This window comes from Streptopelia decaocto (assembly GCF_964273445.1).
Source record: "Streptopelia decaocto genome assembly, chromosome: 3".
Lineage (NCBI taxonomy): Eukaryota > Metazoa > Chordata > Aves > Columbiformes > Columbidae > Streptopelia > Streptopelia decaocto.
This window is the reverse complement of record NC_138656.1, coordinates 8647894-8792072: the sequence shown is the minus strand read 5'-3', so window position 1 is coordinate 8792072 and position 144179 is coordinate 8647894. Positions and strand designations below refer to the sequence as shown.

At 41.8% G+C, this 144179-nt stretch overlaps 1 long non-coding RNA gene across 2 annotated transcripts; it reads right to left on the bottom strand.

The window, feature by feature from the left end:
• Positions 1–57661: 57661 nt before the first annotated feature.
• On the bottom strand, positions 57662–125734 carry LOC309437871. 2 transcript variants are annotated; one of them, XR_014183648.1, is made up of 8 exons: positions 125634–125734; positions 125392–125496; positions 85662–85832; positions 84255–84380; positions 67528–67712; positions 62983–63149; positions 61371–61539; positions 57662–58846 (listed from the first exon to the last, which is right to left on the bottom strand). It is a non-coding gene; the product is annotated as an uncharacterized lncRNA (long non-coding RNA). The 2 variants fall into 2 exon arrangements; XR_014183649.1 differs by lacking the exons at positions 125392–125496; positions 125634–125734 and adding exons at positions 102642–102798; positions 104570–104739.
• Between the last annotated feature and the right edge of the window lie 18445 nt (positions 125735–144179).

Here is a 144179-nt window from a genome sequence, read left to right as displayed (position 1 = left end):
TTTGGTGGAGACACTGTTTTCCACTGCTATAAATGAGAGCTAACTAGTTTTTCAGGCCAGTAGCTGTTATCACTCGGGTTAAGAGCAGCAGATAGAAGCAAGGGCTGCCTGTTCATCATCCGCTGAGAAACATCTGCTTTGTGGGTATGTCTTTCAAGGCTCATTTTCCACCTTGGTGTGGAGGAATTTTGGCTAACGAGTTGTGTTTCAAGTGTCTTAGCATTTCTGTGGGAGCGGTTTGAATAAAACCCTGCCGCTAGCTCATAGTTCAAGCGTGCCGTCTCACTGCCTGCAGGAGCAACATGGAAATATTTCTGGAGAATTCTGTTCCCTAATAATCTGGCTGTTTTTCAAGGCTTTGACCTGTGCTCAGTCAGTGTGAGATCAGTCATCCCCATCCATACTAAAGGGTCTTCGGTCCTCCCCAAGCTCTGTTGGGTCCTATCCATTCCAGACCCTGAGCTCCGTCTGTGCAGATGCACCCTGCTCCCTGCTTTTTAACCTTACAGCTTTATTTGAAGCTGCCCCTTGGGGGTAGGCTGAAAGAGGATGTTACTCTGTAACTCCTCATTTACGATTTTTCTGTGGAAAAGGCTGGCCTGGACTCTTTCTGTCTGCCTGGAAAGTCACTGTTCTAATTTAATTCAATAAATTAGATTCTCAAGCCCTATCCTTACCAGGAGAGAATTGCAGGGACCTTTTCCAGCATCCTCAGTGGACATTGGTGTCCACATTTTTTTCCTTGGAGCCTTTAAGTATTTTTTTTTTAGCTTAAGCAATGTTTTTCGGACATGTGATAGATGAGGAAAATATTTTGCAGCTTTTGTATCTCCATCTCAAGAGCTGTCTCTTATGCCTAGAGCACCTCTTACATTGCCAAATTTTGCACCATGGGGCTGTGAAGGGCTTCATGTTCTTTTCCCAAATACTGTAGCCCAGGCAGCGTTTTTCTTGATATATTTTCAGCCTCTGGCCTTGGCATGTGGAAGGGTATGACCCTGATGTTTCCTTCTGCTCTCAACCCTCAAGAAGTCAACCAGAAGGGCATATAGAAATTAATATTGTGTATCCTTGTGCCCACATCCACTGCACACACTGTTCCACACCAGTCTGTCGCAGCTGCCTGTTAACAGCTTAACAATGAGTTATGCTTTCCAGCTGACTACTGCTGGTTATATACCTTGAGTTATTTTTCATGGCCAGACCTTCTGAAACTCCTCTTGGTGTCTTGATGATGGGATGAAGAGAACGTGTTAGAAGTTTCCTCACATGGAGTCACTTGCTACTCCTTATGGAACATTTATGGCTTTTAGGATAAAAGTTCTGATTCTGCTGCTGACCTGGCCCTGATTAGAGGGGCTACTCTGGATCCTCTCCTATGGAGGACTGGAACACCTCTCCTATGACGACAGGCTGAGAGAGTCAGGGTTATTCAGCCTGGAGAAGAGAAGGTTCCAGGGGGACCTTATTGCAGTCTTTCAGTACTTAAAACTAGCCTATAAGAAAGATGGAGACAGGCTTTTTAGCAGGGCCTGTTATGAAAGGACAAGGGGTAATGGTTGTGAACTAGAAGAGGGGAAATTCAGGCTGGACATGAGGAAGAAATTTTTGACACTGAATGTGGTGAAACACTGGCCCAGGTTGCCTAGAGAGGTGGTAGATGCTCCATCCCTGGACACATCCCAGGCCAGGCTGGATGGGGCTCTGAGCAACCTGGTCGGGGTTAAGATGTCCCTGCTCATGGCAGGGGTTGGACTGGATGAGCTTTGAGGGTCCCTTCCAACCCAAACTATTCTAGGATTCTATGATCCTCTAGAGCTCTTCCAGGAAGAAAAATTTGAATGAAGGTAAGCATGTTGCAGAGGTCAGAAATGGAGGAGAACACAGACCACTAACTGATTTTTGGCAAATATACATCAAAGGAGGACTAGGTAGTAGTGCATACGATTAAATTTGTGGACCCCTACAGCAAAACCTCAAAGGAATTGACTGAAATTAGCAAGAATAAAAGGAATAAAGTCTACTAAAGTGAAAACTACCCCTTGTTTTCCATGTCTTCCTGAGTTTTATGTGGCAAACTTCTGCGTCTCTGGCCAATTGAGAACACTGCCCATATCTCATCTCCCGCAGAGCGGATGGACTGTGACAGTGCATGGGACAAGTGGTGGTGTTGTCCTACACTTCTCCTCTTCCCTGGCCAACCATTGCTGATTACTGCTGACCAGGCAGACCTTTGATCTCACTCCACTGGGGCTGTGTATTTACCACTGAATGAAGCTGGGATAGGGCAATTAAAACTGGAACTCAGTAGGAAGGTAAACAGGTAGGAGAGCAGTAGTAATGGTTTAAGAGCAAGCAAGTAGTAATTTCTATAAATTTTCTAGCAGAAATTGGGACTTGATTTTTGTTGTTGTTGATTAAATGGTAGCATGAAAATATTGGCCATTATGAGAGTTGAGTTTTATGTAAGAATAATGTCTACAGATACACATTCTGGTCAAGCCATCTGGTGTTTAGACCTCTTTATTGCACCAGGTTTCAACAGCACAACCCTGTTCAGATCAGGTGTTTTGCTTTCTTACTTTCTGGACCTAGTTTTCTTGCTTGTTCTAGTGGGAGCCCATGTTTGGCTCTTTTTAGGAGCCCCATACCAACCCTCAAACACAGGGCTGTACACCTTCATGCAGCATGCCCAGCCACTGCAGGTCTCTGCAGGGACTCCCCAAGAAGTGTTAGTATTTAAAAGCACACACAAGGTGCCAAAAGGGTTACTGAAGAGGGCTAAAATATGTTCTAACTTAAGGTCATGCCTTTAGTCTTAAACAGGACCATTCCAAAAAAAAAAAAAGGAGCTGATAATTTTCCTGTTTGGGACTTTGGCTGGTTTCCTGTAACAATAAAAATATAGCAGTCGACATATAGACAGCTGAGTATATACACGCTTGTATACTGCCCTCTGACACAAACATTAATGTCTTATATAGATCTTTGAGGTTCTTTTAAACATCTAGTTACATTTTAAGGTCATGTCCTCAGAGGTCATTGATGTAAGTGTATTTGTAGAAAGAAACAAACAGCTCATTGAATTTGGTTTCCCATTTTAACATACATCAGTTAAATTAAATACGCAATGTTATAATGTCTGGCAACAAACCCATTTTCTGATGTATAAAATTTGACTTTTCCCCTCTGTGTTTATGTCATAGCTAATACACAAAGATAAAGTGCATATACTATACTCTGCATATTTACTGAACTTTGGCAAGTCACTAAGAGCCAGTACTCAAATCAAATTAGAACCACCCGATTTATAAAACACCCTTCTAAACTAATCTTATTATATTAAAAGGGAACTCTAGGCTGATACAAAGCCAATCAATAACTCATGCTTCCCACTGTGGAGAAAATATCAACTATCCCTTTCTAATCTTTGTGTTCTGTCACCATTGCAAACGTGTTGTGAAAAGCTGCCCTGGTGTGTTACTTAAACAAACAGTGTAAATGCACCCAAACAAGAATAATCTTGCTGCATGCTTATTTTCTCTGCAGGCAGCTGAGTATGAGGGGGGTCTTAGTTTTGTAAAGGGATCTACTCCAGGTAATTCAATTGATCCTCCAATTTGCTTATATTCCATTTGTAGCTGGCATTACATTTTTTTAGCATGATTCTGCAGTCACCTAGTAACCCATGTGCCTCAGTTTCACTGAAAGGATTACGTATATTGGGAAAGCATGGTTAGCCTTTGTTTAAATGTTTGTATTCTGAAAAGATCTCCCATATTCCTTCCAAAACTGCATTTGTTTGGGAACAGTTCATTACCTGTGCAGGATAAAATGCTTTCTGGTCTTCCAAGTTTTTGGAGAGCAATAGAAAAAATTAGTGAAGTTTTGGGGGGCTGGGAGGTACAAAGAAATCTTGACCCCCCCCCTTTTAAATTATCACATGAAAAACTAAATTTGTAGTATATAACTTCAAGAGTCTTACTGGTATCACCATTTATTCCTTGTAAACAGTACAGGAAGCCTGGTGTAGTAGGTTCTGAATAAGAGAATAGCAATTCACTAATTTCCCTTTAAAGACTAACAGAGACTTCCCAAACACAGCTTTGGCACACTGCTTAATTCAGTTGCTCCATGCTTTTATGAAGGTTTATTGACTATATAAGGATCAAATAAGGGGTAAGCTGAAATCAGAAACACAGTATTCATTCATTTAACTCTGCTATAGTAGAGCAAATTCAGGGTGACTCAAGGGACACAATGTCTTGTAAAACATATGTACTTAATATAAGGGTCATAAAACTTATTAAATTAAAAGCTAGGTTAAAAATAGGAAGAAAATTTATGCTGCTGTCTAAAATAGCAATAATTTCCCTTTGGCCTTTCCCTTTCTTTCTAATATGGGCTCTAGATTTTTTGAAAAATAGTCAACTGGTAAAATCTTCATTCTTCACAAGTGAATGCAAGTCACTATACCAGGTGAATTGCATGACTAATAATATAGCACAATAAATAGAGAAGGGGGGCTACTGCCAACTGGAAGGGTATATTGCATCATTGTTGACCACACATGAAAACCTGTAGGCGTTCATTTACTATTTAGGAAGAGACAGTGGGTCGCTCTTGGCCTAAAGAGCACAATGGAAAGCCTTTTTGGCCATGAACTAAGGTTGATGAAAGCAGAAATTCCCTTTCATCGCTCCACAAAGATGCCCCGTTGCTGGTGGGATGCCAGCCAGGATGCTAGAAGAGCCTCTCATGTGAATGTTGAAGGGTTACTTGAACAAGTGCTCCAGGGGCTGTGAGACACCAAGAATCTCCTCCTGTCCTTGACAGATGTATCAGCAAAACTGAAGTGCTCAGATGAAGTCAATGTAATTATCCTGCAGTCCTGCAGAATGACATCAAAATTTAGCTCCTTCGATCAAGGCAACCATTTTCTATTAGAGATGTTGGGGAGGTGGGGTGGAAATAAAGCATTGTGACCTAAATCCTCCTCTCTAACCTCTAAGAAATCAAAGTGATGCTGGGCCATCCTTGACTTGTGACACTATCCAGATCATTCCTAGCTGAGAGCCCCTGTAATGTTTGCTCAATGGCATAAGTTGTTCAGGAAGGATGCAAAAAGCTCATGTGTGCTGGAATTTAATGCTTTTTCAGTCCCTTCTGGTCTATGAAACCACATAATCATGGTTTTTCTGTTGTTTTCTGAATTAAAAAGAAATAAATCCCAGAGTACTGAAATATTTTACTTTTTTAGCAACTATTTTTTCTGTCTTGGCCAAGGTGAGCTCGTTCTTCCCCCATGCATGTCTGTTTTGTTGCTGTTTGCTGTCTCCTTTCTGGGTTGTTTTTGCACCATGGGATAACACAATCATCCTTGATTCTGATCCCCTGTGTGCTATGAACATCTACTTTTTTTTTTTTTGCACGCTGTTTAAACAGTTCTGCGCCCAAATCTGTCACCCGTGACCTCATTAAGTTGCATTTAATCACACAGGGATGCCCATCAGGCCTAACCCCATCATTTCCTGAGGAATTTTCCCCTGATTTACTTAATAGCTCTCAAGCACTAAGCTGGAGACCTCCGGGTGCAGTTCCCTGTGCATGTTGGGTTACTGGCATTTATACTGTGTTTTAAATAAACAGTGTTTTGCAGGCACGCTTGTTTTGAAAAATAAACTTCTGGGCAGAAGGAGCTAGTTCACATCAGAGCCAGATTGGTAGCGATTTGGCTTTACCCAGCAGATGGGAAGAGGTCAGGCTTTTTTTTGGTGAGAGGGAGAAGTCACGCTTCCCCAAATAATACCTAGGATTTCACACCCCCCCAGGGAGAAGTCTGAAGTCAAGGTGCTGGCTTTTCATGGGGGTGCTTTGGGAAGGACGGCATGGTAGCATCCCTGAAGTGTGGTCCTGGGACACCTCCAGGGGCATCCCAAACTTACCATGATCTCCAGCTTCAGAGAACATAGCTTTGTCTCTTTCTCACCCCTGTCTTCTGCTGGGGATGTGTTGGCCCACCACCTTCATCCACCTGTCAAAAGGCTTTCAGAGTTGGGCAGGTCTTCTGTGTGTGTCAATGTTTTTTTTCTCCCTAAATTGAAGGTATTTTTAGAGAAGTGAAGGTAGGAAGGCTAATTGTGTCTGTTTTTTCTCCAGGACTTTCTATGTGGTTATCACAAATCACTAGACACTGGCAGTGACGAGGCCCCTTTGACTGCAAGTCCTGCGTTGAGTTAACCAAGGGTGGACATGGACAGTGGTGGCAGCTTGCTGGGACAGCAACAGGACAGCTAACTTCAAGGTTGTTGTGGTTTCCCTGCTAATTCTGAGCTGGATTTGGGCTACCTCAGGCAGAGCTGCCCTGACAGATGGAAAGCCTGAGCAAAGCTGCAAAGTGGTGTTTGCAAAATGGTTGTCTGAGAAGTATGAGATGAAGATCCTTCACGCTCGGCATCACCAGGTATGATTTTGTGTATACATATAAAAATATATACACGTGTGTGTGTTATCCAGTGGTTTGTTTCTGAACGTTCTACTTTTAGGACCACCACTGTGTCCTAGTGTTGCATCCTCAGTTTTGCATTTGGTCTTTCACAAAAGACACTAAGCTTGGCAGCACAATGTGCAGCCGGTTAAATTAATGCAAGTATTTTACTGAGAGAAACATTTCCCCCATGCAGTGTCTTCCACATTATGTTACTTTCCTGCAAGAGAGATCAGCTTGATCTCCAGCCTCCGAGTAGCACCTTGTCCTGACATTTGCAGGAGGATGTATTTGAGAGCTGACCTTTCAATCCTGCTGGTAGGATCACAACGCATTCACCTGCACCATGTTCGGTGCTGTTTCTTCTCTATTATGGAGCTGGGCCACTGTGATGGAAAATGGCAACCACATCACTGCCCCTCTTTTCAACTATGGAGACAATTTGTTAGATGGATAAGATGAAACAACACGCAGTTGTTTCATTCTCTTTGGTTGTTCTCAATAGCTGCCATCATCTAAAATCACTACTGAAGTCACGCCTGCTCCGTGGTACCTCGGGAGGAGGTTTGTAATGATGGTTCTGATGGAGCCAGGTAGGAGGTGTGGGTGCTGTCTTGCTTATCAGATCAGAGGCAGTGTGTCAAAACAAGGTGTTCAAACTTCTGAAGATACAGTCCTTTGAGAGCCCTGGGGCTGGGCTACAATACGAACCGTTTGTCCGTGGAAAGGGTCACCAATTAATTAGCAGTTTTATTTAAAAAAAAAATTAAACTGGCAGCCCTTCTGAAATTTAAGCACATTGTTCATGGTGTAATTATAGATGAAATATTAGAGAAGTGGACTAATTACACACAATGCACTTGAGCCCAATTAAAATAGCATCTGCAGTGAACGTAGGGGTATTCTCTTTTGCTAATAAGAAATACTTTCTTAACAACAGAAAATAAAATAGCTAAATTGGATATGCAGTTGAGATTATAAATATCCTATTAGCATATAAAATGAGGATTAACCTTATTTAATCACTGCTTGCTTGATCATCAAAAGTCATGTTTCACCTCTATAATGTAGCTGTATCCTCTCTGAAAAAAAAAAAAAAAAAGTAGCATATTAATAAATTTAGCTAATTAGATGCTTTTTCTCATCTGCTCAAAGGAGCTGCTAGAGCAAACCGGCTGCCCCTAGCCACTTGGCTCTTCCTCATCTTAGGTGAAATTTAAGATTATTTTCAGGCAGGACCTATTGGTGAAGATGAAGGGCTTATCATATAGATTCGTATATGGAGTTCTGGCCTGTATGGCTTAGCAAGAGCAATCATATCAAAGGAGAGTTTGAGACGTGAAGCTGATGGGGAGGATAAAAGAGATAGGAAAGAAGAAAAGGACTTAAATCATGGATTTTATCCCCTGCAAAGTAAAGCTCTGCCTAAATATCACCATGCGAGGACCCATTCTAATTTCAGCTTATTGACACAGGGTGTCAGGACAACTTGGTTTACCCTGGGTCTGTCACTGTTGCTGTCCCCAAAAGCCAGCTGGCACTTGGAGGATGCTGCGCTGCTGGTGCAGCCGGGAGAGGTGCTACCCACCAGCTCTGTGAAAGGTGGCCAACGGGGCCAGAATGGCAAATGAAATGGTCTGACCTCCAACCTTTTCTAGGTTGGATTATTCAGCTGGTCTGGTAGGCACAAAAGGAAGAGAGCAGCTCTGAGCAAGAAGGCAGCTTTGAGTCAATTATTTTGGAATATTTTTGGACAAGACCTGTAGGAAATGAGCCCTCTGGTATACTGCCTGCCATATTCGAGGATAGCTTGACAGGTTTTGGAGCTGGTCTTATTGATAGAGTTGTTTTGGCTCTGGCTCCATCACGCTGCCCCTCCGCCAGGTCTCTGTGTGGCACAAAATAGAGGCAAAGCAACGGTGGTGCAGGAGCTATCTTATAAAATACATACACAGTTTGATCTAAACCCATGCATCCTTGCTCCCTGTTTGTGTCCTGTTCCCATTAGCATCCATGTGAGGTTTCCTGTCACGAGGGCCAGTGGCTGATAGCTTGCAGAAGCAGAGTTTTAAATGTGCCTGTTGAAGTATTCCCAGAGGAAAGGCTTGAGCAATACCATCCTCGCTGGGCTGAAGCAGGGCCCCGCAGCACTGAGGCCACACGTTCAAGGACTGGTAGCTGTAATATGGGGCTCTTGGCTCCTTGGCTGGAGGTGAATGTTACCCTCTGTGACTTGCCTCAGCATTACCCCAGCCTAGGGACTATTTCAGCTTTGCTTTGACTGCGTGTCTTCAGCTTTGGTCCAAGTGTGGACATTGCTCTTAAAAAAAGAAAAAAATAATTAAAAAAAATCCAAAGGCCAGCCCAAAACGAGCCCAGGCCCAGTCTCTCTAAATGCTTGATACTGCAATGCTTAAAATGAATAAAGTGGTTGTCTCAGCCATAGCAATCATGCAAATGGGGATGGAGGCATGGAAAGGCCTGTATTTATTTGCAGGTCCTCATTGTGGATTGTCCCCCACCGAGCTACACTGAAGCATCAGCTGTCCTCTGTCCTGGCCCTGGGCAGAAGTGTGAATTTTCCCCTCGCTTCCACAAACACTAGTCAAGTGCACCAAGGGATGGTGGCTCTATTTATCGTATTCAAGGAGCCACAATTGGATGTTTCGCAACAAACTGGGCTCAGCCTGTGATTTACAGTAATGGGGAAGAGTCCTCTGCTGGCATGGCCCTGGTGTTGCCAAGTCTTTTGATGGTTGTAATGATTTTTCCTTACTGCCACAGCGCCTGGAGCAAAGTGTTCATAAGCATTTCAGCTTTTTGTTGTTGTTGTTGTTGGTAGTGGCAGTGGAGGGCTTTGTTTTCTTGTATTAAGAGCAGCTTTCCATCCCTTAGGGCAGAACAAAAGAGCTTGGAAGCATGTTCTCAGTGTCCCCACAAAGACTCAAAAGGCAGTAGGATTTTTTTCTTCCTTTTTTTTTTTTTTTTTTTAAAGACACCCTCAGTTTGTTTTCCCACATTGGTTTAAGGCGCTCTGCCATGAGTCCATCTCTTTTCTTGCCTGATTCATGGATGCTGGCGATGGGCAGTAGTACCAGAAGCAGCAGCAGCCACCTCCGTGCAGCTCCTCCTGAGCTCTGCAGGACAAGAGGTGAGGAGACTACTGAATTAGGTCTGCAGAGTGATTTGGGCTGACACGGTAGACATACATCTTTTGTTGCTGTTGTTCCCATCTTCAAATCTTATTTACTATTTGTGGTTTTAGGATTTAATAGAAACTTTTCTCTCACCTGGTAGGACAGGGTTAAGGGAACCGAAGTGTGAACACACCTTTAAATATTAAAATCAAGCTTACGATCCTATTTCAGTTCTACTCAAAACTCCCTCCTCCAGTGACTCCTAGCAGTGGCAGAGGACACCTTCTCATTTGTGGCCTGCCACTTTCTCCCTCCTTTGCTTTTGGTCCTAGAAATCACATTCAGCTAAACCCTTCAGAGAAACACAGGAGGCAAATTGAAAGTGACTGGGAATAAAATAGACTTTGCCACGCGGGGGGATTTGAGGTGTTGCACTGTCAGGGAGGGCTGTGGGTGAAGTGACTGAATCCAGAAACATATGGAGAATGGAAAGGTCTGCGGGTGATCATAACATCAAAACCATGAAATAAAGTCAGCTGCCCAAGGTAGAAATGCAAGTTCAGGAACTCCGCTGCAAAGAAATGAAGGGAAATACAAAAGGGAACATGAAACATTTTTCTGGCTTTCCTGGCTATTCATGCCACGGGAAATCTCTCTTTGGGCTCTGGGTTTAAATTGTTTATGTTTTATTTTACTGCTGCTATACTCTTAAATCATGGTAATATTCCTAAGCATAGAAAAGATAACTCCAGTTTCTGTGGCAGGAGAGTTAAACTGCTTTCAGTGTAGCTGCAGCCAAAATCCTTCCTTTTTTTCCCCCATCATGAGCATCAATGCATTAGGCAAACTCAACAATAATAGCAGCTTCTTGCCTTGTCAAGTGGGCCAAAGAGTTAAAACAAAACGAAACTGGCAGTTGACTTTTATCCATTTACATCCAATTAAGAGTAACTCTCGGAGTTGTTTTTCCTGCAAAGAGGGAAAGTTTGGAAAATAAAAAATCCCCAAGTGCCACAACTATGTTAGGTTTGGGTCCGACCTCCCAGCGAATGGCAGCTTCCCTTCAAAGAGATTATTCATCTCACTTCGCACTTAGCCATTGAAAATGAAGTCGGCAAATTTCCGGAAGCACTCGGCAGCTGGCAGCTCCCTTTGAGATCCTTTCTCCTGCATGTTCAGACCCCCCAGAGCAAGAGGAGCTGCTGCCCATTCTGTGCTTTGGATGAGGGGTGTGGAAATTTGGCCACTTCATTAAGATGCCTACATTGGTTTTGGACTTGTCTGCAAGCCTGGCCCTGGCCACCGTGGTTGGTGGTCACTTCTGATCACCCCCTCCAGGTCTTCCATGGAGGTTTACACAGAAATTCAGCTTCACCTTAGAGCTGCTACATGATGAGTAAAGCGTCTTATTGAGACACAGGGTCATTTTTATGGGGGGAAAGAAGAAACTGAGATGTTTTGGCAGTGGAGGGAGAAATAGGTCTTTCTCAAGAAGATTAAAGGAGCAGAGGTGGGGGGATTGACTTTTGGTGAGAAGAGAACAGGGCTCATCTTGCTGCCTCTGCACTGTAATTTATGGCTTGTTTTCAAGACCCATCGTACAATTTCTTCTGTAATGAGGGGGGGAGGACTTGGTGAAATTGTAAATGAGTATTACTTCAAGTGCTTTGAGGAAATATGTTCTTTCCCCATATTGCTCATACTTTATTTCCACGTAGTTATGGGGCCTCGCATTTCCTGGAACTCTCATCCAGACCTTAATTCTCCTCACACGACATCCCTTTAAAATTGTGAAGCTCTCTTAATCAACCTTTGTATCAACGGCAAATTTGCAGTATGACCTAATTTGAAAGATGCCTCAAAGTGCTGACTCAAAGGTTTGGTGAATAAAGGCCAGTCATTGCTGCTGTGACACTAATGCGATGCAAAACAAAATTGAGTTGCATCAGCTGAACATTAGTTTGCAAAAAATATTAGTGACTGAAGCCACTTGCTGGTCATCTTTTATTTATACTTACGAGATTTATACTTTTGGGGGTCTGAAACGGCTCTAAAACCAACTTCTGGAAGAGACACACGAAAAGACTCTTTAATAGTGAAAAATCCTAGTCGGATCTATACATTTAAGCTGCATCATTTGCACTTCATAATCCTCTCTCTTTTATAGAGCAGGAGGCAGACACATTATTTTAGAACTTTTATTAAAATATTTATACAGCAACAGATGAAAATTCTCATCCTAATATGTCACTTTGCATTTTTCAGTTACGTTCCAAGTCTTTATCTTTTTTCCTTCTCTAATTGAAATGTAGCCGATACTCCTTCATTCTCTGGATAAGTAACTGTCTTAAAACAACCAGCAATTACTTCAGGACTCAAAGAAATAAAAAGGAAAGAAGGAATTTGGGTCAGAAAGTTTATGGGAAAACAAAGCCCCTCAAAAAGCAAAAAAGAACACCCACTGTAGCTTTATTTAGCTTCTCAACAAAGAAAACGTGGGTATAAATTATTGAGGTTTTTGCATTGTTTCTTTTTTTTTAAATTTAGTTTCACTCTTTTATGGAAACTATTTGAGTTAGAACAACCTGGCTAGAGAGGGGCAGAGTGCATTTCTTAGTTGGTTTGTCACATATTGGCTGCTAATTAACACTCAGAACAGTTACTTAAGAATCAGGGGTCTAGGGATGAACCAACTCAGCAGGAACTATTTTTCCCTGTGCCTTTTTTTTTTAATTTTAATTTTTAAATTGAAATGTCAATAATGCAAATCATCTAATATGTGCTGATAAAACATCTACGACTTTGCACCGAAGTGGCTGAAAACCAGACACACACACACACAGAACAAGGGAGACAGGCCATTAATTTAAAATTTAGAGGACCAATAAGTTTTTGATAGCAATGGGTTACTGTGCTAATGATTATTTAACTCGCTTCATGTTGGGTTAAGTATGTATGGCTATGTAAAGTGTAACGCCCTGTTGAAGTGCGACGACGAGAGTTTTGCCTCCGAAATGGTATATTGAAAGTCGGGGTGGGGGGGAGGAAAGCAGGGAGATTATAAAAACCAGTTACTATATGATAGCACATTTCAAGCAGTTGTGCAGCAGAAGCTGCTACAGCTAAAGAAGTACATTTTGCTACTGCAGGAAAGGAAAAACCCATACACAAACCCAACATACTTCCACATTTCTCCTCTGCTCCTTCTTGGGAGCTATTTTAGCACGGCTGTATTTATTGATGGTTGCAAGTACAGAGAAGGGAGCACAGCTGGATGTTTTACCTTGTTCGTTATTCTCCTAATTATTCTCATCCTTTTTCTTGTTTATGTTATTTTATTCTATTTTATTTTTAAGTTTTATACTATATATTTTTTTTTCTTGAGGTGTGCATTTCCATGATAAGATACTGTGAGGTCTGGGGTTTGTGTCTTTCGAGCTTAAAGGGATATCTCTATATATTATTCAACAAAATCCTGATAGTTCTTCTTCAGGTAAAAGGCAACACCACTTAGAAGTTCGGAGAGCAAGAAAAAAAAAATTGGAAGAATAGCCATAAATGTTTGAATCCCTATAAATGATTTGCAGACCCTATTTTTACTCCATCATTCTTGATGTTTGGGGGTTTTTGTATTTATTTCATCTTTCTAAAGGGCTTGCACTTGCTAAACCTCCCCCATTTCGGGTTGTTAGTGCTTTATGTGGCAGATTCCTTAGCAGTAGTATGTAAGTGCTGCCATTTGTGAATATTTCGTCCTTCAGCCCTCCTAGAAAGGTGTAGGTAGGAATGCTCTAAACCTTGTAACAGTTGCCTGTGGAGAGAAGATGGCAAAGTAATGGCTAATGATCTGGAAGCTAGCTGGACTTCGGAGACAAATACTAAACATAATCAATATATATATATATATATTAAAAAAGAAAAATATATTTTTTTTCCTAAAAAAGAAGAAAAAAAAAAAAAGCAATGAAAATTTATGACCTTAACATTCCTTCAGGGTCAAGCAATTTATCAAATTCTCTCACTTTCTGGTTTCAATTACACAGCTATTGTGGAAGGAACTTATTTTAGCAGGTTCATTTGCCTCAGTAGGGAATACAGGACTTTGGCCTAATGCTTCACCTTTAGTGCAGGCCATTTGAGCCTTAGAACAAATACCAATCATCACTCTTTGGAAAAAAAAAAGAAAAGAAATCTGCATCGGCATGGCCTATTGGAATGGGGTTTCTGTCAAGGTAAACGGTTGTCGGCAATGACTGTGGTAGAGTGGCGATAAATCCCATTTTATTGCTGAAAAATTCCAGCTTCTCTCCATGCCTGACAGCTCCCCACATTCTCGTACCCATTTGGGCAATTTCTGCACTATGTCCATCTGGTTCTTATTACCTCTCAACCTGCCAGTGTCTGATCCAGAAAAAGTGCAGGTCAAAAACAGGGGAAAGAAACCAAGGTGATGGACAAAACAGAAAGAGAGTGATTGAGAGACCGAGCTGCACTCCCTGTTCCAAAAAAAAAAAAAAAAGGGTTTGGGAGGAATAAACAAATTTAAGGGAGGTTACCGGCTTAATAATGAAGTTGCCAGCTACGTCCTTACAATGGAAAATTAAATAGGTAATAATCCGCACATTCTAAGCTTCAATAATGCCACTGAATATTTGGTATTTGCCCAGGACACTAGCGACACCTGCCTAAATAAAGCCTTTCAGGAGAAATGGGAGAAGTCGAAACTTCAAACCCTTGATGGTCGGAGGCCTGGTGGACCCATGGAGTCTGCAGCCTTTGCCACTGCACGCCTTTGGCATTCGGGAGGGTGGGATTTGCCTCCAGAGGATGGCTTTGGGGTTGCAAATTGTTGCAGGAGGTCCGCCGAAGTATAATTAAATTGTAAATTGGAAAGAAAAAAAAAGAAAGTTAGGTTAGCTCCTTGTGACAGGAAGAAAAAATAGAAAAATCTTCATTTCCATGCAAGTTATTTGCACACTGCTGAGTCCAGACCCAGTTTCTTCTCAAAACTCCCTATAATAAGTAGAGGGAACGTTTGGCCATTTTTTTTTAATTTAAAAAGCAAACAAATTATTCCAGGACAACTGAACTGTTATTAAGCTAAAATCAAAACAAAACAACAACACAGGAGCACTTATATTTTGCTCTTCTCCGAGTAAAAACTATATTGCATAGTATTTGTCAAGGACCCACTAGTGTTGTTGTGAGACATACCTTGATCCACCAACTCAACCTCCCTTCAAGGGTCTTCAGTGATAACTACAATTCCTGTACTTATTTTACCTGAAACACCTCATATTCCACCCAAAATGCTGCTTGCTGTATCTTTTTCCCCAGTAGAAGCTCACTGCTCTGGACGAGTGATTTGTTAGCTTGACACAGCCTCTTCTCCCTTTTTCCTGAAGATGTAAGGGAAATTAAACCTAAAAGTTGGAGCTTTTTCCTATCCTAAAGGTCTGACTGAATTCCCAAGGGCAGGAAAATTTGGAGGATGCCCTACCATTTGCTTTGTGACCCTTGGTAAGCAGGGCTCTTGAGCATTCCACGTTGGGCACTTCACAGAGGGAAGGACATGCTGGTAGGTGTAATGGTCTGATCCAGCACAGAAAGGCTAGAAGTTGTGATTGTGGCATTATATTAGGAATTATGTCCCTGTGAGGAACCAGTTGGCTCCCAGAAGCTCAGACTGGGGCTCCAGCAGCAAAGCAACAAACAGGGGTGCAATTCCCAGCGGAGCTGCAGGACCTTGTTGGCACTGAAGGAAGAGACAGGACAGAAGATGAGTAGGAAGCAAAAAGTGAGGAGGGTTCATATTCTTACTCCAGAATGGGTCACTTAGAAATGCCACATGTAAAATGTGACATCCAACAAACCACCTGTCCTTGCAACTTCTCCCTCCACTGTTGATGCATCTATTTAAAATAAGAATTTGGGGGGGGGGGGGGGGGCGGGGGCAGGGAAGTCCTCCTCCCTGTTACCTTTTGGTGTTGGTAATGGTACCGAGAAATCTGACAGCCTATGGTTAGTACTTGTTTGCATGTGTCATGCATTAAAGAAATAGTTTTGTTTTGGTTTTTTAAGTATTTTATTTTCTGCACACCTTTTCCTTTATTCAGTTGTGTAAATCTGCATAGTGTCCCCTCCACACCAAGCTATAAGAACACGGTCTGAGGTGCCTATGAAAACCTTTGCTGGATGAACTGTTCCCAACCACCCCTTTAGATTTGTTTATGAAGCCATTGAAAACAAAAGAGGCTGACGACAGGGGAAGCCCCAACTTTGACAATAAAAATATGTCAGCATGAAAATGGTTAATGGTGAGTATTATAGCTTCAAAAGAACCCATTGGCTACCCCTAAAGGATGCCCTGCAATTGTTAAACTCATCAGATGCAACTACCCCTCAGCTAGCCCTTACATTTGTCTGGCTAACAGTAAAAAAATACTATAATAAATCGGTAACATATGTTGCCAGACAAGAATAAGTGATATAAATAAAGAGTCAAGAGACATAGCCCCTCAAGAACAATGTGTAAAGATTTAAACTTTCAATGTATTAGTTAAGCTAGGAACATTTTAAGATAACTTGAAAGCGGCGTACTGTTTGTTTATATCATTCCTTCTCTTTTTTATTTTTTTTCTTCTCTCCAGATTGCATTTTAAATCAAAATGTTCTCCATGACTGACTGCTTTGCAGCACTAGGGTAAGTCCCATTTTTCCACACCTTAAACAGAAATATGCCTAAGAAATCTGTGCCACAAAAGGCATTTTGTTGGGTTTTGTTTAGGAAATAAACATGATGTTGTTGGGAAGACAGCTTCTATTTTTTTTTTCTTTTTTTATTTTCTGTTCTTTTCCTTTTTTAAAAATCCAAATATATGAAATTGTGCATTTGCAAACAGAGCTGCTATCAAGAAAGCCAATTTTTCATGAAGGTGACAAGTCTCCAAACTTGTAATAAATTATCAGCAGCAACATTAAAAAAGAAAGTAAAAACCAAAATATGCTTTGAGACTTGGCTGGATATTTTATTTATCTTTTTCTTTATTGAGACATCTTTTGAAAAATGGCATAAAATAAATAGTTTTACAAAGCAACAATATAATCAATCTCTAAACGAGAAGATAAATCAAGGATTTCATTAACTGCTGGTAGCCAGTTTAAATTGTAGTCTTGTCCATAATGTCTATCTATCTATGTATGTCCAAGTTATATTAAAAACCTTTAAATGGCTTTGTAATATCAGCTACATCTAGCTATTATAATAATTAATGATACTGTTTTATAAATCAATATATGTATTCTTGATAAATTCATATCCAGTTAATGGTGTAATTTAAATAAAAAATTAATGTAATAAAGGACATACTGGAATAGGCAGGAAATCTTTAAAGGTTAAGAGGCAAATTTGTCTAAATTCTTTTCTTTGTACCTATTTTTTGAGAAAGCCTCCATTGAAATGCAGCTGATAGCAGGCTGGCTCTTCGGATCGCACTCTCGCCATTAGTTTTGTATTAACAGTGCTCGGTGAGTTTTTGCAGCCAAAGGAAAGGGGAAAGCTCCTTCAGCAAAATGAATACTTCCCTCCCTCATTTCTCATCCTGCTGAAAACAAACAAGCAAAAGAAAGAAATCACTCCAGCATTTGACCAGAAACAGAAATGGTATAAATGCTCTTTTTACCGTTCCCTATTGAGTCCATATTTGTATTATTGCAGGGAGATTTTGCTTATTCTATGCAGTGTAAAAAAAAAAAAAAAACAAACAAAATATGAATATTTTGTTCCAGGCATGAAGTGCATTTTGAGGAGCTTGGAAACCCTGCAGACTGTTCAGTGTAATACAAAGCTGTTCTTTATCTCTTGTTTTAAATACAGTTAATCCCGTTTATTCAGCAAACACATCTAAGAGCAACTTGGAGGAAAAAAAGAAAAAAGAAAAAGCTGGAAATTGCCTTTTTATATTTGCAGTGGTGAGAAACCATGGCTCTGTTCCTTTGCTTTTATTTATAGTCAGTAACCACAAAATGTATCTCTAACAATAACAGGGGATTTTAATAGGCAATATTAATTGTTAGGAGAATAACTTTTGATGTTAAATGTTTCAAACAAAAGCCCGCTGCCTGTTTATACACCAAATTTGTCTGAAGAATATCTTTTCAAAATGAGGCAAAACATGACACTTTGTCATCCACACTGACATGGTACAGAAATGTCATTTTAATCCATCGAGTTGCTGTGTTTTTTTGGAGGTTCTTTTCTGAACATTGCTCTGCCTTATTTAGAGCAGCAGTGATCTGCGCAGTTTCTTTTGACGCTGATGGGTATTTCAAACCCCTTACGCCGAGGGGAGGGAGGGAGAAAAAGGAATTTGCTGCCAGTCACTGCGGTGATCCAGCTCCAAAAGCCATCGCTTATTTGCTAAAAGTTTACATTTCAAATGCTCTTGAAATTTAAAGGTGGGTTATCTGAAGGCTGAAGGAACAAAATAGAGGAAGGACGGTTACTCTCGTGTGTTACAGCCTACCAGAGTATCGGTAATATAGCCATTTAAAATGCGTTTTGTTTTTCGATGCAGCTAGGAGCAGGACATACACAGCCGTTCCTAGAAGGCTTAATTTAGGCTTTATAGGAAAAACATCAAACGCCAGCTTACAGTAACACACTGAAATACATTATACATTTTAAATATCTTCATTTGGAAACACGTGTTATTTTTTCCCCCCCCCCTTCCTGGAATCATTAACGTGCCTCTCCCCAGACAAAACAAGGACAAGCCCCATCCTTAAAAATTATCTGCCTTACAGATCACATTTCCAGGCATGTTCCCTGCTTTTTATTACTCTGGATAACCTCTTAATGCTATCACAATTTTATACTTGTTAAGTGGACATCTTCTGTATATTTAACTGCAAACAAAGTGACTTCATTTCAGGGGGCGGGGGGAAGGAGAAATGCATTGGGATGATTAGAAACATAAGTTTCTATCTTCTGTCACACCAGCCTATCAATTATTCAAAACCCTACTAAATTTAGATGTCTGTTCCTAAAACGTTGTTTGCACTCGTTCCCTGGGAAGATGGAAGCGGCTGATAATTTGGCTAAATTATGCGTTTGAGCCCAATGGTTACAAACGAAAGCCTCGAATTCGGCAGATTTATTTGCTGCCGCTGAAATTTCTCGGTGGCGACAATTCGGGGCTGACTCCTTCAAGGAGCAAATCAAGGGGTGAGGCGGTGCCCGCAGGTATTTACGTGGACCAAACCGCACGGTTACAGCTAATAAAATGATGCATCGGTGACGGGGAGGGAGGTTTTGCCCATCAGATAGGGACCAGCTATGGGGGACGAAAGGCCTAAAGCAGCCCCTGAGGTGCTTGGTGCCCCAGGCAGTCATTACCTGAGCGTAAAGACCAATAAAAAGGGAAATGATTGCCATTACAAGATGAGCTGTGAAGGATGCGGCGTGGATGACGCCGCGTCGGGCAGGGCTGAACGTGTTTGCCCCATCCCTGAAACGCCAGAGCGAGCGAAGCCTGGCTGCTGCGAGGGTGTAAAAATGCACCTTTTTCCATGGTGTCAGGGTGTGATTGGCAGCAAGTCTCCACCAAGCATGGGCGTCCTCCCATGTGCACCAGTCGCAGGACGCAAAGGGGGAGTTTTGTTTTTAATAGATAGACTGACAAATAATGCCACCCCTTTGCAAAGCCGTGTTAGCAAGGGTCCTTTGCAGCAGCAAGCAAACCTCCATTTGGTTATCAGCGGCAGAACCTCCTTTCCTAGAGGAAACGGTATTTTTGGTGGAGATAATTCAGCCGATATCGCAACAACGGAGGGGGGCGAAAAGCTGCAGACCTTGTACAGAGGCAGAGACGTGCCTCCAGTAGCCCTGTGTGGGGTATCACTGACTGCTTGCACTGGGAGATTTCAAGGTGCTGAGCAAAACACGAGGAGTTGAAAGAAATGCTGCCGACTGTGAAAAAGAAACAAATAAATAATACAATAAAATCCAAGCAGCAGAAACACCACCCTTTCTTTTGCAATGACAGTTATTAATTGCCAAAATACAGACGGGGGGGGAAAAAAGACTATATATAAATAATAATAATAATAATAAAAAAATATATTTAGAAAGCAAAACATTTCAGCAAACAGCAAATTGGACAAGCCCTCGTGTTGTCCCCCCCCGCACCACCTCTCCAGTCACACTGCTGAGAAATGTATTCCCATTTTTACAACTCCGGCATAAAGGCAGGCAAGTGGGAACGGGGAGGGAAAAAAACAAAACAAAACAAAAAAAACCCCAAACAAAGGACACGCGAGCACTTTCATTTATTTTGATAATCCTCCTCCTGCTCCAGAGCGTTTTGCTGTCTTTGTCAAAGTGAATGACAACAATTTGGCCAACTCTCTCTGAGCTGCACTCAACAGTGACAGGCAAATTATCAGAGGCCCTGCACTCCTTATTATCAGAGGAGAAGTCATCAGGAGGACGTGCGGAGGATCCCTCTCCCCTGTCACTATTTGTCAGTGGGACAAGGGCCACTGCTATGGGTAGCTGACAGGTAATTTCAACAATAGCAATTACTCCTATTACTGGTGTCATAAACAATTCGCCCAAGGCATGACAATAGCAAAGCTTTATAATTCAATGCCATATAAATAAATGCCAGCAGGTAACAAGTAATTTAGCTCCAATCAGGCCTTGGCCCTGGCATTAATATTGTTATGGCAAGAAAATGGAAAATTGAAAAAATTCAATATGTTAATGAATTAAGAGGGGTTCAAAGGCTAAGGGAGGGGAGGACAAAACCAAATGCAAAAGACACAAAATCACGCTTTCGGAATCATCACAATATATAACTACATTAACTTCTGTAAACTTATAACTAGTTTTTGATATAAAATGTGGTCTAGCTATGCTGCCTTTCAGGTCAGGGCAAAACACACACAGGAACCTGAATCCCACCCCTTGCCTCCATGTACCACACTGCAAACAATGTGCATGAAAAAAAATAAACTGAATGTAACGGTTTATTATAAAGAGAATCGTATTTGAAATGTTATGCAAGACAGAGACTTAACAGAGGTTAAAGGTTTATTTGCAACTCCCTTGCTTTATTGTCTACTTCTTGCATTTATTTAATCTTTTTTAAACAAGGTTTGTTAAATCATTGATTCTTATTTATCAAGAAGAAGGATTTGATTGTACTTTTTCTCTCCTCAAATGCCCTTCATAGGCCACAACACCCCCAGCACCCCTGTGAAAATGATGATCTGCACCAAACCAGCCAGAGTTCCAATATCTCCAAGTCCAACTTCTTGATCAACCCAATTTGCAATTTTACTATTTGTCCAGCAAGACAATGTGACATCAGGCTGACAGCAGTAAGAGAATTTGAAAATCTCTAATTAGGAGAGCTGCGGAGCAATTAACGTATGTCAAATTTCACTTCATCAAGTGCCACTCTAATTTTCCCACTAAAAATTAATGGACTTTTTTTTTTCCCCTTTTCTTTTTGTATGTATGTGTGTGTGTGTGTGTGAGTGTGTGTCTCCCCTCAAGGCAATGTTGATTCAAATCTGCTCAAGATGCAGCGTTGCACAGCTAAGCATCTTCTTGATTACAACCCGCCACACTTCTAACTGCTTTCATTCTCACTGCCACAGATACTTTGTCAACAGTCAAATTACGCCATGCTGATAACAATGCATAATGGTCTTCCTCAAAGGAGGCTCCTGTCATGGAGCAGCCTTTCATAAAAACCGACCGGTTTCTTCTCTGGGAAATAGATCTGGCTGAAAAAATAATGAAGTTTTTTGTTGTTTCAGCATTGGTTGCAATGTAATTTTTGTTGTTGTTATTATTTTTCTTTTTTCTCTCTTTTTCTTCTCCTCTCTTTCTCTCCCCCTCGTGCTGTAATTTATTTATTTTTGAGCTCATCTGAAATTAAGGCAGGGAACTGTTTGAAGAGCTATACAGAATGGAAAATATTTATAGTCACTGTTTGTACAGGCTTTGCTTAACCACTTTGCTCCAAGACATTTTCAAGAGCAACATCCTCCTTCCAATACCACTCATTTCTTTCTTCTTTTTCCGTTTTCAGAAGGTGCAGGGCAGCATCTTTGCATAAGCACAAGCCCCGCTGACGTCAATGGGAGTTTTGCTGGAGCGAGGGCTGCGCGCCTTTGGCCCGCTGCTATAAACACATTGGGACTTTCTCTTTTAATGGATGGTATTTAGATTCTACGCGGGGCTTGTTTAACATGCACGTTTGCCAGAGTCCTCAAACATCGCAGGGCACGCAAGACAAATTGCCTTTTTGTCAGAGCAATGTGGAGGGCAGGAAAAAAGCACCGAGCTGTCCCAGCTAGTTTTTACCTTCCACTCCCTGCTCTCCCCCTTCTCCTGGGAGATCAATAACAGCAAAAGCCACAGGGTGTCATGGGGCAGGATTTCCAACACGTAGAAGCACAATTAATAAGAATAACATACCCTAAAGATATATATATATATAGATATATATATATATTTTTTGCCTTTAAGGTTTAGAGTTTAAATATAGTTGTCTGCTCACAAACCTGGGGAGAAGGAGGGGGGTTAGCACACCCAGCCCTGTCTGTCACTAGGCTCATTGCTGCTAACCACCCCAATGACACGGGCAGGGCACGTACGCCTCGGTGCGCGTGCCTCTTGTGTTTGATATAAAACAAAACCAAAAACATACGTTGCCTTTTATCTGAGCCATTTTTCCATCAATAACTTCTTTCTTGCCACAGATAAATGACTGATGTTGCAGCGCCAGGTAACGTGGGCCCTGCTCCACCCGGTACTTTGCTCTAGCCTCGCCGTTTATATCCACCCCCTTCCCTCCAGGCATTAATATTTTGGCAATTAACTCTCTCCTGCATATTTAGAAATGGGAGATTTGGGGGTATTTGGTTACCGAAGCCTGGATGTTCCCCTCTTTGTGTCCTCCAGCGAGGATGGAGAAACAAGTCCTCCCCCAACAACACAGCCCGTCCTCAAGCATCCCCAGACCGACAGCACGGCGGCCACCGGGCCTGCAGGTTAATACACGTGTAAGTGCACTTTCTTTCTTTCTTTCATGTCCTTCCCTAAGCTTTAAAAATTATAATGCTGCTTTTAAACATTATACTTTCCCTCAACACCCCCTCCTTTTATTTATTTTTTTATTTTTTTTTTTTTTGGGGGGGAGCACAAAAAATGCTGCGATAAAAATAATAGGCAGGGCCATAAATTAAAGAAAGAAAGAAAAATGTGATTATATAACGCATCCTGTGGTAATCAATTTTACCTCCAATATCTGCTTTTGTTTTCAAAATGCTAAATAAACAATACATAATGCATCCCTCATCAGCCAAAACCATGAGGGCTCTGTGCTCAAATAACAGGAAACATATTCAATTTTCCTAACAGAAGACAGTTCATTAAGCTGTGCCACATCAAATAAAACTTTAATTTCTCCAGCATCAGAGTCGCAATGAAAGCAATTGAGGAAGATGAGCCATATGGTACTTCTATCAGCAAACACATATTGCTCATTCCCCCAAAGTTTTCTAATTCTGCTCCCCAGACCTGTGTAATATAGATAATGTGCTCTGAGCGCAGCAACCATGAGCTATCTGGTGTACACTTCTAATACTGTATTTAATGGGAAATAATGAATCATAAAAGCCTGCAGAAGACGGCTTTTGCTAACCTAAATCTCAGCTGTAATTTCATTGTTCTGTGCCTAAGATGCTGTTTGCCCTTTTCAAACAACAGCAGTTGAACATAATTATGCTGCTACAAACCTGGGCTGCAAAAAGAAAGCCTTTCTATTATAACCAAGTTTTTATTAACTCTTGAAATCCTGAGCTTGGGGCAACTGCGGGCAGAGAGCTGCCTGTTAGGTCTCAGGGTTCATTAAAGCATACGTACGTGTGTATCTCGATTTCCAGCGTGTAGCCCCACAAATTAAATTGATGACTCTCACATCAGGCCAAAAATGCAACAGGAGAAGTCTATGAAAAATTAGGAAATCTGCTTGACATCAGGAAATCCGACACTTGTCTGCTCTAACATCTGTAAGTGCCAAAGCCGTATAACCTAGAAAGAGGGGGATTTTTTTTTTAATAAAAAAAAAAAAAAGGTAAGTCTATTTTTCTTCTTCTTGCCAGATATAAAAATTAAAGTTAGTGCTTTGAGTAAAGAGCCCTCTAAACTTTATAGTGTTTATCCCCTGTTTATAAATCCGTAATGATCTATTTAATGATATCATAAGGTTAAAAGTTAAACAGTACTGTATTTTCTCTGTCTTTTTCTCCCCTGCCTCTTAGAAAGTAACCTGTGTATCTCCAAGAGAGGATCGGGGTTGTTTTCTGAAGAAACCTATAGGTAAAGAGACACCCATACATTCACATGGGAGGATTCATAGAGGCAGGGACAAGAATATAAAGGTATTATTTTGATGTGATGAGCCCTGCTTGGAAAACGTCTTTGACTCATCTGAAGTAAGCCTCTTTCTTTCCTCGTCCCCCCACCAAATACAGGGCTAATTTAAAACATTGTCTAGATATGCTACTTATACATATTGAAAACATATTTTAGTGGCTGTGTTTGTTTTGGCAATATATGAACCAAAAAAAACCCAATTAAATTAAGAAGAGCGACTTTTAAAAGTTAGAGATTGCCTTTTAAAAGCTTATTAAAATCAGCATGTTAGATGTCTGTCTTTGAATTAGCTCAGAGGCTTGATTGCTTTCATTAAAGCTGCCTGTTTGGGTGCTGCTTGGTGAATGTTCAAGTCTGGTTTTTTCCCCCCTTCTCCCCCCCACCCTGAGCTGCTTCTTGCTACTTGTCAACTTGGATTTTCCCTCCAAATTTGAAAGCACAACTCTGATTTTTCCTCAAGAAGCAACAGCCACCCTCCCCCCGCATTGCAAAGCACCAAGACAAAAATTGCCAGCAAACCGAGTCAGAGACCAACAGGTAAAAATATATATATATACTAAAAAAATACTAAAATAAAAAAGAGACACCGCCAAAACACGCACCCTGACCAAAGCAACCCCTCAAAAAACCCCATGCCAAGCCACCAAAAAAAAAACCCAAGCGATCACATTGCTCATAGCCCATGAATGCCTTAAAAACAAATGTTTAAACAGGTTTTTTTTTTTGAAGCAGCAGCAGAAAACCTCTGCATGCTCCAATGGGTTACAATAACAATGCTCTATTGCAATGTAAAACAAGCTGGAGGAGAAAAAGGTGCTTTTTGTTACCATTTTATCAAAGCTGTTCATCTTCTAGCTGCAGGCAGCATTTTGCTGGAATTGCAGATATTTCTCTGTCCGGGCTCCTTTGTTTGTGCATCTCATTTGCATATATTTATCTCCAGCTGAGGGTGCTTTCAGCTCATTAAGGCCTCCCCTCGCATTATTTCATAAGCCAGCTGCTGGGAGGGATTTCACCTGTGGTGACTGAGAAAAGAGGGGTGAAAAAACCAAATTCTTCATAAAAAAGAAAAAGAAAGAAAGAAAAAAAAAAAGAACAACAAAACCAACAAAAACCAACACAACCAAGGAAATCTTCTGACTCTCTTCCCCTATAAATGGGCACCATTTGTGTTAAACAGCCTCTTGTCATGATAGATGCCTCCTGGGGTCAGGGGGGAAAGTTGATTTGAAGGTCAGCAGTAAAACAACAGACAAACCAGACGCCAAACTGGTTCCTTAGCTGTCGGTGGGAGCAGCGGTACAACCAGGTCTTGAACCTTTTTCAACCTCTAATAAAACAGGGGAAGAATCTGAAGTGGAGCAACCAGGCCCCAGAGGGGAAAAAAAAAAAAAAAACCCACAACAAAAAAACACCCAAAAAACCCAACCCACAAATAATATCAATATCGAGCAGCAACGGGAAACAACGGGGCAGCTCTCAGCGTTACGGCCATGCCGCTATTGTTTCAAGAGCTGGGGAATTAATTCCACTTATTTATTTAAGGCGTGTCAACTCGCTGCCTAAACCTGTTTTGGTGTCAAGATGAATAAAACTTTTATGGCTCATAAAATAGAGCCATTCATCTCAATGGTCTTTGTGGTGCCTGGGTTGTTGTTTTTCCCCCGCCACCCCCGGCTCCTCCTGGCAGGCTGAGCTGGGCCAAAATCTCGGCATCCCGGCACTACCAACTTGCTCGTAGGAGCAAAGAAAATTTGGATGGGGCATCACGAGCTAAACTTCTGGGTTCCATTACAGATGGTAGATGTTAATTCATCATAATCACGCAAAGCACCCCCCCCCAATGCACTTTATCCCCATTCTAAAACCTACAATGAATTTACGTCATCTATATGGAGCTTTGGACCAACAGGTAATAAAATACAATAAAGTGTGCTTTTTATCAGGAAAAAAAAAAAATCCCATTAATTATAGTTCATGACTGCTCTAAACCAAATGTTCAAATAGTAGTTGGAAATGATGCATAAAATCTCAGCATGTTCTGATAGGTTATAGAGTCAGTGGTTTATTGCAATGTAAAACAAGCCACAGGAAGAGAGGGTGGTTTTGTTTACCATTTTCATCAAAGCTGTTCATCATGTTGATATACTTATGTTATATCGTGACCCCTACATACGTTGCATTTCATTTATTTATTTTCCAGGTTGTTGCCACTTTTGCTGCCTTCACCTGGGAGAAGTCGAGTAATTCTCCAGCCCCTTTGAAATACGCCTCATCTGCACCAAATTTCTGCCGACAAACCAACCGATAGATACAGACATAAGAAATATTTATTATCATCGGGTAAGGTTTTCTTTTTACTTAATCTGAGGCAATTAGTACCTGAATAAACACAGACTAAGTAATCTACCTCCTCAAAAGGTAATTAGACTTGAAAAGAGCTGTTCGGCTCTTCCCAAGGAAAGCACAGCTCTGATTAAAACACTTTGGAGATTCGCTTTCATCCTTATTCCCTCTTGCCCCGGAAAACCTTTTATAAAATCCCTATAACTTTTAATTTCTCCCCGTGCCAAACCCAGGGGCCGGTCTCGGCCGTTGCCGCCCTCTTCTCCTTCCCCCCCTCCCAAAATCTTTAACCCCGCTTCTCATTTTTCTTTGCCTCTAATCTAATCACTAATTCCTTGGCTTGGCCAAATAGTTAAAAATGTTAAGTGCTGCTCGCAATTCCTGCTGCCTCCCCCTCGTATCTGTCTCTGTTTATGGAACGGGCCCTGGTTTCCTCCTGCTCTTGTTCAGCTGTAGGTCTGCAGGTCAGGAGACTGTAAATACACACAGCACTGCCCCAACCCATAAATCTGAGCAAAGGGCAGCCTTATATATTCAGATAAGGGGTGCAAGGGGAAAAAAAAAAAAAAGGGGGAGAAAAGGAAAAGAAAAAAAAGGAAAAGAGGAGAACAAGCAGACTCTGTGGTGGAGGAGGCGCTTTGCTAGAGACAAAACCCACGGTGCCAGCAGGCGCTGGGGTAGCCCTGCGGGGCAGAGGGAGGGAAGCGCCTGCTACCTCGCAGGATGTGCCAGCCAGGGAGGAATCTAAAATGTTCACCCTTCTCCCACCCCTCCTTGCTTATATATAAATCATCACAAAATGCATTTTATTACCTTTGGGGCAACGAAATTAAACAAGAGATTTCAATGGCTTTCTCTCCTCCAGACCTTTGTTGGTCTATTTTCTCCACCCCCTCTGCCCCGTTTTATTTCCAGCACCTCCAAAGCTTTCAAGGGAACAGTCCCCCCCTGTTATTGCTTCTCAGTTCCAAGGTCTTAGAATAAATAACATTGTTATTACTCACTTCACCAATTTCCAAGAAGAAATATTGCTGCAGCAAATGCGAGCAGCACTAATATTTGCAAAGTGATAAATGGATTGTTACATACCTTCCCGTCTGTGTGGCCTCCAGCCATCCTCTGGCCGGCTACATCCCTCCTTGGGGTGAGAGGGAGGAGGGTGCCTTTGAACTTAGCGGGGTCCAGACACTTAGTGCCTTGCACGAGAGCCTGCCCCTGGCCCCCTCCCTTGCCCTTGGATGGAGAATCACAGTGAATACCTGAGGTACCAGAGGTAAAGAGGCTTGGCGGAGTGAAAGCTGGAAAGATGTATTCCCAACTGCCACCTCGCCCACTGTTCCCTAAATCTCATTAATTTGCATGAAATTCTCAGCAAACTTTCTTAACCAAAGCTGAGGTTAGGGAGGTGCCGAGGCGAGGAACAGTCTGCTGGCCTCCTCACCCCAAACCTGGTGGCTCACTGCATTGTTTCTGAGCTTAAAAAGACATGATAAACAGAAAATTCACACTCGATAATTAAAAAACTATAAAATTGAGGAATCTTTTTAAAGTAGCAATTTTATCTAGCTTTAAGACATAATTTGGGCTGCTCAGTTTTATTTAAAACAAAATTACCAAGCCAAATTATACCTGGGACACAAATCATGCAGTAAACATTCTGTATGTATGGTAATTAAGATAAAAGCAAACTGTGTTGCTTCAGACCCACAAAGAGTAACCTGCCGACATTCTTCTGACCAAGCCTGTTGCATTTCCAGGCTGCAGTCCACAGGTTAGTGGCTGAGAGGGCTTGGTTGACAAGTTTGAGTTCCTTGGCCAGGGTGAGTGCCTCCACCTGAGGTTATCCATGCACCAGAGGGGATGTAAAAGCTTGTTCTTCCTGCACAGAGCAAAATTCAGATGCTCTGCGATCATCCTCCCCCTTTCCCTAGTGCTGGTGTGGCATCGTCTGTGTGGTTGGGGTACCACTAGGAGAAGGGGTGACAGCATCCTTCATCACACTGCCCTCCCTGGTCTTTTCTCCCTATAATTCATCTCTGGGAATTAGCTGAGCCCTCACTTCTTACAAAACTGTCAGAAGATAGGAGACACTCACTGGCATGTGCAGGCTTTGCATGGAGGTTAAATGCAGCATTATTGGCATCTACGTGGTGCCAGCTTGAGATGGGAGGAGGTGACGGGTACATGCAAAGGTCTCAGCAACCCAGGGTGAAGGTGTTGGCATGGTCTAGCAATGCTGATATGTGGGTAAGTCTGTGCTCAGGGGGATGGGGAAAGTGGTAGGCTGAAAGGATGGGGCTATCTCTCTCTCTGTCTCTCTCTCTCTATATATATGTATATGTATATATATATTTTTTTCTTTTCCTGAGGGGTACCTTGTTCCATATAAGAAAGAACAGAGAGTTAATTCAAGGATTGCAGAAGGAAAATCACCCAGACACTGCAGGCAAAGGTATGAAAGAGTCAAACCAAAGAGGTGGCAAAAATATATCCAACAGTTTTTCCTCCTGACCAGGATAAATACCATATTATCTTTTTTTTTTTTTAAATTTTTTTTTCTTTTATAAGATGAGAAAAATTGAAAGGAAGGCCATAAGTTACAGGTAAGGATAGAAAGTCCTTTGCAATGGGCTCTCAGGCAAAACACATACAGTTCAATAGTATTACTAAAAAGTGATATTCTGTATTGGTTTCTAATCAAAGAATTAAGGTACAAACCATTCATAATACTCACTCACGCATGTGGTATGTTGTCTGTATGTTCATACAGCTGTTAACAGGCATGTAATTATTTGTACATGTGTGTACATATATATATTTATGCGTGCGTACATGTATACATATGTATATAGTTGATGCCTATTTAGAGCTGTATAAATGTACACACATTAATATGCATGCATGCATACACAAATACACATACATACACAAATGTACACACATATACAAGTACACAAGTACATATACATGTACACATTATACACCCCCCCAAAAAAAAAAAAACCCACAAACCTTACCAGGTTGACACAAATGAAAAATACCAAAGGCTGCAAAATTATTTAAGGAAAAAAGTGATGAAAGCAGGTGAGAGTTGAGGCGGTGGTATCATGGGAGCTGCCAACTGTTTGGAAACACCCGGAAATCTCCCTAAACATTTACCAGCACCTTTCCTAACTCCATAATCGGGGCTGTGAAGGCCTCAAGACCATGTTTTCTTGAGTGATTCCTGCCAGGCAGGAAACCCTGTGAAAGCAGCGTTTCTTGTGCTGCTCCGCTTCCAGCCCCAGGAAGCACACAGGTAAGAAGAGAAATTAAAAGTAATTGATTATATACAAAACATCTACATTTGTATAAACAGCAAGCTTTGAAAAGTGGGGGGGAATAGGTCTTCGTTTTTTATTATTTTTTTCCTCAAACCTAAAAAAAAAGAAGTCAAGGCAGTTCTTATTTTATCCAGACCAGTTCATAAATCCCAAGTCATAAATCCACATGATATCCTGGGCTGCTGGATTTTGCATTTGGAGCTCTGAAAGACTGATAGCTGAAAGATTTATAAAATCCCAGGTAGCCAGAGTGCTCCCTATTGGCTCCACATCTGAGGGGTCCCTGCGTCCTGCTTAGCCCAGCGAGCTGCATGTATGGGATATATTGTGCTCAAGCAGCAGGCCCTGTTTTCAGCCACGGCGAGGGCTAAAATTTGGTCATTTGGGGTGTGTGGGTCTCAGTTAGGGACTTTTCCATGCAGGCGTGGGGACAACCACAAGCTGGGGATGCCAGGAGCCTGCTGCAGCCTTCTACAAAATCATACTGTGAGTGGTGTTCTAGGTGTACGTTTGAGCTTCCATGGGAGATCCAACCACAAACAGTAGAATTGTTTCAGCTATATCAAATACACATTTAATTTTGTTCCCTTCAATGTCATTTAGTAAGAGTGTTCAGTAAGAACGGAGTATCACTGCTCCGGTCATAAAATGGTAATACTTACAGGCCCAGCCCCTTAGCAAGAAAATGGTAGCTGAGTTTCCCTCAACTGAAGCACAGGCTGCAAACAATTTAGCCAGCAAAGCAGCACGTTCACATTCCCCAAAGAGAACATTTGTTTTTTCTTTGCCATAGGTTCAGTGGATGTTGCATGTGAGTCCATGTGTACTGGGATAAAAGTTCCCCAAAACAGACCCTCTGAAGAGTGACATGTACTATCTGTCCGCATCCATAGGATGCTGGAAACACTCTTAAAGCCTTCTCTCCATTACTTTCCTTATTCCAGCCTAATATTTTTCTCCAGACTTGCAATGACAGACATTTTTAATATGCTTCTGTTGCATTCATAAATATATATATATATATATACACGTATACATATATAAAATCCCTCTTTTGCAGTTACAAGCTCCTTTATAGCTGTAAGGATATCAACTAACATCTTTGTTACTGAGAAAACAATTATTTGCTTCTATTCACAGGTCTGAATCCATTGAAGTCCGCATGGAAAATCCTCCTTCACCTTCTCAGGGAAGGATGGTGGAACCAACCTGAGGTTGGCTCTGCCCATTGAGAATTTTATTAGAAGCACATGGTCCAGCTAAATTTAGATGATTTTTTTTTGTTTGTTTGTCTGCTTGTATTAGTGGAAATTAAAGCATCGCCAGGATTTATGCCTCCTGTGTGTTGCGAGCATCTCTGCCTTTGACCAGCTTTAAAGAAGCATCGCAAGCGGCTTGGCTTGCACGCCACAGATAGCTGCCTGCCTCCAGCTCGCCTTCTCCCTGTCAAAATCCCTGGGTTCATTAGAAACAGTTACTCATTTAAGAGGTCAAACTAAACCAGATGCAAACAGACCAAAGCATTTACACGAGGACTATGTCAGACTTACGGCAGGAAAGGTTTTACCCGGCTATTCTTGAAATCCAAAGCTCTCCCAAGCCTGTTTGTGGCTCTCACGAGGTATCCTTCTCTTTCCCAAGCAGAACATATTTCTTTTTAAACCTGAAACTCCTGTGGACTATGTTGATGCCATAATTCATCTTTTCTTCCTGCTTCCTTACTCTTTATCCCTCTTTCAGCTGGGTTTGAGCCATCCTTAGCTCATGGCTGTTGAGCACAAGTCAGCTGGGCTGGGGATGGGGTTAAGAAGAGCTGCCTGGACCAGTCACTGGCCAACACATCTGGGATCTGAGCTACACTGTTATTTACTCCAGCCACGCTCGTTTGGACAGGCCAGGTAGCCCCTGTCCTGCTGCAGGAGGGTGAATTTGCTACGCTTTGCCTCTTAGGCGTTTCTAGCATCTTCAGCATTTCTAGCATCACAGTTTGGGGAGATTTGCTTTTCTGTACATGCCCAAGTCCCCCGATTTTATCAGTGCCATTCATCTTGAGATGCTAAGGTGGGCTTTTCTGGTTGCTCATCAAGGAGATTGGGCTGAAATTAATCCCCTGGTGCAGAAGAACAACTGCCAGACCAGGGTGAAGGGCAAATGCTCACTCATGTCTATTGATCAGCCCCTTTCCCCTGTGCTTCTATTTGTGATGCCTTTGGAATCAGAAGGAAATTTCTTTCTCTTTCCAAATAGAAATTTGGTATCTAGGATCTGACCATACATTATTTTTTTGCAATTTTAAATGTTCAAGTCATCTTAAAGTTCCCTTTTATTAAAAGCATCCATGTAAGCTCTTTTTTTTCCCCATCTTCTAATTCTGTTACCATTTAGCTAATTAAAAATGCTGTACAAGGACTAGTATTGAGCTATAGAAATGAAAGGTCAATACATGAACAACACTTCATTTGTAAATAATATGGCTCTGTAATCAATTATCTCATTTTCACAGAAGACATATTAATCTAAAAGCAAAGGATGGAGACATTTAGAGGAGGTACGGAGGGGATCTTTAAATGTTAAATGTTCTTCAGCATGTGCTAAATAAAGAGTTTGGCAGAGTGAAAATGTAGTGCAAGCACTGATACTCCAGGGAGAGTCTTTAGGTCAAGTGATTTGTACCTTCAAAAGAGTTCTCCATAGCACTGTAAAGCCTCTCGGCTGGTAGCAGTGAGAGGGGTTAAGGTTATTTGGGATGATAACTGTAGCAGAGAAAATATTGCAAAAAGGAAAAGAAAAAAAGGACATCTGCAAAAAACCCTACATATTTACATATTTTAATAGGTGAATCAGCTCTCTTTGCATTGCTGTTTGCTTTTTGTGAGCAGTGGGAAGTCAGGTTTCCTACACTTCTCCATAAATACAGGTTTCTGGACAGCAGGCTGGAGGTGAGACATGCTCATGTGACAAGCTGTGTGGCCAAGCGCCCTTGGTACCCTGGGTCCACATAAGGGCTTAAAAATACAACATTTCCTTGGTGTTGTAGATCCCATGCATGACTTACAAACACCACCAGAGGAATTACAAGAAAATACAATCCCTGACTTTGCACTCCCATCGAACAGTAAGGAAAGGTTCTTCCCAGCTCTTCTGGGAGCTGGGTTACCTTGTCTGCTTGTTTACTGACTTTGACAACACAGAGTAGAAAGGGAGGGACGCATGTAACTTCATTTTCATTTTTGCCTGTTTGCATTGGGTTTGCTGCAAGTCAGTCCCATGCTTGTCCCAGATTTCCAGTTTCAAAATCTCTTTAGAACATATGTTGGGACTTAAGGGAAAAAAAAACAACCCATGTCTCCCCACCCCCAGTTCTGACCATTCGTTTGCTCTCACCCTGCATTGCCCTCCTCCGTCCATCGCTGGGTGGGAGGAGCGGGGCTGGTGGTGGGGGAACCACCAATGTGAGCCCTTGGACGAGGGGAGGGTCTCCCTCCCGCTCCCCCCTGCCACAGTCCCCTCTCCCCTGCTCCCACACCTCCCGCCAGCCAAATCCATTGGCTAGGCCAGGAGAAAGCTAAAAAAGGAATAACCCAAAGAAAAACAAACAAACAACCAAACAGCAAAAAACCACACCCCAAATGGGAGTTGTTTTCAGCAGGCTTCACAAGCCAAACTGGCTGTCCAGGGGCTGGTGAGTGTCCCGCCATGGAGGGAGCGTGGGGAGGAGACATCTCGCTTGACATCGGTGGGGCTGAAGGTTGATTCCAACTTTTTGCCTCACGTCCCTCCATAGTCTTATTTTTTTTTCCCCAAACAGAAATACACCCTTGGCACAGGATGACTGAGCAAGGCAACATCCCAGCTCCCTCCCAGTTGGCTGGGGGGGTCCGGAGCAAAGAGCCCTGACAGCCAACACCACCAGTGGGAAGGAGGCGAGGGCAGGGGGGGCTTGATTGCGCCTCTCTCCATTGGCAGACACCACAGGTAAATCACCTGAAATCCTCGCAAAAGCCTCTTTTTGGCTCACGCAGCAGGAGAGCTGGTTATGGGATTGGCATTCCCAAAGGAATGGCGGGCTGGCGAGGCGGCGAGCCAAGAACCCCGTCTGCATCACAGCGGATACGGCGGTTAAGCGTGAAGGTGTCCACTTCTTTATAAACAAAACTTAGGTTAGGATGAGGGAATGAAAAAAAAAAGACCCCCTGGAGTGATTTCCAAGGTAAACCTAAATATTTCCAGGTTTGCTCACCCCTGTGGGTTCGGTGTACGCTGTAGCTGCTCGACCCGTGGGGCGTTTCAAAGCACTCCACAAGCGTCTGTGCCAAAATAAATGTTACTTTACCACCAAGTAGGCAGAAGAATGAAAGCACTAAGATGTGTGAGTGAGAAAAAAGAGCCCAAACAGGAAAAACCCTTTCTTCTGATTTTAAAGTCCTGGATGATCAAGGCTGTTCTGCTCACTCTGATGTAATCTGTTTGCAGATACCCAAATACATGTCCAGCCATGGAAAGTGCTCTCCCTTTGATTACAGCAAAATCCTTTCTAATTCTCTTTAAATGTTCCAGGGCTTTTTGAAATGATTGCTATCAATGCCAACCAAATGCTTTAGATCTCTTTTTTTTTTTTTTAATTCCCTGTCTTTAAACACTTGCCTTATTTTTATGAAGCCTGGTTACTGCTGTACATGGAAAAAGTATCTCAAAAAGAGATCTGGTTTGCTTTAGCCTTTATACCATATAGAGTTAGACACTTTAACTTTCTTTATATTTACTTAGTTACTTTAATATGATTTCTGTAACTCCTATACTTTCTTTTTTTCCATATAACTTATTAAATATTTATAACACAGTAGCCCGTACACATCACGTAGGTCAGACTTTCATTACATTAGGCTAGCCATAGCTATCTAGTAGATCGTAAGTCACATTCTCTCTAAAAGTTAAAAAACCAGGATTGTTCAGGTGAGCTCAGATTGAGTTTGTGAAGGACTGGCTTAAAAAAAAAAGCTAAGCTGGTTAAAACAATAGATAGACTTGTTTAACCAGAAAATAATAGATCCCCTAAGGCATTAGATTTGCAGCATTTACCACGGGTAGGAACAGTGCTGCATGGTCTGTTATTCTCTTTGTGCTCTTTAGTTGCTCTGAGGTGGGTACACAACCATCATTCAGAGCATTTTTCCATTGCTATGATGCCTCCTCCAGCTCAGCTTTAAACAGGCCATGAGATGAGATCTCCAAGTCCTCTACAAATCCATGAGATTAAAGGAGAGCAAGATTCAGGTCAGCTTTGGGGGTACGTTATTCCATTTTGGTTTTTTAATTTTTAGTATTTAATTAGAAGATTAAAGGAGCAGGAATCTAGAAGAAATCTAGAAGAAAGGGGCAGAATACAGAAGGAAGAAACAAACAAACAAACAAACAAGCGTGACTTGTAAGAAAGCCTTGATGCCTGTCTTGTAGTTGCGCATTTCACCTTGCAATTAGTCATAAAATTCTACATGCAAAATATTGTGCAAGCAGATTTTTTTTTCCTGGCCATTTTATTCAATGCCTTTTGGATCTCATCAGCTTTTGTTGCATTTTTTCCTAATACCCAATGAAACCTCCCATGGGACAACCCGAGGCCATTTCCTCTCATCCTATCACTTGCTACTTGGGAGAAGAGACCAACCCCCTCCATGCTACAACCTCCTTTCAAGTAGGTGCAGACAGTGATAAGGTCTCCCCTCAGCCTCCTTTTCTCCAAGCTAAACAGCCCCAGTTCCTTCACCCACTCCTCATCAGACTTGTGCTCCAGACCCCTCAATGTGGATGGTGCTGCTGTTTTTTGCACGGCCATATCTCCCTTCAATCCATCCCCTTGCAGAGCCATGGCCAAGAACCTTTTATCCTCAGTCTCCTGCTGCAGTTCCAGTGCCCCACACCCCCATCCCAGTATGATACCAGGTGCCTGGCTATAAAAAAACACCCCCCCTACCCCAGCTAAGTCCACCCCACCTCAGTGGGGCTGCCTGGAGTGAGGGTGAGATCTCCACCACCCGATTCCTTCTGTCCTTGGGCAAGTTTGCATATATATGTGCGCTGGGTTCCCAGACCTGACATCAAGCTTAGAAGGAAAAAAAAACCCTCTTCCAAGCTTCCCAACAGGATCAGTTTTGCAGCTCATGTTCTTTCATGCACTATTTGTTATGCTGTTATTAAAGAACATCTTGCCGACAACTGGAGAAGAAATACGCTCCCCCAACTGCGACGCTTCCTCTGCCCAGCTCTGGAGCAGGAACCAGGTGGCTGGGGCTGAGGGTGGCTGCCGCTCACCCACCTTCTTCCAGATAAACTTTCCCTTTAGCATGAAAAATGCTCATTTTTTCTTCCTCTTTCTTCTCGCTGTCAACACTACTTGGAATGCTAGAATGAGAGACATTCATGTTTCGGATTTTTTTAAACTTCTTTTCTCTTTTAAACTCCTCTTCTCCTTCCCCACTCTTCCTCCTTTCCCTAGCTCCCTTAATTTTACCCTATCCTGCCTTCCCCACTCTGGAAAAAACATATATGAAACTCTATAATTGCCTGTGTGGTTTCAAAAATAAAACCAGGACTAATCAAAAAAGATGGTGAAATGCTTCATTTGGGAGGAAGGCAGGAGGATTTCTTCTTTTTCTTCTCCTGCAAATTCTTGCTCGGTTGTAGGGCTGTTTTTTTTGCTTCCCTGGTTAGTTTTCAGAGTTAATGCTGGTATTTAACACACTGAGTTGCATGTCCGAGGTGTGCCTGCCCTGGTTTCATGATTTAGGCTGCAAAGCATCAGGGCTCCACAGCAGTAAGGTCCTCAGTCATGATGACACCTGTGTCACGCAACACAAAAGTGCCAGTACACATTATACGGTGTGAGTATACATAGAGAAACTGCACGTTAAATATCTCAATTTGCCTTTGGTTTTTGCATTTCATCAGCTACAGGTGTCAAAGCAGCGGTAAGTTTTGAAGTGGGGGCTTAAAGAGGAGAAGATCAACAGCCTAATAGATCCAGTCAGCTTTTTTGCAAAGGGTAGCAGTGACGGTTTTTGCTCGGGGTCTGCAGAAATGCTTTAAGGAAAGATCATCCAGCTGTGGGGTCCAGCCCAAGAGGTGCCTTCATGCTTCCCGTGGTGGAGATACGAACAGGTGGGTGACAAACGCTTTGTTTCGTGGTGCTCGCTGTGAAGTCTAGGTATGATTTAGGAACCATGTCATGGTTCCACAGCCAAGAGCATCCCCACACATCATCAGTGACATAACATCAGTGGTGCCTCCTTCCATGTGGCCTGGAAACTCTGGGTGGCCAATTCTTTTAACTAGTCAGATGAAAACCAGCAAGAATATAACATTGATCCAAGCTGCCTGTGCAAATGTTTGGCTTTATTTATTTATTTATTTTTAAAAGGCCTGAAAAAGAGATGCTTTTTTGAGCTGTTCAAGGTTACCCTTATATTTTGAAAAGTTAGTCTTCTCTGTGGTCTCCTTTTAATGGAGATTTTTGTTTAACTGGAATGAAAGTCCCTGCTGAAAGATGATTCTGGTGGAAAATTTCTGGCCTGCACCAGGCAGCAGAGGTTATCACTGGCAGAGCACCTGCACAATGCATCTTTGGATACTAAAAAGCCAAGAGAATGCTGAGGTCAGGACGCAACACTGCTGGACTGTCACTTTTTCCATATCACACACTTTTCCCTAAGCCTTACCACAATGTCATGGGCAAAGCTACACTAACCTTGAAAAAAGACTATCCTTGGTTTTGTTTTGTTTTGTTTAATTTTCATCAGCTAGTGTCTATAATGTCATGCTGGAATTGCAGTCCATGGTTCAGCTCCCCACCTTTGTGAGCTGCCCCAATGCTGCACACAAACGGCCCGCGAGGCTACAAGATGTTTATACCCAAGGGATTGAACACTATTGATCTGAGAGAAACCTACAATTTGCAAATGCAATTGTTAAGTAACCTATGCATGTAACCTAACCGATGTAAAGAACATGGGGCAGACAGACTAAAAAGGAATAAAGATTATGAGGTTTAACAGTGCTAACAACAAGCACGGCTACCACCATGAAGCCTCATCAAGACACCAAGATGAAATGATGTGGACAAGTGTAGTCTACAGGGAGATCGTTTTTCAGGCAAGATTTCTATTGAAGTTAAAATCCACCTGCCCTGTCCAAGCCATATGACAGTTTTATTCAGGAAGACGCCTTTGCCCATGCCTTGGGTGGCCCTGAGCACCGTGGGTGTCAGCAAGATGTTAGGAAGGCTCATGGGAGAGGGTCCGAGGCTGGGATGTGCCATGTGGGAGGTGAGTAGGCAGCAGGGAGGATGGTCATGAAGCTCTTGGAGGAGCAAGAAAGATCTTCAGTTGGCTTTAGCATGCTTGCTCCAGCCAAGGAGTAGAGTCATGGCACTACTTCAGGTAATCAGCAATGGGAAAAAAACAGAAACCAAAAATTCATGTTGAAAGGCAAGTGGGGCATTGCAACTTCTCTCACCTTCCCCTTATTAGGCATGGAAAGCTGCTGACCAGGTGGGTATGATCCAGAGCTCTCCTCCACTCGTAATTAATACACTTCTTTTAGCATCCACTTAAAATCAGTACTTGGGCAGACAAACCACAAGCTGAAGATAAAAATAAGAAGACATTAGAAAAAAAAAAAACCTTCCAAGGTTGTATCTCACAGGTTAAGAAGGACTTGTTGATACACTCATGTCCCACACATGAACCTGCTTGCTCGTGTTTTGCACCGTCATCCAAATGCCATATGTGAAGGTCTCATGCCTCTTTTTCTCCTCCCCTTTTATTCTCCCCCCTCTTTTTTTTTTAATAATTTTGTTTGGTTTGGGGAAGAAGGCAGAGAGGCGATCTTCCATTGAAATCCCCATCGACTGTTATGACCTGTGGTTGGGACAGTAGAGCTCCCTGCTGCAGCACCATCCTGGGACTGAGACCAACAGGAACTTCTGGACCATCTTTGCCTCCGGCTTTTTACTGCAACAGGTCACCAACATGTTACCCCACTCACAGATAACATCTAATGCTGTGCTTGAACCTGACTGGAGAACAGATTTCCATGGCGCAACACATAAAGAACAAACAGGTGCTCTCTGTTTTCAAAACCTTCAGAAGAGGCAGCTCCTGTGGGCTGAATGTCTCTTTATTTTCCAGATGCCAACCTCCACTCACTTTCATGCTGTTAATGTACTCTTCTCTCCTATCTTACGCACACCCACTAAAAAGAAGACAATGGGAGACAGTCTATATGGGTAATGCATCACGTCTTTAAAATTTATCAGATTTGAGGTTAATAGCCTTTTTTCTCTACTAAAAGGGGATTTTTATATCCAAAGCCACAAAGGTAATACTCACTGCATTGTAGCTTCAATCCTTTTTTTTTTTTTTTAACCCAACAATGGTGAAAAGATGTGATTTTTACAAGCGAATAGGAAGAAAAAGCCTGAACACACCCTGGGAACGTGTTTAAGAAGTTGATTTATGTTTCATGCTGAGCCTTACACCTGCAGTTCAAGCAAAACTCAACTTTGCCGCCCCACAGAGTCTAGTTTATTAGGTATCAAGGAGTCACAAGAAGCCATGTAATTAAAACTGTAATTAACTGGAAAAGGAAAGTGCCACCTGAGTTTTGAGAGGCTGTCAATTTTATTTCCATTACAGCTCTCCTTCTGCTTCTTTTGTCTATAGGGTGGTTTCTTCCCCTATCTTGATAAGGAAAAACAAAGTTGATTGTTGTTGTTGTGATGTGGGGGTTTTTTTAATTTTTAATATTTTTTTTATTAACTAAAGAAGCCACCAAATTCTCTTGTGTCTTTACTCTCAGGAAAAACACTCAAGCCATTTAGTTTTGAGCTTGGACATGGGTTTCTCGCAGTGGCATTTGCAGTCGTGTTTGCCCAACAGGTGTCAAGTGTGGTCCAGGCAGAAAAAAAAGAAAACGCCTAAAATGTCCTACCAGCAAAGGGTCAGCTGAGTTCAAAGCCCATTTTCACAAAACATAATCAGTGCCCTTTAAAAAGGGGATTGGCGGTGCCTTGTTAAAATGCACGACCTTGTTGCAGTGGGCAAGTCAAGTGCCAGGTGTTCCTGGGTCCAGCACGTGCCTCTGAAAGCTGCCGGGTCCTGCCAGGGACCACCGTGGTATTTCCGTGGCCACAACAGGGCCACGTGTGGCAAGTCAAAAACACCTCTGGGGGAAATACAAGGTTGAACCTTGTCAACCAGAGAAATTAAAAGTGAAAAGGGGCTCCAGTCCTGGAGATTTGGGTGGGACGTGCTGCCAGCTCTGTCCTCCCTCAGCCTTGTGCATCCATCAGGAGTAAATTCACAGGGGATCAGACAGAGATGCTGGAACAAAGAGAAGATTATTTAATAAGGTTTAAAGAAGCAAAGACTTAGGTAAACTTGACACAGGACAGACAGTCTTAGTAAAATATAGTAAAAGAGTAATTACCTCTAAGGGTAAAATGACGAGAACAAAGATAGGATCTATCTTAGAGGTCATTACAAGGGAGATTTATGAATATACATACATTTTTGTAGAGGAGATGTTTGTCTTAGACCCATGTATGAAAGGGGCGATTGACATTCTTCTTTCTCCATTTAACAGGTGACAAAAAAACACCAAGTGAAGTACCAGCCTTGAGAGGGGAAGTTATTACCGTAAAAAGTAATTTTCCTTTGGTGCCGTTCCGATACGTTCGGGGTTTTTCTCCCCCAGCCTTTATCATCTGTAGCCTCTCCCCTCCCAAAACAGTCCCAGCTTGCAAGGCAGAGGTCTTGGGACCTGAAGGCAGATCTCAATCAGCGCTAATTTGGGGAAGTGAGCCGGAGGTACCCGCAGCAGATGACACACAGGGCTCAGCTTCTTATTCAGCTACAAGTCAGCAGGGGCACCCCCCGACCATCTGTGGTCTATAAATTACAGTAACACCGGCACACACTGCTTGTAAATCACCAATGAACAGGCTTTACCTTATGACACACTACATGAACCCTGTTGGATATTCCAATAAACTCCCATAAACCATCCGATATAAACTCTGGATTATGTTTCTTTGTTGGGGGGAGGTGGGGTGGTGGGCAAGGGAAAAAACCTGGACTTCTCTGCACTTGCACGAACTTCTCATGGGTGAAATGAAGATACATCCTGAGCTGCGTTGTGTGCTTTTGTACCACGTTTCCTTATGAAAGAGATTTACACCACCATTTTTACCATATATATTTAACTTTCCAAGAGGGCCTTGAGGTAAACAGGGTCATTACTGTCCTGAAAAAAACCCACACCATTTCAAAAGTGCAATTTAATGCGAGCCTTCATGGCCTCCATCCTCGCTGCACTGAGCACAGGCTGATAACAGTAGAGGCTTACCCACGTCCTTTGATTTTGAAGAAGCAAGAAGGTCCAACCCATGACATCAAGTCAGCCATAACTTCTTACAAAGTGAAAAACATGTCACTGTTTCTCACCTTCTCCGTGTCCTGAGGGCTACAGGTGAGGCTTGGCATCTCCAGGAGGGCAGATCATACTATAAGAGGTCCTCACTTGCTTCTTTCTTCCTGTGAAGCGGATCTTTTACGCCAGTCTGGTAACAGGGTGGAAGGCTCTGTGGCCTGACACAGCATCACAACACCCAGAAGCTGCACTCCTGCCAGTTGACTTGGTCTGGACAGCTCTAACCTCCCGTGACGTTTCATGGAGGCCACATCTGCAAGGAGACACTACGAGCAGAAGACATGGCACATGGTGGTGTGATCCTCAGCACATGGCTGACTGGGGCCACCAATGCTGCTCTGCTGAGAAGCCTGGCACAACCTGTCAAAGGAACACTTTTGATAATTATATTAGTAAGCCCTGCATCTAACTTGTCATCTAGGCAAAAAAAACAAAACACCTGTACAATAAGTTATTCAGATGGTGTTGGATATGCCAAGTAAACAATGTGATAAATGTGATTTGACCAGCTATTTTGCTGACCATGAACAAATGTGGGTTGTAGCACAGCCAGCCAGCAAGGGCTGCATCACAACTCCTTGGCAGGTTCCTTCATAAAATCTGAAATGCTGACCCCTCTCAGGAGGCAGTGGGAGCCTTGCAGCCATCTTCCTCATGCATAGCATAAGTTTACCAAGGCAACATTATTTTCTTCTGGGTTTCTTAAGGCTATAGGGGCTGGCTCCTCATAGAATCATAGAATAGTTTGGGTTGGAAGGGACCTTCAAAGGTCATCTAGTCCAACGCCCCTGCAATGAGCAGAGATATCTTCAACTCTCTGGATGGATGTACGGGTGTGTGGGTGCACACCTGCATCAACACATGCTTTTAAACCCACTGGGTGACAGCAGTCAAATGGGACAGATGTTCCCACCTCATGGAGACAGGGAACCAAGGCAGCCATGATTGACTCCCACTGTGACAACGGGATGAACTCAACCATCTGTGGGCATCAGAGAATCCAAATCTGCAAGAGCAATCCAAGGGAAAAATGCCCTCCACTGCTGCCTCTGGTTGTGAGCACCCAGTTAATTAATACTGATGAATACTGGTCTTTTTTTTATTACAGCACAGTTTCCAGACTTCAACCAAAATGGATATTTTCTTGCCTAAGAGATACATGCCAGAAAACATCTAGTCTAACCAGAAAAAAAGTAAAAGCAGTGAGTCCGTGTTCCGGAGAAACCAGACCACCCGCATTACATGATCCCAGTGTTACCCAGCAAGAATGCACCTGACTGAAACACTTCGAACAAGTCTCAGGAGCAATTTTTAGCTCACCAGAAATGCACATTTGAAGCATTTATTGAATCTAGGTTGAGCCTGCTTAGTTAGCTTAGTTTCAGAAAAAAAAAGTGAATAGAATAAAGTTGATTTAAAAATCTATTTTACCCAGAAAAACCCTCAACTATTAAAATGTTACTTAAAAAACAAGAAAAGAAAAGAAAAGAAAAGAAAAGAAAAGAAAAGAAAAGAAAAGAAAAGAAAAGAAAAGAAAAGAAAAGAAAAGAAAAGAAAAGAAAAGAAAAGAAAAGAAAAGAAAAGAAAAGAAAAGAAAAGAAAAGAAAAGAAAAGAAAAGAAAAGAAAAGAAAAGAAAAGAAGAAAAGAAAAGAAAGAAAAGGATTTAAATACAACTAACCCACATCAGCTCAGACAAATACTTCACGATTTTTGGCCAGCAAACTTCTGGTTCATAAACTTTTTAGAGTGGAAGTAACGTACAAGGAACATCTTTGCAGCACTTTTCCATCCATCAAAGTGAACTGAACCCCCTGTTTTTTACAGTGAGGCAGTGGGATGCCCCAGATCAGGTCTGGGCATCACAACATAGAGGCTCTTCCAAGCTCACCCATGAAGATCCTCCCCACATCCCAGACGTTCACCTTCCTCCTTTACCTTTCCACCGCTCTCTCCATCTGCCCCCTTCTGTGCACTCCGACAAGAAGTGATAGCGCTATTTCTGTTTTTTAACAAGATTTGGAAAGCGTTCAAGTGCCTGACTAAGTGGTTGGAAACAAGGAAGCAGAAGGATGTTTTGGCATCCTGCGATGTGTGCATGAAGAGCATAGACACAAACACATTGAGCGCACATACTGTAAAACAAGATTACAAGGAGAGTACGAACTAATAAAAGCCTATTAAAACATCATGGGCACTATTGCTGCTCGTGTGTATGCCTACAAATTAAAATAACAAATATTTCATGTGAACATGCAGCTCGAACATGACCGATCACAGATATAACTTTCAGCAACTTTTAAATACACAATGCCATCCTGTAATTAATGTAGCCTATCCTGAAATTCGAGGGATTTATTGATACTGGCAGAAACATTTGCAAATAACTTGGGGAAGTCCATGACATCCCTTGCATCTCAAGGGATTTAATTCATTTTCCCCTTTTTTCCAGCCACCATCAGTAAATTCATTCAGAGCCCTTACCACATGATGCACAAACGTAGTTGGAAATCCTCAATAGAAAGTCTGAAGAAAGCATCAACATGGAGAAAGAGCCTTGTTGTGTTTTTGTTTTGTTTTCTTTCACTTACAGTGAGATACATGAAATCATGTCTGAGGCGATTGCTTTTCAGGTCTGCAGTGAAAAGAAAAAGAACCAAAACAGCCAGTGCTGTAATGCTCTGTATTGCTACAGACCAGGCACAAACATATGGAGACGTTTTATACGGCCAACTGACAGAGTTGGGAAAAACAAATATGCCAAAACAGCCCTTTCCTGGAGGAATGAAGGTGTCAACACCCTCAGCTTGGGAAAAGTGCTGGTTTGCTGGGTGGTCAAAGAAGAAGAGACAAATCCCAACATTGTGGTGCTCATTGTTCATGTTCTTCAGTCGTGAAACTTATGTGTGACCCTACAGACATGTGTTTAAAAATCTAGGCACTTTAAAATAATTAATGGCAATACTTACTTTGAAAGCCACATGTAAGCTGAAGGACCCACCAGCTCCTCCTGACTCCCAGGACTGGCTTTGCAGATCTCAATAAGACCAAGCCTAACAAGGACAAGAAATATCTCATTATTATTTTCACATTATTTTCCACAGATATCAGGAAAAATTTCTACACAGAAAGGGTTGTCAGTCATTGGAACAGGCTGCCCAGGTAAGTGGCGGAGTCACCATCCCTGGAGGTATTTAAAAGACATGTAGATGAGGTTCTTAGAGACATGGTTTCATGACAGTGTTGGGTTATGCTTGGACTCCATGATCTTCGGGGTCTCCTCCAACCAAAATGATTCTATGACTCTGTGACTTTGCTAGGAGCAGGTTTCCATACTCAAGGTCTGCACGGTGCCAGCACATGGTTGCAGCATCCAGAACATCAGATGGCAGATTATGTTGCTGTTACCAAGCTGCATTTAAGCAGTTAGTGGAGCGGACTGGTACACATTCTCCCTCCTTTGATCTTCGTGTTCCTGCGTGATTTCTACCTCTAAGGACTGTAAAGCAATTCTTGCCTGGGACTACTTTATCATCAAGAGGTATTTTTGCCTGTGAGTGCATGTATTTGTACACACTTGCTGACATGGGATTAAGGACATTTATTTTAATAACATTTATTATTATTTTTTTAAATCTTTTTTTCTCTGTTTCTTTCTAGGGTTTGAATTTGAGGTACTGATCTCATATGACAAACCAAAAAAAGGGCCAAACCACCTGGAAAATACCCCCAAATGTGCTTCTGAAGTATTTGTTTCATTGACACGGATGCGCTGGCTATGTTTCAAACAGCAAGCAAACGCAGGCTGGGGAATGAATGGTTGGACATCAAATACTGGGGATGCCTCAGCCTTTCCCGTGGCTTCTTCATCCCTCCCACGCACTTCCCACTGTACTGCATTGAGCACCACGTTTCCTCAACATTTACTCTTCTACATCATCCAATATTTCCAACAAACCAGTGTCTCCAACTCAGTGTCCACAAGCCTCCTCTCCAGTAAACTGGAGCTTTATTTTTTTGGGGAAAAAAGAGCAAATTTAGGTTCTACCATGCTGTGATTCCTCCCACCTGCAGGGAAAGAGAAGGTAGGTGCTGGCAAAATGAAGAAAAGCACTTTTTTTTTTCTCTAAGAGAGAGAAGAAGAAATTGTACATCAGGACTGTAAGTGCTTCTCAGTGATTCCTGCCTGGCTGTGGTGGGAACCAAAATGGGTGGAGGGTTCCCAGCTGCCCCGAGGGGAAATGGGAGAGCTGTGCTCATGCCAGGAGGTTGGGGAGGGTTCATCCCACCAGTGAGGAGTCCCCGTCAAAAATGATGCTGGGAAGTTGCCAGAGGAATCATCAATGATCAAGATTTTCTACCTCTCAAAGGAACATCAGCCAGGATGGAAGAAAAAAGGGGGTTTAGCTTCCCACCTTCTCCCATGGTTTTTATCTGCTTTTATATATTTCAGTGCATCCCCAGATAATGGTGAAAAAAAATAATTATGCTGTAATAATCCACATCTCCACCTTGTTTAGGTGCCAAACTTCAGGACGCTGTCTTCATGGTGAAGCAGGTTGCCATGGGTGTGAAATGAAGCTGTCATCTGAGGTGCCTGCAGAGAACCAACAGCAAGTGGAATCCGCTGAATTAGTGTCCTGCCTTCCTCCCGCTTTTACATTTTTCTGGCAGAGGCAAGGATAAAACTGCTGCTGCTGCAGGGAAGAAACAAAACAAAACAACACAACACAACAGCCAAACAAAACTGTCAATGGGCATTTCTGTTGCAGGAAAGCCTAACATCTTGCTCATTGGGAGTGGAGCTCCCTCCTACAGACCAGCTTTCCTCCAGCCTTGGTCCCCACGGTGCCCGGGAGAGCTGTGCTGAGGTCCTGAAACTCCCAGAAGCCTGTCATGCTGGAGGACAAAAGTATTTACAGAATGGCTGGGGTTGGAAGGGACCTCTGCAGATCATCCAGTCCGACCCACCTGCTAAAGCAGGTTCACCAGAGCAGATCACACAGGAATGTGTCCAGGTGGGTTTGAATGTCTCCAGAGAAGGAGACTCCACAGCCTCTCTGGGCAGCCTGTTCCAGGGCTCAGTCACCCTCAAAGTAAAGAAGTTTCTCCTCATGTTTAGATGGGACCTCCTGTGTTTCCATTTGTGCCCATTGTCCCCCATCTTATCATTGGGCATCACTGAAAAGAGTCTGGTTCATCCTCTTGACACCCACCCTTGAGATATTGATAAACATTGATGAGACCCCCTCTCAGCCTCTCTTCTCCAGACTGAACAGCCCAAGCTCTCTCAGTCTCTCCTCAGAAGAAAGATGCTCCAGACCCCTCACCATCTTTGTAGCCCACCACTGGACTCTCTGCAGTAATTCCTTGTCCTTCTTAAACTGGGGAGCCCAGATCTGGACACAGAACTCCAGTTGTCAGCTGTGAGGATGAAGAATCTGAGGTTGGCTGTCAGAGCACTTGGAGCTCAGGAGGGGTTTGGAGGAATGCAAGCTGGGGTTACATAAAACACTGACTCATGCTGAGAAATCACGAGTTTTGCAAAGATTCAGCTGAGGAACGAGCAAAACCTCAAGCTGCACGTCGCTTGCAAGTCAGCAGCAACAGGGGGATGCTGGAGACTTGTGAAAAACAGGTCTTGGCACCGGGTTTTTTTCCCCGGGAGGAAGCAAGAGCCATGTCCATCTGTGAGAGAGGGAAAATCTGGCCCTTTTTTATTTCAGGTTGGTGGGGCATTTCAGTTTTACCCATTGGAAAGACCTGTCTGAGATGAAGTAAATAGAAGTTAAATGTTTACCTTTTTTTTTTTTTTCATATGTGCTACTGTGTATGGTATTTATGTCACGCAGAATATTTACTTTTTGTTGGGATATCTGAGCATGCAAATGTTTGTGGTTTCGTTTACCAGGCAAAAACGGTTGTGGATCTTGGCAGTCTGAGCTGGTCTACGGTTTCTGTGAACGCCTGGATGCGGTTCTTCCCCGGGCTTTATGGGTTACGCAAATCATGTCCCATTATACAGGTAATTTGTGTGCTGTGAAGATGGTATGTGCGAGGGGTACGTACGCAAAAGGAGTACAAGACCCAGGACTTCCCGTCATGTGTTACAAACGCTGACCAAAACCATTTGCACTTTGATATTTAAATCAGACTTCTAAAATCCATGCTCAGAGACATATGCAAGCAGTTGATTTTTGGATTTCTTACAATTTTTCTCTCTCTCCTCTATTTACAGTAGAGACTCAGCATCTCACACAAAAAACCAACCAGTTGAATTATTCAAGTGCTTAAATAAAAATATAGTTGCTTCCCCGTGTTTGTCCAATTTTGAAAAAAATGTTGCCTGCTTTTAAGCTTTATTTCTCTTCCCCCTCAATGACAGTCTCTCTCCCTCTCTCTTTCCCAAACACACTGATGGAAAAATGAAGATGTACAGATGGGCTGTTCATTTTCAGTCAGGTTGCTGTGTAAATATGGCATCAGGAAAAGACGAGTGTTAGAAACACAGATGTACGCAAGGCATCCCAACCATCACGTTTGGGCTGCCTCTGCATCACTCAAGTATGTATCACCCAGCCTAAGCAAAGCTGTATGAGGCCAGAGGGAAATGTAGCTAACAGAGAACAAACTATTGGTAAATCGCACGCCTTTCAACCTTGCACAACAGGATAAAATAAGTATGGATTAGTGCTGGGGGTCAAAGTTTTTATTATGTGAAGTACTAGATGTGCAAGTGCCTGCGTTTCTGATATTAAAAAAAAAAAAGTGTTAACACATATAGATGTATATAAATACAAAATATTTTTCCTCGCGTATTTATTTTGTGGTTTTTGTTTTGCAGAGCTCCCTTCAACATGGTCTCGGCTAATTTCTCAGCCTCTGCATCGCAATTGCTAACAAGTTAATCACCTTACAAACGTCTGCAGTGACTAACACCACATCTATGTTTTTGGCACACCATGGCCAGCAGTTGTTTTAGCAACAGCGGTATGTAAAGCAGACGCACTATTTGTGAGGCTCAGAGCCCTTAAAAAAAAAATCATTCCTTTCTCTCTGGGCTATCGACATTCCTGAGCACTCACGATGCAGCTGCCGAGCCGCTGGACAGCCCACATATGGCCGTGCGCTGAACAATAGCGACTCGCTGTTGTTCTTGTTAGACGCATCACCATATGTGTTTATTAGAAACAGCAATAAAATTATGACAGGCTTCTTCAGCTATCCTGGCTGCTTGGGGAAAAGAAAAGCGAGGGAGTAAGCAGGATAAAACCAGAGGATTGTCCCCAGCTTTGGGGGAGCTGGATGGTGGGCTGGTGTAGTCCCACTCTTCAGGGCAGTGTGGTTGTTTACTTATTGGTAATATTGCCAGATTAATACTGCTCCTATGAATGGACATCAAGCCTCAGTCCCCTCTTATTCCCTTTTATTAGAGAATTGCTGGAAACTTGGAAAAACTGAATCCCGAAGCTGGATGCTGTTCCACCAGGGCTCGTCTGTGTGCAGCCCGACCTGTGCCACACAGGAGAAACCTCCCAATATTTCAAAAAGCCTTGGATCAGGACCACGCTTGGTCTGTACTTCTATCGCGAGCACAACCATCTACTGAGGGATCAACTTCAGTTTTGGACTGCCTTCAAATGACTTCCAAATGGCAGAAATTTGGTCTGGGGACTCATTGTTCTTTTGATGGAGGGGTTGAGGAGGGTACCAGAACACAGAAACACAGAAATGAGGCCCAGGGAAGGTTGGTTGAAGTTGAAAGAGGAGATGAACTAAGCCAGTCAAACTGAACATCTGAATCCTCATGTGCTCCAAATTCTCTATCATTTCACTCTGCTTCCAGAATTCACTATATTTTAAAGCAAAAAGTGGGAAAAATGAACTTTGGGAGCAAACCTAGTGGAGTTAGAAATAAGATCTATCTCAATATGTAACATAACGTAATTTTGATATCCGTATTATTATAAGCTGTCTTCAGATACCTGGAAATCAATGGGATTGAGTACTTACATCCAAAGGCAAAACCAGCTTCTGCATACACGATCTGCATTTTTTTTCACGTTCAAATCTTGATTTTTCTTGACAATAAGGGTATTTTCCATCTTGCTGACTTGTTGTGGCCAAAATAACAAATCTTAGTCACCACTGAAAAAAAAAATCAATTTTAAAAATGAGTTTGCAATGCTGACTTGTATCAGTTTTCTGTGACCTTCCAACTGTGGTAAGAATGCCAGTTCCACTCTTACTTCACTTCTTTTTTACTTCCTACCCATAAAAGTAAACAATTCAAGATGATGTTTTACATCTTTGAAAAGTTCCCAAAATAGGATTTTCCACTGAGGCTGCAACTCCCTTGGCTTGCTTTTACTCTTCTTTTTTTTTTTTTTTTTGTAGCACAAATCAATTTTGTTACTATATTGAAACTGCAATGCTAAATTCTGTTACCTTTAACTATGTTGCTAACAGAATAAATAGTGTAGTTACTCAAATCTCAGCAACGTCCCTGCCTTATTCCCCCATCTGCACATAAGCTACTTTTTACAGGCTATTGTTTTCTCCCCACAAATATCTAAACTTGTTTTTTCTTCTTTGAATGAACCCATCCACTGCTTCTCCACTTATCAGCTTGGAAATGTTGCTGTATTGGTTTCACACAGTTTGATAACTTTGTCTTGAATGGATCTTTGTCTTGGATTATTTTGTCAGAAGTTGTTTTTCAACAAAACCCTTTAATTCTGTTTCCTTTCAGTTATTGTCTCCTGAAATATCAACACGTGGGTTAAAAAATAATCTGTTTACACCTTTTGAAGAACAACTGTGCATCAGGCAACTTATTGTACTACTTATTTATTATCAGCAATCCCCATCCTGCACCCATGAAAGACAATCAGGGCTTTGCCATTGAGTGAAATAAAAACAGGATGAGACCATATGGTTCTTGTTAAACAAGCCTCATCTTCCTATTGTTAATGCTTATCTCCAAAATAAAGTATTTCTGCAGAAAGCATATTCCCATAGCATGTTCTCTTTCCAATGACCAGCTGGTTGCCAGTTTGTTATTTGCACTGCAGTAGACCACTTTCATCTATTTCTATTCCAGTCCAAGAACACCATTTGTACATTGTCCAACTTGGAAATGTTAATCTGACACCATTGGTCACGGGCCTTTTAACTTCAAGTGGCAAACTTCCAGCTAGCTGCCAGTTGAGTATTTACACTGGAATCTTTCTTAGCCCAGAAATAAACTATTTGTTCACCATAAACATCAGCGACATGCCAATAATTTCTGCAACACACATGTAGGAAGGTACAGCCCACCGCACTTTGCTGTTGGCTTCTCAATAACCTCCTAAGTAGCTCCTTGGGGAGATGAGGCTTGTCTTGAGCCAAGATAAATGCATCTATTTCCCCCTCCGTGCGTGTACATAACTTTTATTTACATTCATGGGAGTTACACATGCAGATTGAAAGGCAAGAAGAGGGACCCAAATTAGGATGGTTGGGCAGGAGTCTGACAGCTTCTCCCGAGACCCAGGACCTCTTGTAAGGGCCAAAACACCAGAAAAAACCTAATGCAACATGATCCAGTTGCTTTGGCATCGTCCGCAGCTCCCCGTGCGTGACCACATGCGCAGTGCTCGGGACGCCCGCCGGGAAAGAGGCAACACCGTATGTAGTTGAATGCAGCTTTTGAGAAAGCAGAGTGGCGCGAGTCCTGTGGGATTTTGCTTAGGTGATTGCTATTACTTCCAGCAATACGATTTATGCTTCCTGAAAGAATATTATACTTCAGGCTCTTTTCAATGAAATAAAAGACTGAGGGGGGAAAGGAAAAAAAAAGGTTTTGCTGGGTTCTGTGATTTAACTTAAGGAATGTTATGCAGTAGCAAGGGTGTGTTTCATGTACTTTGTTTGACTCTGTTAAAATAAAACATTTCCTTTTTACATATTCCTGCGGTGACCTGCGGATGGGAGAGGCCAAAGAAAGACTTTAGTGAGTTTAAAATGTAAACTTCAGGAATGGAAACCTGCTCTTTCAAAGAAAAAGAATAATAACTGTGGCACCCTGTTCTCCCCTTCACTTTTCCGATTCAGTCAGATAATATACCTGTCACCTTTTGTGTTATTTCTGTTGCTCCAAGTGAAAAAAAAAAACAACAAAAAACAACAAATATATGAGGTTACAGAAGAGCTGATCCTACAGAAGTCCTTCAGCAAAATCTCAGAGGACCAGTCAGGATGTACAGCTGATCTTATAATTTATGGACTCCTTAGCACCTACCTGTGCATTTAGCTCAGCATCCCCATCCACCTGCACCTCACAACCACAAGGAAAATACTGGTCAAAATGCAAATACTGGGCAGCATGAAAAGCAGGATCCTGCAGATGCACATTAGAGGAGCTAAGAGGAGGTGTGTATCCCATGTCAGGCGGGACAGCTGGACTTGATGAATGCCTCAACGAAGAAAGGATGATGTTGAGGCACCAACTGCGGGGAAGAGCAGCTTGTACCCCCTGCTCCCCTATGGACAGCAACTCCTGAGCAAAGCCCAGCAGCTTAATTTGCAGGTTTCAGCCCTCTGCCCTGACTTTGCAGTGGAAGAGAGCAGCCATTTGCATCGCCATTTGAGTTTTGGCAGCTCTCACTGAGGTGTCGAGGCAATAAAGTACCCGAACAGTGATGGCACACATTCCCTCCAAGCCTCCCAGACTGTCCTCCAGAATCCACCTCGTAACAGAGAATATTTTCAGTGTTAGCAACATGACTTACAGTGTGAGTTGGGACCTTAAAGGCTCAGATGCTTCCCCTTTGCTTGTACAAGTCATGTAAAAAAAGTGCACTTCCTATCCACACACAGTGACTGACGGAAGGATGAAAAGAGACACTCACTGTTGCTAGATACTCTAGTATTCTGGACAAAAAGCAGCTGTACTGTGAAACCAAGGACTTCTCTTTCCTGTGCTGCAGCTCACTTGATCCTGCAATCAATGGGATTTCTATAGAAGACGTATCATTTTTAATTCTGACCTTCGCCAACTTTCCACCACTTGATTTTTTGCACTCTCAGCATTCCTTCAATGTGGGAGTATGAAATATAAACAAACATGTAACCATCTACTGAGCACCAACATTTTGATAAACATATATTTTTCTTGCCTCACCTAAGGCTCCTCTTGCAATCAAATGTAGGCGAACAAAATATTTTGACGTCTCGAAATAAATTCTTTTTTCCAAGAGGGCAAATAAATAGACCTGACATAAAATAATGTCATAACAATCAGCAACTACAACACAATTCTCGCTGCTGTAACTTGAAACTTGTAAGAGAAGGTTAAAGTAACTCGGTCTGAATTCCTGGCCACTAAAAAAGCATCCACTCCTGTTGTGTTGGGTTTTTCTGTATGGCTAATCCTATCTGGGGCAAGCTCCGAGTTAGTTAAAATAGCAAAGTATTTCTCCAAAATGCTTCAGGAAAATTGACAATTGGAAATTGGCCTCATTGACTACAGCCCAGCAATAATAAACTGGAACAGACAGAATTGCAGACCAAGGAAGGACACTTGGACTCTAAGGGAAAGAGAAAATCAAGCCCCTTTTGGAAGAAATCTGGTTACCAGGGGAAAAGTAGGAGTCTGCAAGAGGATAACGGGCCTAAGAAGAGCAATGGGGAGACTGGGACAGAACCCCAGGCTGCCAGAGAAGAAGTTGAGTGGTTGAAAAAAGACTCAGAGAACTTAAAACGAGAGGCCTGGGGCTAATCTTTCTGCTGGTTTATTTTTTCCCCCTGTTTGTTTATTTGCTACAAGTCAGATTTTTGAGCAATTAGTAAAATATCATGCAAATATTCCCTGTGTGACTGCACATGAATAACTTTAATTTTGCTAAACATTTGTCTCGTTGTTCCAAAATACATCTGCTGTTTGCACTAAGATAATCTGCTAAAATATTGGGAAGTAAATTACAGTTTTTATAAGATATTTATGAAACAACTTCTTATTTGTATATTAAATATATCAGACTATCGTGGCCTGTTTTTTTGGCTGACGTCTGCCTTCCCCAGGAGCATCCGTGCCCTGTTTCAATTATAGACTGGGCTGAGTACCATCTTGTGGAAAAGCTCCAACTGGCTGGGAATGGCTCAGTGTACACTCGTAACAGGCTAAGGGAATAGTACCAGATCTGCCAGCAGCCTATGACAAAAAAACAAACCAAAACAAAAAACCCAAAGCAACCCCAAAACAAAATACAAGGTTGCACATGTGCATCAATCATGCGGTATTTTCAGAAATTTTGGCATGAGACCACAGAAGACAGTGTCACTCTGTTTGGATGGGGCACTGCTATAAATGCCTTTATAGAAAGACAACGATAAGGCTTGGAGGCTGCTCCCAGGCCCTGCTTGGTGACCACACTGGTAGGTAAATTAAAACCATTTTGGACTGTTTTGTCCTCCCAGGGTTGTCTCATTCTCTTTGCATGAGAATAAGTCCTAAGAGGTTGGGAAAAGATGTGTTGGTCAGTATTGCCGCAGGCCAGATGAGCTTGTGTGTAGCTTTGTTTTCATCTTTTCAAAGGAGATGTAGAAAATCAGGTCATTTGTCATCTTCCAGAACTTCTGGGCCAGACCAGGATCACCATCAGGAGTGGGTAATGAAGAATGAAAAGCAAAGAGATCTACGTGCTGGAGGAGCTGGAGAAGCTGCTGTGCAGTTGGGACCATATCTGCACCAGCTCCAAGCATGGGTAGATACAGCTGTGAGAGCTCAGGGTGGGCAATGAAACCTCCCTGAGAGGCAGGTAAATCCTAGATCACTGCCACAGGCTACTCTAGACAGGATTTGCATTGCTGGCAGCACCCAAACCACTTCAAGTGAAGTTAGCTCATGTGCAGCTGCATGAGCTCCAGCCACGTGAGCATGGACACATGTGTCACGTTAAAGGTTATGCCGATGTCCCTCTTTAAACACAGCCTGGAGTGCTCAGGAGCTGCCACAGCCCCACAGACAATGTGCAGCTGGGCTGCGTGGAGCCACCAAGGAGTTCATTGACCCTCCAGCCTTCTCTGACTATCTGGGACCCCATGTCCTCTTGGAGATGGGCACTGGCTGCAGATTTCTCATCCGGACACACAGCATATCTGGCTTGGAGGGTTTTGAGGGTTCTGTTCAGAGATGCTGGCAGTGGAGTTTGGGTGCACAAATGACCGATGAGGTACATCCAAACTCCCTTGTGTGGAGTGCCACCATGATTAGCATTGCCTCGCTTTATATTCCCTGCAAAGCTGCTCTGTCCCTAGTCCACAGGTTAAAATTGAACACTCATTGTAAAAGTGAATTGGGTGAACTGAGAAGAAGAGGGAAGAAGATGAAGTCTGAGGCGCCAGCGTTTGCGCTGAGGTGACCTAAATTCTGGATAGAGTCTGGGAAAGAGATGAGCAGACTGAAACTCTGTAACACCACAACATCTTCACCCACAAATCCCTCTCTGGTTTGGTATTAACATTATCTACATGGAGTCCTGCTTAAAAAGTAATGAAAGGGTGGTATGAGCCCATTCGCCCTCCTCTTGCTTGCACCCCGTGCAGTAACCATGCCACTGCTTGTATGGCCACGTCACATTTGCTCAAGGACCCCAAACTAATGCGTATTTCAGCACAGATCAGTCCCCTCATGCTCACAGCAAAATAATAACAGCCTGAGGCTGTGTGGCTGGGGTCAGGCTGCCTCACCAAGGTGTGTTGGTGCTCATGCGCCATGCCGAGCCCTGCCCACTGTCCCAGCTTCACGGAGCCAAGGGCTCTGGCAGGGGCCATGCTGGCAATTGTGCAACCCGGCTCAGCCGCAGATTTCCTCTGGCACCAGCAGCACAATAGCAGGCCTGTTGGTAAACAGGAATTGTTTCCCTGCCACAATAGGGCTCAGGATGAAATCATTCCCCGATACCAGGCAAGCTTGACGTGCCTCCTCCGCTCCCCGCCCCGGTTTAGATGGTAGCGCCTTCCTGCTCCCTGTGGGCCTGGGGTCCCTCATAAAACAACAACACAATAAAACAAAATAATAATGGAATCCATATAAGGCCTGATGTCTTCATTGCTTCTCAGAAAAATTGCCAAGGGAGCTTCGCCTGAATACAGGCAGCAGGTTCCCAGCATCGGCAAGGATTTTTTAAAAGGAAGAAAGGACATTTTTCAAGCTTGGGATGCCAGTATCCATCCTCAGCTGTGCACCTCCAGCAGAGAGAAACAGGTAGTTATGGGAGATGAATCCCCAGGTCTGGCAGATATATATATGGAGTTAAGCCCACCTTAACATCTAGGGGCTGCGTGGGAAGGGAGATGACTGCTGACAGCCCCACCGGGGAGGCTTTGGCCAGGGCTGGCCCACTCCCGGCATCCCTCTTCCCGGTGGCATCGGGGACCATCGGGCTCTTGCAGAACATTTTGTGGTCAGGGTAATTGCATTGTGTTGTCTTAAAACTGCCGAGGCGTGGCCCTAAATAAAACCAGACCCCCGGCCTCACTGCGAGCACAGCAGCCCCCAGCTCCCTGCGCGCACAGTCTGACGCACGGCCCCGTCCAGCTTCCCCCCCTGGTTTCATTTCAGACGCACGGTTATTAATGAATTTGTAATTGCATTGGGGGAAAAGATAAACATATGATTCGGGACAAACGTCATGAACACAGACACACACACATACACTGTCTCATATCTATGTATATTTTTGGTCAACGGTGTCCTACAACACAAATGCACCATTTAATTATTTGTGCTGGGAGTGCCAAAGGAACCTACCATTTATTTATACAGTTAAATCAGCTGCAGATGTGTGTGTGCTTTTTCCTTTGTTTTTTCTTTCCTTCAGTGTTGGCACTTCTGACATCTCCAGTTTTTTTTCCCCTCTTGTTCAATGAGGGCATCTGAAAAGTGTTGGGAAACAGCCCGCTGCTCCCTCCCTGGTCCCGTCCGCAGGGGCGGGCATCCCACATCACACTCACAGGGTTGTGCTTTCCTCCCCCAAAGCAAGGGCTTGACAAATTAAGACTTCAAACACCAGGAACTGAGGAGAAAAGGCATTTCCTTCACTGCACAGGTCCAGGAGAGCTCCTTCGGTGAAGGAAGTATCACAACTGAGACCCCACAGCTCACTGCACCTGTGGGTACCTGCCCGAGGAGCCGAGTACCATGGGGAAGGAGCATTACATGTTTTTTCTGAGAAGCCCAGCATAATTTTGGCCTGTATGAACAAGATGAAGCATAGAAACAGCAGCATCAGCTTCCCCTCTCCATTCATTTGAGCTCATAAGACACAAGAAGCAACCTCTGCTTTTCATTTTTCAGAAGAGGGAGAGTACGGAGCATCTGTCTGAGCTGGGCTTTGGCAAAACCTGCTGTCTTGGTGGGCTCTGCCCAGGCTGTCACTGTGACTTGCTTGTATCAGCCTTGTTTGATGGTTGGGTTTATCCCCGTTAAAACCAAGCTCAGCATCGGCCTTCAGCATTAGGCAGGTAACACAGCCAAAGTCAGAGATGCCCATTTGATGGGCACTATCAATTTTCTCATGATTTTCCCCACCCCTAATATCATGTTTCTTTTCTTGAGTGAATTTCAGAGGAGCGGGGACACCAGACTCTCCAAGCAGCATTCACACGATTGCCAGCAGAAATCAGGACAAATACAGCGCTACCCCTTTTGGCAGGAGGAGGCAATCTCCTTGTGCTTTACCTGGAAGACAGTCATCAAGGCTTAGTAGCCCCAGGAAGCAACCTAACGCTGCAGCCAGAAAATGCACTTCGGATTCTTTTGGCAGGAGACTGATGTTTCCTAATATCACTCGGGATGCTTAAATGATGTGATAATAAGTGCATTAGCAGCATTTAGGAGATAGGACTATTAGCAAACGATGATTCATTTTTAAACTTTCAAATGTACTTAAAGCTGATGTTCAAATGTCAAAACCCCGCTTGCTGTCAGAGCTGTCAGGTGTGCGATGCTGTGGGTGTCGGGTGCTGGCTGCACCCCCAGGGCGGCTCCCAAAAGACCCTTCCACCCCACCCAGGCAGCCTGGCCACTTTTTACAGCCCAAGAACATCAATCCAAGGGCATTTCCAAGCACCACTTGCAGAAATCCCCTTGGGGAAGCTGGTTATGCCACCACTGAGTCAGTCTCTTTAAACTCACCCGTATAAGAGGATAACTTGGTTGCTCTGATTTCCTTTGTAGCAGTTATCCGCTATGAACATTACATAATCTGTCTCATCCTACATTATGTGAAATGGCACGATACCTAGAAAACTGTTTCATATATAAATTAGTATATATGCAAAACCTCAAAATGTACTTAAATATGTATATTTATTATATTTTGATATGTATCTATCATACATTATATAGATATTTCTTTTTTTAATTGTTTAGTCTCTCAAAAATGTATAGAAGCCTAAACATACACACATATGTATGTATGCATACATAGGTATAACATTCAATAAGATGCAGTGTGTCTATATATATGTAGACATATATGCATATAGGTACATACAGATTTACATACACACACGCATATATGTATTTATGTGTATCTATCTACATACTGGGTGTATAAAGATGACTGACTACCAGACAACTGTTCCAAGGCCCACTGAGCTCTATGATAACAACTACAAGGCTTCACAACAGCTCCCAGGCCAGACATATAAGCAAGCCCACTTAGGCATAACAGTGTTCACCCTCTTATGCATTATGAGCTGCTTTCATTAAAATTCAACACTTCTTTTAAGAGGTTTTTCTTGCAGCCACTACTCACGAGCCCAGCTCCACTCCTGCTCACAGAACAGAGATGCTCCCCTCTGCCTTCTCCCGAAGAAAGGACAGCCTCACCAAACCAGCTTTTCTTAGTTGTTATAAAGCACTTTTTGCTGGCTTTATTAGTATTGAGCTGGCACACCCAGGAGACCTGAAATATTTTTAAAAATACACCTCAAATTACTTTCAATGTCTTTTTCTCTAGCAGGTGCATTGCAAACATCACAGTGCCATTTGGAATCAAAATATTTAATCCTGACATTTTGTGAGAGGGGAAGAAGAAAAAAGAAATTTGGGGGAAAAAAAAGCAAAAGCTGGCTGTAATTCAAATCCTCTGCAAAGTCACTGGGAATCTTCCAAAAGGCTCCAGCAAGAGCAGGATTTGCTCCCCTCATATATACATAAAATTTGTTGTCTTTTGCATATCAAAGTGGTGAAGCCTGTTTTCTTCAGCTGTTGCTTTTAACTGTGCTATAAACAGAGCCTTATCTGTCCAGAAAAAAGAGTCTTTGACAAGGAAGACCAGCTCAGATGCCGAGACAAACTTGGCCACGTTCCTGCAGTGAGAGCAACGCCAATAAAGATGTGGGCTGGTCTCTAGATGCCGTCGATAACGTGATTTGGACTGTTGTTCAAAAATCTCTCGCTCCATCCCTGTTGCTGTTTACACCAATAAACCCTTCACCATCCCCTCCTCTCTGCCCTCGCGCTCCCTCCCACGCGTGCGAGGACGCCATATCGCAGCCAGGTTGCGATGGGCTGAGACAGCTCCGTATTCCTCCCAACCATGGTAGTAGACACTGAAGAATCTACAAAAGCAAGAAAAATTAAGCTGGTGAAAGGAAAACTTCCCCAGCCACCGTGCTTGTTGAACTGAACAGCTTCACTCAGCTCCACTTCTTCAAATTCCACCTTCCTCTCCCTTCTATTTTCCTTTCTGTCGACCAGATATGACTTCACCTACTTTGTAATTTCTGCTATTTTTTTTGGAGTCCTGCTCTCTTCTGCGGAGTTGCTCATGGATGCCTGTGTATCCCATTAATGTATTACATCTGCTGGAAATCTGGTCAATAATTAGGCTGGTAAGACAACCTATTAAAAGGATCTAAGTGCAGCCACTTCGCCCACTGCACCATGAGCTTCTCATGACCAGCAGGAACAGAAGTAATTAAAGCCAATGACCTCCATCCTCCAAATTCTCTTTTCTCAGCAATTTGACCATATGTTGCTTCAGATAAGTGCAAGGAACCCGTATGCTGTGTCAGAAAAAGGCACGTTTATGAAGTGGGAGTTTAGGGTGGAATTGAACCAAAGAGTCAATGCTGGAGGGGGTGAGGCTGCAGAGGTGTCGCTGGTCTGGTCACGTCCAGGCTGCGCAGTAGATATCGGCAAGCAGTGAAATCAGAGCAGATGATGCTTCCCAAAAAATGGCACGCATGTATTCTTATATACATGAACACAAACACACATATAAAAACCCATTGTAAATCTACAAAAACCCTAAGGACGTGCACGGGCTGGTCTTCATTAGCATTTGGATAGAAAAAACCAAAACCAACGCTTCCTTGTTTTGTTTCTGGACACTGAAAAACATCGCCGCTTTTTTGCAACTTCTTGAAATATTTTCAGCATGTGCTGGCCCAGCTTTCCTCTGCACCCAGGGAATTATGGAAATACGGAAGACTGATGGAGCTGCCAGAGAGAGCAGTGGCACAGTTATGCCCAGGCCAGCAAACAGAAGAGCATTTCCAGCGTGCGCTGAAAATTCAGATTCTGTCCAAGTCTTTGGAGAGCAGATGTCAATTATGAATCACATGATTACTCTGCCATATTTTTCCTGGTTATGCTCATTGACTTAGATAAGGTATCATTTTTCACCTACAAAATACGTTGCATATACAATAAATAATACGCACAGTACCATAATAAATATTCAGTATATATGGTGTGTGCATTATAGCGGTCCTGGTAGAGTTATAGCAGAACAGTCAAGGCTGAATCGGCATTTTCATTATAAAGGCTGATAATTCAAGATCAGTAGCAAAAGACAATGAAATACCATCTGCTCGCATGCAAACAGCTTTTACAGAGGGGGTTTAAGGTCTTGATGCAAACAGTTCTGCAAGGTGGGCAAAAACAAGAGAGCTCCTGAGACACTGTCTCTCACCGTCAAAACTCTTCACTTGATTTTGTTCCTACTTAGATGGCAATTGATTCTTTTCCTAAACCTCCAGCTTCTGGAGCCAGAAGATATTGTGAGTATCAGTGTTCTCACAGGAGATATAAAGGAGTATTTTCTAGACTTTCTGCCAGAATAGAAAAGCTTGAGAATACAAACTCTGCAACTCAACGACCAAAATACAGATGGGTTTAAATAAGTTTTCTCTGCCACACTTGGACTTCTTGACACTTGAGGAGGAGCAACACACACTCAGCACTTGCTGAAGGCCAGGACGGTTTTGGCTGGGGCTGGTGCCGACTTCTCCCAGTGGTACCAAGTTCAGTAACCAGCATCAGGTAGGTCTACACCTGCTCCCTCCCAGTGGCCTCTGAGGCTGGTTCAGGTATGGCTTATCACATACTTCCAACAATCTGGCCTCTTTGTACTGAAAATTATTGTCTCTCTAAACACTGCAGCCTCTTCTACCTTCAATGCTATTTCTGCTCTAGCTTGTATGTGATGGCTTGACCATAATTCAATGAAATACTCCTGATTCAACCATATGACTGGCTTACACCAAGTCCTCACAGCATTTTTGGTAGCCTCAGGCCAACCTTTATATCCCTGCTCAGCTCCCTTCCAATGGCTGCAGCCCATCAGGCAGAGGTTTGCATAGGAACGGCCTCATCTCAGCAGGAGGTTTTTGGAGCACGGTCTGGAAGTGCTCAAAACGGGGCTGGTCAGACCCAGGCAAGCAGCTTTGCTGGTGCTGAGGAGGAGATGGCTCTTTCCAGATGAGGGGGTTAAAGAACAAGCGGGAGATCTGGTGGTAGGTGGCAACCTCCTCTTTCAGCACAGCTGCTTGCACAGGGCATGTCTGTTTACACCTTGAACTAATCACAGTGACAACCAGCAGTGAAAACCTGGATGCGGGGAAATCCATGGGAATTTTGCCCAGACTTTTCCCTTGAGCTGTTACACTTGTGGTTCAAATGTATTTCTTCCAGTACAGTATTTCTTCCAGTACATCGTACCTTTCCCTCCAATGACAAAATTAATGCAGATTTTTTAGCTCATACCCAGCAGGCATCTAAGCATCCTCATGGTCCTGTGCAATAAAAGATGGACAGTGATGCTGCAAGGTGTAAATACAAGTAAGTGGATGGACTCACCTCTGACCACATCACATCTCGCTGCCCATCTTGACATGTCTAACAGGTGAGTTCACCCTGATTTTATAATTCCCTTCTTCGCTGGCTGGCTCTGCATTCATGATAAGTATCATTTGCACATCATTGCAGCCTCAGTTCGGCAGCTCTTCGAGCCTGTTTCCAAAAGAAGCTGTCACAGACAATAAACACCAAAGTAACCCCACTTCCAATTTAATTGTTTTCTCAAAATATCACTAGCAATTAGACTATATTAGCAACAGATTGTTTGCAGTAGCTCATTCTCTGAGTCAAAACTGGTTTCTTTCCCTTTTACAATCACACAGAACATCTGAGGCCAGAAAGTACCTAGTTGTTTTGTTTTGTTTTGTTTTGTCTTTTTCAGAGTCAGAATCAAGTAATCAACCAACATTACTTCAACAAAGTCCAAAGTGTCTGGAAAATGCGGAAGAAAAATATGGGATAGCTGGAATTTTTTTTATGTTTACAAATTTATTGTGTAAGTTTTAAGAAAATACAGCGACAGCATTGCCTGCAGTACAGCAGGGAATGACAGTCAATAAATAAAACTAAAGGACTGTGCAATAAATAAATACAAGACTAATATTATGTGTTTGTAGCAGGCTGATCAGTTTTAAATCCTCTGCCTAAGGCTGAATTTTACAATAAACAAACCACGCCTGTATGCTTTTCTCCATCGGTGCTGGATGAGTTCACTTATTTATGGTTGGACTCACCTTTTCCCCCACACATGTCATTTTTGCCCATCTCGATTTTCTCCCCTTTTTACAAACGAATTCAAAAGCCAAGCAGGATTTAGCTTTGCCCAGAAGTAAGGTACACCTATGCTCTTACTGATGTGGCATCTAGGCTCTACCAGGACACACTGGGTCAGTGGAGCACAACCACGTGCACACCCCCTTCCTTGTTTCATATACATGCTCTTCACCCAAGAAAGCTGTGCCGCGCCTGTCAAAACGTGTCCTGTGGTGTCCCCGGGGATTTTTTCCAAGGCCGGCTTAGCCAAGTGACCGCACATCTTCTTATTACTTTTGGTGGAAAATATTAGCCCTTTCTTTTAAGCAGCGCTGCATGGTCGAGGGGGCTTGGAGGGCTCCAGACAAGCGTCTGCAAAACCATCTCTGGCTCAGTGGCTGTGATCACGGGCTCGGTAATTTGTTTGATTAGAGCATCCGTCTAAGACAAAGGAAGTGTAGTGGAGTGAGTCGGGCTCTGGTCTCATTTACAGGTCTGGAGATGCATGGAGAAGCTATTACAAGTGACCTGTGACCTGGCCCACCCTCAGGTGAAACGGCTTTGCCCAGTCACCTCCTGTTAGCCTCAGCCAAATGATAGGCTTCGGGGAGCACGGGACGCGGCGACGGTTCGTCAGACAGACAATATCGGACCTGCAGGCCCAGCCCCGAGCTATGCAGATGCAAAAGCAGATGAAATTTAAAAAAAAAAAAGGGTTTTCAAACTTATTATGGTGATAGTGTTACTTACAACAAATCTGCCTGCAGTTTTGGGGCTGCAGAGATAAAAGCCCTCGGGAAAAATGTCAGTGGCTTGAGTTTATTTATATGTAAGGTAACCATGAAAAATGTCGGCGTACCACTAATTGTAGGGCATATTTATTCTGCACAAGTTGTTTTCCACATTAGCACAGTTGTTAAAATGCAGTTTTGCCTCAGGAATATTATAACTTTATCTTCTGTAATTATAAATGTGCATGTTGCTGGAGTACTATATACATTGAAGAAGAAACGTAAGAAATGGGCACTGCAAGGGAGAAAACAAACATAATTAAAAATGTAATGTAGTAATTATATGAAACATACTCTGGAAGTACAGACCCACGGATAAGCTAGCAAAGCAGCTATGGCATGATAGATCCTGGTTTTAGATTTGTATGCTGTCTCACTTCAAATTTCTCCCATGGTTTTTCACTCAAACCAACTAACCAGTTGGCAAGACGAGCATTTATGTGCAGCAGTATGTTATTCCGTATTCTGCAGTCACTGTAGTGCAAGAGCAACTTTACTATGAAAAACTACAATCAGAAAAGAGGAATGCAATGACACATTGTAGTTATCATACAGTAAATGTTTAATGAACGACAGAGCATCTTCTGATACGGTAAGGAATATTTTAACTAAATATCCTGTATCATGCAAAATACCTGATGTCATTGATACAATCATAACTGTGTGTGTGAAGCACAGGACACTAAGGGTCCCTGACCTGCTGTATGTTACAGATAACACACAAGGTGCGCAGACTCCTATTTCCTTGAGAAACACCTGGCAAGCAAAATGTGCCATTTTCCTCATGGTGCTACAAGGCAGAATTCAGACACGATTTGTTCACCTGGAGTAAATAAGGTCAGAATTATGTCCGGGATTTGTATGATCAGCCTCAGCCTGGCTTGTCTGGGAGTCAAAGTTTTCAGAAGAAGGGAATCACTGCGACCAGGACTGCAGCAGTGACCGTGGCCATAACAGCAGCCGGCAATTGCTTCCAGTTTCCCTCTGGGTTAGGTGCACCCCAGGCACAATACTGGCACAATGCATGAACAACGGATGCACACATACACGTATTTATATATCGGGACCAAGAATCTGTTTCTTTCCCAGGGAAGGGGCCATTTAATGGTGCAGGAAAGCACATGGTGGCATTTCAAGGTTTTCAGATTTTATTTGTTTTACTGATTCCTTACTTTTATACCAAACTGTTGATCACACCACCCTGAGCTTAAAAGACAGATAACACCAAACTTCCACTAGTTTCTGGGCAGGGGCCAAGCAGAAACATATTCATTATACCCTTCTGGCTCCCACTTGAACACCCTATGCCATCTCTCACCTACCACATTCTCCATTTTTTCTCTTTTTCTCCCCTCCAAGGATACTTACTGCCCTCTAAAGGCTCTTCGTACTTCAGAGTCCTTTCTCTCTCCACAGCATTTCCCCCCATGCCAATCCCTTTTTATGTCTCCTCTAGGGTCTGGCAATCTCTCACGCAGCTAAATGGTGCAAATGAAACACTCCAACCTCTCCCACTTATTCACTCAGCGATATCTGTGGCAGCCAGAAAGCCAGAAAGTGATGGACCCTGAGAGTTCATCAGAAAAACAAGGAGAGGGTCCACTGAAAGACTTGGAACACATTCTGACCCATTTGCCTATTTTTTTTTTCCCTCTGAACTCAGTTATCCACCTTCAGAGCTCTGGTCCCACTCCTGCTGCTCCCAGACCTAAGACCCTGTCACAGATGACAACCAACAACAAGACCTCCCCAGAGTGCATCCCCCCCAGTCATCACCGCCTCAAAGGGCTGAAGTAGATTTCCAGAGGTCACCAGTCTCTTCCCTGGCCCATGGCACCTGTGTCATTCCTGACAGATCCTTATCTTGGGGTTTTTAAGGCCCTCAGTGCTGAGACACTGTCACCTCCCCAGGCAGTGTCCTGCAGTGCTTTGCTGTCCTTATCACAAAAAGGTTTTAACCTGAATCTTTCTTACTGCAATTTAAGCCCATTACTTCTTGTCCTATCTGCAAGAGGCGTGGAGAACTGATTATTCCTTTCCTCTTTGCAGCAGTCTTTCACATTTTTGAGGATTGTTTTGTTGACACAGATACCTCTTTGCACCAAAAGCACAGTCTGAGAAGAGGTTTATCTCTCCATCGCTGAAACCAGCATACTTTCAGCTAAAATGTCCACTGACAGCATTTCTATTGTAAATTCACTTTACGAAATGAACTGAAAACTGAAATGAAACCTCATTGAAAAGCTCACATTACAGGAATTTATATTCCCTTTTTACTGTCCCTTAAAATACAAACAAGACTATTTTTGACTTATGTGTAATTGAAATAAAAATAAGCAGACGCAGCTTTGCCAAATGCCAGTACTGAGTACTCATCAGTTAGGACCCCAGAAATTATCATCTGGGCTTAAAAATAATAAAATTTCAGCGATGCATACGCAGCTCTTCATAATTGCCATCTGGGCTGGATTCTCTGAGAGCTTGAGTCGGGCTTCTGCTCACCTCAGTCAACTATTCATGCACCAGAAAATTAGATGTCTTGTCCATCTGTCATGGGCTAGCGGGTGTGGAAAAGCCAACACATCTATTTAAGGTGGCATAAGTGACTCCCTGGAAACGTCTTTCTTTCTCCTAAGAGATTGACTAGGAATTAAAGACTTTCAGAACAACAAATCACAATGGAGCAGGTTTTATTTTCATAGACCTTCTCCCCAGTGAAGCAGCATCCTCTCTGTGAGGATGCCTCCTTGACTTGGGCAAAAGCTGAGATCCTCACATCAGCTCACATCTCCAAGGCCTTTAATAAAGATGACAAACATCAAAGTACCTACGACGAATTCACCAGCAGGTTCACAACTTCTACAGGAAGCTGTATTTCTGATTGCTTTGGAGTAAACCCCCATGTTCATGTCAATGGTGCTGTAAGCGCTTGGCAGATGTCATTGACCTGGGGATATGTTCCTGTTCAGGAGTAGCCTGACGGGTATTTTTCTGCTTCTAAAGGCACCTTCTTCTTACTGCAGAGTTTTAGGAGCTACAACTTTTCTAATCTGAAGCTGCCTACGTTTCAGAAGAGAACAGGCTCTACATCTGCTTGATTGATGCCCAACCTTTTGGCTGACTTCTGGGAGCGAGCCTTTCTTCGTGAAGTACGGAGTCAGCATTTGCTGCCTGCTCCTGAGTGCAGTGGGCGAGCTCAGCGTAACATTTAAAGGTGTCTCTTTTAGAGGGTTTCTGAGGCCAGATAATTTTGAGGCCACAGGTTTGAGCCAAGGTCCTTCCCTTGGGACAACAGTAAAAAGCTGTACGGAGAAAAAGAAGATATGGTTCCCACCTAGCTCCGCTGGTGGGAGCCGAGGAAATAATGAACTAAGCTCAATAATTACGAGTCTGACAACGGCTGAGTGAAGGAAACAGGGCACATCACATGGAAAAACCTTTCCCCTAGTATTCTGCTTTGGAAAAGAGCAACCTGCTGCTTCTGAGGTTATAGTCAGGTCGCCATATTTACTAATCACCAATGAACACATGTGCATGAACTCATCTGCTTGCTTTTCGAGTCAATTTATATCATATTTGGTGGCGAGTACAACGTTGCTGTCCCCTCTAAGTCCCATCCTAAGTGACAATGTGCCAAATTTTGACCAAAATGGCATCCATTGACCTTTAAACCTCTCCTTGCTTTCATCGGTGCAATTAGTAGGCTGCACTTGTCCTCTTAATGAAGTTAAAATGACAACAAGAGACTCTTACAGTGAAGTGACAGAGCTTCGGTAGTTGCTGTTAGTGAAAGGCTCTTAAAATATGCCCAGTTGTTCCAAACTAAAACCACTTTTGAGCTCAGCAATCTGCTTTTGGGCTTTCCACAATGGTAAAATCAGTCAGATCAACTATATTTTGCTTCTCAACAGATTTCCTTACTTCAAAAGACTTTCCAGCTGGAAAGTCTTCTTGTGATATATATATATATATGTATATATATATATTTATATAAAATACATATTTCTTTCTGGTAATATTTCTTTATACCGTGTTATCGGGAAGAAGGATGAGAGAATGAACATGAAAAGGTTCAAAAAGTACTACTCGGATTCAAGATCTCCCTGTTTTATCAGGAAAAATCCACTGGGGGAGCTGCTGGAGTAAGAGGATAAGGGGGGAACAACAGTTGGGCCAAGCTCTTGGCTATGGGGTTATTGAGGCGGGGATTTTGCTGCATCAAGTAGGAATAAAATAACCAGCTTCGATTTTCTTGCCCCATGCATGAACTGCACACTTTGAAAGCCAACCCAAACAAATGAAAAGCTTTGGCCATATTGCCATTTAAAAATTGCCTCCTGCTCAGTGAGGAACGAGGCTTTTTCTTCCCTTTCTTCCCTCTCCTCCACAACAAATTCTCACTAGGATTTTTTTTTTCCACTACAGACAGCAAACATAATTACACAACAGATCAGAACAGCTTACATAATGCCCTCTATAGAAACCTGCCTTACCTCAGAGGCATATTAGCATTTCTTATGGGTTTAAAGGGTGAGGGATTAATTACAGATTTTCAAAATATGCCTAATTACATATTTACTGGTGGAATAAATAATTCACGTTTCATAACTCACCATGAAATGACTATTTTCTTTTGAAGATTGAAAATTCGAGCCTTGGAAAATGTTAAAGTTCAAACTCTGAAGAAAGGCTCCTAATCCTTTACAGATCGGCATTTTACTCACATAAAAAATACAGCAGAAAGTCACTCTTTCACCTGAGTGACTTGTAGACCTCTAGAAATGTCTCACTTGGCAATCTGTCAAATGAAATGAGCAAAACGTTAAAAATGTGATTCGTTCATTTACTTTGGCAATTTGGTAGATCACGCAGGATTTCGGGAAGCACCTAAATGACTCAAGAGCACAAATTTCCCTGATTCTTGGCTTTTGCTTTGGGCAGAGGTGGGATCAGAAGTATCTCCATGTCCAGGTTGGTGCGGGCAGCGACTGGTACCCTCCTCCCGGGGCTGGTGCGGGGGCTGCTGCTCCGCCGTGCGTGGCGGTGGCACCCGGGGACTCCCCATGTGCTTGTGAGCGAGCGTGCCTTTAAAAGCTTCATGGCATAGGGTCATCTGGAAGCATAAATCAACTTGCCCCTTTCCTGACCTGCCCTAGCATACAGCCAGTGGTTTCCTCCGTTATGTTTTATTTTAGCCGGAGTTAGCAAGAAGAATATCCCTTTGGCATTTAGGGAATATACAAATTATTACAGAAGAGCAAATAAATGCCCCCAGGAAGGAAATAACTGCTTCTGAGTGTTTTATGAAAAAAAAAAAAAGCTGCCTTCAACAACAGTCAGTGCCATGTTCACTAACTACAGATACCACAGGAAAGAAAGAAGGAAAGGCAGATCCCACGTGTCAGTACAACTGGTCTTGGTTGGGTTTTTGGTAGACTTACAAAGGAGATTGGAGTTTCTGGCCCAATATTGCTTCTGTGTACATATACATAACAGTCAAAATGTATCCACGCTAGTGCTGGTATGTTATGGGAAGTGTAGAGGGAAGAAGAATGGCTTAGGTGAGCAAAGCAGTAGGACATGGAGAGTGAATGACCTGGCTAAGCCACCCCCTGGTCACCCCACCACTGGGCAGCTACCTAAGAAAACACTTCTCCTGGTCAGCTCACACGTTCCCCTGCTTGGTTCTCTTTGTGTAGGTCCTTAAAATAAAGCCAATATACATTTTAGAAATAAAGATATACAGGGGATATTCATAGCATATAGCAATGGAGTCCACCTATGCAATTACCAAGGAAATAAACACTGACTTATAGTATAGCCATACTTGTGATTAACTTGTAGACACAAGTCCATGTGGTTTGGACACATATATGAAAATAACAACCTGCTAATCAGCATTTTAGTTCTCACAAACAGAACTACATATGTAGAGGAACATAAACCAAAACAACCCGATGCTTGGTCAGACTCTGGTCCTAGTTCAGCCTTTTCCTTTTGTGCCACCTTGTGTAAGTGGCGTAGTTTTTTTATGTCGTACTTCCCTTAAAATGCTTTGCACTTTATAAGCTAAAATTATTGTGTACAGACTAGTCACCAATTTAATTAAAGTGGATGGAAAAGTGGAAACCCACTCTTCTGATCAAACTGGGAATAGAAATGTTATTTTCATTTTGGAGCAAAGGGTCTACTTTTTCATACACTTTACACATTTTTCAGTAGTTCAAAATCTACATGTCTACAGATTTTTTTTCTTAAGAATGCCTTACTTTCAGTTCTGTTTTCAATAATAATTTCCGTAACAACCTGTACTTTAAAACAAGATAAAATATTCTGCAGAAAGCACTGATAAGATTGGTTCAACCTACAGAGGCGATTCCACTGTAAAATTCTGTCTATCCAAATGCTCAGCTTTCCCGGACAAAAGCTCACACATTATTTACAGCAGGTAAAATACTCTGCAGTGATGGCATCGTCAAATGGGAGAAGGCAGTCAGCGGTATGAGGTGGTAGATGAGGGGCAGCAGAGCATCCTTAGCTATAACTACAAGCAGTGAACACTGTAGGACAGATTTATAAATGTACTGCAAGCCATTTAAAAAGTCTTCTCCCTCTCTCGCCCACACAATATTAATTACCCACGCTGGCTTGTGCTAATTCATTTTCCTTACACCTCAGTAAAGGAAGATGGTGTTCAAAATAAGCAGTGTCAAGATACAGGGTGAAGAAGGTATGGATACTCTGAAATTGCATTTTTGGGGCAGGAGAGTGGGTAAGGGACAAAGAATAACACCTATAAGTTATGCTTCCAACTCCGTTTCATTCATTGAGTCATGTAAATAAATATCCAGGCAGTTTGGTCCCCATCCCACAGCCTCAGTGCAGCAACCCTAATTACTCATCTATAAACAATGCAGACAAGCCATCGCTCAACGCCGTGCTACGCCTCATGGCCACACGCTTTGCATCCTACCTGGGTAAATATTAAAATGAATATAATCTACTATATTTTAAGGGTAGAGTTATCTGCAAAGTGCAGTGATTCACGAGCTCTCCGAATGTGCATAAAGTGCTTTAGTGAAAGCATTTCCTAAGGGCCTGATCCAGTCATGCTTCTCAAACCCTCCGCAGCTGTCTAGACTGGAACAGAAAGGTCATTCAGCCACTGAAGGCCAATCCATCACTGACATTAAAAAAGAAAATACCCCAACTGCTCCAAAGGTTCAGTTTGTGGATCTGATGGGGAGATACTGAAAGAACTGCCAAGGTCCTCCTTCCCCAAGGGGACGAGAGCCAACAAAAAGCCCATACCCTTCCTGGCACTCGTTTTGAGGATCTGAGCAGGAAGCCAGAGGATCCCAGGAAAATTCCTGCCTCGAAGCACAGCTCTTGTCATCCCCTTCTTTTTAACATGCTAGTGTCGCTATGCAAGGGACCGCTGTGCTCTTCCACACTGGGACTTTTTTCTCTGCTGGCCTTTCCTCAGCACTGAGAAGCACTGGATCTGCAAGATCCAGAGTTTATGTATGTTCTATGATAGGAGAAGTCCATGCACAACCCAAGTGTCTCTCCCACAATGTATAACTTCAGGATGGAGGACCCCCCTTTCTGCAGGATACACATGGCCCCTTCACTGCTCTAAGCCCATTGACATGTAGGATTGCCCTGTGGTGGTATCTGGAGGTGTTTGCTGCTCTCTCCTCCATCAGAAGACAGAGACAAGCAGGTCACTGTTGGACTGCAGGGAGTTGCTCACCAGCTGGGGAAGTCCCTCTATCAACCCTTTAGCATTGCTAAAGGACACCGAGCTGTAAAATAACCCAATACCCGGGGGATTCCTCGCATGCTGCAGACTCAGTGGGCGACTTCAGCCTCATTAAGCTTGGGCAACTGGGGCTGAAGAAACCTCTGCAGGGGCCAGATGGGAAAACCCAACAGGACATCACACAGCTGATGAGAACGGGGCATTTTTCCACCTTGAGAGCTGGCAGCTCGCCGAACTGCTCTGGGTCAGCAGCGAAAGGGGCTGGATACCATTGCCCCAGCTCCCTCCTTCTCTCCCTGAATTAAGGGAGAGCACAAAGAAGGCAGCGCGAGGACTGACAGTGTTGCTTGAAAAATGTATTCCAGCTGCTCTCCTTAAACTGCAAGCTATGGCCCAGTTGTTTGAGATCACAAACATTTTTGAAGAGGCATTTCTGGGGTCCAATAGGACCTGCCTCCTCCAGACGTGGATGTTTCAAAAAAATAAAAGAAAGAGAAGGGGAAAAGAAAAGGCAATTTCCTCCTAGATCTCGTCTTTTCCATTCGGATTTCAGCCACCAGAACCATTACCAAATAAAATGTCAACTTTTTTTCCCTTGTTCATTAACCTTTGATGCTTATTGTACAGCCAGTTTCAGTGCTCACAGGGGACTCAGGAGGCTCAAATCACAGCATTCATTTTACTCGGGGCTTAGGCACAACTTGAATCGCAGTCCCGAAAGGAGGGAGGGGAAGGGAGGGAAAAGGCTATTAGCCCAATCTTGCCTCTTCAGCGGTTTACATGTTTAATAAAGATTGAATTTAGAGAGAGGGGGGAACCCCCAACTTAGTAATAATTCCCTTCACAAGTTCTGCTATAATTAAAAAATAGAGGCAAGGTCATGACGAGTGCTATTGAAAATAACAGACAGACCTGTAATTATAGCAGGGCCAGCTAAACCAAGGGTTAAAGGTCTCTTAATACTCTGTCAGCATTTCCACTATAACCCCTCAGTTTCAGGGGTTTACAGCTCACACATAAATATTTGCTGCAGGCCAAAAATGGCCCTTCGAGAGGTCAGCAAAAGGAGGTAAATTTTATTTACATATTTATAAAAAATGGCCTGGCTCCGCAGAAGTGGCAAGTCCCCCACCAGCACCACCAGCGCAGTTCATGGGGATGAGGAGGGAGAGCCGACAGTCCTGACCGTGACAGTGTATGGGGTGGGTGGAGGAGCTGGAAATAGATTTTACCCAGAACAAGTGGCTCCAAATCCACAGAAACCCTGTATGGAGGCAATGATCTGCAAATACAGTATATATTATAAAGCTGAATTCTTAAATAATAAGGCCGTATTCCTACCGTGAATTATACAGATAATCACTCCCACTGTTCAGCCAAGCAGGCACATAAGTCTTTGGAAGATGAAAACCTAAGGCCTTGCTAGCATATTGGTTTAACTTAAATCAGTACTTTAATTGATTTATTTAAGCCAGTGCCAAACCCGGTGTGACTCCCTAATTTCTGCCGTAGAGTAGATTATTTCAGTTTAGTTCAAAAAAGAGTATCTCAATTTTTTTTTTTCCAAAGCATTCCTTCCTCCCCTTTTCCTATCTCTGTATTTATGTGACCCTCAGCTGACATTAGTTCACTGCTTGAGGATCAGAAGAGGTAAACCGGCTGTGACCTTTTCCAGGGCTCCTTTACTTGAGGGACTGAGCTTCTGCCATGGCCAGGGCAACCACTTGCACCTCCTAAATACAACGTACAGGCTGGGGAACCTAAGATCCTGCTGCCATCCCTGCAAATCCTGCTTTCTTTCCTTTAAAAGTCTTCTAAAAAGCTTCTGCTCCTCAAAATATAAAATAAAAAGAGCATTCCACACAAACCCAAACAAACACCATCCGGAAAGCTCAGAAAACCAGACTGGCAAATTTCCTGAATTTGGGAAAAAAAACCACAACACAAACCCTTCTCTCATGCTGGCGTGATATATAAGCCAGCAACCAACTTTTGGGAGGTGACCTCACCATTTTCTATGTTTGCCATTAGCGATCAAAAGAAAGACAGTTTGATTCGCAGTGAGAGCTCCTCCATTGCTGACTGGTTCAACTGGGCTGCTCTTCTCTCACAGCTGCTCATCGCTCCGCTCTTCAGTCCTGACTTCAGGCTCAGCTAAAGGGAATGGTGGCAGAAAAGCGAGAGCACTACATGATCTTAGATCTACTGAAATTCATTTACTAGAGCTTTTCGATGGCCCAGAAGTGAAGAGAGGGAAGAACTCAGCTAAAACGATTAACCAGGCAAAAACGTTCTGGAAACTATTAATTTCATCTGTACCTAAAAATTTCACAAAATAACACGTATTTTTCTCAGTAACTTCAGTGTCTTTTTCAATGTGATCCTAGAGAGGCTTGTTTTTTTTTCTGTTTTTTAAGTGAAATGATATTGAGGATATATAACTTTTTTTTTTCTTTTTTAAAGTTTCTAACAAAATATTTATTGTGCAAAACACAGAAGATAAAAAAGATGCAACTGTTTTTCTTGGTTTGTTTTGAGGTTATTTACTTAGGCCTAAGCACCTCATTTTTCTTGTGTACAAAAAGTAATTATGCAGTCAAAAGAATTATGGCCCACATACTTCAAAACATATGAAAAATGTAAAACTTTATTACATACATTAATTTCTAACAAAGGACGTCTCCAGCATCAGTGTAACTGGTATAAGGCAGATAACTGATGTATGGTATATTCGTTGATGTTCCTCCCAAATGGGTTTTATAAAGGCAAACAAACAAATAAACAATTTCTTTTGTTATGTCTCTCTCTCTATAAATTTCATCAGCCTCATACAAGGGACTGTAGGCTTATGGCTGGGGGGTTGTCTGTGGATTTCTTTTAGTATTATTTTTTTAGGCTAAAATATTCTGCTCAAGCAATCTGTTCACCACACTTTCCTTTTATTCTCTTTCCACCTCCTGCATTTCTCAAAGCAGGCAAGCCCAGCTCCTGCCCCTGCCCCGGCTGAACGTGGGTTCCCTGTGCGGGCAGTTCCCCTGGCCCTCCGCTTTAGGGGATCACTCTCAACATCCCAGTCAAGCAGCTTTGCTACCTTTAGAGTGGAAGCCTGTGGAGTATTGTTATTTTTCTCACCCCTTTTCCCCCCTCCCCGTTGAATTTCTCTGAGCGGGAAAAGCTCATTCCTACTAAATCAGCTGTGCTGGGAGGCCAAGGCAGGAGTTGTAAAACCGAAGTTCACAGCATCCTTATCTTTAGCGGAGCCACTTTAACTTACTAACTATACATCTGGGTACCATATCCAAGAGGAAAAGGATGGCCATTTAAAATGTCAAGAGTAACTGCAATCAGTTCTCCTCAGTGCCTCTCTTGAAGAAACAAAACAAAATTGAAGTGTGAAAGACACTTTCAAGGTAGTCTTATCATTTTAAGTGAATGAAAAAAGTGAAACCTGACTTTTTTTATATGAAGACAATGACCTTATCTAACAGAGACCTAATCTTCTTCCAATACACATTTATTTGTTCCTGCTGCTTTCAATGCAATAATTCAGATATAAATACGTAAATTTACCACAGTTAGGCAAACCTTCTGCTCCACTCGTATGCCACAGTACTAGAGGTCCAGCGGAAAAGGATTCATCTCATCCAACAAATAACACACACAAGCCAGTACTGGAAGTTTCTACTTCAGTTATGCACAGTCACCACACTAATTCAGCCAAACACAAACTCCTGCATCCTGATTTAAGCACAGCTCTCCTTCAGCACAGTGGATTTCAGTATTTCACAATGCCTTGTCAGGGTTTGAGGACTTTACGGAGAAGCTTGGCAGCCTCTCCTGGAGAAGAGGACTCTGCTCATGTCACACTTATGGTCTGCTCTTGGCACGTCTGGGCAACAAACAGCAAAGCTGCTGGGATGGAATTGCTAAGGCTTAGGATCTAATGTTAATAATGGTGATGCAGTTCATTTGTGTCTCGGTTCTCATTTATAAGGCCTTGGCTCAGCCAGGTGTATGCAAGTATTCAAAAAGCATAGAAATCCCCAAATAAAGTCCTGGGTTTGACCTCTCTAAATTTAGCGGAAGTTTGAACTTCGTGTAACCTTGAGGCCCATCTTTAATTTAAGTGTAGTATTTTGGGAACTCGGCACAAAGGGGAGGGAAAGACCTATGTCAACTTATACCAAACCCATGAGAATAAGAGACAGTTTTAGAGCCAGCGAGCCTCCCCCAGCCCCTGAGCTTTCCTCAGCTACTTGCGACCATAAAAGTCTGAAGCCGCAAGTCTCTCTACTCTTTTGCATGTTCTTTAGTCCTCTGTCCCTCCTCCCACTACCCCTGAGAAAAGCTTTCAGTGTTTCAAACATACTCATCACAGGTATCACGAGAAAAGCAGACCAGTGCCAGCTCTCAATGGCTTGTTTGTTTTGGGGCTGAAATCTATCCACTTCCATTTCAGGCGTCCATCGGCTGAGCCACCATCTGACATGCCTGGCCCCAACAATCACAGGGGCTTGTCGGGTTAAAAATGCTAGGATTTCATTTTATTGCAGGGATATTATTCATTCTTGGGAAGGTTCAAAAGTACATGCGTCAACTTATGTCATCAGGGTCAAACAAAGTGGCATGCAGAATCATAGCCAGATTGCTGGTCTGGAGGCAGAGCTGAAGAATAAGGAGAAAGAAAAATGCTTTTTTAGGATGGACTCTGGATCGCTTCATCCTTCGGCAAGGGGAGGGCAGAAGGTAAAGGATCCCCTCTGAGCACGTTGCCCTGAACAGCGCGAATCAAAATCGAGTTGTGCAAATTTCGCTAAGATTTCCACTGCTCCTTGCCCAGTGACGTGCCTATGGGCAACACCATCACACAACACCACCTCCTCAGTCGCCAAAACCTGCCTCCAACCTACATCAGCAAGCCCACAAGTACACACAGACTTGCACAATAATAGCATTAGATGCCATTAACAGGCTTTAACCTTGTTTCTTTTCAGTGGAAAAACTATTTGAGATCCCTCAAGCCCAGGCTCAGCACTGTTTGACCCTTTCCCTTCCCTGCCTACATTAAAAGAACAACTAAATAGCTGCACACAGAGCGAGCCAGCCCCTCCTCGCTCCAGGTGTCTGTATTTTACTTAGGGCCCCAAGCTTGATTCAGCTCATACAGTTCCTGACAAGCTTCAGCTGGCCCTCGTCACCAGACAGGCAGATCAATTAACAGAGGGATTTTTCTTCCCTAGCTCTCTTCCTGGACCTTTAACCCCTTGTGTGTCCTAATGTTCCAGGAAAGAAGGGTGGAAAGCAAGTGCTAGGGAAAAAAAAAATTGCCATTTAAAGCCAAAAAACCTCATGCATTTGCTTTTCTTACCCATCTCAGAACCCGATCTTTCTGTAAAGATGCTTCGGGTTGTCCAAAACTTCCCATTTTTTTCCATCAGAACTGAAAATTTCAAAATTCCCTTTCCTTCCTCTTTTTAAAAAATCTCTTCATATTTTGCTACTGAAAGGATAAAGTTTAATGTTTTCTTTGGGGTGGAGAGTTCTTTTCCATTTGTTCATTTTCCTTTCTCTTTTTCCACTGCACCAATTTTTCCAGATTGCCACAGGGAAAGGATAAATTCTGACTAAAGTGGCTCAGACCAAGTCGGTAGCTGATGCTCTGCTAAATTTCTTGAAAAGTTATCAGAATACAAACAACATTTAATGGATGGGAAGGAATGGAAAAAACAAAACACAAAAACAAAGAAAACCCCAGGGAGATTAAGGCAAAAAAAGCGTATTTTCAAAAACTACAAAATGGAAAACAAACAAAATAATGTAAACCTGGAAGAAGGTGTAGATGGTTACAAACTGCCCCATGAAAGAGAAACAATGTCAACATTGACAATTTTACTCTGCAATTTAATTATACCTCCCTTCATCTTTGGTGAGAGTGTACAAGAGAGCATGCCAATGGCATGAGAAGCTCAGCAACAGCAAAACATAATAAATAAATTTAATTGCTAGTGATAATAATTAGACATTTCTGTGAAAAACAGTTCCCAGAACTACTGAAAACTATTGAGAAAAAATAAATGTTATGGCTACTACAGGGAAATCCATTTAAATGCATCCATAGTGATAAATAATTTAAAACTGAGCAGGGTTTTAAAATTATTTTTACTTTTGGAAAAAAAAAACCACAATTCCTTAGGAAAAGCTGATACTGTTACTCGTATGAAGGGGTTCTGCCCATCACTTCAGTACCAAAGCATGACCACAGCAATAAAGACAATAATTAACGGTAAATAATAGACAGCACACAACCTGTCAATCTCAGAATGCTGGAGCAAAGCTACACAAAACAACAAACCTAAGTGTGAAGAAACAAACATTGCTCTTCCTAGATATTGCCTTCACCTGGTGAAATACACCTCAGCATTAGCACCCATCATTTTATCAGGCGGACAAGAGCTTTAACTCTCCCTTGGTAGAGGTGATGGTTTCCCAGTATCTCTCCTCCGAACCCAGGTATTCATCCTTTCTCAGGGCAGCACAGAAAGAAAAATGAGGGTGAACAAAATCCCTCGCTGAAGTGGGTATGACAGATGCGAAGTGCCGGGCAGAGTTAAGGGTATCGCCTCTTCTCCGTGTTTTATAGCGCAAGATTTTCTTAGCGAGGAAGAAAGGGCAGGGCAGCTGGTAATCTTTCACTCTATATGAGGAAACCTTATCGAGGATTTGGGAACCGAGCACTATTTCTTGGATGGATGGGTACTGTTTAATGTTTTCAACGCTTGCTAGAAAACACGAAGTCGCTGCTGACACAGACTGGGAAGGTGGTAAATAGAGATGGCAGGTCACTGAGGCACAAAGGAAACAATAAGCCAGGGGAAGTGTAAAATGATAACTTTGGGTAAACAGATTGTAGGGAATGGTTACAGAAAGGGACGACTCTCTCCTGGAAAGAAATGGCTCCAGAAAGAACATGGCAGAGTGGTGGCTACATTAGCTATGTAGCCGTAAGGGTAACTTCAGTCCTTAGGATATGTAAACAGGGGGATATAGCCTAGAAGCCCATGGTAATATTATCTTTTGTCTGTGGCACTGGTGTGACCACTAATGGAATAGTGAATCCAGTTCTGGTGCCTATGATTCAAGAGGTTGTTGATAAATTAGAGAGAAGAGCCAAGAGAATGGCTAAAGGACTAGAAAACACTGGGAGGATTAGAAAACAATTGTGAGAGGCTCAAGAAGCTCAGACTGTTTAGCTTAATAGAGAAAAGGTTAAGGAGTGACTTGCCCACAGTATACAGAACCTTCACAGGAAACAGAAATTTGATGGAGAGCTCTTCAATTTAACAAAGACATACGTAAAACAGGATCTAAAGTCTGGAGGTCGAAGCTAGATGAATTCACATCAGAAATTAAGGGGATTATTTTAACCATGAGAGCACTTAGGAATGGGAGCAGTTTACTGAACACTGGGATGGCTTCTCCACCATTATATTTTAGCATCAACTCTGGAATGTCTGCTAAAAGACGCAGCATCACATAAAACCTTCAAGGAGTCCTTTGGCCTTTACTAGGCAGAAAGGCAAACTAGATAATGGCATTGCTTCTTTTTGTCTTGAGCATCCAATGATTTATAATCCATGCTTTATGTCTAAACATTCAAAGCTATCTTCATGACATGTAACAGGGTGGCTGTTATTGAAAATCCACCTTTGTTCTGTTCATACTATTAAACCGTTACCAGGGAATACAGAACATGACTCTCACACAACACACAGGATGCTGAAAACTTTCTCGTATACTTGTTGCTTCCTTTCAGATCAAGCCTGGTTTGATGATGCTGAGAAGAATGATCTTAATATTTTAGTACTTTACAGTGTAAGCACAGAAGGCCAGTGACTCATTCCACCTCTTCCTTTTAGTCAGATGATGCCCAAGTTTCACTTGTAATTTGAGCACAGAGCTTGCCAGCAATTAATACTGTTGCCCTCAAATGGTCCTGGGGGGAAGCTCAGTGGGTATAAAATAACAGGGTGTTTTTGAACGCAGTTTGTAAATGTGCTACCACAAGCCTAAAAAGTGAACTCTGCAAAATGCAAAACTGCATTATCAGTGCTGATATACTCTCAATCCTGCTCATCATATAATTCATTAGAGTACAAGTCTAATGAGCAAAATGAACACATTCTTCTATCAAGGTTTCAATAACGTTCCAGGGATTATGCCTCTCATGTTTACCTCTTCATTCATCCCTGCAACACTTTGCACACACAGTAAATTACTGTGGATTGCTTCCTTGTTGAATCAACATGTTTTGGAGATAGTGGTCCTTTGAAAGTTAAAGCTAGGATGAGCTGTGCAATGGGCTGATCACGCCTACGGTCTCAAACATTTGTCAAATGAGATTTAATGAAAGAGGAGTGCCCTTGCTAACATGCTAAATCCAGCCTGAAATCCCCAGTATAACAAGAAAACAAAGACGCTTCCATCCCCTCTTATATCAGGAATGGAAATAAGATGATGGAATGATGTGAACATAAAATAATTGTACACACAGAAGCTTATGCAAAAAGGCTTTGTTCGGAAGTGCTGGAAAGCCACTCACCCCGAAACAATGGGGCAAATTAGCATGCATCCAGCCCAAGGGTGCAAGCAGCACACACACGCACTCCCGGTGACGGATGCTTAGCTCTTGCTGGGAGGTCACCACTACGAATCTTTCTTGAGAAGGCGGCATGTCAGATTTCAGACACTTTCCCTACAAATGGGCTTTTGCAGCTCAAAGGAGGGCGGGGGGGGGAGCTTTTCGATCCAGATAATAAAGTCCATTTACATGAAAAGATGCCGCTTTCAATGACATGATTAATTTCGGAAATACCTGGCATCTGAATGAAGCACAGACGTCAAGAGATGACTGATGATGAGAAAAGATAATTAGGCAAATGTCAAGAGTCAGTGTTTTGATTGGTGACTGAGAGGCTGGTCTGACTAGGTTATCGTATACTCATTCCAGATGGAAATGAAAGGTCTTTGTAGGGAGAGCAGGGCGATCCCTTCATGGTTAAACATAAACTCTCTTTAAGCCAAGAGTTCTCCTCAGTTTTCCTCTTGGGAAGCCCTCCTACCTCAGCAAGTGCTCTACCTGCATGGTATTGGACCAAGCTTGCCTCGTTTGAATCTTAAGATGTTTTAAAGATGAGCCATTTAGCTTGGATTTTATTTCTGCTAGGCTAGAGTGGTCTTAGCCTTTCCAAAACATCGTGGGCTGCCTTCTCCTCAGCTCTCCAAAGCTGGAAGATAATGCAGCCATTTTGCAGAGAGGGAATAAGACAGTCCCTATCCTAAACGTGCCCAAATATCTCTCCTCAGCTCCTCATCAAATGTCCGGAGTAGCGACTGCCATTGAATGCTGGTGCCCTCCACAGGACGGATAAAAAACCGAAAAGGATGCAGGGGACCCCGGCATGGGGCACTCTTGACAGGATTGCCCTGTTGAGATTGACAGATTATCTCCCCTTCAGAAAACAGAGCCTTCACAAGGCCCCTCTCCCTAATCCATCACGGCACTCCGGACCGCGCTTCCCATCGCTTGCCCCTTCTCCACGCACGCTGCTTTTAATGTGTGGGACGTGCCGGCTTTGTGCAGGCGCATTTAATCCTCAGCAGGAAAACCGCCGACGCTCGGAGACCTCACTGGCTTTCCAAACGGGTTTTCAGAGGAGCTCAAAGCGCCGCTTGCTTCACCTCTCTATTGTTGTGGCGCAGACCGAATCTCGGGCCTGGTTCATCATCTATTGAACCGGCTGCCAGCCAAGACCTCCTCTGCAAAGGCAGGCTCAAAAGAGCCACCGACAAAGCACCGCTCTGATAAGTCAGACCTAATTTGGCTAGCTATCCAACACCGAGGCTGCCATTAGTTAATCTTCATATAATTTGTTAAAGTGGGCTTTATGAAGTACTGGAAATAATGGTCTCCCTCCCCCGCTTCGGAATCCTGCACGGTTAGGGGTTTAATAACAGACAGTATCGCGCAGTCAGGAACGGTGAAGGTTTTATAGCAGTGCATTAGCCAGAGGTGGATAACCTATCTCTAGAGGCTTGATTGACTGGAAACATATTCTTAGCCTGCTTAAAACTGCTTAGAGTGTGTCACGGAGGTCCCCCAAAATAAAATGTTCAGTGTATTTAGTGAAACCCTACACCCTAAGTACATGTAAGGGCACTGTAAGATACTAATTAGGCTGTAACATAAAACACCGTAAAAAGCAAAGCATGACATACAAAAAAAAAAAAAGTTTAAGCTCTGGCCAGCTCTTTCATGTTAAAGAAATACATTAAAAATATATTCAAAGCAAATATACTGGGTCTTTGAATAAATCTGTTTCTCATAGTAGCCTGTGGCTGGAAAGGATAGATATTACTCATTATGGAGAAATTTTTACTTTAAATTGTCCTCAAATATTAGAAAGTATACTTACTTACTTTTCCTTTAAAAAACTAAATAATCCACTAGCACTAAGACCAGCAAATGATCCTTATGGTTAAAATATCCATGCCCAGGTTTTTTTTTCCCCAGGAAAGGTGAGAAGAAGAATGATACCAGACTAAATTAATGATACTGCATGATGACATATGCAACTTACATAATAATAATACTAACAATCATTTCAGAAGGGTAACATGCCTCAGAATTTTTCCCCTGAAATTTTAAATTAAAAGTACTGTTCAAACACCTTTCACTGAAACACTAGTAGAAAGTTTTTTGTGGCAAAAGTCTTCAGTTCTATCTCATGAAATCACTCGAACTATAAAAGCTATGTCGTATGTATTTTTTTAACATCTGTAAATTCTGAGATCATTATTTTATTTTTTAAGCATTAGTTTTCAGCCAAAATATTTTCTCCATACTTATGTATGTTTCTTCTGTTATCTAGTGCCACCCAGCTATACCACATTGTATAAATTAGAAATGCTACCTCCTTTATAATGATGGAATTAGTGTAATTTTTAAGAACATAATTATTTACCTGCATCACAAATATTGACTATTAACATAAAACGTGTGATGTACTGAAAGAAGTAGACCTCAGCACTGTCAAGCATAAACTTAAATTTATCAAACAAGATTAAGTGTACATATACAGTTTTTTAGAAAGAAAGTCTAGATGGGACCTATCCCAATGCCTTTATAAACATCTCTAATGGTACATACATAGATATGTATGTGTGTGTACACAACTTGCATTGTACAAAAATAACTGTACAGATTTAAATATTACCATTCCACTACCAAAAAGCCTTGCCATTGCTGCACATTATTGAAAGGAATGAAGTGCTAATTTAACAAATATGTCGCTAGCTGTGTTCAAACTAAACACCATTAATGTATGTTTGTTGTTGTATGTGCATAAGGTTACCGATTGCAAAACCCCTTACTAGGAAACAAGCTGCATTTTATCAATGAATATATTCTTCTTGGGATTTTATGGCTTTGCTTTAACGTGGACGGTCACTTTTCCTCCTTTGTTTGGAAAGGTACAGTTTATATTCCTTCCTAGATTTAGCATTTCCCTTGAAGGTTTTTGTGATTAACAATATAATATTTTTATTGAGTTATTTCACACACAAATGACTGGGCCCAAAGGGTATTCTAGGTTTACAAGATTTTACTAATAACTATGCTCCCCTTTGTATTAAAGCTGCTAATTAGTGCTTTTAAACAGCTCAACATTTAATTCTTTGAAGGCACCATATCAAGGGCTGATATAAAACTGTTTATGTAGAAGGGTATATAAAATAAGAAGGTGTTAAGCCCAACACAAATTGAGTGGCAGGGGGTTCCCTAAAGTGCTAATTTTATGTTTGTTTTCGTCTCATTTAAAGTTAAGATGTCTGCATTATAACAGTGATGTGTAACACGCTTTACATACAGATTAAGCAAAATGTGTCAATTTATGAGCCTTATTTGCCTGGAGAGGTAGCCACCAGTAGTTTCATCAGTGATTTTATGCATGTGCATAAAACACACGTGGCACGTGTGTTTTTGCATGTGGGGATACAAAGTGTGTGTTGTGTACACACAGAAGTATGAGTGCCCACACACATTCAAACTCATTTTTACATCCGTGTTAGCTAGCCTGTGTCCCTGTATTTCAGTGATTATGGAAAACTTGTAACTAATTAATTATGTGAGATTGCTCATTTAAAAAAATTAAATATTTAATTTCATTTCAATATACTGTGAGATTTTAAAACCACATTTCGTTTAATTGGTATTGCTAAACTGAACTGATTTATACACATGGAGGATATTAGATGGCTGTAATCGAGAAATAAATGACTTGCAAGTTACATTTAATCCTTGTTTTCTCCAAGTTAATCTCCAAAATGCCCCAGAAATTCATTAAAAACATGGGAATTTTCACTCAAAAGTGCTAAAATAAAATTGGAAAACTGCTTCTTAGGAAACTAAACAGGAAAATTTCCATTTGTTTCATCAAAGCCATTGTTCGCACATGTACAATTTTGAACACTGCCTTCAACAAGGTTTTAAAAATAAAGTCGTCAAGTGAATTCCTGAGTCTCATGAAGAACTGCGAATTGAGTGAAAGTCTCAACTGTCCATCTTCAGCCGACCCCACTTCCCGCGCTCCACTCTCTGCGACGGCTTTTGGGGGGAGGGTAATTTTTTCTGATATGTGCCCATCTACATCTATCGGATGACACAATCTTGTCCAGACACGAGAGACCAGGTCCTGGAAGTGGAAGAGCTCAGTGCAGAGTCCCACCCGAGCTACGTGGTACTGGTGCAATTAATCAGTTTACAGGTCGTGAGCCAGTACAGGTGTACTCATTTCAAGGTTCGCATGCAAAGCCAATGAGAATTTATTTATGCATCCTAGAGGCTGTGCATAATTACGTATTAAATGCAATTTACACAGTACTGAAAGTACCTGATGTAAACATTATGATGGAGAATGTCACTGAGGGGTAAAAAAAAAATTGAAAACTGTCTATCAGGTTGGATAACAAATATATCAATGTCATCTCTTTAATGCTATATCTTATTTCAAAGTAAAGGAGGTTAAGAACTGAGCATCCATCCTTTGCATTGTACAGTAAACTTTTTGGAGAGTTCTCTTAAACTACATTCAGTTCTGTCTTTTCACTTTCAATAGGAAAGTATTAGACATAAGCATCTGGCTATACTGGCCAATGTACAAACACATGCTAAAAATAGACTTTCCCCATAGCTAAGAGTCTAAGTAAACTGCCTGTTCAGGGAAAGATGATAATGTAGAAGAATATAAGCAACAGCATCTAAATGGGGTTGTTACTTCACGAACAGTGCTTCAGCACTATGTTATGTTTATTTGGGCAAGCGTTTTTCTCTTTTGGAGGATGAATCACTTATTTTGCAACTAATACTACAAATGTTTTGGTTTGTTTATTTTATCTTTATGTATGAGGGCAGTGGGAAGAAATGAATTGGCTAAACCGAAGGTTTTCTTAGTGTGATCTTGAGTAAAATCCAGTGTGGCTTTTAAAAAGTCTGTTTCAAAAGGTCCATTAAAGCTTTACCTCATTCCCAAAGTATATGATCAGGCGGCATTGTCAAAGCAGAAGTGGCAATGCTGGCCCCACAGCTCCAGGAGGAATCACTAGCATTTACATCTGAATTACTCAACTCACCACACACTGAAGTACCTAGAAAGACAAGTATATTGTTTTGTGTTCAAAATTTAAGGTGAAATTATATATATGATGCTTTACATTTGTGTCAGCATTAGAGCCTAAAATACAACAATCACCCATTTTCATAGTCTTTGTTTCTCTATTCCTAAACTCAGCTTCCCCCGGAGAGCCTCTGGGAGCAAGAAAAATTGGAAAGTTGCCCTGACTCTCATTCTGCCCTGACACATGTGTTGGTATGCTTCAGAGCAGCCTAGAGGCAGCTTCGACAAATAACATCTGGCAGTTTGCCTCCGAGACTTGTATTTATCCTACTGAACTTCAGGCACACACACTGAGGCATCTTTGGTGGGAGTCCATCACTTTGTTTCTTCCCTAGGCAAGAAAGAAAGGCAACCACAGCCAAAATGGGCATCCCTGAGGCACATGGGATTTGATTTTCTTTACAAATTAATCTCATAAAAGAAAAAAGAAACACAGTTATGATGTGAACTCTGGATCAAGTAGAAATGAGAGAGCACCTCTGCTATGTCTCCTTATTGTAACTTAGGAAGCCTAGCTATTAACCCACTGGCATCAGCATTTTTATAACAGATTGATGGGTGCTACTGGTTTTTACTGTACAGTGTCAAAGAGTTGTCCATATCTGAATATTCAGAAAAGTCAGAAATAGTCTGTCTCTGTATGGTCTAAGTCATTTATATTACCATGAGACGCACCACCTTTCTCCTTTGCTTCTGTGTGAACTTACTGTACTGAAGAGTTGCCTCATACTACTGCATGACAGCCCAATTCCTAATAAATCCCACCTGACTGAAATGAATTAGGTCTGGGAATATGTGTTCCAGATTATTAACCAGCACCTTTGCAAGTAACTTACCATCCACATTTATTAAAGATATTGGGTGATAATTTGTGCAGTGTTCTGGATCTCTCTCTGGTCTAAGAATTATGGTAATTAGTGCTCAGAGAGAGGATGTCACTCGTGTGTTTCTCAGGGTGCAGAGAATAGCGTATCATTACACTCCTTTTAGATTTGAGATGGATAACTCTAAGGCTATTCCTATTTTTTAACCTTGGCCAGCTGTGTATGGATGGAGGCTCTGAGCAGGTCAGGAGACCTGTGCTCCATCTCCAGCTTTGCCAGCATGGGACAGTGCGCTGCTTGCTTTGACCTGGCCCCTCATTTCCAGCTGCAAATGAAAATAAAGATCTGTTAGGCTGGGTTTCAATTTTAACAGTCACTTGCCCAAGAGGAAATACAAGGTTTGATGAGCTGCATGGAACAAAAAGTACCTGTGCCTTAGGTGCACGGTGCCAGGTGAAGATCTGCTGATAGTTCAGAGGGCTGTAAAGTGAGAGGCCACTCCAGGAGGAAGGATCGGTGAGGAGCTCTGCCCGAGGCTGATACGAGGAACGGTGCTGGTGCTGCAGAACAACCGCTCTAGAAATCCTTTTAAGACCTTCCTAAAAGATGGAGAAAAGGGCAGAAGATAACAAACACCATCTGAATTTGGAGACATCAGAAAGCAGGTCTTTGAATCTTAGGAAATAAGAATAAAATGATAAACTCCTCCCGGAACATAAATACTAAATTCAGTTCTGTAAATGGACTTTCACTTCCCAAAGTCCTCAAAAGTGTTTCTGCAGCAGTCTCAAGAATCAGTCTGTCAGAATTACTCAAAGCAAAGGGCCTACTGACAGATTCACATCTCAAAGTTTCAAAAGACTTTTAGGCATGTCCTCCACCGGCGTTACACCGATCCTACAATGTTATCTGAAAATCTCTGGCCGCTAGTTTCCTCTGCTGGAACATGATGTCTTCATATCACTTTCCTGGAAGAGAAAGCAATCTACATCGCCACGTCTTTATTTCTGTGTGCACTCATGCACACACACAAAGGAGTATGATAACAGTACCATCAACTTGGTTTTCTTCACCTCTGTAAAACTTTTCCTTGGCTTATTTCATAGCTAGTCATTAAACAGTGCAATAATTTCCATGGTGCTATTTTGGGGTATTAAAAAAAAAATCAATTTTTCCCTTCAACAACATATTCCTGCTTGACTTTCATCAAAGAGTTAAACAGCCAAGGGCTTTTAGCATCTCATTTCACTTACACACACAGGCCATTATAACCTGCATAAACAAGGATGACAAGTTGAGATTAATGAAGGTCCCAAAGTGACAGAACAATTTAATTGTCAGAAATCATAGGAGGTGAACTTTGCCAGTATATTTATATAAGGCTGCCATAGTCTAAAAACTTCCCTAATTGATTATGACCAATAAGTAATAACACTGGAAGCAGTTTTCTGGTATACAAATAAGAAATGACCCAAAACAGTTAATAGTGGTATTAAGATGCATGATATAAGAATATTAGATTGATAAAATAAATGACCAATAACACTCTGCAAATAATTGTAGTGTTTACACTTAGAAGTAGAGCAGAGAAAGCTGCAGCTCTGACAAAAGTCAAATGAAATGGTCTGGCTTTCGAAAAAGAACTTGCAATAGTCAGGCAGGGAGCCCTGCAGTGATACGACTACAGCAGAGGTGAGCAGGACCCACGTGGATCTGAAGCTCAATGCTGTTCATTTTTCTGTCTCTCTCTTGCATTGCTTTAAGAGACTTAAAAACTTTTTCTTTCTGAAAGAATCTTAAAATTATCGTGCCTTTTTCTCAGGAGGAATGAAACCAGTGCTGTGTAAGCACACACACATACACACACAGCTCTCCGATAATAATTAAGGGGGCAAGCCAAGAAAAATCTCACTTCTAACCTTCGCAACAGTCACCGTGTAATTTAAGGTTCAAAAATACAACCACAGGTCTTTGTATTTTCGAATTCCGCATGCTCATTCAGTTGTTGCCTAAATGCACTATTGCCTTTGGAGCTCACCACCTCAACTGGAAGCCTGTTCAACCTGTTACCTTGCCTTTCTACAATCCTATCTCCTTATTTTTCACTTCCACATACCCTGTCTTATGTTTCACTTATATCTTCTAGTCAGGCATCTTCAATGATCCCAAGCAAATCATCAAACTAATTTGAATTATAAGTCTTAGAGAGCTGGAATAACCTCTCTTTTATGTGTTTTTTTTTCTTCTTCTTTTTTTCCAGAAGGTAAGTATCTAACTGTGCTGGCAGTATTCCCCCTTCTAAATATAAAGAATATCTCTTCACTCCAGTAATATTTTACTTAAATGGCTGCCAGGGATGGCTGTATAATTGATCCTGCCTTCGAGCAGAAGAAGAGAATATATGGCCTATGGAGTTTCCTTCCAGTCTTACATTTCAGTGATTCTCTAATGATAAAGGAAAAAGGCAGCACTTAATGCATTTCACTCATATCACCTCGTAACTGTCCCTCCACATGACTAAATCAGGCTTACTGCACTATCTTGCCCTCTTAGTTGCAACAGCACGTGTCAACTTAGCTATTCTGAACTTCTTCCAATACACAAACCAAACAGGATACTGTAGACCAAGCTCTGCCCCGATATACATGAGCTGTTCCCGCTAGATCAAAGGGAAAGGTAAATATAGCTGAGGCAGAAATTGTCTCCATATGTCATACGCAGCCTAACTGGTGTTTTATAAAATGATACTTACTGTCACCAGCAATCTGTGAAAACACTCCCAATTTCCACGGGATCTTCCCCTTGCCATTCTTTTCAAACACTTAGAAAAAGGTTAGAGTAATTTTTGCAAGAAGAAAGTCTACACTTACTTTTCGACGAGAGCTTGAAAACCAAAGTCCTGACTGCATTACATACTTTTGGAGTTCAGAAAGAAAGTGCCCACATTTCAATTTAGATTAGGTAGACACATCTTGATAAAAGCTGAGGTCTGACCAACCTTCCTTACTGCTGCTTTGAGCAGGGCATACACAGCATTAAGGGCAAACTCCTTCCTCTCAAGTTTAGCTTCTCCTTGATTAATAAATATTCAATATAAGTGCAATATTATCTGCAGGATTTTTAGCAGAGATTTTTGTTTGTTTGTTTTTGAAAACGGCCAGACAAATACTTTGCGTAAACCTCTTTCAGACAGTAGGTAACTTCTAGTTGCTGCTTGGCTGATGGATTTTGAGAAATGAATATTCAAAAATCACAATGTCTTGGCTGGTCTGTGATGTATTTTAATTCTTTGATCAGATAAATAGAATTGCTTCCAAAAAAGGTATGTGTCTTGAAGGACTGGGAAAATGAATTCAAAATGTGCTTTCACAACCAGTTAAGGCTATGTATAGAGAGGCTGGCCTTCTACAAACCTTTTCCCCCTAAAATTTGTTGTGTGTTTATTTACAGAATGCGAAGGAAAAGGAACACAAATCTATCACCAAAGGGTTAAGACAATGTCATTCTGGGGGGAAGGCTCAGGTCACACTCCTCTTGGGACAATGTACACTTTCAAGACTTTTATCATCACTAAAATCCTCACTGATACCAAAACCAGAGCCCCTTAACCTCCTTACGCCACCTCCCGTTGGAAGGTTGGGAGCCCAGCTCATAGCGGGGTTGGGAAGGACAAGCTACACACATCATGGTTTGGCTCCACCACTTTTACTTGATAAGTCCAAAACAGTCCACTTTGACAGGCAAGCTTGAAAAATAACCTATTTAGCATTCCCCAGCCCCAGCACATGATTTCACTGGGAAACTATGCAAAAGATACTTTGGAAATAAATATGCACAAGAAATTACAACTCTGTCTGAATGACCCCCTACCTTGGAATGTCTAGAACTGTGAGAATTATAAGGTCAGGAAATATGTACAGGCCTAGTGCCTCGAAAAGTTACTATTCCTTATTAGGAATCTGTACAGACATGGAAGCGGGAGTTGTATAAACTAAAAGGAAGATTTTTTCCTGTCGCTTACATGCCTAGTCCTTGACCTATCCCATTTATAGTTTCCTTTAAGATACTATGCATTGCAAGTTCATTTGTTTCCTAGTAGTCCTCCAGCAGCGATTTTCAGATCCAGCCAATACTGCAGACAGAGTGTGGCTATGTAAGCAGAAGCTTGAGATTTATATGCCTGTAAAATCACAGGTATTCATTTATATCACTGCTAACAATTTTGAGCTCTGACTCTACAGTTTCCAGGTAAAAGGTATCCTTACTCTCTGTCTGAAAACCTTAAATGCAGACATATAGAACTGTTTAGTCTGCTTTACTATAAATAGGAGGTAATATGTTATTTCAAACAAAAAGCATACCATAAACTACACACTTAATTTTGACAGATTGTGTTTTCCTATATATGGCGTGTTCCTGCTGTGCTTCCATGGATCAAACTCCCATTGACTTCAGCTGCGTCTCCTAAAAGTGCAATGCCAAATATTGCCTTTTGTTATACTTCACACCTTTGGGGTTTTTTTTCCTAATCCTTTTCTCTGCATAAAAGTACTGTATTCTGCAATAGCCACTTGTAGGCTTGCAGAGGTGACACGAAAGCCTCTTAAGACCTGAAAAGTGCTTGCAAGAAGAAATTATCTCCTTCCTCTTTCCTCTCCCCCCCACCCTTCAAATGACAGGATTAGACAATCGGTTCTCAAAATTAGGGCGAACTCCATTGCAGATCACCCTCAAAATCTGCAAAAGGAAAATAACTGCTTTTGCACTGTAGATAACCTTTCAGCGAACATTCTCCTCTGAATCCCCACAGTTTGCAGTTAAATTGCATGATGTGTTTATTCTTCTAGTGAACGGGCCCATTATATGACTTAAAAGTGTTAGTGTACACAGCACTGACATGTCCATTACATCCATACATGCTGATACGTAGATTACAGAGAAGTTCAGGTTACCCAATTAAGAATTTGGGCTGCATTTTGGAAACTGAGAAGCAGGAGAGAGCTCTGGTTGGGGTATTTCAGTTTGCACGCTGATAAAGACACTGTCTGTCTGCAGAATGCTGCTCCACTGAGTCTAAACAGCCGCAATCAGGAGAGTGGGACTGAGGGAAAGACCTAAGCCCAAATATCAATTCAAAATGTTGGCTCCTAGTTCAGCCTCTGGGAATTGGAAAAAACGAGACTGAAGAGACATGGCTTGTTGTCTTTGCTTGCACTGGGACTCACGCTTTAGGCCAAACAGCACACATAGCCATTGACACAAATATCAAGTTAAAATAAAACCAAAACAAACCAAATCCTGCTGTATCAGGAACATGGCCCAGCCAGCACTTCCTCAGTGTGTCATAGCTGTGGAGTTAGGGTACCTTTTGCCACGAGCGTTTCTGATTTGCAACTACGATCGGTTATCAGAGATTGTCAGCTTTAATGAAAATAAACTAAAAACAGTGTAAGAGCTTTCCTGAGCCTTTAGTCAAGCTGAAAACCTAGGTGTTATAACTGCCAAAGATGTGCAGTGACTTAGAACTGGAAGGCTGATAAAAAAGCTCCTCAGCGGGGGAGAAAGGCTTGTATCTTCCACACGGCTCTTGCAAGGGGCTTGAGCCACAATGCTGAACCCTGTGGGCTGGCTCTATTGCTCTGCAGGGGTAGAAATAACCGTGGGGCAGCAGCGCACCTTTCTCGGTGCTTTGAGACTTCTTTTTCTCCCGCTAAGGTCTGTGCCATGAATCATTTCAGATTACCAGGAGATTCTCCACTGACTTCAATGGGAACAGAATTGAACCTTCAGCAGTTGCCAGAGGAGGACACTGATAAAGGCGGCTCTAGCTGCTTCCATTGTATTTAAAGATGTTGTTATGTGCTTTGACAGTTCAGCCCTGCACATTTAAACATTTGGTTACTGTAGCTCTAGTGAAAGTGATTCTCTCTAGCAATACAAATCTCTGGTTACCAAACATTTACTTTATACTCTCAAAAAGATAATCTAACAACATTCAGAGTTTTCTGTTTCCAAATAAAATGAATTCAGGATATCCCCTCGTGTTATTGTTATAGGCTGTACAGCTGAATTTAACTCCTTTATCACATGCTGATCTTTCAAATAATGTTCATTACTATAGCAGGTATGTTCACGGTTAGCAATGATTGTTTAATGTTAAACACCCTTTGCCAATAAAGCTCCATATAGAAGTGACTGTTACAATCTTGGTTACAGCTGTTCCAATTATAAAAAGCTCTAATTAGAATCACATTCAGATTTCTGAGATAACTACTTTGGCCTCACTGGTGCAGAAAGTAACTTCTACCTGTCCTGAAGACCAGAGCAAGGCCATTTCCCCAAGAAAGGCCCTGATCAGCAGAAGGCTGCAGAAGCTGTCCCTCTGTTTCAACCCTTTGGGAAGAAGGGGGCTGAAATTTTGATGCTTTCAGGCACATTTCTAGCTGGTCGAATTCTTCAGCAGTAAAAAAAGTTCTGAACTGTGAGACTTAGCTGAAAACCTGTATCACTAACTTCCTACAATGCTTTTCTAAAAGTAGTTTTTACAGTATTTTTCCTAATACCAATAGGGTTAAGCTTCATATCTTTGCATTGTGAAATGTACCTATCCCCTCTGATGTTTTCTCCTCTACTTCTTTCCCATCTAGCACAAACTTGAAAACAACTTTAGGGAAAATCTATTCATACGTATTTGAGTTTGGAGTAGAGGACGGTATTTTTTTCCTGAGATAAAAGTAATAGTCTTCTTTGCTTGTGACAGTATCAAAATGCCTACCAAAGAGATCACCTCACTTGGACATAATGTGCCACAGTGATGACTTAATCTGCCATCAACTAAGAACATTGAGATTAGATGCTAAAAATTGCAGTAGTTTAAAAAAGAAGAACAGTGAATTTAGAAGTTGATTTTGTGGCTTGCATTTTTTCTGCACTACAGAAGAGGTAAATGATAGCCTAAAGTGTTGATTGGCTTAATAGGTTAAAGCAGAAAGACATGTCTCCCTACCCATCAAAGTACAGGTAACTCCTAAACAGCTGCTGCCCAGAGGCAGGAAAGCATGGCTGAATTTCAAGCAGAAATCTGGACCTGTTGTCCCCAAAACCTGTAACCATATAATCCTGCATGCCAAGGGACACACTCCCTCCCTGTAACAGAAAAAAAATGTATTATTTTATGAAATATGTTCTCACAGCTGATGTCAGTGCAACTCTGTATGTTGCTGTTTAATATGAGGTAGATAATAATATCTCTGTTTACCCTTAAGGAACTGTATGAGTATATATTAATAATAACTAAAACTAATACCATGTGGAAGTGGCTAACAATCCCACCTTAAGCAGCCAGCCTGCCTTGTGGCAGATCAGGTGGAGATCTGTAAGCCGTGACGTAGAGTTGACCGTGCTCTGGATCTACCACCATTTCATCCAAACATTCTCAGGTATACACGCCAAAAAATAAATTCAACTTAAGCATAAACAGCATTAAGAAATCACACACAGCATTCTGTTCCACTCCTCCATTTATCTTCCCCCTCCAAGAACTCACTTTAAAGAACTGAGATCCTTACACCAGCAGGAACAGGCAACTATCACAGCACAAACTAAGGGGTTCTTCCCTGATAATCTAACCTTACAATCAATTATTCCAACCAAACACTGGCAGAACCAGAGGTATGGACTAGCCTCTTGTCTTGACACAGTCATCTTACTGGAGCATCATCTGATTTTCTTAATATTAACATTACAACAGACAGGCAGTTCAACTGTCCTTCTTTACATGAAGCAAGCACACAGGGAAACGAAACATAATTGAGAGATGGAAAGGAATAAAGTTCCTAACAGAAGACTAGCTCACTGTCCCCAGGACTTCTGCTACAGGCCAAAATTTCAGCCAGTGCCCACCAGTGTTATTCCAGGCACTTCAACCACACCACTCTAGTTCACACCCTCTGAAGAACTCAACCCTTGCACACAAGCATACAATTATGGCCAGGCAGTCTTGACCACCAGAGGGTTTCTTCACTGCTGGAGCATGCTGAAATATTCCAGGAAAAGATCTGTGGCATGTGAGGTGTCCTCTTTGCTCCTCTTCATCCACCATCGGTCCCGCTGCAGCTGGCTGAAGCTTTCGTCTCTGCTCTTCATTCACGTGCACAGGTCCTGCCTGCGGGGTGGCCTGGGGAGCCCGTGTCAGTGGTATTCAGCAGAAAGGACATGTTGCCAGTTTCTAAGCAGACTCCTAACTCATCTGAATTGCTCCACACTTGGGTGCAGTGATTTAGGAAAGCCCTGCTGATGCGCAGGGCTATTTCGCAATTGTGCCCTTATGTTCATCTGTTCCATTCAAGTGAGTGAACACTGCTGAGAAAAACCTTGCTTCTGAGTGTCCTTGCATTTGAAATTTATACCTCAAATCTGTGTTGAGAAAGTGGTTTGGCGTTTCCATACGTGAATAAAACCAATTTGTTTTTATGAGGGTAATGTACCAGGCTAAATAAAAATAATTTTACCTGGCACTTCAGAGTGAAAATGAATTTTGGGTAATTCAAAACAGCAACCTACAGAGTACTGACCTACAGAGAACCAGTAAACTCACCTTTCCCCTGCCTCTTGGGGAGCTAGTTATGTGGGACAACATTAAGTTGGGTAGCACCCTTCTCATTGCATTACTACAAACTGTTTTACAAAGCAGCTCTGCTATTATGTCAGGTTCCGTATTCCTGTTGTTATACATCATTTTCTGAATATGCACATGGAAAGGTATCTCTGGGATCTGGGACATCAAAAGGGAAACAAGTATCACACCTGGTCACTCAGGTTTCCCACAGAGACTTTAACTTCACCTGGTCGGCTCTCGGAGCCTGACAAATCATCTTTATTCAGCAGCAGGTCTGAGCCTCTCACTTGCCATAATAACTGACCCACCTCTCCCCCCGCATCTAAGAAGTGAATACACATGATGTACGTTTTAATGTAATACAGGGCTCCCCTCGCTGTGTCTCATTCATTCGACAGCTTCTCCTATCTGGCACTAAAGCCTGATTAAATATTAACATGAGGTGGGTCCTATTATTTCCTGACTTCCAAGAATCCATTGGTAAATTGAGATCTAGCTGCTAAAAATTTCTGACACAACATAATTTGTATTGAACCCCCTTTCCATGCCAAAGTGCCAGTGTTAATAAATCAGGCTGTTCACATTGAATAAATCTATTTAAATACTTATAAAATATTAAAGATGCATTTGGGAAAAGCCTCTAAGGTGATTGTTGCACCCATGCACCTCACAGTAACTAATTTATTAAAGAGTTTGCAAACCTGGGAAGGAAGGGAAAAGAAAAATGGTTTCATAAACCAAGAGCAGAAGCCAATTTTTCAGCTCAGATGATGAAAGGAAGCATGCATTTCTAATCAAAAAGACAGATACGCCTTTTCTCTCCCACCATTCCCTCAACAGCAAAGTGCCTTTTCATCATCAACAACACTCCATTCCTAATGTCTGCCGAGGCCTTTCTGCACCTTCTCCATACACTAGTAATGTACACACAGCATCCCTTTGAAACAAGAGCCCATTAGCCGTGGCAGACTACCTTTTCACATGAAGTCCTTGCGTTGGTAGTCATCAGCAGAGTGCTAAATCATCCCAACTGGGCATGCTCACATCATGGCACTGGGATAAACAGATATTTAGAGCCACAGAATGAAAATCGTTTTTCTACCTTTCCTGAAGTTTTTTTTTCTTTATTTTTTTAGGAAAGGTCATAAACCACACAGGGAACATCTAGCTCTCCTCTCTCACCCCCTTCCCTCCTCCCTTAAATACAGATTTTTTTAACAAATCCACTTTTGCTTACAGCCAGGTCATCTGTAATTTTAGACCTTCAACCACCAGCCAGTCCCCTTTAAAGATTACATACTAAATGCGACCATAAATTTGCCCCACAATAAGAAACGAGTTTGAGCATGCCCTGCAAGAGGGATTTATGTGATTGTTTTCCTTCCAGTGGGCGTGGTGAAGGGATATAGAAACTGTCAGCGAGAGCAGCAAGCGGGGTGATACTTCACAATAGCTACCTGAGTAATGCAAGAGAGATTAAGCCTAAATTGAGGACTGCCATTTCAGAGGACAATTAATTTTCAGGCTGTCGTAAAAGCTCTGTTGACATTTCTCAGCTGAGACTTTGCTTCTTGGGTAAGGGTTTAAAGAGCTTTGTTCAAAACAGGCAGTGGTGCTGCTGCCATTCTTTGGGTTAAGTCTGGTGGGGGGGTTCCCCCTAGAAAAGAATATTTCTCTTACATGCAAGAAAGCTTCTGTGTATTTTGTTAATGCTGACTTCTAGATCTTCCCTGAGAGCTCACGGCAGACTCAGACTCTCAACAGCTGGTTTTCCATAAGCGCCCATTTCAGTCTCCTAATGTGGTTGAGCAGACCCAAAACAAAGCAACCAAACTATAAGCAGCTGCCTCTGGCCACATTTGGGCAGGGGTCTGCTTGTCAGACCCCTTTGCTAGTCCCTTTCTTTTTAAGCCCAGCAAGCACCTGGGAGCACAATAGAGTTTACTTAGGAATGGGAAAGCTCTTGATCTCTGACTATGCCGTATGTGGGTAAGATGCTTTTCTGCATGCTCAAGTCATCCTCCAATCAACTAATTTTACTGCAAGAGATGACAGAGGATGGTTCCAGGTCCACAAAGAGATATCCTGGCCCCTGCCTGACAATAATGCCAGAACTGCCTTTTGCTTTAGTGACAATTATATCCCATTCAAGCTCACTACAACAACAGACTGGCATCCCCTAAAACTGTTTGGCCAGTATGGCCTGGGGCAGATTCTTCCAGGACGGTGCCTAAAAGGAGGTGTCTAAGTGAGCTACTGGGAAGCTTAGAGAGCCCAGAGGCAAGAAATGAGTGAGGTAAACTTTGGAAAAGGTCTTTTGCTACAGCAAGGCCATGCAGAAGCTCCAGATCACGGTACCTGGCTGCAACCATCCTTGCTGGAAGCAGCTGGTCTTGCCACTGGGTCCAATTTATTACCAGTGACAAATTGACTGTCAGGAGGCAGCTGCTTTGTACGAATATACAAATGTTTGTGCACAGACACTGAAGGCTGAAAGGGTTAATTATCCAACAAACTCAGGCAGAAGAGGAAAAAAAGTTTCAAGCTCAGGGAGGTTATCATTGCCTTTTGCGCAGGCTGGTTTTAATCACTTTCTTGTACCTCTCCCTGACTTCATTTATCAAGCCTTCACATAAAAGTTGCAAAGTGAGGTTATTCAGCGGATACCTCCATTCATCTCAGATGATTGACCAGGGTGGTTTGCAGTACAAGCCAACCTGGGTGATGGCATTCCTCTTGTTTTCATTGCACAGCCTGCTTTCATTTTATGCTGTAATTGTGTTTTCACAAAACCATAACCAAGCAGGCTGCGGATCCCAGGTTCCAGATTTATTTACAAACACCCCTGACCAGCCCCCTCCACCTTCTCCTGTTATCTGCTTTATGCTGCTTTGGATCTTGCCGCCAGGAGTCTGGGGTGGATTAGCACAAGATAGGAACTAGATCCAATCTAGCCAAGGGGACCTAATCAACCTGTGCTTCCAACTCCCCAGCATGAAGCCAAGTCCTGCTTCCACACAAACATTTCATGGGAACTGGTGTCTGATATTAAATACTTCTTTGTGGCTTTGCAGGAGTGGTGTCAACCTCAGGCAGGTAGCAGAACTGCCCATCTTATATTTGACAGAAAGAGGTAAGCTGCTCCATCAGGCAATTCAGGAGATGTAAGTGAAGAGGCCACGTCTTTTTTCGGGGCTGGTCAAGGACCTGAGGATCATCATCTCTGCACCTCCACCAAACGGGCCATTAAGGTGGATGAAACAAGTTATAGATCCTACTCAAGGTAAGTATATACAGGTGAAGAGCAAGAAGACAGCAAACAGTTTAACCATCTTTGCGTTAATGCAAATATGATCAACTTGAAACTTCATCCACTGGTAAGGCTTCAGAGCTGATCACAAGTCAAAATGTGATAAAGATCCTTTTTCCTGCTTTTTGTGGAAGGAAAACCACCAGAATCTGGATCCTGCTGATTATTAAACAGCTGATTCACATATAACGTAAGGGATTTTTTTTGTGCAGCTCAGGAACCTCGGCTGGGGTAAATCAGCATATTCATGGCTCTCAGTCAGTTCACACCTCTCCATTTCAAAACTTGATACAAATTTTTCAGTGTGCTTCCTCCAGGAAATGTACATTGGGCGAGAAAAGCCCAGCTAGAGATAATGAAGAGTTCCTGTCGGCACTGTTCACCTGTAGTCACTTTCTAGGCAAAAAGCTTTTTAAGTAAAAGTAGCATTTCCATCCAAACAAGCTGGCCCAGTTTGGGTGGGGAAGAGGAAGGGTGACAGGGCAGAACAGCCGACCAAGTCTTTGTTCTATTTAAAGCATTCCAATAAGATTCCAGCCACAGAATATGGAAACAGAACTGATCACAGGGGAAAATGCAATTAAAATACCTTCCTGCATTTTGCAGCCACAAAATCGTTGGCAAATCACTGTAATCTGGCTTTGCTGAAGTGGAGGGCATGAGTCAATGTACCAGGAAAGAGTTTCAGCTAAGTAATTTTCAAGTTAATAACCTCGCTCAGGGACAGTTCAGAGCCTTTTACACCTTCCCTCACAGACACTGGGATCCACAAGTGACTTTTCTTACCATCCTTTGCTTCCCCTGCAGTGCTGAAACCTTGAAGAGTCTCAGTTCAGTGACTGCATATGTCTGTTCAGGTGCAGCCGACAGAAAAACTGAAGCTTCAGGTTGATAGAGATTCTGTCGCCATTTTTTATACCTTTAGGTTTTGTTTCTGTCTCTTAATAGGAGACTGGTTTTGTAGATTACAAATTAACTTTGAGCGAAAACAGCAAGCAAATCCATCCAGCCTGAAGCAAGAAGAGTGTTCGGGCGGGTGTTTGGAGACTTTCTTTAGAAGGGCTCCCTGGGCACAATAAAGGGAGTTCATTAGTGGAGGTTTGTGTATCACTGCTGCTATCTTGTTCATAGCATGCTTGTCTCCAATCTTCGTTGTCTGAGTCCAATTCGAACTAGAATTCAGACAGAAATAATAACCAGAGAGGGATTCTCATTCATTTTTTCATCTCCTTCCAAATTCCTTGCTTGCAAAGGTAGTTCTTAGATTGCACCTTTGACAAAAAAAGTCTTCTATTATTGCTTGTGTCTGGACTGAGATCAGTCTTCCTGAGATTATTTATTCTTTTGTGTGCGTGTATACTGAAGTTGAATATCAAGATTAAAATGAGCTCTTGGCTCTTTCTCATCAAAGAGCTGAACACTCCCTGACCCCCCAGTGACCTTGTAGGTGATACTTTGGGGAGTCTAAAATCTTCCAAAAAGCAAAGCTTCAAGACCATTAACGTTATTAGCATTAGATGCTGAAAAAGCCTTTGATCAGGTGGAGTGGAATTATTTGATAATAGTCTTAATACAACGCTGAATTGGAATCACTTTTGGAGGTAGATTTCTTTCTCTGTGCAACCTATAGCAGATGTCAGGATTAATTTAGACAGGGGAAAAGTTTTGTTCTTTTCTGGAAATATTTACAACACAGGCATATTTTATTATGAAGCTAATGAACAGGTTTTGCAGGAAGATTACTAAGATAACCATCCTGCTGAGATGACCATACCTTGCTATTACAAACGTAAATTGAAACGCTACCTTCCTGAAGCGATGAGAAAAAGATTTTGCTGCGTAGTGTTTGAGACAATAAACTTTGGGACAGAAAGGTAACAGAGAAATGAATGCATCAAATTAAAACTTGCCAAGAAAGAAAATCAAAAAATCTTTGGGTTTTTTCCACCTAAATTTTCAAAAGACACATTCTCCAGATGTAAGGAAATGAATCATTAGAGAGTAAACCTGGCATTATTCCTGTATTGAATCTGAGGAATGGAGCAGGATTTGTTCACTGCTGCTATTTCTTTGAGGATGGTGCAGATTAGCTGATTTATGTGAGAATTTTTAACATCATTCTTCCCCCTAAGATTTCATAGATTTCAGGATAAACCCCAAGTTTTGTGGGCTTTTTGTTCAGTTTTCTTTTTTACTGCTCAGTGTTATTATAAATCAAAACTTCCAGAAGCTTTTAAAAAAATTCGTAAGACTTAATGTCAGAAGTTCATCATTATAATCCGTGTAACCTTTTTGTTGCTCATTTCAGTGCACTATCTCCTGAAACCAACAAGGGGGGGAAAAAAGCCCTATTTGAACTCTACTCTGTGATGTAATATCTCTTTGTTTGTACTCCAAAATTTTATAGGCCTCCTTTGCTATTGCGCCTTATTGAAAACTCATGCTTTATTTGCTGTTCATTATTATCATCTCAGTATTTCTGCTTCTTAAGATTCCCCATCCTCTTCAACATTTGTTTCAAATGATTTTTTTTTTCTGCAAAGGTATGGACTTGCATTTTTGAAGGTAACTGGCGTGGTGCTGTTATCTATCCATTTTTCTAATTGTCTTGGTCTCTGTTATGTGCTATGTGTTGTCCAAGAGAGATGCTCGCAAAGTATATTAACTCAGAGCCTGCATATCTCAAATGTCTGGCATGCAAGGATGACGCAAACAGGTTTAGAGACTGGAGAGGGTAAGCTTGAACTTCCATTTACTTGTGAAACAGCAAGAATTAATAAATGGATGCGGAAGACAGTCCACTCTAAACACATACCATACTCTGCTAAAGTCAATCCTAAAACGCAGTGTTGCTGTATTTTTAATGCACTTGCAAAGTTTCATCTGCAAATTTCATTAATATACTCCTGTAGATCCAGGATGGCTTCTCCTCAGGAGTCTCTACTTTCTGGATCATAAAGTTGTCTTCACTATAATTTAGGAACCTCTGCGATGATGCATGTTCAGCTGTATTTGTTCCTCAACAGATGTCTGGGTAGTTAAATTTCTCCATGAGCCTTTATCAGTACTTCTATTCTGGGATTCCCAACTGGTTCAAGATGTACCTCTCCTCGCTGGCAGCAGTACCGCTGCTCAGAAATTGATCTGCACAGCTTGGGTCAGGCTTGTTCAGCACGGATCTAGAGAGGCTGGTTGGCCTGACCACCACCAGCCCTGCTGCTGAAGTTGACCGTGTAGGCCTGGAGTCAACACCTTGTTGGTTCCTGCTCAAGAAGGACCCAGTTACAGGGGCGGCTGGGGATAGGTCCCACATCCATAATTCTTGAGACCATCTGCTGCGGTAACTGTCGCTGCTCCTCCTGTGGGGCTGCCGCCTGGGCTTGCTGCTCCTCCATAAATTTCCGCAACACCTGCTGCTCTCGCTATTCCTTTATATATTACATCTACAACAGAAGCTCAAAAACACGCGCTGCTCACACTTCATTTAAACAGCCACCTTCCCGACATAACGCGCCGATTCCAAAGCTGCCCCTTAGAGCTGTTTGGTTTCAATAAAACAGGCGTGATAACGAGTTAACTATGCTGAGAGTGAACTTCTCCTGGGGTTCTCCAGCCATCCCAGCTGGTCTTCCTGCTCCATGGGTCATCTCTTGTCTTGAAGAACCACCTGTGGCCACCTTGGCTACTGGTTTCAAGGACTTGACAGGACGCATTTAACCTTCTGCCAGAAGGATCAACACCAGATAGCAGCGTGGGAAAGGTTTAGGCGAAGGCTGCCAACATGCTCTATTCCCTTCAGCTAATTCTTTGCATTACACATTAAGGAGCTTTCCCTAGAGCTGGTCAAAGAGTAAAATAATAACCTGATTTGCAACTAGAAGTGCTGAATCTGGATGACTATGATTCACAGAGTCATAATATTAGTTATTAATGAGGATTCAGTCTACTGCTGGGTATCCATGAAAATGCTTCCAAACCCTCAGAGTTAAGGAATTTTAGTCTGAATGGTATTTACCCAGGAGTTTACATGTTGTCATTCTTGCATCTAGCAGTATTTGTCAGCCAGAGACCAGAAAAAAATCCCAGCTGCTTTTTGTTTTTCTGAGCAATCAGAAATGAATAAACAGTCAAAATAAATGGTTTATTTTGAGTAAGCTGAAAAGCAATTGTTCTCCTTCTGCACTGGCTTTGCACCCATAAGTATTAAATTTACAGGTGTTGGAGTTGGTTTGCGAAACATTTCTTATTAAAAAGGGGATTATATTTCCACTTCCCAGCAAAGGCATAGCTAAACTCTGCTGTAATTTCAACTAGTTCTGTTCCGCGCTGCAGCAACTGGTGAAGTTGCTCCTCCGGCATGGGAAGCGTTGACCCCATTATATGCACCTTTCACTTTGTCTGAAGCCAAAGTGCTTTCTTCTCCCACTGAAAATGGGCAAGAAAGAAAGGAGATGAGGCAGTATTATTTGAATATCCACATCAGTTTGGGGATTTCTGCCCCTCTCCAAACTTTTTCTTCCCAGTCACTTAGACTGTGCTGATAAGAGGCAGGATTCATTTCAAGACACTACTCATCATTTAAAAAGATGGTAAAGTGCAACCAAAAATAATTGTTTCTTCCTTTTCAACAATTAAATTCAATCTTTACCTATACCCCTCACCAAGAATCTGACTTCTTCTGGCTAGCTAGCAAATATAAAGTCAAACACCTGTTTACCAGACACAGAGCTATGTGTCTGCCGTTGCCGACCCATCTGTGGAACATAAACATAACTTTCACCAGCTGCTTCTTTTAGCATGGGCTGGTAATGGAAGCCATTATAGAGCATATCAACAACATACTTCCCTAATAATCATGGGCCAGAGCATCACACGGTGTAAACTGGCAATGCCTCACGGAAGGTGATACTGATTTACACCATCAGAGGACCTCACCCTGCTGTGTTTATTTTCTTCACACTCCTCTCCTTTTAGCACCCTTATTTTCCTAGTTTCTAGTTTGATTCTGGGTTTTTTCCATTATATTATACTAATGAGGCAACATGTTGTGGAATAATTCCTGGGCCAGGCCCAAGCAGTAATGGATAATTACCTTGGGTACCATACAGCCTCAATATTAATGACTCTAAGAAAACCTCTGAAGATTTAGAGGTGTGATACTGCAAAGACTGCAACTGGATTTGGGCCAAACACCCCATTCATAGAAACATGCCTAACTCTGTTGACTTCAGGAGAATTATGCCCGCTTTTGTTTGCTGCAAATGTGCTGTAGGTGATTTGCAAAATCACACCCAACCACATCCACTCTCTTTAGATTTAAGTCGAGCTTGAAATCTCACAGTGCAAGCAGCACATTTCTTTTTGACTTGCATGCAGGCTAGTGCATTATGACCATAATTAAACTGCTGATAGATCCCCTTACCTCTCAGGGCGCTCCAGGATGCAGTAAGAAGGGTCTGCTCTTGACGAGCATCAACATACCTCTTTCCCTGGGTTACATCACCTAGGCAGGTCAGGATCATGATGGTGACCCAAGACAACGCTCCTCTTATGACTGGGCAGTTCATTTTCCATTCAGTGTAAAGGGCAGAAAGGCCGTGGGACTTTTTGACTCTTCATTTACCAGTCAGGAGACAACCTGGGACTCAGAAAAAGAAATTCCACTAGTGCCTGAGGCTCTCAAATGGGAAAAAATCGTACACCTTTAAACAGTCAAATTTGGGGAAGCCCATCCTGTTGAGTTCAGCTCAGAAATGGTAGCAGTGCCTGAGACTTAGCCATTAGAATTCACCTTCCTTTCAGAGATTTTGTAACATAGGCTGAACGGTGCTTTCCAGGACTTCTGCAATTGCAAAAATCAACGCTCACCTCTAATATATTCCGACTTAAAGTGTGCAACCTTGTTTAAAATGCACGGCTGAAGCATATATTTTCATGTATCGTTATGTCTAAATGCATGATAACCGGGTTGAAAATCAAATTATCTGTGTTAAGGTGAATATTACAATGTGACTACTGCCTGCTGTGCTGCGAATGAATCTTGTAAACACAATCAAGCCTCTCTCTTTCTCTCCCTCCCGCACACAGAGAGAGACACATGCACGCCCTTGCACAAGAAAAGAGATTCTTCACCTTCTGCCATCGTATTGTCACAGCAGCTCATGTTTATTGTGAATGACATCTTCAGCTACAACTCAGCATGAGCTCCGGTATGCTGGAGCTGAACATCCTACCAGGAAAATCAGCAGTGACATTAAAGTTGTTTCATGAATAATGAAAAAATAAATATCACATTTACTGTAGGTACACAAAATGCTTTGTTTAACTAAAAGCGTTTGCAGAGAAACTACAGGTCTCTGAGGGTAGATAATATTTTATTAACTGTGGATAGAAAACTTACTTAGATGGAGCTGTTTTCATTATGTTGGTAATTTTCTCAATTATACAAATGAGAGAACATGTGATCAGTACTATTAGTAGCATACAGACTTCTCTTATGAAACTCTAAACTCTCAAAAAATCACAAACCAGCAAATCCTCCATGCTTGCAGCCGGTCAGTCTTTCAGCCACTTACATTCTGTATAAAGAGATTTAAATATGTCTCTCAAATCCAAATTTGTGTAACAACAGTTGTAATCATTTATGGGGACAAAAAGGCTTCAGAGACAGTAATGCAAGTGTATAATGCGAACGATAACTCAATTGTCTCGATGCCATACAAGGCAAGATCATTACAGGATCCCAGCAAAAGACACTAAAAACATGACTGCACCACGTCCAGAGTTTTGCTGGCAGTGTCAGTGTGTGCTCCTGCCAGCCCTCAGAAGTTCATCATCACAAATTTCAGGGAAAGGAAACAAGCCTAGTTTGAATTACGGGGTTACAGTGACCAGACATCTATATAAAAGTTATTTGCAGTGGAAATGCTACATTTTGTCCTATTAAGGACTGAGCAAACACACATTTTACATAGCATTAATGTGTCAGGCAAAAGTGAAATCTTTCCGTGATTTCAGGCTTTGTGTTAGACTGAAACCTGTGGTCCTCAAATGCAAGGGCTTTTAATGAAACGCAAATATATTTACTTCCAGAAGTGGAAAACAGTCTCAGTAATGTCCCTTAAAAAACACAAAAGAAACCCCAAAAAACAAAAACGCAAGCTCTTATTCCCCATTCTTTGTTTCACCTATATTCATAGCAAGAGTCCTGAGAAATGTTCCGAAGGCCCAAAAAGTACGAAAACTAATACCAAACATTGTCAATATCCTACTAACTGTTGCTTATGAACTTATAGTATGGAAGTCGTTATTCTCAGTAGAACTTTCTAAATGGCAATCATAAATAATCAGCTCCATAAATAGTTCAGCTACTAAGCACAGGCTTAATATTAGTGATTCAAAAAACCCACCTTCTCTCTCAAGGAGGGCAAATAGATTGTTTTTCAGCTGTCTCTGAGGTAGGCACAAAAACAGTGTCTTTTCCATAAGCCTTGGTCTCCCATTTTTTATGTAGAGCAGTATACTTTATGACTTCTTTCTTGTAAGTTCAAGATGCATGTATTCTGTACACATCGAGAAATACTTCCTGTTTGAAAACACACATGTATTTATTCTTATTTAACAGCATTCTAAATGGCAGTAACCAAAAGAGCAGTAAACAGTCATAACCCACATGATTGGCATAATACCTGTACACAAAGCCTCTACTCCTCATTCCCTGCCTTTAAATGGGACAGAAATTTAAGATTTTTTTTCTACATGTGCCAATGCTTGCAACAACAACAACAAAATAAAAGGACATAAATCTAAGGTATGTTATCTGTTTAGGCTCCTGCTAATGTCAGGAGGCTCAGGCAGGTGGGTCAGAGCTCAAGCTGCCAGGCTAAATCATGAACTGAGGGAGAGCCAACATTTGGATCTGACAGGCAAGAAGAGATGCATCAGGTACCCCTCGACACGCAATCAGAAGAGTTAAAAGTAAGCAAAAGTATGAGCAAGTAAAGCCCATGTATTAACGGGGAACGCGTCAGTGAATAGCAATGCAAGCTGTGTTTCTATCTATTATACATGAAAGGTAAAAGTATTCTACTAGGTCACTTAGTTACTTCAACCAGATGGAATCCAAAATGTTCAGAAAATTAAAAATCCATTTATTCCTCCAAAGTTGCATTCCATCTGTTTTCAGACATTTATGGAATCTTTTGCATACAGGATATGGCAACGACTGGTGCCTTGGAAATATTTCTTCCCTGCGCAGCTCACAGAAAGCCAGGCTGGCTAGAGACGGCACCGGAGCAAGCCCTTTTTTCAGGTGCTCTTATTTCTCTTCAACATACACAAAACTCTAGTCTTGTTTTAAATAGAGGATTCATAAAAACTAGTGTATTATTGTCTGCAAAAATGCAAGAGGAACTTTTAATCTTAAAAAAAAAAGCAAAAATCAGGCTATTCCCTGCTCTTTCCACCTTGAAAATTTTAACTTTCCTGCCAGTCTGTTTCTCATTTTCAGCTTGTGGAGACAATAAGAATGATTCAGATGCTATGAAGGAATGCAGCCTGGCATGTAGTGATCTCCACCCTGAAGATAAAAGTGACAAAATTACCCCAGGAGTTATGAGCTCTAGTCTTCATCAATCATTTTTCAAGAAATATTTTATTTCATTCAGCTACATATTGTGCCTAGATCTAACTGGGGTATGGTCCCCTTCCTTCCATCCTTGCTCTCAGCATCTTCAGCTCCTCCAGATGGAAGGATATCATCTGGCACGCAGGCCAGGTTCAATTCTCTCTATATGACACAAACATCCACATTTCCTGTTTCCTCAGGACCTTCTTTCCTTTTCAGTGGCTCATACAATAGTCCAGCACCCACGAGCATCATCCTGCTTGGTGCTGTGAATATTTCATCCCCCAGTGAAGCTCATCCACAAGATAAGTACAGGCTATATCTATACTGTCAGCTAAATTAGAGTCCCACTTGCCTCCCGATTACCTGCGGATAATTTGGGTAAGTGGCAGGCGACTGTCACGTGGAAAGACAAAGCACTCAAAAAATCCCAAGGCAGGACATGGACAAGCAGATAAATGTCTTTCAAGCATAAGACTACATAAAAAAAAATACTCAGAAAGAAAAACATAAATGGTGGATGATTTGTTTTGGTCTTTGCACTTTGTTTTGAATGTTGGGTCATGTCCTCACATTACCTTCTGCAACCCCAAGGGCAGAAAAATAAAGGAATTTAATATTCATGTTGTCCAAAGCTGACACTTGAAAAAATAACCCACACACAAATTCAGTGAGAGTATTGCAAGACTCTTGTGAAAACTGGTAACAGTGACATCAGGTTCTGCTATAACAAGCCTGTACTTTTCATCACTCCAGATTCGAAATCCACCACGTTTGACTTCGAGGTTGAGGACCGCATGCTTAAAGCCCATATCCAATCAGCAGCAGAATGAGAGACTAGATTTCCTCATTTTTTTGACAAATATTCTCCTTCAGTCATTGGGAAAGCTGACACTGAGGAAGTTTGCTGCACATCATGGACAAAATGCAAGTGGCAAACTGGCAAACCAGCAAAACTACAATATACCCAACTGGTGCAAGAAGGGCTGCTGAGGAGCATCCCGAGAGCGCATCCATCCACATACCCCTGGGTGTCATCTTCTGTCCACACAAATGAAATACCTCTCCCTCAAGAGTTAAAATTAATTAAAGGTTTCCTCCGATTACACAGAGGGACTTGGACCCACACCTCCTTATCAGCTGAAGCACCTGCCCTGCTTCTCTTCAGCTTCACCCATCCCCTGCTAAGTTTAGAAGAGAAGGCAACAGCTGTGGCTACTGACAGAACAAGGTTGGCAGCTGCAAAACTGAGATGCCACATTTCAGTATATAATTTTCTTTCCACAGTATCTCTCCCTAACTTTCCTCTTTAAGAGGCACTTAAAATCCATGTGTCTGACTCAATTATTGTTATTGTAGCTACGGAACAGAATGTGATGCTGATGAGGGCCTACCTGTCTAGTTAGCTTCCCTTTCTGGATGCTTTCTTTCTTTGATTCATCATTGCTTGTGACACATGTATTGTCTAAACTACGTTCAAGAACAAGTCTCTAATACATTCAATGGAAGAAGGTGAAAAATCAGAAAACAGCGTATCAGTGGCATGCATAAATTTATGCGCTAACTTTAAACATCCTCTTTCTGAGAAATATCTCACATAGAAAGCATGGTTTCCTTGCAAATTAAGCATAACGCTTGCAGTAAATTAAGAATAAAATTCCTTTTGCTTCCTTTGATTAGGGGAGCACTGACATTGCATAAATGTTGTGTCTTTATGAACTCATCTAGAGATTCTGCGTTCCTTCAGCATTCGGTATATTATCAAATCATATCCCGAGTACTATGCATTCATGCCCCAGAGGGCATGAACCCAAATTTAAAGTCATCATCATTCTGTATATTTTCTGCTCAGTTGAAGGTTTTATGATATAGGCTGAATGTCTTTTCAGGACAATCCTAAAAATAAGCTAATGCAGCGGGGACTGAATTTATTGGACATGTACACTCACCTTCAGTTGATGTTCTCCCTAGGTCAGTTCTCATGTGATTGGCAAGGGATCGTGACAGCTTGTATCTTCCTATGAGAAACCCGTGTAGACACTGGTAATTAGAACTGCCACTCAGTCCTCTCTGACAACAGCTACTGCAGTGGCTCTGGGCCTCTGAACTAGCTACTGCCTCTGGAAAATCCTGTTTTCCAGTCTCTTCTCCTCCATAGGCACATACCTAATTGCATGTAAACATTCTGTAATTTATTACACGACACAAAAACACGGGTACCTTCAAGCTGAAAATACAGCGGCTGATAAATAAGGAAAAACTACGATTCCAAAGTGTCACCTACAATGTAGCTCTGCAGCTGCATTCCCTGACTGGTTGCTGAACTAAGGACACTTTCTCGGTAATGGAAAATCTGAGAAGGGTCTCAGTCTCTTTAAAAAGGAGCCTAATTCTTGGTCAAATTTATGGATGTTTAGGCTTGTAAATCAGTTCAGTTTTGGAAAAAAATACTCCATGTCATTTTGAAAATATCAGTGTGTTTTCGCTGTAGTATTCTACCTCAATCAGCACAAGAATAAAAAGGTTCACTTACCTATTAGTATGTTTTTGCCCCTAACTGATTTTTTCACAAACTGTTAATGACTGCAACTAACAAAGAAAACAAAAGTAATGCAACAGGAAAATGAACACAAAGCATTTCCAGCTCACAGCTGCATTTGCAAGAGACTAAGGATAAGGCAAGATGTTTGGAAATATTTGGAAATGAAAATGAGGCCAAATATTTCCTTGTACTACAATATCTACAGAATGAAACTTGGATTCTATTCTCAGCTTTGCTGCTATTTGGAGGTATCATTTTAGCTACAGCTTCCTTGTCTGTGAAATGGGGCTAACAACAGAGCTGTAGTTTCCATGCACAGTGCCCAGCTATCATCATGTTAAATAGCATCTTTTTTTCCTGCAGTAGAGAAAAAAAGAGTTAGAATGAGGCGGTCAGAAATTGCTGAGATCCTGGGTTGAGAAGGCAGTGAAATCTAATCTCCAGACCATGGAAATCACTGAAAACTGGCATCAAAACGCTGTTGATTTCAGTGGTTTTGTGATCAACGTTTAGGAGAACAAACTTACCGCATGAAGTTTGTTTTCCAGAGTAATGCTTGACTTCTTGATAGCAGCAGCCTGTCAGACAGCAGCAGCCCGTGCTTTTGGAGCAAACCGATGCTGAAGGGTTGTATCTAGAGCAAGAGTAGTTACATTTATACAGTCCTAGAATTACATTCAGCCCTTTGAAGGCAACTGCGAGGCTGCTGTGGCCCTCAGTGAGAATGAGTTTGACACCCCTGAACTAGGGTGTCCAGGAGCATCTTGGGGAAGGAGTTCCCCCTCTGCTCTCCCCACAACTTGTTCAAGACAACAAGGAGAATGTTCTGGCTTACCTCTGTTGTTAGGCAGAAAACAACTGGCACCAGAGCAGGTGCGCAGAGCCCCGAGGAGTGCAGAAGCCAGGCTGTGTGGGAAGGGGCAGGCACAGGGACCTGATTCCTACCCCTTCCTTCCCCATCAGCAATCAAGCCTGCCGGTGATGGAGATTTCAGACATGCTGTGCAGAATCACAGTGTGTCCTGGAGCTACACGGCACTGCAACCATTGCAATTCTGAGTTCATCTTCCCAGTAACAATCCAGCCCGAGAAGAGTGCGGCATAGCGTATGAAGCATCTTGATGAAGTTTTAAGCAACCGTTCTTCAAAAACCAACCCAGAAGTGGCAGTGCTGTATTTTTAGACAGATAATTACAAGGGTACTCCCATATAGGTGTTTCAGAGTGTATCGAGTAGTGTAATCATGCAACAGGTCAGAAATTGCTGAGTGAATAGTACCATTTCATTTTCAGACTTCTATTACAGCATGGTGACAGTGTAATTGTCCTGTATTTGGTTAATGCTTCAGCACAGTGCACAGGGGAGTAAGTGTGGAGTTCTGTCCCTGTTCACAGACACTTCTCACTGAAATGTCTGCCCACCACCACCACCTTTTCTTCTGTCGTTGTTAAACTATCTGTCCCCTGCATTCAAAAGTCCCACTAAATTCAGCACCAAGCCCACAGATTTCTGCTCGGTTGACTGCACCCAGTCTTCAGGGGATGCCCAACTCAATATGTTGGTAGCACCAAGCTCATCTGTGATAACCCATAACCCTCTTCTCAGGGACAGTGCGGGAGAACAATGTTAAGTTGTAAATAGCAAACTACACACTGCTAATCTGTGGAAAAATGAATTTTAGAAATGTTACAGAAAGCTCGGACATATTGCAATCTCATGTAACACGGGTGGAAGATGAAATCTAAGGGAAATCACAACATCTTAAGCACTAAAGTACAGTTATGGCAGCCAAGTAATTTGAATTCTGCCCTTTTAGACAGCATGCTGTACCATTGTGCTTAAGAGCTCATAGTGTCCATAGTATTAAAATTTTCCAACAACTAAGCTTTTGCTTATTCCTGCCCCCTATCACTCTTCACTACTGTGTAATATATCTATACTAGTTTTCCATGTACTAGTAGAACAGGCACCTTCCGAAAAAACGATTCTGAATTATAGATGGTTGCAATTTATTTTTTTTTATGTGACTGTTTAGCTATTAGCAGAGGCTGATTAATGGAAAATGATCTTTTAGAGAAATTCATGAACCGTTCCTTTTCAGAGCTGTTCTCATCTGTCATTCCTCTGTCCCAGCTCCAGCATTTCCTGTGCCCTGTTCATGTAGTAAAGGAACAAGAGAAAGTGTGTACCCAGCAGGTACTAGTAGTCCCATCCTAATTAAATCTAAGCCTGCTTCAGTTCAGATTTGACTCTAGAAATTTTACTAACTTTCAGAAGTACCTCACTTCCACTGGTACGGTCATGAGTGTCAGCATCTCTTCTAGTAGGAGGTCAAAACCATTCTGAAGGTCTACAACGGCACAAAGGACAATTCAGCTGGGACCTCAGAAACATTCTTAGTTTACATAACATAGAAAGACAGCTAGAAAATCATTCTCGCCGAACCTGACTAAAAATACGTTTGCAACACCATTAATGGATTCTGTTTCCCGTAACTGAAAGGCAATTTGATAAATCATCCTTTGCCATAGTGCCACTAATTGCAACGGATTCTGAAAATAAGTCCCAAATGATTTTTTTTAAGAAAAGCCATGAATCCTGAAGGTGCACTGCTGGCAAGCCCTCGAGTGTTTATATTACAAACCAAGCAATTTAAATAATCCCCAAGTTCATTACGTTTCGCTAGATACTCAGGAGAGGTCCTCTCTTCCATTGCTTTCCAAGAATAGACCAATGTAGAGCCTCTTATTTTTCACAACAACTGATAGGTTTTGTGTGGCTAGGACTAAATTACAGTAGCAGGATTTTAACAACTGCAGAAAAGACTATAAAACTTTCTGCCCCTTATTAACTACTGTGTGACTATTAGGTTTATGGGCAATGTTAACATTGCAGCATAGGAACAAAAACATTGTAAACGGTCTCCAAAACTTTGGGAAGCAATTTTCCCCAAGAGAGGCAGGGGGCCCTTCCAGTCCCAGTAAGGTATGGAAAGGGTCATGTGGCACACATGTACAACTAGATTAAACTCTCTGTTGCTAAGTAATTAAACCTAATTGTAAACCTGGGCAAGTGCTAATTTTAAAACTGAGCTCCAAAATGCCTATTGAAAGTTCATGGAAAATGAAAACTGCCTCTTTAAAAGAAATCAGCTTGCAGCTCCCCAGAACGGAGCCCCTGGGCAAGTGGTTCAAAATATGATTTTTATAAACAAATCTGACATAGCAAGCTTAATGCAAAACCCTATGCATATAACATCACTTATGTGAGCGACTCGTTTAAATTATAGCTGTAGAGAGAAGGAAATAAAACTGGCATATTAACCTTTGGCACAGCAGTGCTCACATACTAGCGATGTTCAGCAGCAGATGATATTATTGTGACTCCCACTAGTATTGTCATAGTGAAGGGTCTGTCAGAATTCGTGTTTGAAACCTCTACAGTCAGAGTTTATTAACTCAGCCATGAGCATCCATTCCAGACCTACTTTGGCATGTACAGTCTTAAGAGCAAAATCTTTTTCACTGCAACTTCTCTTTCCCCATCACCATTGTACTTAAAGTCATTGACTGCAAAAAATAAAATAGAATAAAGCAGAAATTCATTAAATATAGCATCTACTCCCCACCATCATATTTAAAAACACTGAATGCAAAAATAAACAAGAAATTAATGAAACAGAGCATTCCACAGCTTATTGTCAAAAGCTCATCGGATGCCTTGCTTCCCAAATGTCCTTTTTAAAGAACGGTCTGCTAATTCTTCCTCCAGAGGGAGGACCCTTTCCAGTAGTTCAAAGGGAAAAGCTAAATGCTTAAACAAAATAGACTTAAAAAATGACTTACAAATGAAATTTAAAACATTCACAGATTTTTTTTTTGTGAATGTTTCACATTATTGAATACATTCCTATATAACTAACAAAAGCGTCATATAAAATGAGCCTTCCTTGTTAAATAATGACACACTGTGAGTAGCTTTACCAATGTCACTCAGGCCTTGATGCATGTTCTGGCCATGTCTATATGCTCTAAAATATTTTGTTCAGGAGTTTCAGACACAGGACGTGCACAACAGCTTGGAGTGTCTGTTGATTTGGTTTATTCGTGGACCTTGAAATTGAAAAAAGTTTTGTTACATACAAAGGCCGTGGGACTTACCTGTTCCATGATTTTACCTGAAGAACAATTAACCTTCAGAGTGACAAAACCCAGCCCAGGTCCAAGTGAGAACATCTCCTGGCTCCTTATTTCAGACACAGGCTCATAAAAGGGAAAGTATTAAGCAAATATATCAGAGCTAAACAAGTCTACCAAGTTGACACCGAGTGTACCGGTCCTGAGAGACAAGAAGCATGACAGCAATGCAAGTTTCAGAGTCCCACTGCATTTCCCTCACCTGCCCAGTGGAACTGAAATCAGTGCAGACCTGTTGCTGTAGTGGAGGATACAATGGTTGAAGTGATCATCTGGTTATTGGCAAAACTGTTAGATTTGAGAAAAGTTGCTCTACCAAAATATCACAGGCCAATAGCAAGAAACATTTATATTATATATGTATTTAAATGACATCTAGATAGATTGGTCTGAGAGATTCTCATTTTCTCTGGTTTGTGGAATAATCCTGAGAGCAACCTCTACTTCTATCTGCAGCCTCTTGGGCCAAGCTGTGACATAGTCAGTGGTAAAGAAAGCAAAACGTGATGTAAATTTAGGGATGCGACATCTTTTCTATCCTTACTTCCTCTGGTAAAACTGGGACAAACGAGGGCTGCAGAAGCTGCTATGCAAGCTGCACCCAGCACAGGGCCAAAGATCTGCATGTGAAAAAGACAGATTTCGAGTACCAAAAATAAGCTGCGAAGAAACTTAATCCTCAAAGGTCAGAGGTACAGCTGAAAGGCCCAGGCCATGCCTTTGTATCAGAATGTTACAACATTAACCCTAATGACTTAATAGTTTTGCCCTTGACTTGTGTCAACAGGAACCTATCTTATTACATTGTAAATGAGTTGCTTCCAGCCTACTCCAGGCTCCCCAGTGATGGGAAGACAAAGGCACTTCTAGTAAAATTAGAAATGTAACCTAGTACCTACAGGGTGCTGGCTAGTAGCATTTAGTAGCATTTTGCTTTTTGTACATGTGTTTGAGTAAAGGAAGGCTGGGCACAGCGTAGGGCCCAAGCTACCACATTTGGCATTCAGCAGCCAAAATTCCGAGGAAGGAATCCCCTTTGCAGACTGTTGTGCAGTGTCATCAAAGGTCATCGTCTGCTGCAGATATCAAGGGATAATGAGCTAGGGTCAGCCATAATGATGGTAGGCTCTAGGTAACAGAGGAGGCTTTCTTATGCTCCCTCCCTTCTCTAGGAGAAGTTTGCATCCTTTGCAGACTCTTTTCACTTCCACGCAGAAACAGTTTCCAAGCCTGGCACAGCACAAAGCCACCAGGTGACTGAAGCGTGGTAGCTTTGCATTAGCACTGAACTATTCAGAGCCTCTCCTTGCATAAAACAAGGACGAGCTGTAGTTTCTAAAAGAGTTACTGTTACCAGGCAATTGTCTCATTCTATTTAAACTGAGAAATTCTGTATTTTCTGATTTATCTGGAAGGCTTTGTTCCCCATGTATCCTAAAAAGCTGCCTCCTGTCAGCTAGGCAAAGGGTTAATTTTCACAATAAATACACAAGAAGGCAGAGACATGCTTATACAGTTATGTAAGTCATCTTTAAGGAGTTTTACAGGCAAGTAAGATGCAGCTCCAGACACCAGACTTTTAAATCATTTAAAGCTGACATAAGCTGATCCTAGGCACAGTTTATGATCATGTTTTTACTTTTCACCTCTGACAATTACAAATTGTTTGTATTAACTCCACAAGTATTCCTATTCAGCGATATTGTCAAAGTTCATTCATCCCCGTCTCACGACAGCTCGCCGACCCTTGGCTTCACCAGCCTCCATCTATAACCTTCACCCGACGGTTACCAACCACACGGGGAGGGGCAGGAGAGATCTACAGCCTGCAAACCCCCCCTTCATCTGCAGCCTGTGGCAGCTGCAGTTCCCCATGTTTCAATGTGGTTTTCAGACCATCTCAGCTCGACAGGAAGAAGCCTGGCATCCTCTGAGCATGTTGCACTTGTAACCTTTGAAGATGTTCAAAAGAAAAGGAAAAAAAATGAAAGGTCTTACCCGTTTTGCATGGAGATGCATGAAAAGTCTTGGGGCCTAACTTGACTGGAACTGTTTTAAGCACTTCTCTACTACAGCAGCGGTGCGTCATATGAAAGGCTTTGTTTGGCATCTATCCACAGTTATAAATAAAAAACATATTTATCTTTGGTCATGTATATAATTTAAAAGCCGGACAGAAGAAACTTTTTTTCTCCTTTTAAATCTGTAGCAAGCCCAAGATACATTCTTATAAATTATTTCTTTCAAAAGAAGGAAAAGAAGAAGAAGAAAAAAAAAAAAACAAAACAATAACAAAATAGCTTGGCTATTTGGAAATCTGGAAAACAGATTATTCCTTTGGATGGAACAAAATGTGTGTATGTGTCATCATGACTTTAAACAGTTCCGTGGTTCCCTATGGAAATACTTAATTGAAGCTAATAAGATGTGGAGTTATCAGTGGTTTGCCATGATAGATTTCATATGGTCTCTCCAAGATAGTCTCCCTCCTTTAAAAGTTACTGACCTAAGATTGTGTTAACTGGTGATCTGAGCAGCAACCACCACAGGTACTAAATGTGAGTGAAACCCAACTTATGCTGTGGACAGGAGTTTGGGCAAACCCCTTATAACTCCAACCTCTATGCAACACTAACACCTAAATTTCTTAAACTTCTGATTTGTAGCATGTGTGACAAGCTCCCATAGAAACCTTCACATGAAAGACTGATTTGCCCCTTAACGCTTGCAGCATGTGTGAGAAGTCCTTTCTTTTGGCACCATAAAATTAGGAAAGAAAATATTGTCAGCAGACTACCCAACACAAACCTTCCCTCAATTACCACGCTCCGTAAGATGATCCTACAAGCTCACCTCTCCATAGGACCAGCCTCACCTTCCTCCATTCAGCAGATTAGTTGATCATGAGCATATTCCAAGAAAATTTTTGACTAGTTATAACAATTAAGACAAATTGTGCCCTCGTTACATCTCAGTTTAGAAAAACCCCTGCTGTATTTGAGATGGATCTGTAGTGACCAAAGGCAGTCATACCTTTTTAAGCAGAAGCATGTATCTACACAGCCTAATGGAGTGCCAGTGAAGCTTTCTCTATGTGCAGAAAGAAGGTTATTTGGCATCTGCAAAGTGCAGGTGCTTTAAAAGCATCTGCATGTACCCATTTCTGATAATATCTCAAAATAAACTTGGCTTGAGCCAACGTATCCATGTCACTATACATTATTATTAAGCCATTCTGAAGTTTATAGAGGAGGAATGGTTTTTCCTATGCTGATAGCACCAGAGATTATAAAGGACTTTGGGTGGAGGCAATCTGCATAACTTTGGCACTCATTTCGTTTTTTAGGCGATTAATTAAACTGTCTTCCTAAAATTGGCCAAAAATAAGAATCTTGTCTTTTTTTTTTCCTTTCAGGAAGAGAAATTTGTAGACTTTTCTGGCATAACCTCCTCTTGCCTTCAGCCATTTTTTTTTCCTAAAAATTTATTCCCTGTGCCTGCAAATGTATCCAGTGCATATGTTTCTTTTTGATGTTAATATTCCCTATAAATATACCATCCCCACTGATAAAGTCAAGTCCATGTCTATGGGCTGTAGGGTCAAGTTCATTGTACCACCTCTCAGTAACTACGTCAGTCAGCAGCAAGCACAGTGCATTCATTAACCTACAAGCAACCTTGGTATTTAACTTACACTGACCAATGTTACATTCAACATTAAAGGAACTGCATGCAAACCTCATGATATAGGAAATGCAAGGATACAATAAGTGCCATAGGACAACACTGCATTTGGAGGTAGTTGAAGTCAACATAAAGAGTGAATCACAAGATCAAACAACTACTTTGCAGCTACTTATTGACAGGACAGCCTGGGGAACCAACACTCGGGATTAACACAACCTCCTTTAGGCAGTGAGCAAGGTGAATAGAAACCTTGTGTTCATTTTCTAGCCAGAAAAGAGTAAAAATCACCTCCTGAAGGCAACTCCCATCTCAGGCATCCACACTCTGCAGACTACATGGGGAAGCGAGAAGCGAGGGCAACTGTGCTCCTAAGTCAGATGTCCCATGTAGTCAGCAAGAAAAGAACCCAGGCTGAACTTTTTGACATATTTCTGTTACCAGTTTCCCCATAAGACAGTCCACAACTTTACGTGTGTTCCTTAAAAGGCAAAAATGAATGAGAATTACCAGGTTAGCAATGAACGCCGCTGTAAGCCGCACGCAAACACCGATGCTGCGGGATACTTTACCAGCGCACATTTTCATACACTCCGGCACATGGATGAACAGAGCAGAGGAGAAGCAAGCCTGATTGTAATTACATTAAGCACTTTGGCAATAAGGAAAAGTTTGTGCTTGTACACAGATGGCTTTATGTTACAATGCTATAAATGTGCCAAGTTTCATGGCTTCACCGCATGGTGCAGGGAAGGGCCTTGATCCAAAGTCTGTGCAAACCTGCTGAAAAGCTCTCACTGATTTCAGTGCATTATGATAAGTCCACTGGACATGCCTGGCCAAAGCGAACAGCCTTTTGTTCTAAAATACAACTATTTTTAGACCAGTTTTAGCCCAGTTTGCCTTTTTTAGCCCAAGTCTCCATGCTTTGGTGACTATGATTTCCTTTAAAGGAGAAACAATAAAGTCCAATTTGGGCTGATTAAAATGACCTTGCCCACTGTAGCTCTCATCTAAGACGGAAACTTATATTTTGAAGACCTCATGGAAACTACCTGGGGGAAAAAAACATGACATCCTTAGTCTATGAGGCCTCCTGAGTCCTTCTGGTCCTCTTTTCTGTGACCTTCCCGCCCCTACTACTTCATGAAGGTAAGAGATTTTCAAACTTACTTCAAAAGTCCTTAATTTGAAAAAATAAACAAAAATTCTGTCAACCCATTCCCCAGTGTCTCTCCATAACTTGTTTTAGAGTAATAAATCTTCACCCTGACAGCTCTCTGATGATGCATCACATTAATATATCATAATGACAATGCTTGTGATATATTACGGATATATTTTCTGAAAGGGATATCACCTATACATTCCATCTTCCCAGCACAGCAGAAGATTGTTTGGGAAAAGGGGGAGAAGGGGAGGTAAAGGATGTTCTTTACCCGGAAGGCAAAATCTCACAAGAGAATGTGGAATTAAGTTGATTGCCCTTGTTAAAATACCAAAGAGAATAAGAAATAAAATGCCTTCTGCGCAACAACTTGTATCAGTAAGATGACCTGTTTGTTCCTCAAATACTGATATTCAGGCTGGAATTTAAAAGGGAAATTCTTTAATATACTTGTATCCGTCATGCTAATACAGGAGAAACAGACTCTAGGAAATAATCACGATGACTTTGATAGGGTTGAAAGACTGTGATAATGACAGGCAGGATATTTAAAAGGGTAACTGAGGCTGTCTGCAAGCAGAAATAACTGGCAGCCTCTGTGAATAATCTGGTGAGAGCTGTGTACACTCCAAAGAGTCACCCACAGCTGACACAAACCACAGCCTTTTCAGTGCCTGAGTATGGACAAGGCAATGACAGGGCTTTTCAGTAGGAAATCCAGTTAATTTTTGACATGGATATCTGGCCTCGCACAACACCACTGCACATAAGAACCAGGTCATAGGCTGGTGTTCACTGCGCTAGGCTCTGCACACGCAGAACAAAGACAATCCTGGCCTCCATAAACTCAATTCACAAGGTTTTGAATGCAAAATCAGCCCCTGGCTTAGAAGAGCCTGTGGCCTGGGAAGAAGGATTAGTAACTTTGCTCCAAGGGCTCATCTTGAAAAAGTCACTGTGTGGGCTGAACAGTATGAGATCTGACAGAAAACTTTGACAAGAACTGGTCCAAAGTTGCTCTCCTGATACACCTGGCTTGCACGCAGGTAGCTCTAACAACAACCTCAGTGCCTCTGTTCTTGGCATAAAGATTGCAAGGGCAGTCAGAGCCTATCTCGAGTTTATCTGTAGCCTTCTTTTTTTGGAAACAGTCTTTACACCCAGGGCACTGAACTCCTAGTATTCAGTTTAGGTGTATGGACAAAAAAAAAAACAAAAACAAACCACAAAAAAGCCAGAACAATGGACTTTTGGTTTTTTAGGTGTTCTGATAGTGATCTGATGGTTTGGTGAAAAACTTGACTTTTGCAAAACAGAGTGGACTCGTTTCAACATCAAACTGTTGTCGACTACCCACACTCCAAAAGTACCTGAAGCGCATCTGGCCAGTGTTATTAAGACTCCTGAGCTCTTATGCTGAGTGTGATTGGCAGAACTGCCTGAGAACAAACACATTCAGTGACCTCTCTTCTCTTACAGACTTGCTATCCCAGCAGGGATAGCACCCCAATTTTGGCCGCAAGTACCCACCATGCCATTGATATCGAGTCTGCTCATAAATGTTCTGGCCTGGCAAATATTCGCCTGTATCTCTCCACAGGACTAATGTGAAGATGAGCACACAAAGCACTCTCTGGTTTTGTTTGGTCTTGCTGATGCTGCACTGGAGGGGCAGATCTGATGCCTGTTTTCTGAAACACCTCAGAGGTCTGGCATATTCCTTTGTTAGCTGAAGAATTAGTAAACAAAATTATTGTGAGACATCTAATGGGAGAAAAAGATGTCACGATTAAGACTCACAGGGAAAGATTAAAATATTACAATAAGAGTGAAACCCAAAGAAATATGTATCTGAGCACTTATTTCAGTGTGCAATCATCCCAGCTGACAAGCAAAATGAATTTGAATGTGGTGGCACTAATATTAGCTCCAGTGTAAAGTTTTGGATATTGCTGTTTTGATCTTGCTAGAAACACCCCCAAATTCCTGACGAGGACTGGAAGAGCTCTCTCTGTCTCAGAACATGAAGAACCATGAAGAGTGCAAGCAAAATGACAGCAGTGTCAGCATTATTCCGTTGGACACATGAAAACAAGCGACGATGCCCAATGCAAGGCAGTGCAATGGCCACATTCTCTGAATGTGAACAGAATGTTTCTCAAAGGTGGTTATTCCCCTCTGAATCTTCAATCTGCAGAAGACATCGAAAGTATAATGAATGTAGGAAGCCACTACATGATAACCATGGTTCCTTGCTAGCAAGTCTGTCTCCTGGGGGTCAATTACAGGCAAGAAGAAAAAGGTTCTAAGGGAAATCGGCTGATACAATCAACCCTACTAAATCCATTGCCACTCTTCTATGACCACTTGTAAGAACCTATTGTAATGTTATTTTGCATTGCAAGCATTTGCCCTTTAGCTGTTGAAAGGAAACAACCAGCTCATGTTGTACATGAGCCATCAGTTTCTGGATACTGCTGCTCTGAGTCAAGCAAACTGCATTACCAAGTCCCATCAATGCTGGATTTCTTGGGAATGCCAGATGTCCTCGCACAGAAAAAAAAAATAATATTAATATATTGGTGTCCTCAAAACCACCAAGAAAAAAGCCAATTGACTTGCACTGGGGCCAAGTATATACTTAGGAGTTATAAAAAAAGCAGACCTTCTTACTGACTTTCCAGCAGCGATAGCATCCCACTTTTTGGCAGCAATGCAAACCCTCTATTTTCTGTCCTGGTCCAGCCTACCCTGCTGTCCTGTGGTAGGACACCCCAGCTTCTCAAAGATTCTCCATGTAAACAAAACAGAGGTGTCTGTATATTTTTCTCTGTTGTCTTCTCATAACTGATTTTTGCTCTTTTCATCAAACAGCTCTGGATAAGATGCTGTAATTTTAGTTGCTATTAGAGTCTACAGTGTTTTTCCTGTGTTCACTTGTTCCTGGTATGAATATTCATAGCGGAGTCCTGTTTATTCTTTCAACCTCTTTTGTGTGACGTTATTGTTCTGAAAATTGAAGCTGTGTCACAAATGCATTGTGTTTCATCCAGGAACACAGTGACTTTCAGGTTCACTTTTACACCCAGTGATACAGGTTTAAAGAAAATACTAAAAACCAGAAACAGGGCATCTTTATAACTAAGGCCAGCTGACTCAAGTGATCTTATTAGAAAGTTCTTTGTATGTTAGATGAGTCCTGTTAACCATCATGCAATCCATAGATCCATATTACTGTAAAAAAATTGTGTAGCTAAAGTTCACACAAAACAAAAGTGAAATTACCCCAAAGGAATCTCTCTGTTTCAAGACAATTTTCTTTCCAAGTTTCAAATATTAAAACTCTCCCAGTTGTTAAATAAAGAGTGATGACAAAATGCATGCAATTTTAATTTCCACTGGGATTATGCCTGGTGTGAGACAATCACGTTGTTTGATATTTTTCTAAAGACTAAAATAATGTTATAGTGTCTGTGAAGGATGTAATGAAAAACAAGGTACGGAAATAAAAACATTTTTATCCCAGATTGGCTACTTGTTATGCTTTTTGCTGAAATTGCTTGCGTTAGAATATATTTAAAGCTTTATGATCTAAGACACTTAAGCCCTATTTGGTTTAACTGATGTAGCTATTAGCTTATCTATCTTGCAGTTCGTGAGGTGCCGACACATCAACTAATGAGAATCCATGCAAATCCAATGGATATTTATAAAAAATGACATAATGTTCACTTGTTTACCCCCCTAGCAGTGCCGAAACAACAGCTTACTTGAAAATTAAAGCTGATGTTCACGATGCTCCTGGCAAAGCCACCGGTTAGTGGAATGGCCGGGTATTTGCAATACCTGTGTACACGTCTTTGTCCTCTGGGGTCTGGTGGGATTTCAGGTGCTCTGAAAAGATATTTGTAGGGGGATCGAGAAATGGGGAATGACAAAGAGGAACTTAAAAAAAAAACCCCACAGTCTTAGATGTAACTAGTTCATAATCCCTAGCTCATAATCAGGTACTGATGAACAGATATACCAGGTATGAAGTATCACAACATGACTGTAAGGAGGAATTTGCTTGGGAGTCACTTTGAGTCTGGCTGAGAAAGAATTTAAAGGGACTTACTAAACAACTCCATTGTCAGCAAACAAAAAATGTCAACTATGACTATGAAAGCATACTGCTATAAAAGCAAACATTACCTTGTTTGATTTGGTTTATTATTTTGTTTGTCAGATCTGTAACTTTTCCTGAAACGCTTCAGTTTGGAGGAAGGAAATAACATTAGTGAAAATACTTATTACCTGAAAAATGTGTCCGTTTTGTAACTGAGGATACCTATGAAAGTATTGACAAAGTTGACAATAAATATTGACAATAATGTCTGCTTTAGTTTCTGCACTTTAAATGTAGCAAAGTAAAAAGACAGGGAACTTGCTTCTTTCAAACTCACTTCCCTTATCTCACAAGTGTCCATCCTGAACAACTTTCAGGAGCCCATAAAGTCCTTTTACCTTTTCTTAGTAGTAGTATTATTCAGTAATATACTTAGGAGAAGGATGGGATAGGAGAAGTACCAATTTCCACCTAACTCCATTTTCACAGAAGTAATTGCTCTCTAGGAGCAAAAGTTTAGGTGAAACCAATTTTTTTCAAGTCCCCTTATATCTGATTGCCCTGATGCAGGAGCTTTCCAAGGAGATGTTCTAGAGGAGTTTACTAGGTTAGAGAGCAGATTGTTATCTTTGTGTTGTTTCCTGTTACATTGCAAACTTCTTCGTGGAACAGGTAAAACCTAGGAAAGCAAATCACTTGTTTGGATCTTGGACTAACACTTGTCTGAACGTAAGGAATGGGTAGGGGTAGGAAATCTTACCATGTATTCCTTGACAGCAGCTGCATAGCTGGAAAGAGCTGTGAGAGTGACGGAGAGTTTACGTATCCTGGAGATGCGGAGAAAAACAAAGGGAAATGGAAAAGAAGGGGGGAAAAAATTAAGCAGCAAAACGAGCAGTTACTATAGAGGAACTACACTGCTGGTTCATTTTTTTTGGACTAGATTTAGAAAGAAAAATAATATGCACATTTTTTTCAGATTTATTGTGTTTGGAGGAAGTATATTTAAGTAGAATAGACAGAGTGGGTGATATGAGTGAGTCTAATGATAGTTAAGGGGAATTTCAAGGCCAACCAAGAGTGAAGAAGACAAACCCTCTGCCCCTTGCACTTTTGACAAAGTGGCGCCTCTTCCATTTCTGGACATTTCCGAAGAGAGACTGGGACAAAACAGTACAAGAAAAGACAAAATAATGTCAAAATCAGGACCTAGGCAACAGCTCCAGCAAAAGCTGTCCCAAAGCCAAGTCAACAATGGCAGCAAATCCAAAAGCAGCAATTCAGGTTTTAGGAGGCACTGCACCTTCTTCTGATCTTCTGGCCTCTAGTTAGAGGCATCTGCAGGGTGACAGGCCACTTCAAGGCTGACAGGAAAGACCCTGACAATTACATTCACACAATGAGTAGATTTCTCCAAATGAGTCCTACAGGACTCGTGCTCACGAGGTAGAGAGCACATAAAGCCATTCCTGACCTTGGTAGACTCCATCTGAGCTTCTCTAGGGCTGGCCCATGGTGTGGTAGCCCTGTGCTCCACCTCTACTGTTTCTCCAAACCACTGCCAGCCCTTGACATCTTTGGTAAATGAGACGAGAGTTCATCTAAGGATGCCAGCAAGCCTGTACCAGTTCCAACAGCAGCGCTCAGACTGTGGCAGGGGCCATTACCATACACCAGATAACCCATTTTTTCACAAAGTAAGATGCTGTGGTCTAAGCTACAGCTTACTAAATGGGTAGCAAAAGGGGTCAACATCTGGCTCATTGCTCGGAAATGGCCAAAAAGAGGTTTTCAAACCTGCAGGTTTTCAAGTGCCTCTCTCCACTGTGCTTCAGAAAGGCAATGCCACTTGACCTGGTTCTGGATTTACCTTTACTGCATCTGAAACCCCCAAAATAACATTCTCAAAAAATGTTTAGGACAGTTTTGTATATGCAAGGATAGCAGAGAATTACTTAACGAATTCGGAGAAGACAATTGGGAATAGAACAGTTTGCCATTTACCACATGACACTGCAGCTGTTAAGAATGTAAACCATGGAAATAGAAGTTGGAATTAGAGACAAAAAGCAAATCTAAACAAGTCTTTGATGACTTCTGTGCAATATGGAGGGTTGCAGAGCTCATGCTGGTGGAAAAAGGAAGGAAAGAGAAGCCAGTCCCTGAAACTGGTAACAGGACTCGGGAAAAGTCAGATCCATTCCACTCTACCCCATAGACTGTTTGTGTAAACAATGGGCATATTTAAACTCAAGTCTCAAACACAGAGAATGGGAGATTAATACTCTCTACTTCTGTCCTGCCTAATGAGATTGTAAGATCTCTCATTAATTGTTTGTCCCAGTCATAGCACAGCTGAGACCAGACCTCCTTTGGGGCCCCTCTACTTTATGATGCAATTAATGCACATAACCCTATGCCATTTATAGTTCTCAAACCCTAATGTGTAATGTGTGCTGGGATGATGGCTTTTTGGGCTCAGCAGTTTCTCACTGGTTGCAGGCCTCCTTTCACTTCATATCTTTTGCACCTACCTGTTCTTCTGTGTTATAACCCCTGTAAGCTCCTGAGCGCTGGAGCAGATCAAAAGCAAAAACATCCTTTTATAGGAGGCCAGAGTAAAACAGAGATGCACTACGTAACTACTCACAGACATACAACAAGCCAACTATGCCTCATTTTAGTTACAATGGAACGTTATGCAGAAAAAATGATAAAACTTCCATTGATCTCAACTGGGCACTTCCCACTTGAATGTAAGCAACACTATTTGTCAGGGCAAGGAAGGCTTTGCTCAGTCTTTCTGTCCCACCTCAAAGCCATTTCTATTCCTCCACTGAAGGGATTTCCAACCACAACTGCTTCATCATTAAATAAATTACTCTGTTGTGCCAGAAAGATTTTGTTCCATGCATTTATTTATTTAATCTGTGTACACTCACGAACTAACATCTCCTTTGCATTTCTAGGCAGTAGCAGGGCATGCAAAATGAAGGCTGGGTTCTGCTGAAACTGCAAGATGAAACACAAGAGCACTCCAAACTTTAGGGAGTTTTGTAGAGAGAAAATAGGAAGTGAAACAACTTTAAAAAATGCACACTTTTGTAATGCATTAAAGCCTTCATTGCCTCTGCCAAAACTTCACTTTTAAGAAGAACCAGCTGTGGATTTGATTTCTATGCTTCTCAGCCATAAGTCAATAGAGGATTCAATTTTAAAGCACAAGACCTATAACATACAGTGTGAATCATCTCTTGTCTGCATATAAGATAGCACAGATAGATAACGTGCTTAGTGAGAGCTTTATCACCAAGGAAACACATTCATAAGCATTGAATCTAGCACCTTAATATTTACAACTCACTTTAAAAAAATGCCTGCTGTAAATAAGTCCATATTCACAACTAGAAATATGTGGTATCTATCACTCATGCCTATTTTAAGAATTACTCATTGCCTAAGAGTGGCAATGGGCAAAGCCAATTTGCAAAAGTTCAGAGCTTCTGGAGAACTGGACTCTGATCTACCAGAAGTTAATTGTTTCAGAGAGATAATAATTTTTTGGTCATTATGTCCAACCAATCCATAAGTAACCCCTCACAGAATAGGTTTTATCTAGTGCCACTTGCTATTTCCTAAAGGTCATGGAATCTCTTTTTCTCACCTCTAACGGCTCACCTTTCCTGGGTGCACTATGGGGAAGCATAATTCCAGCAGAGTGGAAATTCAGTCAGCAAATGAGGCATCGACATAAATATTCATGGGGGAAAAAAACTTCTGAAAAAATGTTGAGAAAAGAGAGTAGGTAAATCATGGCATTCTCAGGAGACCACTAAGATATGCACTGACAATTTACATGGATTTGCTTAAAATTTTGTCTGTAATTTAAGAAGTGCTGTTGTACTTACCAACTTACCACCTTCTTGCCAGTATTTGGATATCTCTTGAGCACTTGACACTCCGTTGAGGACAGAACAGTTGCCCAGATGGCATGTGGCACCCATTTGTCATATCTTTGATTTACAGCCTGGGAATTAGTAAGAGAAATTATTCCGGATTACTCAGGGAAATGCTTGTACCGCTGTCAACATACAAGTTTTTCAGTTTTTACAATTCGAATTTGACTTCCTATCTAGTATTCTTTCCCCACCTTGCAAACCAAGGACCTGATGTGAAGGCAAGCCGTGGGAGAAGCAGATGAATTCATGGGGACCATCTGCATGTATTGAGTTTCTGCATAAGCGCTAGAAGACACACTGGGTGTTATCTCAGGGTAGAGTTCCAGCAGAGTTCAGCACATCTTAATATGGTAATGATTCTGCTTCAAGAGAAAAAATTGCAGGAAGAATTTTGAAAATGCTTGATTATTACTTGTTTTGCTCACAGCTGTGGTCACTGATAACACTTTTATTGACCTTGGTAGGAAAAGGAAGTTGATACTATGTGCCTTTAGAAAGCCAGCTCTGAAAACACACAATATACTATAAATATTTGACTCCTTGCAGTTAATCCTGCAAAGACATACATTCATAGAGACCTTTGTCTAATTGAGAATTTTCTGAATTAAATTCATGTCTGGCTCCTGTCTGGTTCAATGAGGCTAAATAAATACAAATAAATGCAGACATTTGCCAACTCAGGACTGAAATCTCCAGCAGTCATCCCAAAATCCAGCGCCCAAAAGAGTCTGAGATGTAGAATAACAGACTCCAGCACCCAAATTGGACCGTTCAGTGAAGAATAAGATATACGGGATTATTTTAAAGCCACTGAGCATGAAGAAAAAGAACACGGACTGGTGGGCAATGATGCAATCCTGAACTTTCACACCGCATCTCGGTAAATATTACTGCAGTGTAATTGAGTTCATCAGGTTCCATGAGCACGTGCTTACTTTCTTCTCCATTTCTGGATGACTTCCCCCAGTGTTATGCAAAGGACACTACTGTCTACTGAGAGGTTGCCTGCACTAACCTGAAGCACATTCTTTTCAATTCTTTATTTCACCCCTGTTTGTATCTTTTCAGCTCTCAGACCGTCCTTAATGAGGACAGTGACCAGAGGGCTAGAACATATGTACCTTTTACCAGGACAATATAACGCGCAATGTTGAGGTTTCCTCCTTTTTTTTTTTTTTTAATTTTTCTTTCTAAAGAAAGCATTTTATTCAACCCTGATGCCATAAAAGAAGGTGATGTCATAATTTATGATATTAAACTGGTTACTAAAATGTCATTACACAAGTGGTGTTTTAATTGATCATGTTAAACTGGTTAGCAGGAAAGCGTCAAGTGTCACTTTCATGACATAAACTGCCAGTTATGATTATATAATATCAATTATTCTTTGGAAAACTGCATTAGATCAGTTAGTTCTGAAACAATGTCGTTGGGGCAGGTTCATATATTCTTTTGAATGCTGTTCATCCAATTCTCATTATTAGGAGTAAAATATACTTTGGATGCAGTTTAGACTTTTATAACGTACCCATGAAACATAATACCTACCTTTCTCATTTGCCCTTTCAGCTGCCATCAGATCAACAGCAAGCTAAAAAGCAAGCAGTGAGATAAATTTTATAGCCTTAACTAAGCTTGCCTTGTTCTGCAGTCTTACAGAAACCAAACTTTAGAGTGGAAGGTAGACAAAAATAACAAAACATAATTTTAATGGTAGGTTAAATATAGAACATTAGTATTTGCTGACAGGATGTTGGTTACTATGAGCCCTGCCTTGACGCTGGATCTCCTAAAGCTTCAGCGTCCAGCTGCTCTCCAAATTCCTCTAAATCTTGCTCAGGCACAGAACCAAAATAACATATTAATATCTGAAATGCATGTAGCCAGATCTTAAACACTTAATCCCTTCTAGGGATAGTTACAAGTAACAGCAGCACGTTTAGTCCATGTATACTCTCTGGGTCCAACAGGAGGAGGCTGATTCACCACTGACCTGATCGAGCAAGTTTATAACATTTCCCTGCATCAAAGCCGCGTTTTGTTCCTTGGTGTCGGTGACACATCTCTGGCTAACTGGCAAAGCTCTTCTGAGATGCCCTCCTAAGTAGTTAGATGCAACAAAACACGATGAAATTTTGATGGGAATTTCACAGCTGAAACTTCTTTTATAGGAGAACTGGTACATTCACATTAATGAGCAAGAAAGCAACAGGCAGGACCATCTCTTGGTCAAAACTGTCGAATTTCTCTGAATTTAAATAAGAGGATTGCTCCCATAGATTTCTTCTATTGTAAAATGGCAAAAAGTGACAATGGAAAGATAAATCATGTACATCCATGAAACAGCATCGACCCTGAGAAGCAGTGAGGACTCCGAAGGTAACAAAAGTTGGTGGCTAAATAAACCATACTACTACTTTCCTGAACAACTCTGTGCTCAGACCAGCATTGCTTTATAATGAAAGCTGGATGTGGAGATGACTAAAAGGGCCACACTCCACTCCATTACCCATACTAATTTTGATCAGATCAGAAGCTGCACGTCATGGGAGAGGTCTCAGAGGTTTGATCAAAGGAATTGTGGAAGGCCCCAAGGAGGAGCCACAAAGAGGTATGGGAGAAGTGTGCTGAGCCATACTCAGAAACACACACGTGATTTTCGTTAGGTTTAATGGAGATGGTGGAAATAAATCTGCAGCGCAAGGCTTTGAAAACTTACCTTGTGATTTCATCCATGCAAAAAGAATCCGTTGTCTCCTTTTATGTCGCTTGCTCTCTACATGGTTTTGCAAGTAAGGGATTTTGGTATCACCCCACTTCCCTCACCTTTCCAACAAGCCTAATGATGATTACTGACCTGAATTGAACAAAACTAAACAACAACAACAACAAACATACAGAAAACCCCAAAACAAAATAACAAAAAAAAACAAACCAAAACAAAAATAAAGATATGTTAAGCATTGATTATCCACATGAACCAGGTGTTTTATGACCCACATATCTCCAGGTATCATTCTACCTGTCAGATTTTGGGGACACACAAATTCCATTAGGTATCAGATCTTTAATGCAGATGGCCAAATAATGCTAGAATTTTGAAAGTTTATCTGCTTAACCTGCTATCACAACTTCTCTATCCCACATATATTTTAATTTGAGCCAGTAACTATTTTTCTCTTTTTTCTGTTTGGCTATAATTATCTAAAATACACTTTCAGGCCAGAGAGAGTTCGCATCAGGCATACAAGCGATGCATCATGTCACTCTAATTTACATAACAAGTTAGATAAAATCTAAGCATTAAAGTGTGTACACTTGGTGACATGACAGATCATTAAAATCCTGTGAGACAGATGTCTCTTACAAGAAAGATGAGGATAAAAATTCTTTCAAAACCTCAGCAGGTCGAACCTGCCCATCCATGTAGTTGCGGCATCATGGAAACACACCCATAGCACATGGTAGTACCAATCAATCCACAACAAGGGCCCAGCTTACCAAAGCGAAATTCCTTCTAACATTTCATTGCAGCTGAAAGAAGGCATCCAGACACTGGTGGGTTTTTTAAAAGTTATATCATAATTCATAATTGGTTGCTAATTAATGTCAGATCACAGTGGAATTCCTATGGAATTACAGAGTGGAGCCTCTTTAATTACCAGTTTGTAATTATAAATCTCATTGGAATGAAAAACACAGGAACTGTAATAAATGACAATGATCTTGGAAGATTTCTTTGACTAATAAAATCTTCATGTATGCATCTTAAGGAATTTTAGAATGGTAGTCTTCATTTGGGGCAGAAAACATTTTCCATGACGCAAGATTCCCCTTCTTGCATTAGGCAAAAACAAAGAGAAAACAATCTTAAACATTATTTCACAACCAGAGCAATTACATCTTGTTAAATAAAAAAATACATCTCGGGTCTCTTAGCACTACATCTTGCAATCTGTGTACACCGTAGATCACTAAGGTAAGACCTTTTCCACTGTTGCTCTGCGGTTTCATCATTCTCTACCTATTTGCCTGCAAAAAGCCAGGCAACGATCCTCTGCCAAAGATCCTCTGTGCAATCACGTAGTCGAGCCCTGCAGCTTACTGTTCAGGTTGTCATGGTCTGTGCTACACTTGCATAAAGACAAGGATGAGATGGTTAGTACTGTGCATGTTCATTATTAAATAAGTGTACCCATAACAGTTTGTCCTGTCTTACGCTGCACACATTTGTACCTCCCTAAACACCCTTGGGTGGAGAATTACAACTCACACAACTTTACACCATTATGGACCAAAAGCTGATACAGTATCTATGTTGCTGTGAATCTGTTCAATTCTTTTTTCCTCCTTGCAGTTTAACTTTGGGTGGCTGCAATGAAACAGAAGTCAGGGTGCCTGCCATGTGGACACAGGCCTGTAAGAAGAACTCCCAGTGCAGGAACTCAGCTCTGCAACACACAAAAGAGGCAAGAGGAGGAGGAAGAAGAGGAGGAGGATGCAGCTGCCTCCTTGTCCCATCAATGCCATCACAGCATGGGACCCCAGCACAGACCTCCGCACACGCATTCTCTGCTCTCAGCCAAAGTCACCCACAAGGAGCCCTTGGACCTTCTCTCCAGAGCTTGGTCAGGATGAGGAGGAAGATACTGCTTTGAATTTAATCATTGGCTTTACTTTGTTGGTCAGCAGCACATCCTGAGCCTCTCCAGCTTACTTATATGTCCCAACAAGCCCAGTCACTTTCTCTCATTCTCCAGACTGCTAGTTACTGCTTTCAGCCATCCTCCTAAGGCTTGTTTTACCTCCTCAAGGACACAAGTAATTCATATGTAGAGCCCCTCCTCCTCTGCTCCTAACAACATCGTTTTTCTCTGTTCTTTGCATTTTTCCCCCGTCCTCTCACAGTTCTGTTTCTCTGTGCCTTGGAGGATGCAGCTCTGCATTTCTCTCCGTGTCCCATGTACAGCTGTGGGAATCTGTAAACCTGCCAATTTGCACTTTGTAAAAACTTGTTGCAGATCTGATGGGTTTCATTTTGTGAGCCAAGAAACCCAGGCTTACAACATAATTGATACTAACAAATTGAGAGAGGAACTACGGCCCCTACCTAAAATAAACGACAATCACAGTCGATTAAAGGTCATGGTATAAAGAAGTGTGCAGAGGAACACTGGGAAATAGGAACAAATGTAGCACAGGCTACAGTGGAGTTAAACCAGAGATGAATTTGGCTAAATAAAACATAAGAAACCTATTTCCTGTACTAATTACTCCACTTCTTAGAGAAGTGTAATGTTGGCATCAGCCTTCATACTAAGTTGTACCACAAAACCCCAACACTTAACAGTGTTTTAGCTTACACATTTGACAGGCACTTACCAATTCTTATTTTGCCTAGCTGTTGTTTATTCACCGATGAATTGTCACTGCAGGTTTTATCAAGTTGGCAGATGCTCCTTGAATAGCAGAGCCGCTATTCAAGGGCTTTGATAAGTACTTACACAATATTATTTGATTTTTCTGTTTGTTTCTCATTCCACTTTCCAAGTGTCGCTTTAGTAAACACAGACCAGCAGCATCAACTGGGAAACCTCCCCACGTAGACAGCGCTGCTCATGGGCGACACAGGTTACAGTCACCACCAGGCAACAGGACAGCTTGTTTCTTCTCATTCATTTTGTCGGCAGAACAAAAACGACGGCACATTAGCAACAGACTCTCCTATGGACGCTGGAATTAATCAGACTCAAGTTTGCCTTCCCTTAAATCACAGGGTCATGCGAAGGTGGGGAGAAGAATTCACAGTTGTATTTTTGCGGGACTGCATTCCTAATTCTGCCCAAGATAACGGAGTCCCAGTGCCTTGGATTGCTGATTATTACAGTCACCCGCAGACACACATACATATTCAGGGAAAGTGTTCAAACTCTCACATTTGTATTCATTTTACTTTGACTTGACTGGAATCATAAAAGGAATGTGTAAACGAGGAGAGCCTGTTGCTGAAATGAAGTTGAATTTTTTCCCCACAGAAACTTGGGTTCATGACAGCTTTTTGTTGGGCAGGACATTAGCCTTTTGTAATTTATTGCTTTTAGATTAAATCTGGGGAAACTCAATATTGCAGTTGAATGATTAGAGCAATACCCCTTGGAGTAATAAATTTTCTTTGGTGCTGTGCATCTCCCGATCATGTTTCCCTTCTAATTACATTTACATAAATGATATTCTGCAAAATTAAATTAACATTCAAACCGTTATGCTGGCAAGGAGAGACAAAAATTAGTTACAAACTTACATCCCTGAAAAAAACGAAATGACACCTCGTTCTTTCCACAAACTGAATCACAGCTATCCCCCAAAGTGTCTCACACACAACTGATTACTCTAGTTGGTTAATCACACTCTGCTCCCGCTTTCGGAAGTTTATAGCGTAAGGTCCCGCTTTCCACAGGCTCTCATTAAATAGAAGCAATTGATGACAATCCAAATTCGGTCAGCAAGGAGGTCTGTTCAGACCTACATTGGATTTCTACAGTTTTGGCCACAGCCCTTCCTAAGGGCTTCCCTGTCTTGGCTCCCGTGCACGATTCCTCCAGCACGGAGCCAGAAGGTGCTTGGCGGGGCTCCCTGGGAACTTACACTCCACGCTGCACACCCTCCTGACCAGGCTGAAGAAAGATGTTCTTGCTGCTCGTACGTCCGCGCTGCCATGCTGGCCGGCTGGCAGTGCCATCCTGGGATGCTCTCTGGGGTCTCATGGAGCAAAGGGTCACTTGCCAAGAGGAGGGACCATTATCCTGATGAGAAAAACCACCAGAGTGACGAAGCCAGTCTTCCAACACCTTCTCCAAGATCTGAAGTTTAAATGGATTGTGATATGTAGAGTTGATCTGCCTAAGGTCACTAATCTTCTGGCTACTCAATTTTCTCAGCACTGTATGAGGAATAGTAACTTTTGCAGAGAAAATCTGTTTCCTAACACCTACCTGAAAAGGCATTTTTGTTGTCCAGTAGAGGACTTACCCCTCCAGATACCCACCCACTGCAAAGACAGAGTACATCCAGCTCCTCTCTACTCTCTTGTGTCTTTTGATGCCATTAACAAAACATCAAAACATTTACGCAAAGAACACGTCCTGTTCTTTCAGCATGAGGCACCTCTTGATCTTATTTGTTGAGCATGCAGCCACTGCATTGAAAATCACAATATTTTCACTCAGGAACTCGATTCTTGAAGCTTGTCCTGCCCTCCTTTATAACAAAGTGCATATACTGCCACAACTCTAGTGATATCAATTCTTATGCAAGTATACTCAAACAATTTTGAGGCATTAGTAATGAAAAAGGGGGAAAACCCCCAATATTTACTATATGCACCTATGTATCTATGTACACAGTCACAACTGGAACTAAATCTGTCAGCTCTACTGCAAGTGTTTCTATTTGAGCATGAGTATACCGTGTGTAAATTTGGTATATTTTAATGGCAGACAATACAATACCTGGAGAAAAGAATTTATGTAAAAATGTCAAAGCAGCTGGTCAAGTGAAGACTGTGTATATATGATCCTACTTTTCAGTTTGAAACCTGGAGGATTCCAACATTTCAATTTTTGAAAACAAAGATTGCATTCAGCTATTGATTTTCCATGTTGAAACACATCAACATTTGCATTTTAGCATATTTCAGTTTACTTGGCAAAGAGATTGCTGTGGGTTGTTGGTTTTTGGTTTTGTTTTTGTTTTGGTTTGGTTTTTTAAGGGAAAAAAATAAAGAACGCAGGGCAGCCTGGCATTTGTTTGAAAACTTAATTTAATTTTCCTTAAACTTCACAGTTTCTGTATTTCTACAGGTCCTACGATAAATACAGTTCATTAGTTGTAGACATAACATTTAGAGACCATATTTTCTCAAAGTGTTTGATTGCAGTGACTCATCTGCATGACAGTTCTCTTTCCAAGACTGCATTTCATTCCTGTTCGCCTCACCCTGGTAAACATAAGGTGCCAAACGCTCTAGAATTTCTGTTGAATAAGCTCGTCTCACAGCGCTATGGCCCAGGCCCATTCAGAGCCATAATTGAATTCTTTGGCGCACAAATCACTTGGAAAGATCGGGCCGATTTATATGTTTAGGACCATATGACAAACATCTGTTTCACTGCAAGGAATGCTCGGGCATAACCACAGGAACCGAACGCAAATCACGTAGGAAATCTTGGTGCAGGTTCATTAACCGCGACTCCTGGAAAGGACGCAAGACCCAAATTTCCGTTTAATGGAACAGATTCTTAGCCTATGCAAGACTATGATGAACTTTCCATGAAATCTGTGAGTCAATGAAAATTCACAGCAGTCAAGGAGATGGGGAACATAATAGCACCAGACCAGCAGGTACATCTGCAACAACAACATTATACAACAAAATTCAATAAACCTTTCTTTCCTCAAGGACTCCAAACTATCTCTCTAGAAGACAGAATAATAGAACTAAAATGTCATAACTGACTTCCACTGCTAGCATTAAACTTTAATTTACTTCATTTCATCAGTCTCTTCTATTATTCCCATTATCACTGCCATGGTATTTTTTCCCCGTATTTAAAAAACAGCATAGCATCAAGACACATACCAGTGAAGCACAACAAATACATGTCTGAGAGAGCACTCAGTGAATGATGGGAGAATCCTTATGATTAAGAAAAGCAGTAAAGAGAATATGTGAGGCTTCAGCAACGCTATCAAGAATTCATGAGTACACATGGGTGTGATTCAGATGCCTGAGGTTATCAGACTCCAGGCGCATTGGACAGTGCCCGTGAATAAACCAAGACAATCTGCCATCCACAAAGAGAAAAAATGCGTCTATCTAGAAGCAGGGTCCTTTGCAAGCTTTCTGAAAAAGCTCCAAGGTGGGGTCCAAGCATTTTGGAAAGGTTGTGTAAAGCACAGCTTCTGATCCACAAGATACCATAGCGCTGAAGAACAGAGAAAGAAAAAGAAATCCAAATTTGTCAAAAGGTATTTCAATGACAAATGCAAAGCACACCTGAAGGGATGGCTCATATCCTGTTCTTCAGGATACTTGGAAAATTGTGATTGTGTTTTATCCCTCAGGAACACCATGAAGAAGAGGAGATTCTAAATTGCGTTTGGAGACTATCAGGAACAACCAGAATGATTACGAGCTAATTTTACCATAACGGCGAGCCTAATCTCTGCATATCACAGACCATATTAATAAACACTCTTGACCACTTTAGCACCTCTCTCATTTACCACCTTGCGGCATCTGCTTTGAGCAAGAATCCAACTGCCCATGGGATGGGATGTGTGGGGAGCGGCTGCATTTTGGGCTGTTTTTCTCAGAAAGAAGGGTTTTTTTCCTTCTCCTGGTACAATCCTCAGGGACCCCCAAGGGCAGGCTACCATGGCCACGAGGAGAGCAGCGCTGCCTGCACAAGGCATGGCAGCAATTACGAGGAATTTAAGTTTGCTTTCCCAACACCCATGCTTCTCAACTTCTGCATTTTGAACTGCCTGACTTTTGTTGTTGTTGATGGTGTTTGAAGATTAAATGTTATATGCAGCAACAGATGTGAGTGATCTCATTCAGGGCTGAATACCCTTTTACACATGGTTTGGTTGTGCACCAGGGGCCAAGAACTTTGGCTGTCGATAAGCAAAATCAAAATCTGTTTTAACTGGCATATTGAGTCCATTGTCTATAAAAATTCACATTATGAGAACGAGATCAAATCTGCCAAGGGACATTATTATGTCATGAAATATACTCGCCCATCACAAAAGAAAGACCGGAAAAGAGCGGAAAAGTGGTGATTATTGAGTGGCCTAAATCTGCTCAAAAGCTCCACTAGTTGCAAGCAAACACACTCTTGGGGAGTAAAGAGAAAGTCACCAATGTATCTATAGAAAACATCCAAGAAAGAGAAGGCAAGGACATTCTTCAAGGAATAAAGCAAGGAAATCCTAGAGCTGGGCAGGCTCTGCCTTGCTTTGATTGGATGGGTGGCAGCTACTAAAGGGCAGTGCCAAAAAAAAACCAAAAACCAGTGTTAGATGGGATGGAATTTCCCTAGGAATACGAAAAACAACAGGCCAGGAAACAGAAATGCTGTGATACTGATCCATTTTTTCAAGCAGTCACAGATTCTGAATGGAAACACCCACAGATCACATCAGAAGGGAATCACCAGAAGGGTGTCCCAGAAGCTCTTGTTGGAACTAGTATATTTAAGGATCTATATTACTATTGTTAGTAACATGGGAGCTGTGTTCTCTTTGGAACAGTGAAGGAAGCAGCTTGCGAAGGAGATGAAAGGTTTCAAGGCACGAAGATGCAACATTTGCATTGGTTTGGATGGATTAAAAACTGGAATCAATAAGAAAGACACGGCAAGTGTTTGACTTGCTTCAAGAGAAATCCTTGGGAATCTCACACACCTTTGCAAACTGCAAACCGTAAGAAAAATACATTTTTCAAAGAAGCAAAGACAAGAAGTAAGAATCTAGGTGGTATTAAACATGGAAAAAAAAAAAGCAGGGGAAAATGATACAGCAGCGTTAGGCTTTCTAAACAAGCTGGGACACCCAAAGCAATTTCCTACTGATTTGTGAGCCATAGTTCATGTCTACAGGCATTTCTCCCCTTTCATTGCTCCACTCACTTTCAGACAACACGTGAGCTCTGTGAATGTGTGAAGAAAGAAGGCAAAAATTATCATCAGTCTCAGCTTGAGGTATCTTATCTATTTAGCAGTAAGTCATCCCAATGGCCTAGAGGGTCCATCAGGTGCCTTTCTACTGAATTCAGTGAACTAACAAAAAAGATATCCAAAGCAAACCCAATGTCTCTTCTAACAGAATAAGACAAAGATGACACTCTCTCCTCTCTAAAACCAAACACAAAGCCACCCAAATTCCAAGCCTACATTTATACTCACTAAAATATGGGGATTTCCTTCCAGACCCCTGTCCCAAAGGGGCAGTGGTTGTGCTGAGTCCCTGAGGTAGAACACAGATCCCACCTGGAGTCCTGTGTCCAGCTCTGGTTCCTCAGCACAGGACAGACATGGACCTGTTGGAGAGGGGCCAGAGGAGCCACAGAAATGATCAGAGGCTGGAACAGCTCTGCTGGGAGGACAGGCTGAGAGAGCTGGGGTTGTTCAGCCTGGAGAAGAGAAGGCTCCGGGGAGACCTTATTGCAGCCTTTCAGTGCTTAAAAGGGGCCTGTAAGAAAGATGGGGATGGACTTTTTAGCAGGGCCTGTTGCAACAGGACAAGGGGTGATGGTTCTAAACTAAAGGAGGGGAGATTCAGGCCAGACATGAGGAAGAAATTTTTTAGAATGAGGGTGGTGAAACACTGTCCCAGGTTGCCCAGAGAGGTGGTGGATGCCCCATCCCTGGAGACATCCCAGGCCAGGCTGGACGGGGCTCTGAGCAACCTGATCTGGTGAAGATGTCCCTGCTCATGGCAGGGGTTGCACTGGATGAGCTTTGAAGGTCCCTTCCAACTCAAACTATTCTACGACCAACAGTGTCTCCATAAATGCTCCAGCTCTCTGCTCAGCTTCATATGTGAATCAGCATGAACTGATTGCTGAGCAGCCTAAAGAAAATGTTTTCCCGGAGGTCTGGTCTATTGACAGGGACCTGGGAGATATGAGTAGATATCATAGGCAGAGTCCCATTAACTTTAAGGTTCATTAAACACAGCCAGTGTTGACAGAAACAAGTTCTTATAGAAGCGAAGGAGGCTTAATGGTACAGTGCTGGACAAGCCCTTTTGCATCTTTTTGGTGTGGAGCACGGTGTTATTCTCAGAATCTGAAACCTGTTCTTTGGCTAGAATAAAAACATTTGATTGTGTTTTTGCTGCGAAAACATTGCGATTTGCTGTAATGTTCATGATTAATGTTGGTCTTACAAAAACTTGTTTTCTTTTGTGCTATGTAAATAAAGCTTCTTCCCAGTGTTGTTGAAATGCTGGCTTTCATGATGCATGGCAAAGGAGAGGCTGATGATGCTTTATGATCTTTAGCAAGCACCACAGACATTTCTGGAACATGAAATCAAAAATGAGAGCAAGTAGCATTAAAATATTCTTTGAGCTAATTTCTCTAACCAGAACATGAGAGTTCTTTTTCATTCAGTGTATGTAAACAGTGTTCAAAGCAAAATAAAATTAATTCTGAAACTGAGTATTTTTCTCGAACAGAGTCAGAGTGCTGGAATAGAGTCAAAGTAAAACCTTCTTTTTATGACAACTGAATTTGAGTATTGCATTTCTTACGTGATGTGACATCTCATCACAAGATCCTTCAGGCACTGTGCACGGATCACCTCTAAAACATAAACATCCTAATATTATACTTCTTCTGTTTCTCTGTGGTAGTAATAATTCACTTTCACATCAGCTCCTTGGAAGGGAAAGCCAGAAGTGCCCACATCTTTTTATATGATATATATCTCTTAAATAAAGGCTATCATGAAGACACTTTCCCTTCGACTGGTAACTACATCATGTTGCAGTGGCAATGACACTGCTGCTGGCTTTCACAGAAAGGGATTTTGAACAAAGTCAGGGAAAAGGGACAGTTCTTCAGGCTGAGAGGGGCTGCATGGCTGCATTGACTCCTGTCAAATTTTGCCAGTCACATCATCAGCTGATGATATGTTTCTGACTGATGAACTCCTTTGAACATGATTTAATAGCTGAATCAAAGCATAAAAAATTCTCAGGATCAGCTAAGCCTCAGCAGAACCTCAGATCTGTGGATGACAATGTGGAAACTACTGATTTAATCCATCCTCCATCAAGAGGACTGACAACTGGTCATACCTCATCCCTAAGTGGCCTAATGAACTAGGTTTGGGCAATGTGAGAGGCAAGTGGTATCGAGATCTTACTGTGTGCTGAACAGCAGTGTGATGCATATGATTTAGGTGACATCAAAAAAAGTGTCTCATTTTCAGGAGATCAAAAAGTACAGCACCTTCCAGAAAAGAAGAATTTTTATATCAGAATAAAAGGAAGCATCCTCAAGTTTCTGTTTGTTATTAGCCTGAGGAGTTTGATTAAACATGGACATACTTCTGCATTATTGTACTGTTTATTTTTAGCAGATTAAAGCTGAGATGCTAACACAGCCTTGTTTGCTGTAGAAATGTGGCAACTCAGATACACAAGTTACAGACACCAAGAGACTGAAATGCAACCTGTCATCCAACAAAGATCTTCCTATTTCATACCAGTACCAGCAAACCATATTCTCCTGACCACCCAAGACCTTCCCAGACCCAATTACTGTATCTCTGATCCTCTCTACATTGCCCTCTACCCTCTCCAATGCACAAGTAATAACTCACAAACTATTTCTCACAACATTTTGTTTCTGCACTCTACCTAGGAAAACATTTTCTAAACTGATCTCCCAGGTGTCTATTCTGTCCTGTCTTTAAATCCCCAGCAAGATTATTTTTTAAAAGACTGTACATTCTTTGGAACCGAAACACCTGCATGATCAAATGAAAAAAAAGCCTAAAGTTAGCAGGCTCCTTGACTTTTCAGAAACTCTTGTCATGAAGAATATAACCTGACTGCTTTCCTGTTTCGCACATCTCCTGGCAGTGGAGTTGCTGCTTAAGGCAGAAAACACCATACTGTAACTAATCTGAAATGAAGGAAAACATTTAACCTATAGTCCCTCATATTCAGAACAAATAACTGTCTCTGTGTCCCTTGTGCATGTTTGATGGAGTCAGAAACAGGTTATAAATGAAGAATAACTCCATAAAAATGAACTCGCTCCAATCAGTCTTCTGCCACTACAACATCAAGGGGAGATCCCAGTCAAGCAGCTAATATTAAACCTCTAAATCTTTACCTATTTAGGATGCTTTAATCATTTCCTATGAATTAATACCATAAAATGTGATTTATAGCTTAAGAAGGATGATCCTTATAACCATTAATACACAAATTCAATCAACAGACATTTGGAAATTACAGATTCACTGGAGCTGTGTGTTGCTGAACAGAAAACTGATCCTGCCCCCTTCTCTTCTGAGAAAGCGGGGCTTCAAATGGTGCTATAGGTGCACTTTCATCAATGCTGCGTTCCAGAAAACCTCCTTACACAGGTTTTCTTCAACAGATGGTCTTCTTAATTTGGTACAAGGTACAAGATTTACAGACAACCCTCAGCAACATGGGAAGTGCTTAAGGTGTCAGATGAAGCAATAAACAAATGGGAGAGAAATAGTCTCTTAGCAAACAAATTCTCTAACCTTTCAAGGATTGCTATGACCCTGCTGGTCCTACACATACATCTGAGAGAAAATACAAAATTATTTAGAGCGGTACTTTGAACATGGAAAAGTTATTCTGATTTTTGTGTAGTTTTTTCTGCAAATTTTAAATGGCAGTCAACGAGGTCATTTAAGTGAAAAATCCCAGATATGTTGAGCAAGCAGGAACAGAGGTCTGATTGCAGCCTACCTACCACAGTCTCCAGTACTAGAGATGGCCCGGCTGCTTCCTCATCTCTGGCTCTTCATTTTCTTGTGACTGTCTTGTCAACACTGTGTACCAAACATGGCTAAAAACAGGGACATTTGTTCCACATGTCCTTCTCTCTGTCACCACAGGTGACTCTGCCAAGTACCCATCACTTTGTCTCATCTATTCCTGGCTATCATTTCTTTTTCTCTTTCCTTTGCGCCACATGTACAGGCTTCTCTGCTGGTCCTTCCTCTTCGTCACCAGTTCTAAGGTCCCTTTTTCCCTCTGGCATCACTGCAGATTCATACACACCATATGCCTTCAGTATATAAAAAGGATCGATTTTGTTTGCATTTGCTTGAGGTGCCAAAAACAGAAAATGAATTGGCCTTTGCTCTCTTTATCACCCATGAAGAGAGACAGCACGTTGACAGGCTGACTAAGGTTCTAGCTAAGCAGAATTGCTCTTTGGAAATACCTTCTGGTTTCTATGGACAATAAAAATTTTAGGGTTACAGGCTTCCTAATGCATCACTAAAGTGCTTCCAGGGGATGGATCCAGGACAAAGACAAGACATTTTTCCCATCCCTGATTTGTGATTCTTCCTCTCTGCACCTCTGTTTCTTTTCTCAAGATTCACATTGCCTTGTTTTGTTGACAGGGACAATCTTATTTTAATCAAAAAGGAAGCTTGAGCCACTAGTTGAAGAGATTTTGTAACACAGTTCTTCAGCGTGGAGAGAAGGCAGGTGATACACTCTTTATATATTATGTAAGGTTTTCCAAACAACTTTTTAACCTCTGACTCTTCCAAAAGCCAAACTACCCCAGTAGGGCAGACTGATATTTATATTATTATGAAGAGAAGGAAAAGAAAACAGAAATTGGAACGATGAGTACTCATTCCATAGCTGAGAGCAAGAGGTTTTCAGAGCTAAAAAACACTGCAGAGAAGGACAGCTAAGCTTTTGCCTCAGGGCATTTAAAACTCCCCTTTCTCCTTCTCCATTCTTTCCCTTCTTCTCTCATCCCTCCTCCAGCATATGTCTGCTAAAGATCTCAGCCTGAGGAACAGAACTGGGAGGAAGCCAATCTCCAGTTCATCTTGGGATCTTAGTTTGATTTAATTTTCCATGCGGCCCGGCTGCTTCTTTAGTAATGATGCACATCCTGGCTAGTCTGACAAAAGCAGCGCCGGTTTTCCTGTAGAGCACCAGCGTGATGGAGTTTCATAGGCAACCTGATACATTTGCTACTGGTCCAAGCGCAGCAGCACTTAGACGGCATCCGGCTTTGTTACAGACAGAGAAACTGCCAAAATGTCCATTAATTTCAGTGGTACCAGACTGGGCCCATGGAAACAAGATGGAAAGGATAACAGAGAGGGAATGTGATACAAGTGGGAAGACGGAGTGGGCAGCGTGTTCTGAGAGAGGACGGAGAAGAAGGAACACACAGTAAGAAGGACGGGTAGTTGCAGAGGAAGGACAGTTATTACAGGAAGAGCAACAGACAGTGTTTTGAAAGGAATGCAAGGAAATTTTACAGTTATTGTTCAGAAGTATCTTCTCCTTCCTAGAAGGGTTATGATTGATGATTCATTTTTAAAAAACGAAACATTTAGCTCAGAGTGGTTTTGGAGGGTTTGAAAGGAAAGAACAGATGTCTATGGCAGGAGGAGCTGGTTGGATGGATCCGACTACAAGTGCAGTTGCTTTTGTTCCCAACACCTACAAAACCTTTTAAACAAGAACCTTTCTGACAGAGAGATGTAAAGGAGAAAAATGCATACAAAGAAACGGAAAAAAGGAAATATATAATAAAGGCTTTGGCTGTTCTCTTTATTTAATGTCATGGGACTATGAATGTTCCTCATTCCCTCTGAATGAAGTTTCTAACTATGTATCTTTGGCAGCTGACACTGCAGCAATAGCTCCAGTATGATCACTGTGAACATTGCGTTGGCTGCACTTTCAAATCGCCTCAGCACCCAGTGGCTTCCGATTCTGTTGCCAAAGTAGGAGACACACACACTTTCCCACCTGCATCCTAATAACAGAGATTACGCTGGAAAATATCCTCCAAGCAAGAGTGGTTTTAATTGGCAGAAACAAGACAAACCAATGTCTGTTGAGCACATCTCACCTTAAGTCTGAATTGGTCAATCTATAATGAAGCTCTGATTTACAGACTGTAGAGCACTCGAATGAGCGAGCAATTTAAGTGCAGTTCAGATAACTTGTTGCTGAATATTGTTATAATTTAGGAGTGCACAAGGACTTGAGAACTGTTAGTAGGGCAGTGATTTCTGGAAGGAAAATACCTGACAGTCAGGTAAATATTCACCTCAATCTAGATTAAACCCAGCAGAACCTGCACTATTGAACTCCATCTTCCATACTGCCACCCTCAACACACACATTTATACACCTTTGTTCTGTACTCTTCAAAAGTGGACAAGCACAATTTACTGTAGGAAATTGAAAATGTAAGCTCTTGGCTAACGTCAGAGAAACAAAATAAAACAAAAGAAACCAATTTGCTTGCCCACCAGAAATACAACATTGCATTTAATGGAGACCACATAGTTGCAGTGGGAAACACACTGTACTCACTTAAGATCCAGTTCATTAAATATTCCCTATATTCTTGATATAAGAACAGACCACATGTGTGGGGGAGCATAATTTCCTGGAGGCAACGTTTAATCTTTGATTTCCATTAGGTCTTTCATGAACACACCACTCAATCCCCTCTGTCTAACTGCCCCTGCTGTGCCAGTGATCATATAGTATGTCATGTCAAGTCTGTCTTCGTCGGGACTGGGATCAATTAGAAGGCCCAATATTCAAATTATGTGCTCAACTCCCAAAGCATTGCTGCACTTATTCCCTGAGAATAACAGAAATATGTCAAATGGTTCCACTGTACATGGTTTTCAGACTGTGTTTTACATTATGTTTTCACACCAACCCAAACCAAACTTGTACCCACTGCTTTGCATGCCCAGGAGAGCTTTGGGGAGGGCCACCACAGGCCTGGATTCACCCAGTCCCACTGGTGGCATTTCAGTTAGGGGACGATTCACCCAGGCTCCATAATTAACAACAGGCTACAACCTCTTTAGGACATGATTCATCCCATAGGTGGGCTAAAAAACTGCCTAAATATGCTTGTTTCTCTCTGGTAACTGTAAAAGATTGTCTTTGTTGACCAGGCTATTAATTTAGCGAGGTGGGAATAACCTGGGACACAATTACATGTTGTGTAGGGAGAGGAATGTGGAATCAGCCTGTGGAAATCCCATCGTGGGAGAAGCTGCTGGTTCACTGATACCCCCAAAACCGGGATCAGGAAAAAAAAAATATATATATATGAGGGGCACAAAGTTCACAAGCGGCTCCTGAAATCTCTCGCCTCAGGGAAGAAGACAGTAAAAGTTTGCGAATATAAACAGGGACTTTACGGGAACTTGACAAAACCCATACTTTTATAGTTATTTGCACATAATTGCCCGACACATAATTCACTGCAGAAGAGAGATTCCCTTTGATTTCAGCCAGAACTGGCGTGAGCCCAGGCATTTCTGCCCAGGGAAGGAACCAAACCCAGAGCCACTTTAATCTGGTCTGGGGAGCGCAGGGAGCTCCCACCACTCCACCGCACTTCGAGTTGAATTTATCCAGTTCCTTGTAACTGTGCCTTAGCTATGATTTGTAATGGAGACGGACTTTATGCTTATTTGTTCCCTCCAAAAAATAAGCTTTGAGTTGAAGTCCCTTCACTGGCTCCCTCTCTCTGACCTGAACCAGTCTCCTGATTAGGGAGATATGGGAAGTTTTAGGAATAGGGCCAAACGGGAGGTAGATTTTACTTCTTGGCTTTTTTCAACTTGCATAGGGCTGTATTACAGAACACCATCCTGCTAGTCAGGGGAAGAAAACCTCACAAACATTAGAGTTTCATCAAAACTAAAAGGCTGTGCAGAATTCTTTTGTCGACTCGAAAAATATGCGTCAGTAACTCAAATCCATTCACCCTGAACAAAATAGCTACAAACATTTGTTTTGCCAATATACAGGCTTTAAGAAATGTGTAATTTCACAGCAGCAACAGAACATTTATATTGCAAACGTTAACCTAACTTCTGAGCTCCTGTAGGAAACTCTAAAATTGTTTAGCAAGAAGGGCTTTCTAAGCTGAG